The sequence below is a fragment of the Coptis chinensis genome, chromosome 3, assembly GCF_015680905.1.
Source record: "Coptis chinensis isolate HL-2020 chromosome 3, ASM1568090v1, whole genome shotgun sequence".
Lineage (NCBI taxonomy): Eukaryota > Viridiplantae > Streptophyta > Magnoliopsida > Ranunculales > Ranunculaceae > Coptis > Coptis chinensis.
In genome coordinates, this window is record NC_141458.1 from 107,660,220 (window position 1) to 107,804,398 (window position 144,179).

Here is a 144,179-nt window from a genome sequence, read left to right on the forward strand (position 1 = left end):
TAAAAAGCAAAGGTCCATTGATATATGTCCACCTTGACGGCTTAATCCTTCCCTCCGCAGCCTTCCATTCCGAGTTTGATATATATGTATATATGCCATGATTTATGTGTTGGAATCTTCATGTGTATTTCAAATACTTGTGTGTTGTTTAGTCCCACATTGATGAGCCACCACTAGCAAGTGAGGTATTTGAGGTGAACCTCTAACATAAGGGCGTGCCCTTAGGGTACAAAGGCTTTTGTGTTAGGAGGGAGGACTCACCCAAAGCCACACACGCGCGCGCCCGCCCCGAGCCGAGCCGAGTCGTGCTTGCTGCCACTATAGAACCAGCGAAACAGAAGTTGTTGAAGTCGTGCTACACCCTTCTCTTACCTACACAAAACAGATAAGTCTTTATTGCTTCAATCTTCTTCTCTTCTCTTCTTCCTGTCAGCCGCCAGAGAGAGTTATATTGCTGTTCTAGAGGGTAGTCTATTCTAGTGCAAAGTTAGACTGCTGTTAACCATTGAATCTGTGAGGAAGGAAGACGCCACCACTTTGTTGCCTTTCTCGCGCACCATTGGAAGGGCGAAATCTTTCCTTAAGGACTGACCTAATCCGCCTTTGGTTATTATTGTTATACGTCCTTGTCTTCTATTGTTTTCTTTTATCGCATACAACAATCTTAAGGAAAGATCAAGATGTCTACACTGTTGACACCCGATCAAAGAAACTAATGCGAGTCATGGAAGTAACTTCGTCTATGAGAGATCTTTGCGCCTATGAATGCTCGCAATTTACCCAATGTGTCCAAGATTGAATCCTTCAACGGTTCACACTTCAAGAGATGGAGAAAAAGGTGTGTGTTCACTCTAGATGTACTCAACTACGAAAGTATCTCATCGATCTGACACCCATGGAGGGTTCTAATGATTTGAAAAGAAATCAAAAGTCGCTTGGCTCAATGGGAATAAGGTATGTCGTCATGCTATTTTGAGTACCTTGTCCAATGAGATTTTTGATATTTATTGTTCAAATAAGAATGCACATGATATATGGGAGAGTTTGAACAAGAAATACATAATAGAAAGGATCTTTGGTACTTAAATATGCTATTGGGAATTTTCTTAAGTTCCATATGAGAGGATAGAGATGTAACGCCTCAAATCCATGATTTTCATGTCCGATTAATGATTTGAAAACCGAGGGTATTAATTTACCCGAATCCTTTGTTCTTTGGATGTTTGATTGAGAAACTCCCGAGTCTTGGAAACACTATAAAAATAGTATGAAGCATAAGCGTAAGCGATGACTCTTGAGGATGTGATCATTCACATTCACATAGAGGAAAAGAACAAGACTTCGGGATGAGGTGTTGTCTAAGGAATTTCATTCTAAAGCCAATATCGTTGAAGGTAATCCCAAACAAATCTAACAAAACCTCTAAGAAGCGAAGTCCAACAAAAATAAGAATTTCAAGGTCAAAGGCACTTCTTTTAAACGGAGTGGTGCGGCAATGGAAATTGTTATGTTTTGGTAAACCTGGACATAGGGCTTTTCGGTCGCATACACAAGAAAGACACGATGATCCTCCCAATGCTAATCTAGTTGAGGGAGATGATATTGTTCTTGCCGCCGTGGTCGTGTCACAAGTGTTCATAGCCACCGGGAAGAGGAACCGGGTACTAGATTTCGGTGCCACCCGCCACGCCCGTGGTGATGTTGAAGCCTTCTCGGATTACATACTAGTGAAAGATGAAAAGGTCTATATGGGTGACTCTAGGTCTGTTCTGTTGAGGGAACAGGCAAAGGTTCTTCGAAGTTAACTTCGGGGAAAACCCTTTCACTTAGTAATGTTCTTCATGTTCCCGAGATTAAATTCGAATCTGATTCTGTGTCCCTACTTTGGGAAAAGTCAAGCGTCAAGGTAACTTTTGAGAGTGACAAGTTTGTTCGACAAAGAATGAGGGTTTTGTTGGTAAAGGTTATTGTAATAACATGGTCTTTTTCATGTTGAATGTACTTGACAACATTATTATTAATAAGAATGAATGCATACGCTTATTTGCTTGACTCTTTTAATATATGGCATGGTAGACTAGGACATGTGAATGTTCAAGATATGAAAAGGATGAAAGCATGTGGTTTATTGTCTAATATTTCTGATTTTTCTAATGATAAATGTGAGATATGTCTTTGAGACTAAAGCCACGAAGAAACCCCGTAGAAGCGTGTCTAGAGATAAAACTGGATTACTAACTCTTATTCATACTGATTTGGGTGAATCGGAAGTACCATGTCTAGAGGGGGTTTTTTTATTATATTACATTCATAGATGACTTCTCTAGGTACACCATGGTATATTTACTTAGACACAAGCATGAGGCAAGGTGAGATGTTTCTCAAGTACAAAGTGAAGTTGAAAACCGGCTTAAGCTGTAAGATTAAGAGACTTGTCCGATAGAGGGGTGGAGAATATGAGTCTAACCCCTTCCGGGACTTTTGTGACAAGAGTGGCATTATTCATGAGACTACTCCACCATACTCTCCTAAGTCTAATGGAGTAGCCGAACGGAAAAACAGAACACTAAAAGAGATGATGAATGCTATGCTTGTAAGTTCTGGAGCTTCCCTGAACTTGTGGGGGGAAGCAATCCTATCTGCTTGCCATATACAGAATAGGATACCCAACAAGAAAACAGGGAATAAGACACCATATGAGTTATGGAAAGGTCATGTACCTACCCTGACATACTTAAAAATGTGGGGGTGTCTTGCTAAGGTTCTTGTGAACGAACCTAAAAAGAGAAAATTGGGACCTAGAACTGTTGATTGTATGTTCATTGGTTATGCTCATAATAGTGCTGCATATAGATTTTTAGTAGTAAAATCTGATAATAACCTTGTCGATGCTAACACTATTATAGAGAGTAAAAATGCTGATTTCTTTGAGAATTTGTTTCCTTTGAAAATTGGCATTGAGAGGTTGGTAGCTCCTAGTGAACAACAATCAATAGATCCTGAAATTTCTGAACAAGAAATTCGGAAGAGTAAAAGAGAAAGGAAATCCACCAATTTTGGTGATGACTTTTACACATTTCTTCTTGATGATGATCCTGTGACGTATAATGAGGCAATCAGTTCTCGAGATGCACCTTTTGGAAGGATGCTATACACTCAGAGCTAGATTCGATTATAGCTAATCACACATGGGAGATAGTTGATCTACCTCCTGGGGCGAAACCTATACGTTACAAGTGGATCTTCAAAAAGAAATTGAAACTAGATGGTTCCATTGAGAAATACAAGGCTAGACTTGTAGTCAAGGGGTTCTCCCAGAAGAAAGGCATTGACTATTTTGATACTTATGCTCCTGTAACTAGGATTTCTTCTATAAGAGTTCTAATGGCTCTAGCTGCTATTCATAATTTATTTATTCATCAAATGGATGTAAAAACTGCATTTTTGAATGGTGATCTTGATGAAGAAATATATATGATGCGACTGAGGAAGTCGATAGTACGGGGAATGAGCATAAGGTATGCAAGTTAGTTAAGTCTTTATATGGGTTGAAACAAAGCGCCAAAACAATGGCATGAAAAGTTTGATGATGTCATGATGTCTAATGGATATCACATAAATGATCTTTGATAAATGTATTTACTTTAAATCTTTTGATGTGAATACATATGTGATTATCCTGTCTATATGTGGATGACATGTTAATCATGAGTCCTAGCCTTGATGTTGTGAGAAACACCAAGATGTTTTTATCCTCCCAATTTGAAATGAAGGATTTTGGAGAAGCTGATGTGATTCTTGGAATCAAAATCATCAGGAACAGTGATGGTTATACGCTTTCACAAGAGCATTATGTTGAGAAGTTTTTGAAGAAGTTTAACTTTTATGATAGTAAGCCCGTATGCGACACCTTATGAGGCAAATAGTGAACTTGAGGAAAAATGCTCAACATGGTGTACTTCGATCTAGATATGCCCAAATTATTGGTAGTCTCATGTACTTGATGAATTGCACTAGACCGACATTGCTTATGCAGTTAGCGAGGCTAAGCGGATACACTCATTGTCCTAGTCGGGAACATTGGAGTCGCGTTAGAGAGGTTAGCCAAGTACTTGAGAGGAACAATGAATTACGGCATAAGGTTTAGACAAACTCCACCGCGTGATAGAGGTTATTGTGATGCAAACCGGATATCGATTCTCATGATATCAAGTCCACTAGTGGTTATATTTTCACCCTAGGTGGAGGCGTCGCTTGGAAATCTTCTAAGCAGACCTTGATAGCTCGCTCAACCATGGAGTCCGAGCTTATTGCTTTAGATAAAAGGCCGAGGTCGGAGTGGCTTAGAAACCTCTTGGCGATCTTCCTATTGGTACAAAACCGCCTCAAATTTGTACCTATGCATTGTATTTGTCGGGTATGAATAGCAAAGGCAAAGAGCAAATTGTATAATGGGAAAAGCGGGCATATTAAATGCGAGACTCTGATCTATAAAGCATTTCTTTGGAATCTGGAGTTGTGGCTCTAGATTATGTGAGGTCGAGTTAAATTTGGCCGATCCTCGACAAAGCCACTTAACGGGGAGACAAGTGGTTGATCGTCGAGGGGATGGGACTTTGCCTTAGATAGAGGGCGACATCGCGGCAACCCCACCTATGTGATTGGAGATCCCATGAAGTAGGTTCAAAGGGAAAAACAAGTCACCTAGTTGCTCGGTATGCTATTGTCTTTATTTGAGGCGCCCCACCCTATGACTAGATAGCATTTTTGTATACTTTGTATAACTTGAATAGCAATGAGAAAAAGGATGAGTTATTTTACTCTTAATGGAATCCATAGTCCATTATTTTTATGAGATAGTGTATTTTAAGCGCTATGTACACTTGATGGATATCCACCTACGTGAATGTAGAACTGGTCGGTTCTTATGGGTATTCGTGCAAATACTCTAGAGCATTCACTTAACAGGTGTATATGAGGCCAAAAAGCAACAATGAAACGGGCATATAATGAAAGAGCAATGTGGGTGCATGTCCTCTATTTTACTACAAGGGAATGTTGGTTCAAAGATTTTTAATCCACCACTTTCACGTATTATAAGACATGTTACCCTATGACCGGTTCAAGCCCGAAAAGCACCAGTATCTTATGCATTGTTTTTTCGATTCTCTCTGGCATTTCGTTAACCCATTTCTTTTGTAATATCCTATTCCAAAATAGTGGGGGACTATAAGTATTTTGAAATAGTGGGGGATTGTTGGAATCTTCATGTGTATTTCAAATACTTGTGTGTTGTTTAGTCCCACATTGATGAGCCACCACTAGCAAGTGAGGTATTTGAGGTGAACCTCTAACATAAGGGCGTGCCCTTAGGGTACAAAGGCTTTTGTGTTAGGAGGGAGGACTCACCCAAAAAAGCCCACACTCGCTAGCGCCCCCGCCCAACCGAACCGAACCGAAAGGTGAAGTGGCGTGGCGATGAGCTTGAACATTTGACTAGTGGGTAGTGGATTATCAATTGCCTAAACTTGTTTTTGCTTTTGCAGCAAGTTTCGGCTAAGCTAAAGTTCTACTTTGATTAGGTTTTGTGAAACCGAATTAAAGAGGTGTCCTTCTCCATCTATGATTTAGTCATGCCTCTATATAAACACAGCTATGTTCATTAGGGGATTAATCCGCGAACGAGAGAGAGGACGAGAGAGATAGAACTTGTGTCTTCACGCCTCGATATCGACCGAGACGAAGTCGTCGGCTTTCGCCACTATAGAACCGGTAAAGCGAAGTTGTTGAAGTCGTGCTACACCCTTCTCTTACCTACACAAAACAGATAAGTCTTTATTGCTTCAATCTTCTTCTTCTTCTCTTCTTCTTCTGTCGGCCCGCAGGAGAGAGTTATATTGCCGTTTCAGAGGGTAGTCTATTCTAGTGCAAAGTTAGACTGGCCGTTAACCATTGAATCCTCGTGAGGAAGACGCCAATCGTTGCCTTTTCTCGCACCATTGGAGGCGGGCGAAATCTTTCCTTAAGGACACTTAATCCGCGCCTTGGTTATTAATTGTTATTCTGTCCTTGTCTTCTATTGTTTTCTTTTATCTGCATACAACATTATGTTTTTGTACCATATATATTTTTTAGTTTCACTTTTTTCTTTTCGATCCTTGAGAATAACAATATAAAAAAAAGGTGTTCTAATCACACGTTATCGAACGTCGAAAGAGAATGAATTGGCCATTGGCCATACATGACAAAGCTATCAAAATCTCATACATGCTTATTGAATTCTCCATGCATGCTTATTGAATGTAACCATCATACTTATCAGCCATCAATGCATGCAACTACCCATATTCTCCTAATCTCCTAATCTCCTATCATGTTCACTTGTTCTGTTTTATACAGGTTCTCAACTAAATAAATTTCGTGATTTGTGAATTGAAGAATACCTAACATAAAATCAGTACAAGGAGTCCAAAATGTAGTTAAGCTGTATTAATGACTTATCTATCCATCCAGCTTTTTCAATTTCCACTCTTATATGTATAGCCTTCTCTTCTTCATATCCCTCTTATCTTTTTTCAACTACTGTACTGTCTCCTCTAGAAATGAGCTCTAATGGAGCTTTTCCCAGCAAAGAAAATGACAAGGAAAAGGAAATGCAGAAGAAAAGCCAAAGCGTGCCTTTTCTAAAGCTTTTCAGCTTTGCAGACTCGTTGGATTGCATACTAATGGCTATAGGATCAGTTGGTGCATGCATTCATGGTGCTTCAGTGCCAATATTCTTTATTTTCTTTGGAAAATTAATAAATGTCATTGGTGTTGCTTATCTTTTCCCTGCATCAGTTTCTCATCAGGTGGCCAAGGTATCATCATTAATTAGCACTTAGTATTATGAGATACAGTTAATTTTCCGTGTGAATACTGTTTGTTCATCGTATATATTGTTTTTTTTCCTCTGAGTTTTTCTTTTTGCAGTATTCCTTGGATTTTGTTTACCTGAGTGTTGCCATACTATTTTCGTCGTGGACTGGTAAACATATTGACACTTTATCTTCTATGTGAAAACAAATTATGTTATGCTCTTGACGCTAAACAGTGTACGACGTGTTGAATTAATGTGGATGCATACAGAGGTGGCTTGCTGGATGTACACCGGAGAACGTCAAGCAGGCAAAATGAGGTTGGCATACTTGAGATCAATGTTGAACCAAGATATAAGTCTCTTCGATACTGAATCCTCCACAGGAGATGTCATTGCTGCAATTACTAGTGATATTATTGTTGTCCAAGATGCCATTTCAGAAAAGGTATGGGATATATTCTGCCACCCTTTATAATAAATTCAACAACTGACTGCAAATGCATAAACCAATATTCACCATAAAACGTTTTAGTGAAAATAATTAAAATCGATTGCTATAAAACTTTTTTGGCGACCTAGTTGTAAATTTGGTCCTCGACGGGTGAACCAGGTGCAAAACGTGTAATATCGGCCAGCTTGCCTTCGGCCCTTGTGGGTTTGTTCGGTGAAAATCTGTGTATGTCAATTACCTCTATTGGAAAAGCAAGCATGGTTCCACATCTACCATTCCATCTGTTTTTCTATCCAATTCTTTTTCAATGTAAGGTCAGTGTACTACTGTAGTCCATGCCCAATTAAGTTTAGAAGAATAATCTAAATTCCCTAGGTAGTTTGCAACTTTGCATACATATATATAATCTAAAGACAGAAACAATCGTGCAAAAATTACATGCGTCAGACAGACGTCTCTACTGGAAATAACAATCCAATACCAGATGTTTGGTGAAACTTGAAAGCTGAAATAAAGCACAATTCAATGGCAAAACTAGTCAATCACGACTCATATTCTGCATACGGAATCATTGTTGTTTAAAATTCCGAAATTTCGATAATATCAGAAATCCGGCATGGTATCTTTTATTCCGACACATGCATACCTGATACCATTCCAAAATGTTCCGAGAAATACTAAAATTCAGGTTTTCACTTGCGAAATGTCGGAAATATTTTGGCTTATCAAAATATCGGAAAATGACCATGACACCACATCTACTAGTCCTCTCCACGTTATTTTGGGAAGCGTGACAGCAAACTTTTTAGCAATTTTCTATTTAGGTGCACTGATAATAATAAATGACTAAAATGAGTACCTCCAAGTTGGTTACATTATAGTAATTTTTCCGTGGAATTGCAGGTTGGGAATTTTTTGCACTATCTAAGCCGATTCATTGCAGGCTTTGCAATTGGATTTTTCCAAGTATGGCAAATCAGTCTAGTGACATTATCTATAGTACCCTTGATTGCTATAGCAGGTGGTATGTATGCATACATAGCTACTGGTCTTATTACACGAGTCCGTAAATCCTATGTTAAAGCTGGTGAAATTGCAGAGGAGGTAACTTTTTATTGCTTTTACTTTCTCTTAAGAATAGTAATTTACTTTTGAAATTACTATTTGCTCTTCGGTAAATAAAAAAAAGTAAACACTTTAATTAATTTGGTTAGTGACTGTTACGTCATTTGTCTATCATTTTTTCAGGTGATTGGTAATGTGAGAACAGTCCAGGCATTTGCGGGTGAAGAAAAAGCTGTAGAATCATACAAGACTGCACTAATGAAGACATACAAGTATGGGAAGAAAGGAGGATTAGCAAAGGGTCTAGGACTTGGTTCCATGCATTTTGTGTTGTTCTGTTCATGGGCTTTACTCATATGGTTTACTAGCATTGTTGTCCACAAACGTATAGCCAATGGTGGAGAGTCATTCACTACCATGCTTAATGTTGTTATATCTGGCCTGTAAGTCTTACCCCTATCACTAAGCACAACTACATGTACTATAAAATTATGTTTAAAGTAGTTACAAAATTTACATCTGATAATCAATAATTTACCCTTGGACAAAATGTAGTGCCATAGCTGACTACTTCTACTGGTAGATAGAAGTCATAGAACCTAATACTGGTTCCTGACATTCCTATAGATTGATCAGCTCCATAATTAGACATACAATGATTTTGTTATCAGGTCACTTGGGTTAGGAGCGCCAAACATTTCAACATTCATCAGAGCTAAAGCAGCAGCATATCCAATATTCAGCATGATAGAAAGGAACACAATTAGCAAATCCAGTACCAAAACTGGGCGAACCTTAGCGAATGTAGAAGGGCACATAGAATTCAAGAATATACGTTTCAGCTATCCATCTCGCTCTGATGTAATGATATTTGACAATCTTTGTCTCAACATACCTTCTGGAAAAATTGTTGCCTTAGTAGGAGGAAGTGGGTCAGGCAAGAGCACGGTCATATCGCTAATGGAACGTTTTTACGAGCCTTTATCTGGAAGTATATTACTAGATGGGAACGAGATTAGTGAGCTTGACTTAAAGTGGCTTAGAGGACAAATTGGTTTGGTTAATCAAGAACCTGCACTTTTTGCTACAAGTATACGTGAGAACATTCTCTATGGTAAGGATGATGCCACTGTTGAAGAGCTTACTCGTGCAGCGAAGTTATCAGAGGCGATTTCTTTTATCAGTAATCTTCCGGACAGATTCGAAACTCAGGTAATGGTTTGTGCTTTCGCTGTACTCTTTCCACTATGTATTTCGTGCTATACTAATGCGGTTATTTTATTTTCACCAAAATAAAGTAGCTCATTCAATCTATTGATGTATGTGTTTATATGTGTTTTGAAGGTGGGTGAGAGAGGGATACAATTATCAGGTGGACAAAAGCAACGGATAGCCATATCGAGAGCAATACTTAAGAACCCTTCCATCTTACTATTAGATGAAGCAACAAGTGCACTTGATGCTGAGTCTGAGAAAAGTGTGCAACAAGCACTTGATCGCGTGATGGTAGGAAGGACCACAGTTGTGGTGGCCCATCGTTTATCAACCGTACGAAATGCTGACATGATTGCAGTGGTTCAAGGTGGAAAAGTTGTTGAGACTGGGAACCATGATGAACTTATGGCAAATCCCAATGGTTTTTATGCATCTCTAGTTCAGGTCCAGGCAGAGGATCCTTCTGACTCTCACCCATCATTACCTTCCAACATTGGAAGGCCATCGAGGTAAAGACATTAGCATTGTTGTCTCTGCAAGTGAGTCATTGGTTGATCATGGATCATATAGTTCATACAAAATTTTGAACTATTCAAACTGGTGGAAATCAATAAACACTTTTATTTTGAACTATTCCAAGCTCACTGGTAGATAAAATCAATAAAAACATTTCTGTAAGCTCTGGTCAGATTTTTTAGCCTTACCAGAACTCGGCTTGGAATTTGTATGGGCATTGACAAAACCTGAACTCAATTAGTATGACAAAGAAATCTCTAGTTCCTCTATTCATTAAACCGCTTGCACACTGAAAAGCTGTCAAACTGTTAACTTAACCAATTATTTTTGCAGTCTAAAATATTCAAGGGAACTGTCCTCCACAACCACTAGCTTTGGCCAAAGTTTTCGCACAGATAAGGATTCTGTCAGTCCATATAACATCGACGAAACTAATAAAGGGAAGCCAAAGCGCATATCAATGAGAAGATTGTATGCAATGGCATCTCCTGATTGGTTATATGGACTTTTTGGTACTATTGGAGCCATTGTATTTGGTGCTCAAATGCCACTATTTTCACTTGGAGTTTCAGAAGCGCTAGTTTCCTACTACATGGATTGGGAAACAACAGAGAGAGAAATTAAAAAGATAGCTCTACTCTTCTGTGGGGGTGCTATCCTTACAATCATATTTCATACCATAGAGCACTTTAGCTTTGGGATTATGGGAGAAAGACTCACTCTTCGGACTCGCGAGATGATGTTTGCAGGTAAAACATGATATTCATGAGACAAATGCATGTACATCATTCACATATGGCCGCCCGGATTTGATGTTTATAATCTTTTGATTGATAGGAAAGTAACACTTAAAAACCTCTGAAAATTCATCTTTCAAGCAGTCACTGTTCACCATGTTTTGATTTTTAGTTTTCCCCCCTTTATTGTGTAAAATAGACGTTGTGACATACACAGATGTTTCTATTTAAGTTTCTCATATTACAAAGTTCCTTATGTCTTTTTGGTTGAATATTTAAGCAGGTTGATAGAGCTTCTAATTATCCTTACTGCGAACTTATATACATTGCGAAGAACTTTTCTTTCGCTTTCTTGATATGAATATGCATGTGCCTCTTTATTCTTTGCAGCTATCTTGAGGAATGAAATTGGATGGTTTGATGACACAAATAACAGCAGCTCTATACTGTCGTCGCGGTTAGAAGCTGATGCAACTCTGCTAAGAACTGTAGTTGTTGATCGTTCTACAATACTATTGCAAAATATCTCTCTCACTATAATCTCATTCGTTATCGGTTTCATTTTGAACTGGAGAATTACACTTGTAATTTTAGCCATTTATCCTTTGATCATCTGTGGACACATTAGTGAGGTAATTTTCTCCGGTTGAAGTCCACTTTTTCATCATTATTTGTTACCTATTTACCTTTTTGTGAGTTATCACCAAACCAAAGTTGGATTGGCGAACTCATAATCTGATGAAGATCACAATGTACATTAGTACATACATCTTTATTTTCCCGTGTGACCTTAAAAGCCGGTCCAGGACTTATTAAACTGCCTGGGAGATGATTAAACAGGATAGTCTAAGTCGAGTAGTGACTATCCCTTGTAGATGGACCATATGCATATAAATTATTACCTTCAATTCAACTAAAAACTGAGGGTTCTTCCATCTGACCATCCTCTTGTTCGGTTTGGCGCGGAGTAGACATAAACCTATATCAATTCCAATTTTCCAAAGACAAAGGCTGAATAAACTTATAGTTTTCTCCTCTTATACATGTTGTGACAGAAACTTTTTATGAAAGGCTATGGAGGAAACTTGAGCAAGACCTATCTGAAAGCTAACATGCTTGCTGGTGAGGCTGTAAGTAACATCCGCACTGTTGCTGCATTTTGCTCTGAAGACAAGGTGATTGATTTGTATGCCCGGGAGCTAGCTGAGCCTTCAAAGCGCTCCTTCAGCCGTGGTCAGATTGCTGGCATCTTCTACGGTGTTTCCCAGTTTTTCATCTTCTCATCCTATGGTCTTGCTTTATGGTATGTATTATCATACCAGAGATTCAATTCTTCTTTAAGATATGACTCAAAATTTGGCACTCTGGACTAAAACAAAATACATATTGCATGAAAAAAAGAATTTGGTATGCAGTTCCAATCTAAGATCTATTTAGTGGAGCATATTCCGGCCAAAAATGTAATTATAGCATATGTTTGTAAACAGGTATGGATCTGTATTAATGGGAAGGGAGCAAGCCAGCTTTAGATCAATCATGAAATCCTTCATGGTGCTGATAGTAACTGCATTATCAATGGGAGAAACATTGGCACTGGCTCCGGATCTCATCAAAGGACACCAAATGGCTGCTTCAGTGTTCGAATTGTTGGACAGAAAAACGGAGGTGGCTGGGGAGGTAGGAGAGGAATTGACTAAAGTAGATGGCACTGTGGAGATGAAAAAAAGTTCATTTCAGCTACCCTTCTAGGCCTGATGTTGTTATCTTCAACGATTTTAATCTTTACATATCAGCTGGAAAGAGCATGGCATTGGTTGGGTCAAGCGGATCGGGTAAAAGCTCGGTGATTTCACTCGTACTACGGTTTTATGATCCAAATGCTGGAAGGGTGATGATTGATGGTAAGTACTGAGTTCTACCTTCTTATTTGATTATGATGATTGTTTATAGTACTTTTTTCTATACTATACCTATTGCCCTAATGGGTTAATGGTATCTGTTGGTATCTGATAGATTGGTTAGTCACTTTAAATACTTGCCAAAATATCTTATCTTTCACAGGAAAGGATATCAAGAAACTCAAGTTGAAGTCACTAAGAAAGTACATTGGCCTTGTACAACAAGAACCAGCACTATTTGCTACCTCAATCTATGAGAACATCGTGTATGGTAAAGATAATGCATCTGAATCAGAAGTGATTGAGGCTGCTAAAGTCGCTAATGCGCACATCTTCATTAGTAGCCTTCCTGAAGGTTACTCAACAAAAGTTGGTGAGAGAGGGGTACAATTGTCCGGTGGACAGAAGCAAAGGGTTGCTATTGCTAGAGCTGTACTCAAGAACCCAAAAATCTTGTTATTAGATGAGGCCACTAGTGCACTTGATGTGGAATCCGAGCGCATTGTCCAACAAGCTCTTGATAGGATAATGAAGGATAGAACTACAGTCATGGTGGCACATAGATTGTCTACTATACAAAATGCAGATCGAATATCAGTCTTACAAGATGGGAACATCGTTGAACAAGGAAGCCATGCTAATCTCTTAAGCAAAAAGGGTGCTTACTATAGTTTGGTTAACATACAGCAACAGCATTAAATCTGATGATAAATATTATTGGAAAAGAAAGTTAGTCTTTACCAAGGAAAAAACGGAAGGTAGAAATGACATTATTTGTATGTTTTTGTTTTGAGAATTAAGTCATAGGTATACATAGCTATTCCCATCCTTCTATATCCTTTGTTGGAGAGCAAGGCGAAGATTGAAACGTAGAAGGAAGAGAAATATCCATAGAGTTGTATACTATACTATAGAGTAAAAATACAGTTTGATTTTCACTAAGCCCACACATATTTTATTTGGTGTTGATGATGGCAGTAAGCCAGTAACAAGTTGTGGTTTGGTCGTGGTGGCGCTAGTTGTCAAGGATCGTGTTATCTTAATGGAATCTGAAGACTGCTGCTTAACCAAATAAAATAATCGTTCACCCCTATGCTAGGAAATCGTTGGCACCTATGGATTCTAGACTCCAACATTGATTAGCTTGATTACAAGGAATTTTCTTTGCTAATGTGGAATCAAACTGAAATAGAAAAAGCAAATATAAATGACAAATTTATCGATACAATAAAGTACAAGTGTCATTCGCAGACCACTAAATACAATAAATTTATCTGGCATCAATGAAAAGACCAGACATTCTCTTTTATGCATATTCTAAACAATATATCAACTCAATAATCTTGACAGTTACGAACGACAGATAGCATATAAGAAAAACTTTTGTAAGTCCAAATTCAGTAATTCAGTAGAAGGCCCAAAGGGTACTAAGGGAGGATCAAACAAAACCCAAAATTTTAAAAGTGATATTTGATTGTAATTAACTCCCATGGGGACCTTAAGTGAGAGAAAAGGGGTTACTTAAGTTTAAACTAACCCTGCGATCTGGTGCGCCTATATTCCTAAAATATAACTTTTTAGTTAGGTTTTGCGATCCTATCTTCTTTTCATAAAGTTTATTTCCTTTTTTGGGCAGTTTCAGACCAACTGAGAAGAGGGTTTTTGATCGCTTTCTGTCAACTTTTTCGATATGGCTTCATTTTCCGCTTCCCACCCCTCTCTCTCCCCTCCTCCACCATTCCTTTGGAGTTCGCTGTTCCAGAACTTGAACTCAGCTGCTACAGAACCACGAATTTAAATAGCTATTCGCCCATCATAGAGGATGGGGCTGCAGTTGTCCCACAATAACTTATTGATGAAGGTATTGATGAATGGAAAGATACATTGGTAGGGTATTTCTTAGATAAGAGAATGGGATTCCCTTTTGTAAAGAATACTCTTGAAAGGACTTGGAAGATCAAAGGATCTATGGAGATAACAATGGACAGAGACTTGTTTTTCATTAGGTTTTCTATGATTGAAGACAAACAGATGGTGTTGGAAGGTGGTCCTATCTTCATTGCAGGGAAGATATTTGTAGTTAGGTCTTGGTCACCAGAGATTGAAGGGCAAAGGAACAATACTAACACCGTACCAATATGGGCAAAAATCTTCAAAGTCCCAAAAGAACTCTGGACTAAGAATGGGCTCTCATATTTGGCCAGCTTGATTGGTGAGCCACTCTGTATGGACGGCGCAACACCGGAGAAAAAAAGACTCGACTTTGCTAAGGTCTGTGTAACCATTCCCCTGTCTTTTGATTTTCCCAAATCGGTAAAACTCAAACTCGGGGGTAAATATGTGTACCTGGATGTGGAGTACCCTTGGAAGCCACCCTCTTGCACCATTTGTTGTCGGGTTGGGCATACAACAACCAAATGCTCTGCTTCCCCACCTCAGGTCTGGGTCCCTAGGCCAAGAAATGTAAGAGTTCAAGAAAGGACTGCACCGGCTATAGTTAGGAAGCCGACAACACTCTCCGGCCGCTCCCCTTTCTGACTCAATTCGAAATATCTCCCGAGGTTTCGGGCCGCTTCTGATTCGCGAATTCTCTTGAAGATGTACCGCCGCTATGGTTGCGATCATCGACATGTCTCGATGTTGTTCCAAGCTCGGCCGACAATATTGTACCGCAAGACCTAGCCCCTCTTTACAAGTGGTATCCTCTCGAGTTCACTACGGAACTATATGGAGTCACAACCGGTCGAAAGCGAGTCATTGATGTGAGTGGAGCCTTCTTTAGCCACTCCGACCTCCTTGTTAGGAGCTCGAGGGAGACTTGGTAGCGAGAGCATAGTATACCTACTGTATTGGACCTACCAATACAAAGGCACCAGCAAAGAGTTATTCCTCTTAACCAACTCCCAAATAGTAGAGAAATAAACATGTATGAAGGGTTAATTGTTGGAAATGAGGATGTAGAAGACGATCTCTTAGAGAGTGAATCTGAGTTGTTTGGGGATACGTATATAAGGGCTCCAACGCTTACATTGCCTAAGAGCACATCAAAGTATGCAGCGTCTTCTGAGAATCAATGGACTACTGTGAAGCCAAAAAGAAACAAAAGAATCCAAGAGCGTTCTTCAGGAGAAATAGAGCCTACACTTGCAATGATGAAGAAGCTAGGTTAAGTCGTTAACCAAAAACAAAAAGATGAGACATCTTGAGGACTACACAAAAGAGTTTTGGGATGACACTTCGGGACTTACTTATGTGTGTTGTGCTTGCGAATGTTTTTTTTGTAACTATGAGAAAGCGCAGACTCATCTTAGGAAAGATCATCCTAAGATTGTAAAGGAAATTATGACTAGGAAGTAGGATTCCTAGCTCTACTTTCTTAGGGTTCGATTGTAGCATGTCTAGTGATCTCAGGTATGTTAGGCTTATAGTATGTCGATTTGCGTCTTTGTGTGCCTCCTTTTAATGATCTAACTCTTAGGGAGGCTTGTAAGGTTTACCCTTTTGCAATATAAACTGGTGGGGGTCTGCCTTAACCCCATAACTTTTTCAAAAAAAAAAAAAAAAGTAATTCAGTAGAAGTCCAAAATGTTTTTTGTTATTATGTGGGTGGCGTGTGCAAGGCGTTGGTTCACATTGTTTCTTTGTGGAAATTTTACACATTGACAGAATTGTGGAAGATAATCATTGGCTAAGACTTTTAGTAGCAACTGAGGACCTCGACTTCCTTTGAGACTGCCAAAAATTCTCCTATACCATTTAAATTCCACAGGAATGATATCGACACTCGCGAGTAGATATCGACTTTTAGGAGCAACTGGAGAACCAATGAGTTTTACACTTGTACGAAAATAGGCCACTAGAACTTGAGCAATTGACTAGACAATTAAGTCTTCGTCTTCGGCCCCTACTCTGGCCATAGTATGTTGTTATGTGGAAGTTGGAACACTTGTTCAGTGGAGTTGCACCAAAAGTCTAGTCCAAGTCCATGTCCTCGTATATCTGATTTTTAAGTCAGTCTTCTTGTGTACTGGTCCAACAATTGGTCCACACTCAAACTTTAAAACAACCAAGAGTTCATAATTTCATATGAGGAGAGGAATACTACCTACGATTCTCTATCTTGTCTTGTTTTTCTACAATCTCATCGTTCAGAATGAGCTCCAATGGAGTGGTTCCCGTAAAACACAAGGACAAAGAAAAAGAAGAAGAACAGAAGAAGAGCCAAAAAGTGCCATTTCTTAAGCTTTTCAGCTTTGCAGACTCGTTGGATTGCATATTAATGGCTGCAGGATCAGTTGGTGCATGTGCCCATGGTGTTTCAGTGCCCGTATTCTTTATTTTCTTTGGAAAATTGATAAATGTCATTGGTATTGCTTATCTCGATCCCTCATCAGCTTCCCATAAAGTGTCCAAGGTATCATCATCAATTTCCTCCAAAAAATGAGTCTCGCAATAATCAAAAATCGTATATCCAAAATGAGTCTCATAACTTGGTTATTCTTTATTTTTTCTGTTGTTTTTTGCAGTATGCTTTGGATTTTGTTTACTTGAGTATAGCCATGCTATTTTCATCATGGACCGGTATGACTGTTCATCATATTTTTCCAAGCGAGTTAGAGCATTCCTAATGCAAGTTATTATGGTGGGTTTGTGACTTTACTCACTTCCAAATGGTTCAAAACCTTTGTCCAATGTAAAAGTGAATACTAAGGTGACTATTTTTCCAAGTCAAAACGAAGGTAAAACTTTCAACTGAGATAGTGGTAGAGTTGTAAATTTTGGACCGGATGTTGGATTTCGTCTCGTGTGTTTTTTTAAAAAAAAATTGGGGTTTTTTTTTTTCGACAGAATGTGCGTATCGCATAATTTTTGGACTTTTTGGTTTTTTTTTTATTTCAGACGGGATGTTTCATTCTGTCCGGAGTGTTTACGTCCAAACAGAATCTAACATTCGGTCCGAGATTAATATTCACTTTTACATTGAACAAATTCACCTTGCTTTTCACCATTCATCTTGCTTTTCACCAAAACGGTGGAAAAAAGGTGAAATACTGCCTACGTGGAGGTGAAAAGAAGGGGAAAATAATAACTTGCACTGGGAATGCTCTTATGACTAATGTTAAAGCTAAAGCGTGTTTATATGGATGCGTATGCATATAGAGGTGGCTTGTTGGATGTATACCGGAGAACGTCAAGCAAGCAAGATGAGGATGGCGTACTTGAGATCAATGTTGAACCAAGATATTAGTCTCTTTGACACTGAATCCTCCAAAGGAGAAGTAACTGCTGCAATTACAAGTGATATTATTGTTATCCAAGATGCCATTTCAGAAAAGGTATTGCATTCTGCGCTTTGCATCTCTTTCCCTGCTGTTCGAAGTTAGCCCAAATAAACTTGACAGGACTAAGGCCCCACATGCACTACCAAGCCCAGCAATGGTTGATTGGTTGGCCCCAATCCCGAGTCATATATGGGCCGGGCCTTTTTTATAGGTGTTAGTTAGTTTTATTACTGGCTTATTATGGTTTACATTTGGGCTTTTGGCTTTGGGCTGGGCTAAAGTGCTATTTTCTATTTTCGGGCTTATACTCACCACATAAAGTTCAATCATAACTCATGTAGTCACGTCTCAGGTGTAAGATAAGAATTTTAATTTTAAAACGTACTGATTGTGATTCTGATGTAACCAAAATGGAATTGCATGTAGGCTGGGAATTTCTTGCACTATATGAGCCGCTTTGTTGCAGGCTTTGCAATTGGATTCGCCCAGGTGTGGCAGATCAGTCTAGTAACACTATCTATAGTACCTTTTATTGCATTAGCTGGTGGTGTCTATGCATATATAGGAACTCGCCTTGTTGAAAGAGTCAGGAAGTCCTATGTTAAAGCTGGTGAAATTGCAGAGGAGGTATACCTACTACACTTGGAATGTGATTAAACCATATTGGAGTTCAAAAGATCACTGTCATACCCTTAATGTTTGACTGAACATTCTCAGGTGTTTGGGAATGTGAGAACAGTCCAAGCATTTGTAGGTGAAGAAAAAGCTGTAGAATCCTATAAGACCGCACTTATGAAGGCTTACAAGTATGGGAAGATGGGAGGATTAGCAAAAGGTCTAGGACTTGGATCCATGCATTTTGTGCTATTCTGTTCGTGGGCATTACTCGTATGGTTTAATAGTATTGTTGTACACAAAGGTATAGCCAGTGGTGGAGAAGCCTTCACTACCATGATTAATGTTCTGATATCCGGCCTGTAAGTCTCGCTTCCATCACCATATATAACTTAAGTGTCCTATATAGATTGGTCTTTTTTTTGTCCATTTTGTAAGGCAATGATAATCATTTTGCTTTTATTATGAATATTATCAGGTCACTTGGTTTAGGAGCGCCAAACCTCTCCACATTCCTAAGAGCTAGAGCAGCAGCATATCCACTATTCAAAATGATAGAAAGGAACAAAACTAGCCAAACCAGCACTAAAACAGGGCGAACCTTAGACAAAGTAAAAGGTCACATACAATTCAAGGATATTTGTTTCAGCTATCCATCTCGCCCCGATGTAGTGATATTTGATAAGCTTTGTCTTAGCATACCTTCTGGGAAAGTTGTTGCCTTAGTTGGAGGAAGTGGATCAGGCAAGAGCACAGTAATATCGCTTCTTGAACGCTTTTATGAGCCTTTATCTGGAAGTATATTATTAGATGGTAATGTGATTAGTGAGCTTGACTTAAAGTGGCTTAGGAAACAAATTGGATTGGTTAATCAAGAACCTGCTCTTTTTGCTACAAGTATTCGTGAGAATATACTTTATGGGAAAGATGATGCTACTATTGAAGAACTTACAAGTGCTGCAGAGTTATCTCTAGCTTTTTCTTTCATCAAGGACCTTCCTGATGGATTCGATACTCAGGTAACTGTTTTACACTTTATACCTACTAGATTTCTAGCCTATGATACTACGATTTGAAATATGAAAATTGAAATATCAACATAACTAACTCTACCAAAGTCCTCACTGATAAACAGGTTGGTGAGAGGGGAGTACAATTATCTGGTGGACAGAAGCAAAGACTAGCGATATCAAGAGCAATACTTAAGAACCCTTCGATCTTATTGCTAGATGAAGCAACAAGTGCACTTGATGCTGAATCTGAGAAAAGTGTACAACAAGCCCTTGATCGTGTGATGGTAGGACGGACCACAGTTGTGGTGGCCCATCGTTTATCAACTGTACGTAATGTAGACATGATTGCAGTGGTCCAAGGTGGGAAAATTGTTGAGACTGGTAATCACGATGAACTCATGTCGGATCCAAGTAGTGTTTATGCATCTCTCGGTCAGGTTCAAGAAGAAAATCCTTCCGATTCTAGTCCTTCATTGGCTTCCAACATTGGAAGTTCACAAAGGTAACCTTGTAGATACTTGGACTGGACTGGTTTTAGACACTGACAGACTAAAGGGACTAGCGGCACAACTTGTAGTGCGCTTTTTCCTCCACCAAAATGATTTATTTATATATCAATGTTTTTAATTATTTTACTAGAAATGATGTCTAAAATAAATTTTCCACTCTACTTGCATAACAAAATAATGTCTACAATCCAAACCTACTATGAATACCTTTTTGCAGACGAAGATATTCAGGAGAAGTGTCCAACAAAACCACCGGCATTGACCCAAGTCTCTGCTCACATAAATATTCTGCTAGTCAATCTGATGACGAGGGGTCTAAAAGGATAAATCCTAAAAGAAAAATGATAACAAGATTGTATGGAATGGCTGCTCCTGATTGGATATATGGACTTCTTGGCACATTTGGAGCAATTGTAATTGGTGCTGAAATGCCACTATTTTCCTTAGGTATTTCAGAAGCTTTAGTGTCCTACTACAGTCCATGGGAGTCCACCCAAAGGGATGTTAGAAAGATTGCTCTACTCTTCTGTGGGGGTGCCGTCCTTGCATTTATATTTCAAACTATAGAGCACTTCAACTTTGGAATTGTGGGAGAAAGACTAACTCTTCGAACTCGCGAAATGATTTTTGCAGGTAAAACATGAAAGTCATGAGATATGTAGGCACAAACATTCATATATATATATATATATACAGTCACACGTATTCTATTATTTTCTTAATCATATAGGCTTGTTTATTTTCTGTTTGATTAACAGGAAATAGTACTAGAAGGAAAAATAGCAATTCGTGGCACCGTCTCCTTTGTGGATTTTTTTTCCTGAAAAATAAATTTCCCAGTAATAGATCACAGCCTCATTTCAAAGTCAAAATATATTTCTCAGTCTTCCAATTTTCAATACAACATTTCATCTGAGATAATAATTTTGCTTTTAAATATCTTAGATTTCCCAATGTAGTATTATAACTGGTAGAGGTTATGATGTAATGATTAACAGAAAGGTGATGAAGTCCATATGATATATATATTTAACGAAACACAAGTTTTTAAATAATAGTGAATTGTCTATCACATTAGGTTACATCAATAAAACTTGATATATCATAAAACTTAGTTTCGAGTTATTTATACAGTTGACAGGACTGTTTTATATGCATGCGATTTTTAATCAAATGTTGGTTAATCTTTACAGCTACCTTGAAGAACGAAATTGGATGGTTTGACGACACAAATAACAGCAGCTCGATATTGTCATCACGGTTAGAAGCTGATTCAGCTCTGCTAAGAACTATAGTTGTTGATCGTTCTACAGTCCTCATAGAGAGTGTCTCCCTCACTATCATTTCATTCGCCATTGGTTTCATATTGAACTGGAGAATCACACTTGTGCTTTTAGCAATTTATCCTTTGATCCTATGCGGACAAGTTAGTGAGGTAATTTTCTTTATTTTATCTTGTGTCTCCAATCACAAAAACTGAAAAAGTCATGCCGTTCTTTTTAAAGCAGAGTCTTTTTATGCAAGGATATGGAGGAAACTTGAGCAAGACCTATCTAAAAGCTAACATGCTTGCTGGTGAAGCTGTGAGTAACATCCGCACTGTTGCTGCATTTTGCTCGGAAGACAAGGTCCTTGACTTGTATTCCCGCGAGCTGGCTGAGCCTTCCAGGCGCTCCTTTAGCCGTGGACAGATTGCTGGCATCTTCTATGGTGTTTCCCAGTTCTTCATCTTCTCATCTTATGGCCTTGCTTTGTGGTATGCATTTTCATCATTTATGATTTTGATTTAATAGATCAAGTGTGGACATGAAAACCAACCTTCCTTACTGTTTTAAAATTGTTTAAAAATAGATCTATATTTTTTGGACACTGGAGTTCCACGAAAAGCATCTATCACAAAGAAATCATGATAACTTAGACAAATATCACAATTACGTCATGGATATTCAAGTCCAATATATGATTGTTTAAGATGTATATAAACAGGTATGGATCTGTTTTGTTGGGAAGGGAACAAGCGAGCTTTAAATCAATCATGAAATCCTTCATGGTGTTAATAGTAACTGCAGTATCAATGGGTGAGACACTGGCATTGGCTCCAGATCTCATCAAGGGGCACCAAATGGCTGCTTCAGTGTTTGAATTGTTAGATAGAAAAACAGCAGTAGCAGGGGACGTAGGAGATGAGTTGACTAAGGTAGATGGCACCATTGAGATGAGGAGCGTTCATTTCAGTTACCCTTCACGGCCTGGCGTTCTTATCTTCAAGGATTTTGATCTTGAAGTATCAGCTGGTAAGAGCATGGCATTGGTTGGGTCAAGTGGGTCGGGTAAAAGCTCGGTGATTTCTCTTATATTAAGGTTCTATGATCCGACCTCTGGAAGGGTGATGATTGACGGTAAGTATCAGTTCATACTAAGTTCAGTGTTCGAAAGAGTTCCACCTTATTTATGCTATACCTTATTTCTGATTTCTTACAGGGCTGGATATCAAGAAACTGAATCTGAAGTCCCTTAGAAAGTTCATTGGCCTTGTACAACAAGAACCATCACTATTTGCTACATCAATCTATGAAAACATAGTTTATGGTAAAGACAATGCATCTGAATCCGAAGTAATTGAAGCTGCTAAGGTCGCCAATGCACACAGCTTCATTAGTAGCCTCCCTGAAGGTTACTCAACAAAGGTTGGTGACAGAGGGGTCCAATTGTCTGGTGGACAGAAGCAAAGGGTTGCGATTGCTAGAGCTGTTCTAAAGAATCCAAAAATCTTGTTATTAGATGAAGCCACTAGTGCACTTGATGTTGAATCCGAGCGTGTCGTCCAACTAGCTCTTGATAGGATAATGAAGAATAGAACTACAGTCATGGTGGCACATAGGTTGTCTACTGTACAAAATGCTGATCAAATATCAGTCTTGCAAGACGGAAGGATCGTAGAACAAGGAAGCCATGCTGATCTTATAGGCAAAAATGGTGCTTATTGGAGTTTAGTTAGCTTACAACAACATTATTAACGTTAATGATATCAGCATATATAATTAAAACATACCATAGCAATGATAATTTTTGTTACAGTAATTAAACTCGGTTCTTATATTTGTTTTTGAAATAAAAGCACAATATAGATCACAGTACAAATGTCCTGCAAGGTTGGGTTTTGTTGTGCTTCTCATCACTTTCATATCCCTCACATAAAGGGGTGAAAACTCTGTAAATGAAGACCAGTGATCATATCGTTTAAAATTCATTTTTTAAACGAAAAAAAAGAAGACCAGTGATCATCTATAATTGTCGTGGCGTCATAATGGCAGCATATAAGTATCATAGTGCGAAGTTGGAGTTACAGCCTGGTCAGGCAAATCTGCAGGTGCGAATCAAAACCGATTTTTGTGCTTAACATTACGTCATTGCCCAGTTATACTATTGGCCCCTTCTCGCTGTCTTCAAATGATCGCTAGGAAATGCTTTCAAAAGCTTGTCTCGTCTATTGAGGCATTCACATACGGTTTTTTGTTGGAACTCATTTTTACCTCAAGTATGCAAGATTGTATAATCATATGGGTTCCATTTCACTATTTTCTATATGTTTGAATTGATTTTCCTAGTGGTCTGCCAAAGTTTGTTTACAAAAATCTAACACATTAACAACACTAGCCAATTGTCCCGCCAATGGCGGACTTGCTACATAGATAGCTAAAGACCGAGCCAAACTTCTCTAAGTGCTCGGACAAATTACACAATAGAATAGCATCCAACAGAAGAAAATAAAATCCAAACACATTGGCTTCAATCCAGATTGTGAAGAACTAATTCTATTTAGTGTTACACAATCATCCAATCAACTCAATTAATCTAATTTAACGTTACCAAGTTAATCAATGCACTTTCTCAATATTGAGATCCAAATATAATCGATTCATTAGCACAAAACATATACTCCAATTATCCAATATACCCAATTTAAATAAAAAACAACACCCAAAATGCATTACAACAAAAACTTCAATACCCAATAAATAAAAATACGCATATGAATCTAATAATTAAAAGGGTGTACTTGGTTAATGACCACCATGTTCTAGCTTGGGCATGTGTTGGATGACGATGACGACATTCTTTAGGAAGAGCAACCAAAAGAAAATTATCCCACCGAAACAAACACGTAAAATAGACTCCTAAAAAAAATGTTTCATTGGTTTCTTCACCACACCTTTGATAATAGCTTCGCAAACAACAGACTTGCCTCGACCTTCAATCTAGTTGACAATCAATTCCCGTGCAGAATGTACACTTAAAATCTGCTTAATAGTGGCATGAGTTTGATTATGCGAAGACTTAGGCCTTGTTGTTACATCAATTGGTGGCGACCAAGTATCAAGGATAATTTAAGCTCTTCAGGTACTTTTGGAGTTGCTTCTTTAAGATGGAGGGCTTTGAGATGTTCTGATGGTATAGGTGCCGCTTCAGCTCCATCTGTTTTATTCTACAACAACATCAATTGATGGTAACCGAGTATAAAGTTCTTCCAGTATTTCCTAAGTTGCTTTTTTTAAGCTGAACCGCTTTCAACTCTTGAGATATATAGTATAGCCGTACAGGTGTCGTTTCAGCTCCATCTGTTTAATTGTGGAGATGAAAGTGTCTCATGACAATTGGAGCAATGCAAAGTTGCAAACCGTAAAGAAAAAATAGTTCCAAGTTGAACTTACTAACATTTATCTTGGCTCAACTTATTCAATTACTGACACAAAAATTAGATGTGAGGTACTGAGGTTTAAGATGTCACAAGAGCACATAACAAAAATCTTAACATAATCACTCGGACAAAAAGCAGGAAAAACAACAACAAACTCTTTCAAGAAAAGAACATATGACAATATTATATCCACAACACAGATATACCATAAAAAATGTCGACTATGTCAATTAAGAACTAAAAGTAATGGCCAAATATCAGTCAAATATCCCACATCTTTACTGACAACTTAAACATGACCATAATACTAACCAACTCAAAATAGTACTTCCTTTGCAAACCATGTAAACAGGTCAATATGATTCAATTACCGAGCCAAGAACCTAAAGATTAGACGACTCAAGCGCCTCCAAAGATCAACTTTGTCGATCACTTAACCAACTCAAGGCATCTTTGTATGTATGCCTTAGTCTCAAAGAATCATAACATCTTCCATCTCTCGATCCAACTCCTTTGCATTTGCATTCCCAACCAAATCCCATCCATTCTTCAAGAAAACCTCTCCCAACTCCCTGTGGCGGCTTAATCAAATGACCTGCGGTGTTGATGCATTCAAATACTGGTACCCGGATCCATTCCCATTATCTTCGCTTCGCTTCCACCATCGAATTATCACCCTTCTTTTGCAAAGCCACACCATTAGCACTTTTTTGTCTCTTCCTCTTCTTCCCATCTTCCACAACCTGAATCACCCGCACCATTATTCCCCATGATCAACAACACCACCACTCTTCTCTCACCCCAAATCTGCTTTGACAGTTCAAACAACTTCACCTCATGAGGTTTCGTAAACCCCCCACTACTACTCTGATACTTCTGTTTCAACCTCTGAAGCTTACTCTTCAACTGATCTCTATTTGTATCATCATCTAATCCCTCCTTAATAAAATCAAGAAACCCGGTTAAATCACTACCCATATTCTTCCCTTTCTTCTTAAACTCAATCAACCCCTTCAATATCACAGTCTCATCATTCTCACTCCAAAGTTTCGCAGACGCATTCTTCTTATTCTTATCCTTATCTTTATCGACATCCCCTTTTTTCTTCACTTCCTCAAGTTCAGACACTTTCTTCTTCCTCCTCTCCTTTCTAGCAAGTTCCCTGTCATGATAACTCATGTTTGATCTTGTTGTTAGGAGCTCAGGCTGTAACTTCCTCTTACTGCTAATGATCTCATCATACTTATGGCTCAGCCCCAGAAGGCAGCCAGTTCTAGTCTAGACATCCTTTCCCATGCATAGATGGAGAGCTATGTAGGTGCTCTTGCTCCTCATCCTTTCTGCTAGTTTGTTCCCAAGTTTTACAATTGGTGTGGTAAATTGCAGGACCTCAAACGCCACCTACCAAACAATGTAATGCTATATATATTACTCTGAACATTTCATATATATCAAAGCAAAACTTGAAACTGAGGAAGGGCCAACTCAGTTTCCATCCAAAAATAAAAAACCAAAGTGTTTGATCTTTGGATCAAAACACTCTCTTTCTAGATTCTACTGAATCTATTAGAGAACTATAAAATACGGATGTCTCTCATACATGTATTTGAAATCAAATTAGATGTTAAACATGTTAAACAAAGGCTCTTAATTAGTACTAAATAAAAAAAATTGATGGTTATATATACTTATGGAAGTGAATATATAAGACTGGAACTTACCTTACATCGAAGCTTTTGAAGGTGAGTGTCAACTTCAACGGCAACACTGTGTAAGAAAAGAAAAGAAAGAAAAAAAAAATGAAACAGAGAAAGCAAAACAATATCAGTACGGCACATGGAGTAGAAAGATATATAAAATGGGTCGAAAAGAAAGGTTGTCATATTTAAGTCTACTTTCCTTTGTCTCCCAACCAAATAACTTCACAATATCAGTGGTCATCGGTTTAAATTGTTGATTCCCAAGGAAACTTGTACCATTGCTTTCTCCTTCTCTGACATTAGATGCCCTGGCCGTGGCGAACCTTATTCAGATGAAGCAATTGCTTTTATGAGAAGGAAGATACTGTAGAGGGACGTTGAGGTACGACTTACCCTCTACTTATGTAGATTTCAAATTTGCTCTCCATGTTGTGTAACTTTTTACCCTTTCTTGAACAGGTTGAAGTAGAAACTGTTGATAGAACTGGAACCTACTTGGGATCCATGTGGGATCCAAAGACTAATGTGGTTGTAACTCTTCTTGAAGCTGGATTAGCAAAGCTTCAAACAGCCTTTGGTGCCGACAGAATAGCTGATGCTCACCTTCTTGCTCAAAGCAATCTGCAAAACGAAAAAAAATTAAAGGTACTTAAACTGTTTACATTAGATTCTGGCCTTGAATCCTCCTTGCAGTAGTCTGCTCTATCCATGTGCTTTTAGCTTATTATAGACTCTATCCTCCAATATACATTTGAAAGTTGTTCCTCCCCCAAAGGACGCATAATAGGAGCTACTTTCTCATCAATGCATGCTTGTAAAATGACTTTGTGAACCGAATCTTTGAGGGAATCCTCTTTGTTCCATTGATCTAACTCTAACAAATAATGTGGTCGAATAAAGAGTAATTGGTTAGATAAAATCGGTTGACTCATTAACCTCATCAAAATGACATTTTAATACTTGATCTCATATTTGCTTAAATTGTGCACAGAATTGTCAGGAAGAACTGGATGTCCAGAAAGATTGTCACTGTTACATCTTTTAATAATTCCGCAGAACATGTTGAGTTCCAACTTCAGCTCCAAACAGATGATAAAGTGAACCTAAAATTTCTTTCAATAACAGTGAATCAACTGCAGGAATAAATTATTCAAACACCTCCGAAGAAGACTCCGCAGAGTCGCAGACTCATCTGCCCAAGTTTCAACAGTTACAAATGTTCCTGGAAGGTTAAACTTAGTACGTTGCACTTTATTTTTTTTACCGAGAAAAATGTCTCAAGTGGTCAACACTGAAGGGAGAATTACATCTGTAAAATATTCTTCTTTTCCTATACCTAAGAGGAGCACCTACCAAACCATAATTGTTCACCACAAACAGGGATAAGAAAACTAATGCCAGAAGAGATTGGACGTACCAGGACTTTTGCACTTCCAAAATCACAAAGCTTGACTTGGTGAGTAAGAGGATCCACCTGTTACATGCCCAAAATTGGTTAGGATAAACGTCATAGTCTCTCTAGTGAATATAAATTTTTGAAGAGAAATGCATACCAAAAGATTCCCGAGGCTTCACATCCATATGAGAAACTCCATGAAGCAGTATGAATATAAGCCAACCCTAAAAATATATGCATAACGGGGTTTAAAATTAGTAATAGACAAAGTCGAGAGATAGTTCCATGGAAATAAGGTCATGCATATACGATACCTATAAAGCTTCACGATATGAGGGGCATCCTGATTTACATTGCTATAGTGTCTCAGAACCCGTGTACTCCAACTAAATTGAGGAAAATCTCATTTTAGTCATGTTGTGGAAAAGAAACAAGAGACCACACTTGGGTGATCTATTGAATGCATCAGCTGCAGCTCACGGTTCTTATAACGCATGTCCTGTAAAACCTTCTTTATAGCCACAGTCTCTCCAGCTTCCAAACATTTTGCCTAGCACAGGTAAAGAAACTCACTTTAGACCAAAATGAGGCATGTACAATGGAGCCATAGTGAACATAAGTAATACTTGCTTACCTGGAAGACAATACCAAAAGAACCAGTCCCCACAACACGCTCTGCCATGTAGCTGATAGTATGTAGAAGAAACATCAATTGTTAAATCTTAAACAGAGAGTATAAAAACATTTTAATCAAGTAATTGCCCACCTGCTTGGGTTCACCATTTTTTCCTCCAATAGTAGTAGATATAATATGGCCCGTAACTTGATCATTCCCATCAACAAAAGCTGAATTTATTTCCTACAATTGTAGCATAAATCAAGAATCATCCATAAACTTGAAAACAAAGCAAAGTAAAAAAAAAATAAAGATCACTACTTTATTATTATTTTCTTCGCCCATTTGAGTTGAATCGATATTCTTCACACTATGCTGTTGTTGTTGTTGTTGATGATGGTTTGGAAAAGAAGAAAAATGAGAATATGGGGCCACTGAAAAAAAAAGACCATGTGATTCCAACAAGCCTCTTATTTCTTTGTTATTCCAGGACTGCATTTCAGTCCTGCTTGTATGCAATAAACTGACCACTAAACAACTACAAAAACAATAAAACATAGACGCTTTGTAGTTGTTTCTTCAACTGAATGAAGATTTTTATAGTATGATATGCACAATCTACGCTTTTGTTACAAAATTACAAAAATGATAAACAGCTCAGAGATAGAAAATCATGCATTTCTTCTTCTTTCTAAAAGTAACTCTCTTTTATCACGACTAGGAAAACTCTCGTCAACAACTCCATGCCGAAGTTAAATGAAATTGGACTCTTTTCTGTCTCCATCGGGTTTACGCTTTTCGCTACAAAAGTGAATCTTCCCATTCTTTTCTTTGCTATATACTCTCAGATTGGTGCTTCTTTTCGGTTGAGAGAAGAACATAACTAAAGGCTTGGAGTATCTTTTAAATCTAACTACTTGAAGAATAGAAGAATAAGAGAGAGGGTCTAAAGAGATGGATTTTTTTTTTTGGAGAGTTGGGAGTGTTTTGTAGAATTGAAAAAAAAAACATGGAAAGAGGTTTTTATCTATTTTGGGTTACGAACAATTGAAATTGCCAAAAAAAGGCGTAGAATTCCTTTTTTTATGAAAAATCTGATGTGTCAGTCTCAGATAAAAAAGGGGGGCTGACGTGGGTCACTGGGAGCATTTTCCACTACTCAGTATTAATGGTCTTTGATGTCAAGTAGGTTGTGATTAGCTGGTGGAGAGAGAAGAGAGAAGAGAAAGAGAGTTTGACTCGTTATTTTATTTCCACCAACCAATTAGAGACGACTTTTTTTTGTGCTGGGATGGGGATGTATGTTAGTTCTATCCTAACAACATACATCCCTTTCCCTTATCTCAAAAAGTAGTCTAGTCAAGTGAGTGGAGAACGTTTTAGGCCGAGGAGGGTATGTGGACAAAATGTCACTTTGGTTGGTTTTTTGTCTGTCCTCATTCCTTATCTCTTCTCTTTGTCCCTCTTCCTCTCCCTCTTTCTCTCCACACCCTCTCAATCTCTCCTCTCCACTCCCCTAGTACCTTGGAGAATCAATTATGGAGAAAATAACTAGTATTGAAATATCGATAAAATAAAATTGAGAATTCCCGGAATATCGGAATATATGTGATGACATTACATTTGGTGCACTTTTACCAATTTTAGATCCAATTAAAGGTCAACTGTCCATATAAGCCAAATAGGAACCCTAATAATGAAGAATCCAGAGGACAAAATCTTTCCCGCTAAAACCCTAAAACTTTTCTGTTAACTTGTTACTCTTTTAGGAAACTTATGTAAAAACAAAAAAACAAAAAATGGAGAACACTCAACAAACTACAACCTTCACTTCAACTAACACCACAGCCTCAACAACTATATTCACACCCACACCAGCAACAAAGCCAGAACCAATTCAAGCCATGCCCATATCTTTTGGTTCATCAGCTATCACTTCATTTTCTTTAACTGACCAAACAAACCCGATTAATAATAATGGATCTTGTACTACTACTTCTTCTATTATTAAACCTGATTGTGGACTTAATATGGTGAGTAGTGAACCTGTTAAGAGGAAAAGAGGCAGGCCTAGAAAGTATCATGGACCTGATGGTGGTGTTGTTTTAGCATTGTCTCCTCTTTCTTCTGAGGCGCCAAATTCGAAAAATGGACCTAATGTCTCTTCTTATAAGCCGAGGAATCGTAAGCGGCCCACAAAGAAACAGCAGTTGGATCCCTTTGGTCAGTACCATTTTATTTTACCATTTTAGCTGCAGGAGGAGGATATAGAAATTAGCCTGTGAACACATTCTTAGCTGATTATCATTGTTTGATTATATGTTACAGGTTCTGCTGGACGAGGTTTTATGGCAAATGTTATTGTTGTTAAAGCTGGTGAGGTAGGTCAGCAGTTTCACTTTTTACTACTTGTTCAGTGGTCTCTTTTTATCCTTAAATTGTTCGTTCCATTAAATAAAATGGTAGTAGGTGGGGAGATATGCTGAAGTCTACTCCATTAGTATCATAAATTTCATCTGTTTTGCGATTTTTTGTGCATGAGATTGATGATGTTGATCGCTAGATTAAAGACTTCATTGTGCTATAGCATTGAATCATCATTTACCTTTAACGGCATCATTTAAGACGCTATGTTTTGAGGAGGAATATCAGTATTAAATTGTAATTAAACAAGTATAGCCCTCACTGCCTTTGTTGCTTCTCCAAGAGCTGCTGTAGAATTCACAATCCCTTAAGCAACATTCTAAATATCAAGAAATTCCATCACTTGATCATATAATTTAATTTCCAACCACATTTCCTCTACTTGATTTAAAGGAAGAATAATCACTATGAGAATGTATATCTCACTATTGACAAAATTGATCCAAAGATAAATTGGAGAACTCTTGAACTTAAATCAAGTAGAGAACTGTGCTCGAGAAATGTATAATTAGCATTGAAAGGTGCATTTCTTGAGTTTTTAGAACGCTGTCTTACTGAGTTTTGAATGCCGGCAGCTTTTTGCAGAAACCTCATTTGGCAAGGAAATCCTTCTATGATAGATTGCAATTCAATACTGTCATGCTGATGCCATGAACAAGTTGAAGGATTAGTTTACGATGCTAATTTATGGTTTAGTTCTTATGATGAATTTGTCTCAACAGTATATGTTTTCATAACATAATTGTCTTTTCCAGTATCATTAATAAATGGTTTTAGAGAAATTATGGATGCAACAAGGGAACACATTCAAGGACACGTCTGACCTTTTGCTGTTACATATTTATTATCCAGGATATTGCATCTAAGATTATGGCTTTCTCCCAGCAAGGCCCACATACAGTTTGTGTTCTCTCAGCAAATGGCGCAGTCTGCAATGTCACTCTTCGCCAGCCTGCAATGTATGGTGGCACTGTGTCGTATGAGGTGATGTGGTTTTTTATCAATTATTTTGTACTTGATGGACTAATGTCAGATATGCATACCCAAACGTCTTTAGCTTTGAGTACTCATACATCATTGTATTTGATAGACATCTATGTTGGGTTCACGCATGAGTTTGAGCATGGGCTCCTTTCCCGGAATACTGCAAGAATTCAATAATCTAGTGTTTGATGGAGCATAATTTGGATATTGATACTGTTTTCTTCCACCTCTCTTGCATCTCTACACTATGATAGCCGGATCTTTAGGAGGAAAATTTCTCAACCGAACTGTGTATTTGTAATCTCTCTATTTTATGATTTTAGAACCACCTCCCTTAATTATTCTAATTAGCTCCCTCCTTTTTAAACAATTTACCAAAAACTCTCTCACTTTATTGAAATTAGAATTAGCTTCATATTATTTAAAATAATTTAGAAAACCTCATTCACGTCACTCAAATTATATTCAACCCCTCCTAATGTTTTTATATTATTTTTTAGATTATAACTAGAATTCAAAAAATCATACTATCAGAGAGATGTTAGAGCGACAGATTTAAAGATTTGAAAAAACACCGATGCGTAGCACGGTTCGCATACTCGTTTATCTTAGAAAGGGAGACCTACCTTTCATATCCTAGTTATATATGAGGCGTACAATACATTCTTCTATTTTATTTGTTATTGGATAATAGGTGACCCTACTATTAAATCCATCTTGAAAAAAAAGTTCCAGGTTTTTTATCAAGTGAGGCTGAACTGAAGAGGGAAAGAGTACTCAGTTTGTTTCATGAAGTAGGCTAGTAAATCAATTTGCTGAAGTCCACTGTCTTAGAACCCTTAAAAATAAACTACATTACAGGCGTCTACTTGTAGAGTAGCAAATACAATAACTACTAAATATTCTGAACTGTGCTGATAATCGGAAGTCATATTTATTTCATAACCAAATAAAACGTCCGTCACTAAATGAGAACACGTTTGAAGTGCACAGATTAGCGGTAGCTGGCGATATAACTTGTAGACTTTAGAGTATGTACTTACTCCAGTCTCTGATCCAAATAATAATGAAAAGTGGTGGTCATTCAATCTTTCAGTCACAAATGAGCCTTTGTTCATGTTCCTTGCCAGAGTTCATTTGTTTATTGTTGAGGGCTAGAGGCAAAATAATAAAAATTTTACCTAATATTGATCAGAATCACCCATACCATGAGTCAAACACAAAACCATTTACAATTAAAGGGGGAAGGAACTTTAAATACCTGGAATCTCTCAGAAAAATACAGGTCAATAAAGAACATGCTTAGTTACTTGTTTTAAGTCCTATGGGTTATTGAGAGGAGCTGGACCATTGGTCAGTGGTTCAACAAGTTTGTATAAGTGATGCGGAGCAGCGAAGAGGTTTTTGCTACAGGAGCCCTCTTACTCGGTTGAAATGTTTAAGAGTGATTTAACTGATTTTAAGTTAGCTAGTGCTCAGTACTTGACAGAGTTGAGTTGTCCATTGCCTTAGTAGGTTTAGTTTATTACACTGAGATGCTACTTCTTGACTCCTGTTAGTCCAGACAAGTCCACTCTTTGACCAACGGGAAAATGTGTTTCTGGCAGGTTTTGAGCCCCAGATCTGGGATAGCAATTCCCCTGCTCTTGCTTGTTGAATTTCATTAGTGTCTTGCTCATTCTTCCCACTACAATGCCAAAAGTTGTATTGGGGTGCTTTCTAACCTCTTTCAATTCGAATGAAAATTAACTTTTATCATTCAAAACAATAGTTTCAATAATAAACTTGACAGGGAATGTGCTAAACTGCTAGATAGCATTTTTTTTTTCCCTTTTGCCAGTTCATATCACAACAAAAAAGCATAGCTTTTCAATCTCCATTATCAGAACCCTTCTTATTCTCCTTTCAGCTATCTTTACGAGCATCTGTGTCATAATATATCTCACGGTGGATCATCTTTGTTCAGGGTCGTTTTGAAATCATCTCTTTATCCGGCTCATTTCTGCTCATGGAAAGTGGTGGGACTCGCAGCAGGAGCGGTGGTATGAGTGTGTCACTGGCAGGATCTGATGGCCGAATTTTGGGAGGTGGTGTAGCTGGAATGCTAATAGCAGCAACCCCAGTACAGGTGCCTATATGTGGTTATCCATCTTGTATGTTTCTCATTTATATTTCTGAATTATTAAAGTTTTGCTTTCAACAATACTTTCAGGTTGTTATAGGCAGCTTTGGTGCAGAAGAGAATCCCATGTCAGAACTATCACTACGGGAGCCTTTGCCAGCGCCGGCGCCATATATGATGTCCTTTGGTATGCCAGTTGCAGCTGTCCCTCCCCCATTTCCAAGTACCTATAGTGGTTCGTCGGATGAGACTGGTAGCCCCATTAACTTTAGTTCTAGAGCATGCAATGACACTGAACAATCTAATCAAGCCACCTACACATACTCATCTATTGGCCATGCGAGCACTCATTCCTCAAACCCCCAGAGGCAGGAATTTTTCCCCAAGTTCCTGCCAAATTAACCAATCCTTCAATTTTTTGCTTACAGTTAGTTTACTTTTCTTGTGTTGTGAGTAGATGTTGATTTAGACTCTAACAGGTAGAGTCCGTTGACACTTCTGAGATGTTTGTGTACACGTGGAATTGCTGAAGGACCTTGTATTTTCTTCTGTTCTCCAAATTGTCAAAAACAATGTCATCTTATGGAGCTGCAATATGTTGAATTGATGCTATGAGGTCCACATGAGTTACTTAAACAATGCAGTTTTGTTTTGGTCGTCTTTTGAGGTGATTTGCCTCTTATTTGTTTGTATTTCCACTTCGGGTACGTTGATACCCTTACTAAAAAGTGCATTTCCATAATGAGTCAATGGCTGATTTTTTGTGGATGTATCTCCCTACCATGCCTACAAAAAAATCAGCTCATTTTGATATCTTTAGCATTGTCCAGTGTATTGTAGTATTATTTTACTAAACTGAAAAAAAAAATATATATATATTTTTGAGAAAGATATAAATGTATATCGAACTGAGCTGGAGATCACATATATCAGCCATCGATTCATGATTCATTGTTTAAGGGCACATTTTGGTTGGGGTGTCAAAGTCCTAGATCATCAACTAATTCACACGTTCGCTAAAACCCAAAATGCACTTGTTCACTTGATAAGTTGATATGACCAAATAAATAACGCTCTGAGTAAATTACTATATATTACTAAACGAATACCATTTTTCTAGTTAACAAAAATCGGTTGGTGGTCAGACAAATTAGCCAGATATTGCGAGGAAACCAAAAATAATTATAATCGAAACTATAGAAGTGGTTCCTAGAATCAGATCTATATCTTAATATTAAAGCTCCCACAAAAATATTTTTCGGTGGTGATTTTGGACATACCCAACAAAACACTCATACGGCCATACCCTATATAACTAACATAAATATTTGCCATATCCCAATAACTGCCCAAATCCAATAATATCTCTCTTATATTTTTGAGGCATTTCCCATAAAGGCAAAAAAATTTAAAAAAAAAAAGAAAAACAAAATTACGCCACATGTTTTATATTGTAACCCTCCACCAGCAACATGTTTTATAATATAAGGTAAACAAGGATTCACAGCTGTTACCTCCGTTTTATTTTTTTGGGCAAATAGCTGCAGCCTCCTCTCCTACTTCCAAAGGAGGGCAAACTCCAGAAGATAACAAAATGAAAGATAGAGAAAACAATTGAGAAATCAGTCATCTTGAATTAAAAAGCCTCTAGTTTGACGAGTATTATAGGAATTGCAACTCAGGCATTTCTGAGCCACCACATGAAACTGAACTTCTGAGGTTGCTCCACAGTCATTGCACAAAATCCAAACCTTTTTATTGTGATATGATTCAGGCATTGGTGTTGTGGCAATTTCCATCTCAAGCTTCTCCTACACCTTGGACATATATCACAGACATATTTGGAGCAAATGGGGTAGGCATACTGCAAGTGTTGCCGCATCTCCTTCAAGCAGTTCGTGTGAATGGTATGTCCACATGGCATGACAGTTATATCATTTCTCGACTCGAATAGATAGTCAAAGCAAACTAGGCAATCAGGATGCATTGCCCCTTCCACACAAGGATGGCTATTCTTTAGATGCACCGAGTAACAACAACCACACTTGTAACAATGGAAAAAAATCTCATGCCCTCCAATTCTGCAAATCCCACAGCCGTTACAGTGGTATTGACTTCTTGATGTATCGTCATCATAGAATATGCAAGTTTTGCAGAAGTATTTACCCATATAAACACCACAGTTGACGCAAACTTGCCCGACTTGCTCTTGTTCAGTGCCACAAAGTGAACAAATGACCTGTTGAACTTCATGGCGTGGAAGGTCATGTCTAAGCTTCCCTTCAATGATTATATTGTTCTTTGCCTCGTTATGACAATGACAACAGTAAAAAATCTCATTGCAGCACGATGCTCTAATTTGGCACCTTCGTCGGTAATGTGAACATCCATACTGCATGAATCCTTGATTTAGCCTTTCTGTCGTGTTGACATTATCATCCCTAGTTTCTGCTAATAAGCTACTTATATTGGACTGCTGGGAACATGATGATGCGATTGCACTTTCTTTGTGATTCCCGTTTATCTCTTCAGGTTCATCAGCTCCAAGAGATATGAAATTATTGACCAAACTTTCCCCCATCAAAAACATGATGAACTTCGGTGCCTACCAGAATGCTGGCACAAAACTTAAACACCTTGAAAAGTTGCATGTTAGCACAACTAGTCTAAAACTCATAAGAACACACTCAGTTGCCTATCAAAGCAAGCAAACACTGCATCACATTGTTGCTTTCTTCTACAGTGGTGAAGACGAATTGAAATCAGCAAGAACATAATCCTAGAGATGTTGAACAACTCCAATCAGTATAACTCCAATAGAAGATTCATCAGAACAAGCACAACTACAAGAACTCCATTATAAAAATATAATGCAGCAATTGAAGACTCTGATTCTCCATCTGGGAATAGTAAGTAATAGTTGTGCATGATCACTTGAATCCTTAAAGAAGTCGCGTAACTGGATGGTACTAAAGTGTACTTCATTCATATACTTCACTTAATATTTTACTAAAAATAAGAGAGTATGCCTAGAAACGCAAGTCGATGTGGCATACTCATTATTCAAAATTCATATGCTCCGTTAAATCTTAACGTTAAACTAGCTTCAAAGGTTTCACTATTTTCAGGTGTGGCGTGGCAAATATTTGGCTCATTGGCAGGAGTGTATAAAAAACCTTTGACCCATCACCTGGTCTTCACCCGCAATCCAATTCAAATAGTCTTCTGTGTTCTCCCATTCGTCAAAATTTGATTTTGAATTTTTTTCTTCATCCTCATTCGGTTTGTATTCATCTTCATTATTTTGGTATGATTGATTCAAATCAAAAGTTGGTGTTTGCATGTTTATTGATGAAATTTTTTTTAAAAAAAAAAAAAAAAAAAAAAAAAAAAGTTATTGGAGAAGAAGAAAAAAAAATGCGGTCTTTTTCTTCTACAACTGAATCACGTAGAGTAAATGATTTGTTTTAGTCAATAAATATTTTGGGTACGCCTAATAAAAAAGAATAATAATTTATGAAGCTAAATGTGTCTAAAATCATTTTATTTATTTATTTTAAAGTTGGGGTACGGGAGTGTTTTGTTGGGTATATCAAAGATCACTCTTTTCGAGCTCTATTAAAATTTCACATCATCATCTTCTAGTAAAATAGGAATTCCTTTTCTATTTATTAGACATTTCTAATTAAAATGGGAATCTATTTCCTATTAAAACATAAATTCCTCCTCTATTAGAAAAAAGAAATTCTAACACTTCTAATTAAAATGGAAATCTTTTTCATATTAAAATGGGAATTCATTCCCTTTGAAAAGGAAAAATATAGCATATATAATTAAAACGAAAATCATTCTTCTATTAAAATGGAAATCATATTTCTAAATTAAGTCAACTATTAAAACGAGGTTAAAAAATGGGTTTATAAAACTTAATTAAAACAATTTGTTAGAAAATTAAAATAGGTTCTTAAAACTTAATTAAAACGATTTGTTATTAAATTACAATAGGTTAGCGACTAAAACGGGAATCACGATTTGTTATAAATTTTTTATATGTATATAGTTATGATTGTTGAACATATTTTCAAAAGAGTCAGTCCCACAAGGGTATTTTTCGAGCTCTATTAAAATTTCACGTCATCTCCTATTAAAACATAAATTTCTCTCATATTTGAAAAACGTAAATATGTTTTTACAACGGGAATTCCTCTTCTATTATAACGAAAATTATTCTCCTATTAAAACAAATTTTAACACTTCTAATTAAAGCGGGAATCATTCTTCTATTAAAACATAATCTCTCTCTCAATTGAAAAAATGGGTTTTTAAAACTTAATTAAAAACAATTTGTTATAAAATTAAAATTGGTTAGCAACTAGAACAGTAGTCCCATTTTTCTAAAAAAATCTAAATATTTTCAAAAGTGTCGGTGTGTATGCTCGGGCTACAAGCTAGTATCTAATATATTTTTTTCGACCGACATGAATGGAAAAACCATAGGACATCATCTTTATCTAGATGAATTACCTAGAGTCTTTTCTTTTTTTGTTGGTAACCGTATTCAACATGGAGATGGATAGTGGAAAAAAGCTAATAGTGTCTCATAGTACTAACCAATATCCTCCTTTTATCCCAAAAATAAAAACCTCTGTCTCTATCGGCAGAGAACGGGCCTGTAGGACAAAATTGTGTTTTAATTTCGCTTTTAGTTTGGTTCCGCAAATAATTAAGGCTCCAGGACAAACTGGTTGCAAATACGGTATTGCCCTTTTTTGCTTTTGGATCTAAATCTTTTAAACGGTATTGCCTTTCTCTTTTGAACCATTTCTGTTTTAAACCCAACTATTTTGAACCAATTGCAAACTCTTTTGTTTCTTCTTCAGCGAATGAAAGCTCATAAGCCACTATTGTTAGTATTGTAGATTTTTATTACAATCTCATCTCACCATCCACCTTTGTTAATTTAAGAAATTTGAAAGCCCCAATTTCCAACAATTTGAGAATGAGAAGTTCGTATCAACATAGTGATGAAGATTAACATAGTGTGACGATACAAGAATTAAGTTGGAAGCTGAAGATCAATGATAGCCAAGAATCAAGAGAAAGACAAGCAAAAAAAGCGGAACAAGAAAGTCATGAATGAAGCATTGGACAGAGATTGAATTGGTCAAGATAGAGCCTTGAGTGTCTGTTGTTAGTAATAGTAAATGCAGTGCCGGCTCATCCTTAAGGTGAAATAGGCGACCGCCTAAGGCCACACTCTCGAAAAGGCCTCGTAAAGTTTGGTATGTGTATAATTACGTACTATCAAAAAAGAAATTTCCTAGAAAATAGGAGTTTGATTCACACAAAAGCCTTAAATTCCTGAAAACATGGACTTTAATTTCAATCATTCGACTAAACTCTCCTGATAAATAGGCCTCTCTAATTCAGTCGAATCACTCTTAAACATCTTCTGGTGTATAATCTACATAGAATCCTATAAATTAGGCATTCATAGTAAGTAATTCTATAAGAATCTTCTTATAGAAGAAGTCTCATTTAGATTGTTCAAGGCTTTTTTATTTTTTTTAAGGCCTCACTTGGGTCCCTGCCTTAGGCCTCGAGTTGGGTTGAGCCGGCCCTGAGTAAATGTTTGAGGCAATCTCTCAGACAATGTTTGAACCAATGTTTCAACTTATTGAATGCTATTTCTTTTCTAAGGGCAAATATATACTTTTTTGCGAATTGGTTGTATATGCATGCATGTCTATTTTTGCAAATTGATTTTACATGCATATAGGTCTATGTATGTGTTTATAAATCTACGAAGGTAGAAAGAAAAGTACATACTTACTGGTAGTATGCATGTGTATTGCGAATTGATTTTACATGCATACAGGTATATGCATGTGTTTACAGGTCTACACAAGCACAAAGTAGAAAAAAAAGTATATGCAAATTAAACTAGTAATATAATTTGCATGTGTATTGTGAATTGATTTTATATGCATACAGGTCTATGCATGTGTTTACAGGTCTACGCAACTACGCAAGCACAAGGTAGAAAGAAAAGTACATGCAAACTGGTAATATGCATGTGTATTATACACATACATATTACTAGTAAGCATGTGAAGGTTTAGTACGTAAATTTGGTAGCAACGATGAGCGAGGGATATTGAACCAAAAAGACTTGCAAATTAAATAGTAAAGACGTAAAAAAAAAAAACTATTAACAAGAGAATGTATTACAAATTGTTTGTATTTTAAAGCTTCATTTGTTAGCCATTTATCTCGTAAAGTTTTGGCCATCATTTCTACGGTTGTTCTATCAGTCCAATGTTGTCATGTCTGTCACACCAACTGGATATTCTAAAGTTTAATATATAAATTTGGTCTTTATTGTGTATATATGTGTGCAGCACAACGCTTAGAAGCCAATAAAATTTTGGAGTCTTAAAATATGTAGAAATTAAAAAACAAATAATTACATACTAGGAATAAGTAGAGTGGGAGAACTAATAATATTATGCGTATGCATGGTAGAAAGAAAAACACATGCAAACTGGTGTATGCAGGTGCACTATACACATGCATATTGGTAGTATGCATGTGTAGCTTTGGTACATGAATTTTGTATTAACCACATACCTGTAAAAACAAACTTCCAGCCATGAAAATAAAGACGTACTGCATATATATTGGTACGAGAGTGGTAATGAATTAAACAACTCCAGTATAATATTTAGTACTATTTGTTATATATATGTCTTAACTACTAATATTATCCATCCATAAAAAAAATAATTTCAAAAGAATAATATCTCTAACAAAAAACAAGAAGTTCAATCAATTACAATAGCTTCTAATGAATACATCTCCGACTTGCTTATGTGTTTTCAATCCTCTTTCTCTTCGGCTTTCCGGGACCTCTCCTAATATCAGGTGACATTATATCACAATCTTTAGGAATTTCTATAGGCATCTCAATATTTGCAATATGATGAATTGAGTGGGAATACGACTGAAAGAAAGAAGAGACAGCGAAAGGCGGATCAATGAATGAATATATTGAACCACCAGAACTAATAATAGACGTCATTGCATGTACACAGGGGAAACCGTCGATCTGCCAGTAACGACAACTACAAGACCTGTGTTCTACGTTGACATAATGAACTATGACATCCTTAACCTCAAACTCAATCTCATTTGATCTAACAACCCTGAAAGATCTTGCAATATATAAGTATTTATATCCCATCTCAATCGAGTACATGGTTAGCTTTACACGGAAATCACATGGTCTTTTAAATTCCTGTCCAACATGCGTAAACACCTTAGCCCAAGTCTTCGTCTTGTTTTCACGAGTAAACTCAATACCATGATCAAGAAAAATAGAATCACCTGAGTTAGTACTCCCTTCACTCTCACAATTCCCAACAATAATTGAAGAAGACAAACCCAACACTATATTAAAATCAATCATGCTTATATGCTTCGCTAAACTATAACAAGCAATGGCTTGGAGCTTGGCATCAGTTTCAATAATAGATCACTTACAATCACGAGAAATCCATACATCAAAATCTTTTGTACATAATTCATTCAACTTATTTCGGATATCTTCCTTAATTTTAGAAACTGTTGAATCTATTCCGATACAAAAAGTAAAACTATCACAGTCATAGCAAAACACCGTTAGTAATGAAAAATCCATATCACTACAAGAAAAAAAAAACTTGTATTCATTAAAAGTAAACTCACTAGATTTTCATACAAATACATGTTTTGCATGCCATAAGCAATAAAAAACAAATGGCACAACACCATAAAAAATCAAAACAAATAATGAATCAACTATGAATAACACTAAACCTAAATAAAAATGTATTACAAATTGAATAACACAATCTGTATCACATTGTCTCAAATTGAAGAATACATTAATACTTACATATGGAAAATATACAATTCAAACACAATAAAAGAAAAAGAAAAAGAAGATGAGATGAAAAAGAAAAATGAGGAAAACAAAAACAAACCTAGATAAGCAATGATTGATGGAGAGAATTGGAATTGATTGAGAGAAGTGGAATGACAGAAATTGTGTATGAAAGTTGGATTTACTTTGGAAATTTTCTAATTCTATTATGTATAAGAGGAAAAATTTATTATTGGAATTAAATATAACAAAAATAGAAAAAATTGTCCTAGAACCGTAATTGCTTACATCGACCCAATTGATTTGTCCTAAAACCGTAAATATATCTTACCCTGGAGCCATAAATAATTTCCAATTTGAGTGATTGGGCCTAAATTTGTGCTCTATCAGCAATGATTTCATGGGCCGCAAAATAAAAACCCACGTATAGACTTTTTTATTCCAAAAAGATCCGACCCATTCCCCGTATCAAAATGTAAAACAGTGCAAGTGGGAAAAAAGAAAGGAAAACCGCGTCGGTTGGAAGTACTGTAGACTGTCGAAGTAGAAGGCAGTGAAGACGTTGACTGTAAAATTTTTGATCTCAAAAAAAGAAAGTATGGCAAGAAAACAATTATTAGAAATGTCTAAAAATAAATAAAAACGGCCGCCCCCAATAAATAACAAACCATCAAGTAAAAAATAATACAACGGTCGACGAAGAACGACCAATTAGAATAGATCTCAGCCTCCTTTATCTTAAAAGAAGAACAATGTCGAATTTCAGTCATCAGCTTCGGTTCACTTCTTCGTCAGTAGTGAAAAGAATAAAACACCAAATAATGAGTACGTTTGAGAGAAAATCTTTTACTACTACTGAAGGATCTCGTCCAACTATAGTTCATAAACGAAATATAGACATTCTACATGACCCTTGGTTTAATAAAGTAAGTTTAAATTGTTATTAGTTTTAAGTGTTCAGTGTTCTAAATCTTTACTTGATTGTATCTTGGTGTCATTGTTTGTTTGGAAAATCAGGGGACAGCGTTTTCAATGACGGAACGAGACCGACTTGATCTTCGTGGTCTTCTTCCTCCCGGTGTCATGTCTTCTCAACAACAAATTGAGCGCTTCAGTATGTTCTCGTTTTTTACTACTACTAATAATAATGGAATGATCCTAGTTTCTAGATTATACTATTTAAGTTTGGGAAGATACTTTGGTTTTCCACAATTGCACCACCCATGAGTTTGAATTTCATGTAGTGCTAAAATATTTACTAGTTTAAGCTCAAAATCCTTGTAGAATTACTGTGAAGGAGAGAGAGAGAGTGAAAACCTCCAAATAAGAATTACCTCATTTTGTTACCTTTGCTTTTCCACGTAGATTCTTTTCAATAGGCATGTGTTACAAACTTACACTACTCTGAAATTTGAAGCGTATACGATCTGTTACACACAATCATTTTCCAAAAGAACGAGGACAACGCTTAAATCCACTAGAGGCAAACAATGGTTTCAATGCCCAAGCTTTTATCACAACACTTTCCCATTCTCACCTCCATCTCTCTTAGTACCTAGCTAGTCCTAAGCTGTGTAAAGAGAATTTAGGGGTGGAACTCGGGCGGGTAGGTATAACCCGAGTTTCAAATGTTTTAATCGGCCCAAGATCATGTCCTAGCCCGTCTTTAAATTTTCAGCTCAAACCATAACTCGAGTTCTCGGGACAAAATTGAAATCTTTTAATAAAATCAAAGAGATTTGATTGTTTAAAAGGGGAACTAACTTTGTTGATTATATTATTCTCTAAAATAGAGATTTTCAATTTTATTTTTTATAAGGATAGAATGATTGAAATATATATGTACATATATGCACACGGATTTGGGTTTTTCGGTTTTTTTTTTTATATTCTAACCCGAGTCCAACCCAAAATCGAGTTGGGTTTTCAAGTGAGCGGAGGGCGACGATCTGGACAGAAAAGGGAGTTATGCAGACACAAACTAAGTTGGTTGGTTTCTGTCTGTCTTCACATATTTCTCTCCCTCTCAACCAAATCCTAACTCTCTCTCTCCTCATCCACAAATCCATCTCTCTCTTCTCCAGCCTCGCTCAGCCCCAGTGCTTAGCAGTTATCTAATTATTTTACAAAACCAAATCCAGACTACGGACTTGACATGTTACCCCAAAACCAACAAATGTCAAATTTTAGTCAATCGGGTTTGGCTAACTGGACCCAAGTTCCACACTAGTACTCTAGGAGAGATTAGTGATTTCATGGGCTGCAAATACGGAGCCATGTAAAAAATACAAAATGGGTCAGAATTTTATCCACAAAAAGATCGAGTGTAAAATCCGAAAAGGAACCATAAAGGGAAGGGAAAAGTGTAGTAGAAGAAGAAGGCAGTGAACTGTAAAATTAAAAAAGGAAGTTGGCCAGCGATGATAATAAAACAATTACTAGAAATATCTAAAAACAAGACCCACTATAAATAAGACCAACTAGAGATCTCTCCTCCTCCTATTCACAATGTCGAATTTCAGTCATCAGCTTCGGTTGACTTGTTCATCATTAGTGAAAAGACTAAGAAACCAAATGAGTATGTTTGAGAGAAGATCTTTTACTAGTACAGAAGGATCTAGACCAAGTATAGTTCATAAACGAAGTATAGACATTCTCCATGACCCCTGGTTTAATAAAGGGACAGCATTTTCAATGACGGAACGGGATCGACTTGATCTTCGTGGCCTTCTTCCTCCTAATGTCATGTCTTCTCAACAACAAATCGAGCGTTTCAGTATGTTCTAGTTTTTTTTACTAGTACTAATAATAATAATAATGTTTATTTAATAAAAGTTTTTATTCATGGACAGTGGTTGATTTGAAAAGGCTGGAAGTGCATGCAAGAGATGGGCCAGCAGATCCAAATGCTTTGGCTAAGTGGCGGATACTTAATCGGTTACATGACAGAAATGAGACAATGTATTATAAAGTAAGCAAGCGTTGTGATTCCTCGAATTATTCATTTAAACATTTGCTCTTATTGTCTCTTTATTTTGGCAGGTTTTAATTGAAAAGATTGAGGAATATGCACCTATAGTATATACACCCACTGTTGGACTTGTTTGCCAGAACTACAGTGGCTTGTTTAGAAGGCCAAGGGGGATGTATTTCAGTGCAGAAGATCGTGGAGAGATGATGTCGATGGTTTATAATTGGCCAGCTGATCAGGTTATTGCACTTGCAACTTTTAATTATGAGTATACATAAATGGGCATACTTGGCTAATTGCTTGAAATGCTTTCTCATTAAATGTTATGCAAATTATTAATAATATGTTCTATTGCTAATTTTTGTTGATCTCGTCCTTCCTGCATTTTTTGTATCCAGTCACTGTTTCTGCTTGAATAACACTTGTGTATTATGTGTACCGCACCAAGTGCGTAGACTGCTCTGTCCCAGGAAGACATTCTGTGGCTTGCTTTTGCCATACCAGACTGAAATTTATCTTAAAAAATTTATTCATTACTAATATGTTTTATCATTTGCACTGGAACAAGAAAAATCTTTCCCGTTGTAGCGTGCCAAAAGCTCTCAGCATATTTTTTTTGAAATGTTAGTTAAAAGTGACCATTTTTTACTAATTTAGACTATATTATGAGTTAGTAGTTTAGTGCAATGAAACAGGAAACGGAAAATTGACAAAGATGTGTAGACTCAATAGTTAATTGGTTTGTATACTTACTTCTGAATAAAGTAATCTAGTGTGTTATACCTGTAAACGTTAAACTAAAGAACAATAGGAGAAGGTTCCAAAAGCCAGTTTAGTTTATGTTGTAGGTGTAGCTGTAGCTGTTATACCATTTTGTACTGTTGCTGAGAAAGCTTAAGTTTGTTTAATCAAAAGATTTTCCACAATAGTTTTTTTGCTTGAATTAGCACAATAGTTTGTTTGTTTAAGTTTGAAATTTTTTCTTACTTGCATGTTGTCATTCTTGTTACACTTCTTTATGCCATCATTTTTCTAGATTGTTATGTCTGGAAATGCAAGATAGATATTTTTTTTTCCAAATGCGATAATGGAAAATGAAACATCATTATATAATACTAGCATTGTTGCATGGGTATTGCATTTTCTAAAGGGGAAATTTCATTTTCATAATCAAGTGAATAAGTGAATAGTTAGCATTCCTTGAATATGGTAGCATTGTTTCCAGCATGGTCATGCATGTGGAAGATAGCTTCAGATCCTCAAAAGTGGTGTCTGACTGACAAGTTTATTCTATTTTGACGTTTTTTTTAGGTCGATATGATTGTGGTGACAGATGGAAGCAGAATATTAGGTCTTGGTGACCTTGGGGTTCAGGGTATTGGAATTGCAATTGGGAAGCTGGATTTATATGTTGCTGCTGCTGGGTTAAATCCTCAAAGGGTAAGTTATTTTATTTTTTCACCCTGTTCTTAGAGACCTAGACAAACTTACTAATTTTTCACCATAATTATGGATCAGGAAGAGAAAAGTTCCTAAAAAGTTTATAGGTAAATTTTTAATTTCAATTTTTCATGCTGCAATAGGTACTCCCTGTGATGATTGATGTTGGAACCAACAATGAAAAGCTTCTCAAAGACCCCTTATGTGAGAGTTACTAAAATATTTTATTTTAGTATTTTACCACCTTCAGTTTTTTGTTGGTGATGATCCTATATGAATTCACAATACTTTGTAGCTAGGACACTGTTTTCTATAAATTTGTTGTGTGGACCATTTTGTACCCCACGAAATATAGATGCATGCATTAATGAACCCTTTTTTATTTTTTTCGGTCATGGGTTGGCCCAAAGAATCAGATTTTTGGGAGTCAGCTTGTTTGACACGTTGGACTTCTGTAGGAGAATGATCCATTCTTTGTAGTCCAAAATGATCCCTGTTGGAATGAATCTGAGACTTATGCCAAGAATCCTTTTTTTTTTGTTTTTAGATTTTCCCTTGTGGGAATAGGCGCATAGCCAAAATTGAGGGATGCTTGGTCCAGATGCAACAAAAATAAACACCTGTCCTAGATCATCACTAGGTTCTATTTAGTGTAGAATGTGAAGGGCAGTTTGCACCCACAAAATAAAATGTGTTGTATCTTTGTTCTTTCTTGTCCGTGAGCTCTTGCATCAGGTGGGTGGGTGGGTTTTGAAAGGTGGGGGGCGGGCGGGGGGTGGGGTGTTTAAAAGTTAAGAATTCTTAAGTGTCTTTCTCCCCCTTGTCGCCTTTTATCTTTTTCTCCTTCACAGTATCAAAAAGCAGGACACCATTCATCTGTTCTCTGTGCTCCCTCCACGGATTGCTCCTTTTTCCCAGTTTTTGTCTGCTTTAAGATTTCTAATTTCATTGTTTATGCTTGTACACTGATCTTATTTTCTTGTAGACTTGGGGTTACAGGAACACCGCCTTGAAGGTGAAGAGTATATTTCAGTTATTGATGAGTTTATGGAGGCTGTTTTTCACTCGCTGGCCACATGTGATTGTGCAGGTACTGTGGGATTATTATGCATGGGTGTCGTCAGCTGATAATAGTAATACTAAAACAAAACTATTTATAATTTAATGAAAAATCTCGTGGCTTTGTATTTCGGCAGTTTGAAGATTTCCAAAGCAAATGGGCCTTCAATCTGCTGCAGCGCTATAGAAATAAATATCGAATGTTCAATGATGACGTTCAGGTAAAGAGTACTTGCATATTTATTATGTACATATTAAAATGGAAATGCAAAAATCCTGTATTCAAATTTCGATTTTGATGCTCATTTAAAAGACCATGAAATGGAAAGTGTGCGAGCTGAAAAACAGGTTTACCTAAAAAGGGCTATCATTTTAGCAGCCCCAGGATCACATATGTAATCATGCAATTTAAGTGCCCAATGTGAGACTATACATCTCAACAGTTACATTCTCCCTCCCAAGTATGTGGACATAAAAAGCAATACCAAATGCCAAACAGAGCGAACCCATTCTTCATCTTCTGTCCACATTCCATTGGCATATTATTTTTCCCAAGTGGTTTACTTTTGAAAGTGTTCACAATAATATAATTGGTTTCATGAGCTGCAATATTTTCCACTCTGAAATATGTCCACTTATTGACTAAGTGGACTTCATATCGAATTCGAAATGGAAGTTTGGGATCAAGTATCTGAACTCATGAAGTTTGTTTAATACTCACCAAAAATTATATATCTGTTCTATATTAAAAGTAGTCTCGTAAGTGTGCTTACCGCTGCTTACACGATTTAGTGATAAAAACTCAGGGAACAGCGGGAGTTGCAATAGCTGGTCTTTTGGGAGCTGTTAGAGCACAGGGAAAACCCATGATAGACTTTCCAAAGCAAAAAATTGTCCTTGCTGGGGCTGGAAGGTGTGTTATACTCTTAGCATTTTGACTCATAAAGAGCATCCCTTATTCCTCTGTTGGTGTGCTTTGATTTTATGATTGGGTATTACCATGTTGTGAGATGCCAATGTGCGGATACTGATACCCAAATCTTACTAGTTGTTATTGCTTTGCAAACTGGTTCAACAATACAGATAAATGTAGCCTGTACTCTCTATGTGATTTCTTATTTTATTTTATTTTTTATTTTATTTTATTTTCTTGTTGCTAGTATAATTGACATTAATGCATGAGAATTTCTTTACCTCTTAGCACATGATTTTGAAATTCTCATAATTATTCTGTTACAGTGCGGGAATAGGAGTTGCCAATGCGGCAAGGAAAACCATGGCAAGGATGTTAGGCAATAATGAATCTGCTTTTGAAAGTGCAAGGAGTCAATTTTGGGTGGTTGATGCCAATGTGAGTGTCTCTTTTTGATACCCATGAATTCTTTATTTTTTGTGCTTCTTTGTAATAAGTTAGACTCAGGGTATTGATGTCTGAAATGGAAGGAAAAAATATTTTATTTTAGTAACTATATAAATTATGAAGTGTATACACATGGAAATACACTACAGTTCTTGGGACATGGAGTAAAATGGATGAGAATAGTTAAATCAGGTGTCACTTCCATCTTATCATAATTTTTAATGAAAAACCAAAAAAAAAAAAAAAAAATGTAGATTATATATCATACTATGGAACTTTGATTTTTGGAAAACATTTGCACCTCTGTCTAACTTTGGTAAAAAGAACATTTGCACCTCTAAAGGAAGGTAGGAGTAGTTCCCTTGCTCTCCTAAAGAATAAACTTTAAATCTTAATCAAGATTCCCCAGGTATTGCTCTTGGATAAGTGGGTTGGGCGTTTGATAAATTGTTGGTTAGTTTCCATGTCACACCTTGGGAAATAGTGAAATAGAGATATTTCTTTCTATTTTCATTCCATTTGAGTACCTCTTGATTTGCAGTTTTATTTGAACTTAATGTTGCTGTTCATGTAATCCTGCTTTTATTCAATAAGTGTCATTTGTTATGGACACACAGGGCTTGATTACAGAAGGTCGTAAGAATATTGATCCACAGGCATTGCCATTTGCAAGAACAATGAAAGAAGTTGGGCATCAAGGGCTAAGGGAAGGAGCTAGCCTGGAAGAAGTGGTAAGTTCTCTGTGGATTTTCTAGCAACTAGATGCCAACTATTGAATGTAGAACAATTCGGTCTCATCTGTATTTTATGTACATATAATTTTGGTAGAAAATCTTTGTCCTCACTCTTAAGTAGTTTATGTCACAAGTCCTGTTAGAAACTTAGGAACATTTAACTCATGTAAAAATATGTATTACGGTATAATGTGAATAAAAAACTGCAGCTAACAAGCTACGACCAGAAATGGTTACAATTAGCGAGGTGGGAATCAATGGAAAAAGATGAGATCCCACATACAAATCTTAAGGCGAAAAGATGGTGAAGCATGTCTGTGACCTAATCATAGGATCTGTTGATTCTGTTCAAATCTGGAACAAAGGCAGCTTAAATATTGGGAGGTGGATAAACTAAATCTAGTAGGGAGAAATTGCTGGATTCGACAAGAAAGGTGGAGCTGAGTATTGTCTACCTATTGTTTCTATTAAAGAAAAGGAATATGCTCTGCTTCCAAGAGCCCAATTTGCTAATGAGTATCTCAACGCATATAGAGCTGCTATTGTTGGAGTGGGAATACTAGACCTTAAATTGTTGGTTGTACTAGTGGTGAAAGAGCAAAATGTGGTGACGAGGATTAAGTAGAAACAAGAAAGACCAAATAAGCATCCACGATAGCGATGACTCGTGGTTATGACACTCTTGATACAACGGTATTCCCTATGTTGTCAGGCGGGAAGGGATTGGTTTCCTAAGTTGCAGTTTGGGTCGCCTTGGCGCCATCTGGACACAGCCTTTGACAAAATTTAACAATAACCTGCTATTCCAAAAGAACCCTAAGATGAAGGTCGGATTCAGTGCCAAGGCCTTGGGCACAAACCCCCAAGGCTTGACCAATAGACCCTGGACACCAGGGTAATATTGCTAATTTGCTATTATCTTCGTTAACGATCAGAAATAAACAAACAATAACAATTGTGGCTAGACTTCTGAGCGAAATATATATTATAGGTGAGCACTGATCGATATAACAGCTAATTTGAATTGGTTACAGGTTCGACAAGTAAAGCCTGATGTTCTTCTTGGGTTATCTGCAGTTGGTGGCTTGTTTTCGAATGAGGTAACATCATATGTATGAATAATATTGGATTAATGAATTAGTATTTCCATATCTTTACCATTTCTGTTGTTGGGCCCTCATTGTTTATATATGTAGTGCCAACTTGTGGTTTATTAAGAAAATACTTAATCTTGCGCAAAGATCCCAAGCTGTCAAATGGACATCTCTGGTTTTACGTAGGATGGTCAGGTCCAGAAAGCTTGCAACTTAGACTTTTACACCACCGTACTATACCATTCATTTTCTGCTCTTCCTACCACTTAACTCGGAGCTATAACGTTATCACTACAGAGGGATACTCAATATTTTTAATTTCAGATATCGAATTAATATCTAAGTTTTCATCTTCAAGCATCCTGTATTATTGTCTTTCTTGGCTAATAGACTGAGTCAAGGTCTGTTTCACTTTGGTCCAATATCTGTCTGAAAAGGTTCAATTCCAGTTTTATATGATAAGTACAAGAGTTCTAATATCATTTTCTCCTATTTGGCTCTCTCTTTGTTCATGAGTAGTTTACTGGTACATGTGGAAGTCTCAGTGGTATTTAATTATTTGATTCAAAATTTTTTCTTGTAATAAATCATACAAACCTGACTGCTATTAGAACTTAGGTTAGCATTGTCAAATGTTGGAAAATAATTCTCTGAATATTATACAGTCAATTGATACTGCTTGTGTTATATATTTAGGTGTTAGAGGCCCTTAAAGGCTCAACATCAACCAGACCAGCTATTTTTGCGATGTCAAACCCGACAAAAAATGGTATGCATACTACATTGTAGACTTGTAGTACTGGCATACTACTACTTAATACCTCTCTTTGCTAATTTTTTTTCTTTACAGCTGAATGCACCCCAGAAGAAGCATTTTCCGTTTTGGGTGACCAGCTCATATTTGCAAGTGGAAGCCCATTTAATAATGTGGATCTTGGTATGTACTCTTACTGATATATGAATTTGTGAAACAATGAGATGGACATAAATGAGTTTTAATTGTCCATTTGTAATCTCTCTCCTAAAGAAAAATAAAAGCTTAAGTCTAGAGCTAACACTTACCTTCATATCGTATCATATCTTGTATAGGTTTCATATGTAGTTTATCTTATTTATTAAGATACATTAAAAGTATCTTCTAGTATAGTATAGAATGATACTGTACTTACACCTTATGATATTGAGCATTCAAAAATATATTGTAAAAGGTTCAAAATTGTGATATTCATTTACTTTATTGATGGTTGAGTAGTCAAAGGGTAGGTAGTTAAAAGTTAAAAGTTAAAACTCATTTCATCTGCCATTGAGAGTAATATTGTTACATGTATAATTATAAGTATGGTGTTTATGCTTTTACATTTGTTCTCCTTGTGACCATATTTTTATAGAGGCATGAAACCCACCGGATATTCTAGCTTTGTAGTTATTCTTTTTATTTTAACTTTCCATACCACTTTAAGCTTGCATTTAAGCTTTTGTCTATTTACATGAGATGGATGTAACCTGGAATAGTCAAGTTGTTAACTTCATAACTTTGCTTATTTCAGAGTTTCAGGATTTTATAATGCTTTACATCTTTATATCATAATAGAATTTGTTAAATTGTAGGAAATGGTCTGACTGGTCACTGCAACCAGGGAAACAACATGTATCTGTTTCCAGGGTAAGTTCTCGTGTATTTAGTTATTGGACAACTCTTTTCATTCATATTTTTATTCAAATCTATCTATGCATGTTATCATTCAGGATAGGGCTTGGTAAAACTCATTTCATCTGCCATTCTTGTCTGGGGTGTTTATCGGATTATAACCTCCGATGGCATGCTGGCAAGAAACAACTGCTGCTGAATGGCAAGTCCCATGTTATCATTCAGGATAGGGCTTGGTACTCTCTTCTTAGGATTTAGCTAATGCTTTGAATGGCAAGTCCCAGATTTAGCTAATTTCTGTCCTAGTTGTCATTGAAACCAATGTTTTGTGGACTCATTTGAGGTTTCTTATGAAACTTGCAGTTTGGCAGCATATATGAAAGAAGAGGAGGTTCTGAAAGGGGTCATATACCCTTCAATTTCCAGGTATTAAAACTGGACCTCGATAACAATGCACCTACTGTGTAGTTGTTTCATTTAAATTTTTTTTTTTGGTATATCAATATTTGCAGCATCCGAAATATAACGAAGGAGGTAGCATCTGCTGTGGTGAAGGAAGCTATAGAAGAGGACCTAGCTGAGGGATACCGTGACATGGATGCTCGAGAGCTCCGGAAACTAAGCAAGGTAATATAAATTTTTCATGTAATACCGTTACTAGTGTAATGAATTTTTCTCCTTGGCATATTGATTTGTATGGTACTAGTGGTATTGTTAATTTGTTACTATAAATATTACAGTTCATGAGCATCATAGGAGAAAATAGGCCATATCCACTATTCCTTGAGCCTGAGATATCCATGTCTAAGATTCAACCTAATTGGATGACAGTAATTATCTGATTCATTGGTTTGTGAATACATGGTTGTTACTTAGATGGTTGCAATATGAATAGTTACTGAAAATATATTGTAAGCCATTTTACTGCGTATTTTCGGTCACGAAGTTTTGAACACAAAAACACCAAGGACGAATATGAAGGTGCTAACCAAAACTGCAGCACTGATTCTTGTCAAGTTGGCCTCCTCATGTTTGATGGTTTTTCCTACCAAATCACCTTCTACAAAAAACTTGTCTGATTGTCTCAGAAGGTTTTCCTCAGATGTGCACTTGAAAGCTGTACCAAGGACTTTACCTCCCAATGAAAACCAGTACTTAACAAAAGAAAAAGACAAGTCCTAGATAGTCAATTGAGCAGTCAAAAGTTGTTTTCAAGCATATACCTATGGACACTGGTTTGGTTGGTGTTTGTTTGTTTCTATAACCTTTAGTGTCTCTGGATTGCAGGAGGAAATTGAAACCTACGTGAAGAACAACATGTGGGAGCCTGCCTATCCAACCCTGGTGTACAGAAAGGAATAAACTCCTGAGCAAATCCATCATCTGATTTAGACAGAAGCGGGGAAACCCTTCGTTGTAAGCGGTATTGTCCAACTCCGGTCAGCTGATATATCATCGCTGGGCATGTAATGTATGAAAGTCTATGAAAAACCATCATGAGGCCTGGCTGTTTCTCTTTGTTAATACAAATTCAGCTGAGATGTAAAGACGATTACAACTAATTTAGTGACAGTGACATGATTGGTTTAAAATGTTGCAAGTATCTTGTGGGGGGACTGCAAAATTCTCTCTGGATCTCAGGGCTCAGGCTAGTGGACACAGGTTTACATGAACTTGAAACTGATCACGCCCCAAGATATTTATTCTCCAATCTAGTATTGTTCACACAAATTCACATTCCCGACGATGTTGGATACTTGCATATAGAATCCAGACTAGGTGTTACCGCTTTCAAGAAGGTCCTGAGTTTAAGACCTCTGCTACATAAATACACTGTATCACACAAATTGAGATCAATGCACGGTTGATTTATGGCTAGGAACGTAACCTCGAGATGGACGTTCTCACTAAACATATTATGATATGTAGTCAGAAATGGAATCGTATGTTAATGCCGTTAGCTTTAGCATGTGTTGTCTATTTTTCCCTGGGGTAGAACTTAGGCCGTTAGCTTCAGAAGCTGCCTTTGACCATCAAAGAAATGTGAATAACCCGTCTCCTCTCTTACTATAGTTAATCAATCCCATTATGGCGTAAGCTTGCACCCCATTGGCGCTTGACAAAGCCTTAAGTTATAATCTGAAGTCGGAACATGCATACCAGGAGAAAAACTGAAAAGACATGAGGTTTGATCGCAAATGCTTTGCATATCGCAAGGACTAACAAGCTAAAGCCTCACTGGGCACATACAGACACACAGATTTTATTCAGGGGGGGGCTCAAAATTTTTAGAGAATTGATACATGAAAAAATTATGCACATCAAAGTGTGAAGAATGACAAGAATCGAACTCATTACGGTCCAACAACACCTCTAAAATGGGTGCAAACAGACCAAAAACGAAAGGTCCTTGAGCACAACAATATTTCGTATCTATCTAAAGCCATTTTAAACATTTCTAGAAGCAACTGTTTCTGATGCTTCACTCTCCAGAGCTTCCAATTCTGTCCACAATTTTGGATCATCATAATCCTTGATGAGGAAGGTAGCTCCAGCTTCCATAAGCAAGTGTTCAGGGTTTCTGGTAGTAATTCCCAGAACTGGCATTCCAGCTGCCACTCCAGCTTTTATCCCTGACACCGAATCCTAGAAAACGAAAAATAACAGGAAAGTTGAGAACAAGGGAACCTGAAAACACTTGCAAACATGAGTAATTAGTGTAGTAAAATAAAACCTCAAACACAAGCGTGTGGTCGGGCGATGCTTTGAGGGCTTTCAGACCCTTCAAGTAAGGATCAGGGAATGGTTTTGCTCGGTCACATTCATTCGCAATAACAACAGTCTCAAAATAGTCAGAGAGTCCTAGGCTCGAAAGCAAGAGCTCGGCATTTGGCCTTGGAGCATTAGTCACTGCACCTCGCTTCAAGCCACGATCTTCAATCCATTTGCACAATCTCTTTAAACCATTAATAGACTTCAATTGATCTGCTGCCAATCTGTATGACCATTAGATATGTATCCATACGAATTAAAACTGTTCGAACTTTGGCATTAAAACATAGGCGTAATGAACTTGCCTTCTAAACATCGCTTCCTTGTCATCCATAAACTTTAAACCCTTTGAGAGATCCCAATCAGGGAAGAGCAATCTACTTAGTTCCACATTATGCTTGCCCGCAATTTTCTCTATAAAGAACTCCTCAGTGATGGGGTTTCCATCATTAAAATCAATCTGTGAAATGCACCTATATCAATTAACTTCCTATGAAATATGATATGTTTACATTCTAGAACTAGTATACCTCTTGAAGCATTTCCCTGAAAGCATAATAATGGAGAGGATCTGAATCACATAGCGTTCCATCAATATCAAATAAAATCGCTTCGAGGGGAGCTAAACTAGCAAGATAATATCTGTTTCTTCCAAGAGATGAATGAATAGTTAATATTACCCAAACAAATTAAAAACAACAACACATTCCATCATATAGTTCAGCTTGCCTCGAAAAAACATCCTAAGCAAGAATGTATTAGATATGTGTGATGTGTCATCTATAAATTTACACCAAACTCTCAAACTTAAAACATCAGAGAATTTAAATTAATTAAAAAGATTCATTAAGGAGCAAAATATACCTCTCTGCAGAATGGGAATTAGAAGAAATGGAAACTTTGGGACTGGTAGGTATGAATCTAAATAAGTTATCTCTGCAAGTAGTTCTTCTTTGGAAGTAATTCTTCGTCTGGGCATATGGGAAAAGGTGAGTAGGACCATGACCAAGATGAAGAGAAGAGAAAGTGATCATAGTAGTTTGTTCTTAGGTAAGAAAGAAAGAGTTAGTTAATAGAAGAGAGAATTTTTGTTGTTGTTGTTGTGTATGTATATTGCTTGAATTTGAATGGCTTTCTAATGATTGGGCCACTTGCTTCTCCTCTATAAGTTATGAACCAACCAATTTTTTTGCATTTTGATTTGCATGTTGACTTCTAGCAGCTCCTGGCTACACCTGGATATACCCTGCACAAAAGATATTCCAAGTAGAATGTGGCATCAGCCCCGTTTCTGCATTCCTCGCTGAAAGGGGTGTTTTGGATTTTCTGTTGGGACCGAGTTCGCTTCTGAGCGAACTGCCTACGTATCCTCTTGTTGGTTTTCCTTTTCTTTTTTTCTGGGAGAGAGGAATCAGGCCCTACGTAGTTCAATCAGGTGGTATTTATAGGCTTAGGGAAATGTTAATCTAGAAGGCACGTGTGTCTATGGTACGATGTAAAGGTGGAGATCGCTGAATAAGTGTTGAATTTGGTTATATTATAAGTTGGTGTCCGATTGGGTGTTGGCGAGGTTACCCCTATTTCCCGGTGGTGGGAAATACAATCAAGATTTTGGTAATGATTACCCTTGGTGGTGATCATTACCCGAGGCGTTCTGCCTTTAGCCATGTAAATGCATCAGAGATATCTTCGTTCGCATTACCACCTACCGAAAAGGAGCTATTAAGTAGGTCATTCTTGGAGGTCGATGCATTGAAGTCGCGTATGCAATGTTTCTTAGAGAGTCGCTTCATAGACCGGTCCCGGAGGTCGTTGTATTGAGATAAACTTTACGTTTCGTATGCAATGTTCCTTAATGGGGATATTGCTCCCCTACCTGACCCCTCTCGATGATTGGTTGTGTTCGTGCAAGCGATCTGCTGAGAGAAGAATCAACACTTGGGTGAAGTATGAACGAACTATGGTGATCGTTCTGACTGAGATGGCGCCGAGTTCGAATCTTGTAGCATGATGGTTTTGGCGGGAAAGAAAGATTAGGGCGTGGGTGGCACGTGATAGAATCCTAGCGGTTGGAAAGGAGGCGGTCGCCGCGTTATTCGGAACCGAGGGAAAAAGCGAGGTCCTTAGACACGTGTGTGGGCTATATGATAGGTCGTAATCATAACTTCTTGGGAACTGAACAGGCGGTTGTACAAAATCAAATTTGGGATAACCAAAAGGCATTTCCAGGCTTCTTCTTCCCAAAAAGCGTAAGCTAGGGCTCAGAAGGTGAGAGTGCTTCATTCTTTGTTTGCTTTTCATTTTCACTTTCTTTGTCTTTCGTTCGGTAGGGTTTGTTTAAGGTGGGTAGGTCGTGTTAGGTTGTAGGGTTTAAGGTTGGGTAATTTGAGAAAAAGGAAATACTACAATGTCGGATTCGGCGACACTTTCACTCGCCGAAAAGAGGTTCGGGGAGATTTCACCGAAAGCGGAGAGTATGAAGAGGAGAATGAAGACTTCGTTGAGTGGTGGTGGTGGTGGTGGGGGTGAGGTGGATGAAGAAGTTAGGGTAGAGGAGGTTAATAGTCGATCCGGGTTAGACGATGACGTGGCTAGTACGTCGGGTCGAGGGGAGATGACGCCAGCAGGTGAGTTACCCCTAAGGGCGGTAGAGCATCGTGCTGCTAGCTCGTTTCCTGAGCTGCGAGCAACTTATGGGATCAATGTGCCCGACACGGAAATATCTGAACCCAGGTGAGTGAAGATGTTAAGTAGTGAGAGGTACAATCCTCCGAATGGTGGAATAATCATCTGTGAAGGTCAGCTGAGAGCGTACATGCAGATACCGTTCTCGAAATTGGTTTGTGACTTCTTGAGTCACTGTGGGAAATCGCCATGCCAATTCGTTGGTAACACCTGGCGACTATTTAAGGTGTTCGACCTGTTGAATGCCAGTGGTGAATACTACATAGGGGTGTCTGACATAATAGAGCACTACGTAATGAGGCGGTCATCTGGTAATCTGAATTTTAGCTTGCAAACCATGACGACGCGTTCTGCTGTGCTCGATGGTGTAAGCAATGAGGCCTGGACGAAGAGGCCGTTGCTGCTAGTTGGCAACTACTGTGCTAGTGGATGTAGGTTGCGAACTAGGATGTGTAGCCTAGCCGGTGGGTAGGCTTGTCTTGCTTTTGACACTTTAATGGGTGAGTGACTGTTGTTCTAACTGGTTCATCTCTTTGTTTTGTTTGCAGAATTTCCGGGCGGACACGAACCGATCGGGGAGATAGAAAGGTTTCGCGGTTGAGTCGAGAAGAAAAGCGTCGCGTAAGCTTCCGAATTTGCTCATTTCTTTGAGGAAAAAGGAGGTGCTTTGCGATCCGGGAGAAAAAAAGGCTCAAAAAGAGCGAGCTCTAGGTCGAAGCAACGGCGGGTGGTGATGGAGAAGCGCATAAGTGATCGATAACATGGGAGGACCCGAGATCGGGCGTGGCGTCCTCCTGGCGATGAATGCAGGGGCCGGTAGTTCGAGCTTTCGTTACGGGAAGGGTTAACAATTGACGCTCTGTGGAGTGAGATCAGAAGCCTTCACCGCTTTCCGTGGGCAGGTCGGAGAAGAGAAGAGCTGGAAGGCCGAGCGAGGGGCTCGAATGGCTAAGGTTGTGCGACACGCATACGGGAGAGCTCTAGTGGGGTGGTGGTGTTAGCGGTGGCCGGAGTCGGGCGAGGGCTGGCGGTGTCATGGACTTGGCGACCGGTGTGGGATCTAGTCCGTCTCTTGACGAGGGCGGGAACCCGATCCGCTTAGCTTAAAGCGAAAGCTCCCCAAGGCGAGTGGGAAGGCATTGTTGTAGGAGTGCCGATGACTGGAGGCCCGATTCGTGTATTTAGATGAACACGGAGGGCAATGAACGATAAAAGCGTCATCGACCGCGGTTTCAGTCGAGTAAGGTATCGGCACCGCTTCTTGCTGGAACAGATCGCGTTAGATGGCAATCGCAAGGAACTGGATGAGAAGCGGATCGGGCGGATAACATACGTCGGATGGAAATCGCGCAATGTCTGGTACGTGGGTTTGTTGTCCTTTGAGATAGCGTGTTTTGTTATGTTCGTTGCTTTGATTTGTTTATATACGTGGACTATGGCAGCTTGTCAGTGGTTTCCAAAAGTTGAAAGAGATTGCGCAGATCATTTGAAAACGGATAGAGAGTCCGTGTTGAAGTTGTCGAGGAGTGAAAGAATGCGTGACGCTGCGAAGATGGAGCGTGAGGAGCTTGAGGACCTGCGGAAGGCTCATGAAAATCTGAATCTGGCGAAGATCTTTGAAAGATACCGGGCTAAAGATCCGAGGCAAAAGCTAGAAGAATTTGAAGGAGCGGAACGTGCCGCAAATGTGGAAATTGGAAGGTCGAACGATTATGCCCCTTCATCGCAAGAAGGTTGCTTTCGGGACGCTACTAAGGCCTATGATGATCCGGATGCGGACCGGAGATCTGGAAGCGGATTACAAGGCTTTGAAGGAGGAACACGCACGCTGCGCGTCTCGTACCTCAGTGGAACAGGTATGAGGAGACGGTGGTGGGGCGATTGCCTCCTCCTTGATCATGCCAGAGGCCGTAGTGTCCGAAGCCGCTGCAGACCACACGATCTTGTTGATGAGTTTGGAATTGGATGGCGTATCGATCGTAGTGGACGGGAGGGAGGCTGAGGTCGATGAAGCTTTTGAGGCTGCAGAACTACCTGTGGTGCCCGGGGAGGGCAAGTTGTAAATTTGTTGAATGTCTCTTATCGCCTTATATCTTTGCGATACAATAGAACCGGTTTCAGGGGTAACCAGGCGATTCGCCTTTCTTGCATTTCGTATTATGTTTTTTGAATGAGTTGGTATCCCGTACTAGTTCGGGGTAACCATATGAAGTTAACTTTTGCGAGCCGGGTTGGATTTTCTGAGTAGTCTCAGCAACCCGGCTAAAGAACGAACTGTATGAAAGTGCTGTTTAAAGAAGGTCGTTATTTGCTTTCCTGCGATGTTGCGCACTTGTTTCTCTTTGTGCGTTTTCTGTATCGATGATAGCAGATCGCTTTGATGGGAATGCCACGTGTAAGACAGCGAGCGGCTCGAGGGGCGCAATGATGGCGGACAGCTTGGCTGACGTTTGGCGTCTCAAGGTAATTATGACGTGGTTTGGAAAAGACGTTTACTTGATAAGAGAAACTGTTCGCGGAATACCAAAGGTGTTTGAACGTTTGTTCCAGCTTCTCTTCTTCTTCGCACTGTGCATTTCCACTACCGCTGCGTTGAAAGGTAACGTTGTTCTCCTCTTTTGAATATGTGTTGCTAAGCATAATCCTGCCCCAGTCTTTAACTCCGACTGTGTGTTCTTTGTTCGTAGGTGTAATTATGGCAGAATGCAGCAAACGGAGTAAGGGAAAAGGGCGTTTGAGAGAAACTTCTCCACTGGTCATGGAGGAGATAGAGTTCTCCCCTCACGTGCATGGAGACCGTGGAAAGCGGAAGGCTGCTTTGGTGGGGGCCAGAAGCAACAAACGACCTAGGAGGGCTGGTCGTCCGGCTGGTGGCGTTGTGATCAGGTCGCCACAACGTGCTGGTGAGAACTCGTTCCCGCGACCTGGGGATGTGGGGAGCGAGTTCTACTATATGGGGAAAACGGGGAAGAAACGCGACGATTGAAACGCGTTGATTGTAGTTTCCACTCCCCCCATAGCGAAGTAACTTCTTTGAAAGGGGGCCGTGCTGGATGGTGATAAGGCGGAGGTGAAGGATGAAAGCATGGAAACGCTTCTAGGGACGATGGATATGGCGGCTTGTCTGGTAAACTCGTGATGCAGTAGGTGTTTATGTTAGTTTCGAATGTCTTTTCAGTCTGTTGACTTTGGTTGTGCAGTTTCTTGCAGGGTATGATAGACTGAAGAATGTTGTTCAAGGCATTGAGGGCGATGATAACTCTCATATGGACGTCATGGCCGCATGGAGCTCGAGAAAAGGAAAATTTGGAAGTAATGACGACGAGATATCAGAACGCTGTTGCAGAGAACGCTGCGCTGATTACGGACCTGACTGAGCTAGATAAGGAGGTGGCTGAAGTGACTGCTTATGCCAAGAAATGCCAAGGGGTCGCTCGCGAGGCAAAGAAAGCATACACCCTGGCTTGTGCCGAATATGCCACGCTGGACGAGAAATATCATGTCCTGAAGAGAGCGGGTGATGGTGAAGCGCAAGAACAAGGTATGCGGGTGATGCTGAGGTCTGCGCGACACGGTGCTGGCAGTAGTGCGACCCCCAAAGATAAGCATGTTTTAACCGATGTTTGATGATGTACTGTATTTCTCTTTGTGGGAATTTGTGATGATGTGTTGATTTTGCCTCTCTTATATGGGAGTAAACAATAGAGCTGTACTTTCAGGCTTGCCTGAGCAGTTCGCTACACTGGTACCGAGAACTGGTTTCCACGGAAGTGGCAGTTCGTTGTTTTGTTTAATACGTACCGATCTGGATTTTCTGGGTAGCCCCAGCAGATCGGTAAAACGAGCTGTAATGGCTATGGCCAAGCACTAGTATGGATTGGATTTAGAACGCATGGCTAATGTTGATTGTTTGCATCGATTCTCCTGCTTACTATGCGCGTGGTTTGTAGTTCAATGCTCAGCGCGCAGAAATGTTTTTCATGTAACTGTTACTATACTTCGTTTGTCACCTTGTTTGTAAGAGAGAAGTGCTAGGAGCCTGCTTAGAGGATATGACTCGAGGTTGAAGAGTTCTTCGTTAGGTGTATTCTCTCTGAATTTATAAGTAATGTTGCCGGGAATGTCTTGCTTAGGAATGTCTATATAGAAGCGTAATGCCCATTGGTATTGTACTCATGTATAGAAGCCGTAATGCCCATTGGTATTGTACTCATGTAAGCTCCAGACCCTAGCATAGGTGTTCGACGAAAGTGATAAGTGAAGAAAGATAGGTCCCTGGAACAAGACTTGGAAAGCTCAGAGCTGTAAGCTATGGAGTTGTATGCGGAGAGCGTTCTCGTGTGGTCGATCCTAGAAATATAGGTCCTCGACGTAACAAGACTTGGAAAGGCTGTAGAGCCTGTAAGCTCCAGAGAGTTGTATGCTCGCGGAGAGCGTTCTCGTGTGGTCGATCCTAGAAATATAGGTCCTCGACGTAACAAGACTTGGAAAGGTGTAGAGCCTGTGAAGCTCGAGAGTATGCTATGCTCGCGAGAGCCGCGTTCTCGTGGTTGATCCTAGAAATATAGGTCCTCGACGTAACAAGACTTGGAAAGGTGTAGAGCTTGTAAGCTCGTAGAGTATGATTTGTGGAGAGAGCATTCTCGCGTGGTCGATCCTAAAATATAGGTCCTCGACGTAACAAGACTTGGAAAGGCTGTAGAGCCTGTAAGCTCCAGAGAGCTGTATGCTCGCGGAGAGCGTTCTCGTGTGGTCGATCCTAAAAATATAGGTCCTCGACGTAACAAGACTTGGAAAAGCATGTAAGCTCCAGAGCTTGTAAGATCCTAGAAATATAGATCGAACAAGACTTGGAAAGGCAGTAGAGCTTGTAAGCCCGAGAGGCGGAGAGCGTCTTCGCTGGTGAGGATAAGCCGGCCGGGCCGAGGATGGTAGACCCAAAGAACGCGATTATTATCTATGTGTAAACTGTTTGACTTGTCAATACAAGTAAATAAATTATATTGTATTAGTTAACACAAGAAACTTAGTTTTCATTAATGTGAACAAAAGGATATACAACATGAATGACGCTACTGGTAAATTTTTTTCAGTAGATAGGTATTCTAAGGTCGAGGCAACATCTTCCCCTCTTGGGTTCTTAGCCAGTATGCTCCATTGCCGACGACGCGTTCCACGATGTAGGGACCTTCCCATGTGGGTGCTAACTTGGAATCGTCTTGCGTCTTTTTCAGCACTAGGTCGCCAGGTTGAAAAGACCTAGGATGAACTCGCTTATTGTAGGAGTTCTTCAGAGTTTGCTGATAAGATGCGACTCTGATGACAGCTAAGTTCCGCTTTTCTTCCAACAGGTCGACTTCTCGTGCTAACACGGAGTCGTTGTGTCCTGACTCGACAAGTTCTGATCGAGTCGTAGTGACTGTCAGCTCGGTGGGAATTACGGCTTCTGTGCCATAACATAAGGAAAATGGTGATTCGCCGGTACTGGATCGAGCTGTGGTGCGGTGAGCCCATAGAATATTCTCCAATTGATTTGGCCATTGGCTCTTATTCTTTTCAATCTTTTTCTTCAAGTTTTCCAAGATTGCTTTTGTTCGGGCTTCGCGACCGACCATTACTCTAAGCGTATTGTGGAGTAGAAAATGCGTGAACGATCTTCCACTTGGCTAGAAACTCTTTAACCGTTCTGCCTTTGAACTGAGGCCCATTATCCATTACTAATGTATGTGGCAAACCAAATCTGGTGATGATGTGTCCAGATGAAGTTTCTGACATGTGACTCTTTGACGTGTGCTAAAGGAATAGCCTCGACCCACTTGGTGAAGTAGTCGGTTGCAGCTAAGACAAAGCGGAAGCCCGTACTTTTCTGTGGGATGAACGGTCCCATGATGTCCATGCCCCACATGTGGAATGGCCATGGGCTTGCTATACTGATCAGTTCGCGAGCAGGTTGGATGATATTATGGCCAAATGTTTGACACTTGACACATTTGAGGATGTATGCTTTAGCATCGATCTGCATACGGGGCAAAAAATATCCTTGTGAAATGGCCTTATGGGCTAAAGAGTGACCACCGGCATGATTTCCACATTCTCCTTCATGGATCTCTCGCGAAAACTAACCGACCCTCGCCTGAGTGATGCAACGTGTGGGCCACCCACCGATTTCGGAACAATTTGTTATGGAACAAACAATAACGTCGTGCTTGATAAGGGATCTGCTTAGCCTTGGTACGCTCCTCAGGGAGCGCGCGGTGCTGGATATAGTCGATGATAGGTTGCATCCATGTTTGACTCAACCGACCGGCCGAGAGGGAATAGGTCGCTTATTGTCGGGGTGTGCTTTCGACTTGGAACGCGCAGGTCGATCGACTACTTCTATTAGTAGTTGTCTTGGAGTGCATTTCGAGTCCGGGTTGCTAGGTAAGCTAAATTGTCTGGCGTGACGGTTTTAGATCCACGCAAGAAATGATGTATGTGTACCGCTTAAAAGAAGGGAATAATTTATGAACGACCGAAGATATTTTGAAAGATTACCTTCATGGGTAGTGTACTCTTTTGCAAACCTGGCGAACAAACCGGTGCGAAGTCACTAAAGACTTGGAGCTCTTTGACACCGCTGCGCCATCACGAAGTCCCCGATCGGTCGCCTCATTACTCCATACTCGTTGTTGGAAGTTCGCGAAGTCGATGCTTAACCGACTTCTCCATCACCGTTCCATCGGTGAAACTAATACAACCCCTATGCATTTGCCGCCGTGGTTGCTAGAACCATCTACAAAGAGAGACCAGGTGGACTTGATGTGCTCTTTCGAATCTGGGAGGTCGGTTTCTTGTTCCCAATTGGGATCATCAACAGGGAAATCCGCTAGAAAATCGGCGACGACCTGTCCTTTCTGAGAAATCCGTGGTACGAACTCTAGGTGGTGTTCGCCTAGTTCTTCGGCCCAAACTACCATTCGAGTAGTCTTGTTTTCTTTGTGGAAGATTTTCTTCAATGGGAGGTCGGTAAGAACTTTGATTTGATCTTTGAAAGTAAGGCTGAACTTCCGTGCGAATACAACAAAGCAAGTCACGGCTTTTTTCAAGAAGGAGTAATTCTTTTTCATTTGTCGTGGCGTCTTGCTTGTGAAGTAGATCGTTTTTCTGAATTGTTTTCCTCTTTGAAGAGAACTGAGCTGATGGCTAATCGGATCTTGCCGGATAGAACCCTGAGTCTCTCCATCTACGGGCTTGGCTAAGGGGGGCGTGGTGAAAATCTTGTTTGAGAGTGGCGAATGCTTGATGGCACCGATCATTCCATGAGAAGCTGCCGCCTTTTAAGGAGTTGCAGGAATGGTCTACACCTATCGGATGCCCTTGATATGAATCGGTTGAGTCACGCGACCATGCCCACGACAATTTCTGTATTTGTTTCTTCGATGCGTGGATCGGGCATGTCTAAGAACGCCGGATCTGGTGCGGATTCGCCCGATCCCTCATTTGAGACACGATACCCTAAAATTTCTTGGGAGGGCTCTCAAGGAGGCATTTCTCGGATTCACTTCATGCCGATGCGGCGTAATCTAGAGAACGCTTGTTCAAGGTGGTCGAGGTGATCACCGGCCTTTTTGCTTTTGACGACCATATCATCGATGTAGACCTCCATGGTGTCGCCTAACATGTCTTGGAACATGTCAGTGACCAGGCGTTGATACGTTGCTCCGGCTTTTTTCAGGCCGAACGGGAGAACGTTGTAGCAATAGATCCCTTGCTCTGTAATGAAAGAGGTCTTCTCTTGATCCTCCTCTGCGAGTGGGATTTGGTTGTACCCACTGTACGCGTCCATGAAGGAGAGAAGCTCATGACCACAGGTCTGGTCGACAAGTCGGTCAATGCGAGGTAGGGAAAACGTCTTTTTTGGTGTGGCGATTTACATTAAGTAAAATCGACGATAGCTTAACCGTTCCGTTCTTTTGGAATACGCGCCACGATGTTAGCGATCCACTCCGGATAGTCTACTTTTCTGATAAAACCGACTTGCTTGAGTTTGTCGACCTCGTCGTTGATGGCTTTTTGAAAACGCAGGGATAGTCGGCGGGGTCGTTGTCGGACTGGTCTAGCATTGGGATTAACATTTAATTTATGGCATGCGACTGCGGGATCTATTCCGGGCACATCGATATACGACCAAGCAAAAACATCTTTATTCATAGATAAGAAATTTACAAGGTGGGTCCTGATTGTGGGGTCGAGGTTAGCCCCTACATATACAAACTTGGGGTCGTCTTCGGTGCCTAGGTTCACTTTTTCTCTTTGTGTCATTTGGAGGTTTTCATGATCGATGGCGAAATTTGCTTGCTTGGCGATTCGCTATCGGGGGAGGTCTGAACACTTTGTGGGACGACATGACTGGTCGCTGAGGGTGGAGCGACCTGTGCGGCAACGCTGACAGGGGTACCCACGACCTGGGAAGTGGGACCTAGCTGCATGCACATTGATGGTGTGGCTGCTGCTGTCATCTGTAGCGGCCTAACACGGTGAGACGACCTCTGATACTTTAGCCCGGCCGACGGTTATCGCCGGTGGATCAATGCTTTGGAAATCTTTCTCGGGCGGTAAGGACTCGGGAGCGAGTCGCGGGTTTCGTGATTGAGAGAAAATCTGCTTGCTAGAGCCCCTAGCGTTCTTCTTGGCAGTTCGGGGCTGGACTTCGGCAACTAAGTCATGTGCCATTGGTAACCGTGGGTTCATGTGTGGCGGGGTCGGTTCACAGGCGATCTCACTTGTTAACATGATCCGGGTTACAATGGTACGCTTCAAGTTGATTGCTTCTAAATTCCATCATTCCTCGAGGTCCCGGGAACGGAGAACTTGATGCAAAGTTAATGCATCACCGCTGCATCTGATGGATCCAACGTCGTCCGAGTATGGCATTGTATGGCGACTTGCTGTCTAGAATGCAGAACCGTGTATTGCAGGTGATCTTGTCCTCTCTAGATCCCACCGACACTGGAAGTATAATATCACCAATGGGATCGGCCCTGGAACCATTGAACCCATAAAGGGGGGCGATCGGGTCTACGAGGACGGACTTGGGAAGATTCATCTCTTGCATGGTGTGGTAGAACAAGATGTCACAGGAACTGCCGGGGTCGATCAGGACGCGCTTGACTGTCCAGTCGCTAATTTTGACATGGACTACCAATGCATCATTATGAGGAAGGTAGACTTTGCTTAAGTCGGCCTCCGTGAAAGTGATATCGCAAGGCCGCGACTGAATGAACGCGGGCGAGTGAGAAGCCTGCGTGAAGTGAAATGATAGACTTCCCGAAAGCGCCGACCACGGCGTCTTTTCTCTCCGGATGAGGTTACGGAATCGTCGGGGAAAGTAATCACGCGTGAATAGTTCGATCATTGTCACGATCGGATGAGTCTTTGCTGCCTTCGCCGTGGCGCTTAACGATCGATTCGGCGCCCTCCTCATTCGCGAGGACGAGCTTGAACCTCTTGGTAGCTCACGGGGAGGTGGAGATCGACTTCACGGACTCGGCGAGCCATCGGTTTGTGACGCAAGTCGCCGTCGAGGAATGCTAGTGTATTTGTTTTATATGGCCGACTTCCACTAGATCCCGGAGATAATGTTTAAGCCCCCAAAGATGCATCGGTTTCATGGCATTTTCGTTGTGAAATCGCCAAAATGGCTTGTTAGGTCGATCATGGTTACCTCACATCGGTCGGAAGAATGGGGCTCGCTTAATCTTACCCGTAATGTAACCGGGGAGCGTGTCGGGATAGCTTAACTCTTCTTTGTTGTCCGATCGAATGCGGCTTTTGGTACAAGCGACTATATGGCTTCTTGGCCCGTGGAGTAGATGACCGAAACCGCTGCCACTCCCCCGGTTCTTGTCTAAGCCGTGGAGTTTCAAAGATTCCTGCAACTTGATGTACTTGTCCACGCGAGCGTAGAGTTCGGACAGTGTCTCTGGGCGTTCCTTCATCAACGACCTGGAGAGGTCGGTGTTACGCACTCGGCAAGCATTGGAAAAGGCCAGTGTGGCGAAAGATTCTTTCAAGCCGCTTTCCATGCATAACAGTTCGGCCTTGAACCGTCCTAGGAACTCACGAATAGTTTCGTCTTCCTTGAATGATAATTGAAACAAAGAATCAAGATCTGCCTTCTTCCGCCTGTTGTGGACGTACTGGCTGGCGAACAAATCAGTAAGTTGTTCGAAGGTTTTGATAGAATCGGATTCCAGTGAAAAGAACCAATCAAGAGCGCCATCCTTGAGACTGGCGGGAAATAATCTGCAGTGGAGATGATCAAACTCGGGTGAGCTGTAAAGTGCCAAACTCTGAATGTAGCGAGCCACATCTTTGACGTGGCACGCGTCCGCCATCGCATACATGGGAAAGCGTGGCTGGATAAAGTCTTGTGGAGAGGGTTTATTGAGGACCCTCATACATTTGAACGGAGACGCTGATATGTCTTAAGCATCTTGTGCAACAACGGTGTCGAATCCTTACGGCGCTCGACCAATCCTTTGTGATAATTCGTTAATCTGTTGATTAACGTTGTTGATGTCGTTCTACGCTCCATTACCCGACTTGTTGTTGCCGGTAACTATCCACTTGAGCTCGTAAAGTAGCATTTTCCTCCCCGAGCAAGGAAATGCTCGTTTGTGATTCCCAACTGGTGGGCAAGGTCTTTGGACTTGAGCTTCGAGGTGACCATGCTTCGTGGGCTTGAGAATTGGTGATGTATGAATCGATTTAAGGTGGTTCTCAAGTAATCGAAACCACGCATGGCCAATGTAAAGGGGTGTTTTGGATTTTCTGTTGGGACCGAAGTTCGCTCCTCGGCGTTTAACCGCCACGATCCTCTTGTTGGTTTTCCTTTTTTTTTCGAGAGAGGAATCGGGCCCTACGTAGTTCAATCAGGTGGTATTTATAGGCTTAGGGAAATGTCAATCTAGAAGGCACGTGTGTCTATGGTACGATGTAAGGTGGAGATCGCGAATGAGTGTTGATTTGGTTATATTATAAGTCGCGGTGTTTGATTGGGTGTTGGCGAGATTACCCCTATTTCCCGGTGGTGGGAAATACAATCAAGATTTTGGTAATGATTACCCTTGGTGGTGATCATTACCCGAGGCGTCTGCCTTTAGCCATGTGCTCGTCATCGAGATATCTTCGTTCGTACCACCTACCGAAAAAGGAGCTATTAAGTAGGTCGTTCTTGGAGGTCGATGCATTGAAGTCGCGTATGCAATGTTTCTTAGAGAGCTGCTTCATAGACCGGTCCTGGAGGTCGTTGTATTGAGATCGCTTACGTTTCGTATGCAATGTTCCTTAATGGGGATATTGCTCCCCTACACTCGCAAATTGCATTCTATGTATGAATCCTCGTACTTTGGACTCCCACTCTTGTAGCATCATGTATCAACAGTCATCAGCAGACGATGTAATAACAATAGGATTTGGAACATGCGCAAATGGAATATAGATCAACAGGGACAAAATAAGTTACTTTGCTTACTAGAAATGTACTCTACAAAGACCTTTCTAGTGATAAACGCCCATGCCTCACGAGGCTCACAACGATGACATAATATACTTATAAAAATTCCATGTTCATTGATGTTACATCTTGATATGGACAAAACATCAGAGTCTAGCTCTAAATATATGACCGAAAAAGATCAATGAGGCGAAAAAATCTCTAATTCCGATGAAATGCGCGCTCTGATCTTCACAAAATTATCTGCAAGTTCTTCTCCTTTGAAAAATAGGTGTTTGTCGCATCATTTGGAAGAAACTGGTGGCCTTGACCAAGATGAAGAGAAGAAAAAATGAGCGCACAGTAGGTTTAGCTAAGCACTGGCCTATGGAATCTTGGATAGGTGTAAATGTTTCAATATTAAAAATTGGTAAAAATTTAAGAGGACACTAGCTTTACTCAAAATTTAATGTCACCTCTCAAGAAACTCAATAATGAGTTTTCAAGTTTTCCCTAAATTTTGCAGATCAAACCTTAATTAAAATTATGATAGGTTAGCATATAATCACATAAGATCTGATTTTACTCAGTTAAAACTTAAAAAAACGAAAGAATCTGGGTTATCAAAAGACCACAAAGAAATTAAAGAAAAAGATATTCCACGAAACTAAAACGTGACAACCTCGTTTTCACATTTCTGAACAAAGACACCAGAGTAGACAATATCTCAAAAGTCAAAACATAGACAGCACTCAAAAGACGTACACCAAGAGTCAAAACAAGAAGCATTTGAATACAATGAAGCTTAGGAAATTAAAGGTCTATTATTCAGAACAACACTTCCCTAGTTCCCTTCTTGTCTCCTATTAATCTATCAAAATGAACAGAAAATTTTAAAATGATTTGGATTTCTTTTCTTTTAATCCTAAGATATATATTCAACAACTCCGATAGTTCAAGTATTCAACAAAGTCAAAACCAGAAAAAGACCTGACAAGATTCAACATATAGGAATATAAGTATGGAACAAATGATAAACAAGTGTCTTCTCTATTTGGTCTAACCAAACGCGTTAGGCAGTTTTTAGAGAACAAGAACAAGTTAATAAACAAGAAGAAGATAAGATTAACAAGAAATATCATGTTAGGTAAATGGTGATCTCTTTCTCTTTCACTTCCTAACAGTTTATTATGTTATATCTTTTAAGGGGTTAGCTTCATTTTTCTTTATTTGCTTCCCAAGTTTATCTTTCTTTTTTTCAACCAACTTACCTGCTTTGCTTCTCTTCTTTTGCTTGTTTTCTCATTTGGGGTTGTCTTGCTTTCCCTGTTTTATTTCTCCATTTGGTTCTACTGCTTCTGTAGTTCTCTTGACTTGGGTGTTCAATTCTATTTGGTGCAATCGGTTCAAATCATCAACAAAACAACTTCAAACTCCATATACTACAGTTGTCTGTTTGTGTGTATATTGGACTTGAATGCAAACCAAACCAGGTTGCAGGGTATTGAGTTTATGTGGCCTTTCAATAATCTAAAATAAGTTTTACAACATTATAGACCATTTTTCAGCCATTTTAAGCACTTTCGAACCACAGATCTCCTGCATTTGGGAACTGTAATAGAAATTTAAGGATGAAGTGCTTCTATCCCATTAAATTTTCATACAAGTGCAGGAAACTACGATCAGCACCGAATTTGAATAACAAGAGCAACTTAAGCAACTTTCATAACTCAAACATGAGCGGAACAGTCAAATCTTCTGCTTCAGGAGCCTCGCCACGTAGTATTCGTGAGCTGTATGAAGAGAAGGCACAACACTTACGCGTGTTTTCATTCGCAGAACTGAGGAATGCCACAAATTGTTTCAATAAGTTGCTCAAGATTGGAGAAGGTGGATTTGGAAGTGTTTATAAAGGTTCAGTTATGACTCTAGGTGGTCAGGGGGATCGAATTGTGATTGCTGTGAAAAAACTTAACAACAATGGTTGGCAGGTATTTATTTCCTTGTTTGTTCATTGGTACTGATATATTTTTCACCTCATAGTCGTATTATGCATTGTCTACCTTGAGGGTCTTCTTAGTTAAGGATTGCTTTTCAGAAAGCAGAAGTGTGGGAATGCATAGATACAACTGTGGTGTACAAGTAGCTAGCATACCGGTGTAGGTGAAACCTTGAAAGAACATATAGGTCTCTATGATGTAATCTTTCTTGAGAATGTTGTGAAGGACACAAATATACCATAAGCGTATGATACAAATAGATAGGATAAACAAGTGAACAAAAGAAAAAAAAAAAAAGAAAGATAATAGGGAGAGCCACTTCAGCTTTCTCAATTACTTGTTCATTCTAATTCCTCAATTTCTTATAGGGTCATAAACAATGGTTGGCAGAGGTCCAATTTCTTGGAATTGTTGAGCACCCAAATCTAGTAAAACTTATTGGATATTGTGGCGTAGATGGTGAAAGAGGAATACAACGCCTACTGGTTTACGAGTATATGCCAAATAGAAGCTTGGAAGATCATCTTTTCAACAGGGTGTTGCCTCCTCTTCCCTGGAACACCAGATTAAGGATAATCCTTGGTGCAGCTCAAGGATTGGCATATCTGCATGAAGAATTAGAAGTCCAGGTTAGTGACTCATTCACTTGGAAGTTTCTGATTGCATGTCACTTCTGGGGTACTTGTACAGCCAGCCATGGCTCCTCAGTGGCTCAATCACATTACCCCTCCTAGAAGACTATTTTCTCTCTACGCTCTGATCGAATATAGTCAAATTTCCTAGTCATTTTACAAATATAGGCTATTCTTTTCAATACTGGTGCTCAGTTTTGGTGTGTCTTGCTTGTATTAAACTTTTGAGCTAGCCTACTACCATCTCGAAACAGTGTTGTTAGAGCATTTTCAAATTCTTTAGATATAGATAATCATCCTGGAGTAGACTGCACTTTAGTAACTGACTAGATATATGCCTGGGTATTCCTCACATTGGATGTTCCATTTTACCTCTTAGACTGGAAATGCTTTTATTTGTTGCTGACCTGCCTTCACTTTTAACATTTGGCAGGTTATATATCGTGATTTTAAATCTTCAAACGTGCTATTGGACGAAGACTTCAAACCGAAGCTATCAGATTTTGGGCTTGCCAGGAGGGTCCAACGGAAGGACAGACTCATGTTTCAACAGCGGTATGTGCAGTGTAGATGTTGTATGTGCGCTAGTATTTATTAGTTTCATGACTTGGTCTAGGAAACTTCAACACATAATGCTATGTGAAAAATATAGAATCAGCATTTGGTAGAAGTGGCTCAACCAAAATAGCCAGTAGTGTCTGTTTATTGTTCAGATGTTCACAGTTCACTTAATCACATCCTAGAATCCAAGCATACTTTCTGAATCACGTACAACATATTCTCTTATTCTTGGTGGTCAGGTAGTGGGGACTAAAGGGTATGCTGCTCCAGAATATCTAGAGACTGGTCATCTCACGGCTGAGAGTGACGTATGGAGCTTCGGCATAGTGTTGTATGAAATTCTTACAGGCAGGCGGTCCTTGGAAATAAACCGACCAAGAACAGAGCAAAAGCTTTTGGATTGGGTCAAACGGTTCCCAGTTGAAAACAAGAGATTCAGCATGATAATGGACCCACGTCTTGGGAATCGTTACTCTTTTACTGCAGCCCAAAATATGGCAAAATTAGCAGACAAATGCCTGAGTAAGAATCGTAGAGAGCGTCCAAAGATGAGTGAGGTAGTAGAGAGTTTGAAGCAAGCAATCCAAGTATCTGAAGAGGGAAGTCCTTCAAAATCACCTGCACGCGAGCAAATTGACACCATCTCCAATGAGGAGCCAGATCAAGTACATGTATCTAAATCTGCAGAAAGGAGGATGACTCACTTGGCCAAACTGAGGGAAAATGCAAGTGCCATTGGTAAAAGAAGATTTTTTATGATGCAGAGAGCACAAGAGACCAATAGTTAATTGTTCGCTAATAGATGCAGAGTGTTGTAAATATTCGTGTTTGGTTGAGTTTATATTGGTAGGAATTTTAACTGATTCTCTTGGTTGTGTGAATAGCATATATCACTAATAACACGTTTACGAAATACAGCTTATATATTCAGTCTGATGTGCATTGATTGATTGGAAATTTAGATAGACTCGTTAACTATGCAAGAATATGGCGGAAAGATTTTGAAACTTGGAGTCCAAGTTTTTTAGGAGTCATACGTGCGGTACTCAACTCGCAATCTTTCGTTATCACTTATCAGATCTGTCAAATCTCCAAAATAAAAGGAAAAAAACAATAAAAAAAAATTAGGGAAAAAAAAACTATGAAGACTCAAAGGTATAGTAATCACGTTGGCTGGAGTGAGCTTCCTGTTGATCTTTTAGACTTAATCATGAAACGTCTTGCTCTTCCTGATTTGGCGCGGTTCGGTTTTGTTTGCACATCATGGAGAGATGTTTCTACCATGGCGCTTCACCACAAAGGTCGTCTACCATGGTTACTAGTTACATATCTTGTCGATGTCACACTAAAAAACAACTACTATCGTAATGGCGTTGTTGGTTTTTACAGTATTTTGGATGGAGCACTTTATAAATTGGAGATACCAGAATTGGATGGCTCATTGCTGTCGAATCTATGGTACTTCTTTTGGATGGTTAATTACAGTTCACGCGAATTCTTCAGAGATGCAACTATTGCGTCCTTTCACTAGAAAATTAGTGAACCTACCTCCACTCACTAAGTTTCCCTCTGTACTAGAAGTCTAGAACTAGAAAAAGATACCTTGTTTTATACTAGGGTTAGTTAGTGTTAAGCCCCCCACTAGATTAGCTAATTAGGATTACCCCCACCCCACTACACTAGACAGGACATTAGGGTCTCTCCCCAAATACACACACAAAACACCCCACTAGACGGGACATTAGGGTCTCTCCTTGTTGTGAATAACTGCGGAAACAACGTTACCTATAACAAATAGATCAATCCAACACAATGATCGATCATTCTCAATAGACAAGACTTCAACTCCCTCCAAGCAATATCCCAACACTTCTCAATATCAAATAACAAGCATATAAAGTAAACCAATTAATATAAAAGAAGAACAAACCACAAGAAGAGATATATCGTGGTTCGGCAATTTGTCTACGTCCACACTGCGAATTCCAAACTTTACCAGATGTCCGGAGTAACAGATTACAAGTCTCTCAATTGACTCACAAAGAATTGCTCTCTTATAATCTCTTTCTTTCTTGGTTTTGGAAAAATTAGGTTTCTACAGAAAAAACCTATATTTATACTATTTCATAAAACTTCCGAAATAAGTCAAATTGTCTTTGAAATCTGATTGCCAGCGACCGTGCTCTTGGCAAGGCAAAGTCGAGCACAGGGTGCGCTGAAGAGCCTAGAGTTCGACCAAGACATGAGCGCGACCCGCGCCCTTGTCCAGGCAAAAAAGAGCGCAGGGTGAGCTCAAGCCTAAATAAAGAAAACTTCGTCTTTTTCTCTACACTCCCTAAATACACACACAAAAAAACATGTTCAACCCAAATTGACTTTTTTTTTTTGTGTGTAATTGGGGGAGACCCTAATTTCCCCATCCAGTAGGAGGGGGGAAATCCTAATTGGCTCATCTAAGTGGGGGGTAATACCAGTTAACCCTTTATACTATCTTAGATAGACGTGGCCTGAACCCTTCTATCAAAAAATTTGACTCCAGCTACGTGTGCAGTTGTCCTTAGATATATATTATAGCTATACCCTCTTGGCTCTATTTTTCAAGACTTTACAGAGTCTCAAACTTTTTCTAGACTCTAATACTAATTACGAAAAAAAAAAATCCAAATCTTTAGATATATATTATAGTTATACCCTCACCAATCTATTTTTTGAAGCACTCTAGAGACTCCAATTTTTTCTAAACTCTATTACTAATTATAAAAAAAAGTATGATATAAATAAATAAACAATCTCATCTAGAGTTTCATAGAATATCCAACTTTTTCTAAAACATATAACTAATTACGGAAAAAAAAAATAAATTGCAAAAAATAATATTTTCAACCAAAAACAATTTTCCTAAAATTCTTACACTACAAAGAATAATTTCCACACTAATCTCAGACGAAGTTTAACATAACAAAGTTTCTTTCTAGAAAATGATAATGAAACAATGAAAGAACAAAGAAAAAAAATGAATTGAGTTGCTTGAACATTTACTTTATGCATTTGTTAACCACACATATAACTGGAAAGAAGGGGAAAAAAAATAAACTAATCATAAAATAAGTAATAGTGTACACCAAAAACAAATAAAATTGTATTGTATGCAATATATATATGGGCATAACAAATAAAGTTGAATCAATTTGAGGTGTAAAATTTAGTCATAGTTAAGGATTTCAAAAACCACATGCCACAATAATTACGATATATTCTAATTAAATTTATGAATTTTATAATTTCCAATTTTAGCGAGAATAACTTGAGATTGATTAAAACGGACGTTGGCTTAAATAAATTATATAACTATTGATTTAGTTAAAATAGGCGTTGGGCTTAAATAAATTATATACCAAAACCAAACCAAACCAAAACAAATTACATGTGGAAAATTAAATTATATAAAAATAACATCACAAAATATATAATAGCAATTGGAAAAAAAAACCCCCCCAATAATAACAAATATTTTCAAATATATATAATCTTGCATGAAACTAGCGTCAAAAGAACAATTAATGAGAAACAGAAAACTAGATGCAAATGCATTGAACTAACCTCAAATAATATTTAACAGAAATCGAAAATTGGATGCACATGCAAACATTAAACTAATAAACTAATCTTAAAAATTAATTAATGGACAATCAGAATATTGATACAACTGCATTAAACTAACCTCAAAAAATAATTAACGGAAAATCAAAACTTGGATGCAAATACATCAAACTAACACCAACAAATAATTGTCAGGAAATCGGAAACTGGATGCAAATGCATTGAACTAACCCTCAGAGATTAAATTACCGGGAAATCAGAAATTGGATGCAACTGTATTGAACTAACCTAAAAAAAATAACTAAATTGCAAAAAATAATATTTTCAACCAAAAACAATTTTCCTAAAATCCTTATGCCACAAAGAATAGTTTTCACACTAATCTCAGGTGAAGTTTAACATAACAAAGTTTCTTTCTAGAAAATGATAATGAAACTACGAAATAACAAATGAAAAAAATGAATTGAGTTGCTTGAACATTTACTTTATGCATTTGTTAACCACACATGTGATTGGGAAAAAAGAAAAAAAAAAGTAAACTAATCATAAAATAAGTAATAATGTACACCAAAAACAAATAAAATTATATTGTATGCACTATATATATGGGTCTAACAAATAAAGTTGAATCAATTTGAGGTGTAAAATTTAGTCATAGTTAAGGATTTCAGAAACCACAGGTCACAATAATTACGACATATTCTAATTAAATTTATGAATTTTATAATTTCCAATTTTAGCGAATAACGAGATTGATTAAAAGCGGACGTTGACTTAAATAATTTATATAACTATTGATTTAGTTAAAGTAGACGTTGGGCTTAAATAAATTATATACCAAACCAAAACAAAACAAATTACATATGGAAAATTAAATTATACAAAAATAACATCACAAAATATATAATAGCAACTGGAAAAAAAAAACCCCCAATAATAACAAATATTTTCAAATATATATAATACTGCATGAAACTAACGTCAAAGAACAATTAATGAGAAACAGAAAACTAGATGCAAATACATCGAACTAACCTCAAATAATATTTAACGGGAAATCAAAAATTGGATGCACATGCAAGCATTAAACTAATCTTAAAAATTAATTAATGAACAATTAGAATATTGATACAACTGCATTAAACTAACCTCAAAGAATAAATATCGGGAAATCAAAACTTGAATGCACATACATCAAACTAACACCAACAAATAATTATCGGGAAATCGGAAACTGGATGCAAATGCATTGAACTAATCCTCAGAGATTAAATTACCGGAAAATCGGAAACTGGATGCAACTGTATTAAACTAACCTAAAAAAAATAACTATAAATTGAAAACAGGATGCAAATGCGTGAAACTAATCTTTACAAATAATTAACGGAAAATCGAAAACTGGATGCAACTACACTAAACTAATTTTAAAAAATAAATTTGATGCAAATGCATTGAACTAACCTCAAGAAATAATTAACGGAAAATCAGAAATTGGATGCAAATTCATTGAACTAACCTCAAACAATAGTGAGGAAAATCAGAAACTAGATGCAAATACAACCTCATTGAATAATAAGCGAGAAATCGAAACTGGCGGATGCAAATGTATTAAACTAATCTAAAAAATGATTAACGGAAAATCGAAACTAGATGCAAATGCATTTAATTGAGCTCGAAGAATAATTAGCAGTAAATTGGAAATTGGATGCAAATGCATTAAATTACAGCAAAGAATAATTAACAAGAAATCGAAAACTGGATGCAACAACATTGAACTAACATCAAAAAATAAATAATAGAAAATCAGAAATTGGATGCAAATACATTGAACTAACCTCAAAATATAGTTGTGTTATATGTTGTGGGAATGTCTCGATAAGTATAGTTTTGCATTTAAAACGGTGTTTATCTAATCTTTTTTCGTATAATTGGGAACACCTTGCTATTCAAGTAGCTTCAATATGAACTTTATCTTATTAGACAATTTCATAAAACTTCAATCAAACTTCTATTATTAAACAACAAATGAAGTTGAAGGGTTTTATCAATGGCGAGTTATTTTTTTTTAATAGAGAGTACGTGAGGTTTTCATATTATAAGAAATTTGGATGAGTGATCTGAGCAATATAATATATGTATATAATAGTTATGCATATATAGTTGAATATATTTTTCAGAATAATTAATATGACAGGACCCGTTCGTAGATAATCTTTGAAGATCCCACATAGTGAGTCAAGTATATAATTTAAAGAATAATTAACGGAAAATCAGAAACTGGATAATGTTTGATGATCCAATATAGTAAATCAAGCATAATTTATTTTTATGTCATGTTTGTAAGGACACTACATATGGATAAGTAGAAAGTTGGTATTACACACCACATTGGATAATTAAAAGGAAATCGAAAACTGGATTCAAATACATTGGTGAGCTCAAAAGTAATTAACGGAAATTAAAACTTTATGCAAATGCAATAAACTAAACTCAAAAAGTAATTAATTAGAAATCGGAAACTGGATGCAACTGTATTAAACTAATGTCAGAGAATAACTAATGGGAAATTAGAAATTGGATGCAAATACTTGAAAAATATTTAACAGTAAATCAGAAACGGTATGCAAAAATGCATCAAACAAACCTCAAATAATAATTAACGATGAATCATAAACTGGATGTAAATGCATTGAACTAACCTCAAAATATAATTAACAGGAAATCAAAAACCAAATGCAACTGCATTGAACTAACCTCATAGAATAATTGACGGGAAATCAGAAACTACATGCAAATACATTAAAATAACCTCAAAGAATAGTTAACGGGAAATCAGAAATTGAATGAAATTGCATCGAACTAATTAAAATCTCAAAACATAAATAATCATAAATCATAAACTAGATGCAGATGTATTGAATTAACCTTAAAGAGTTACAAATGAAAAATCGAAAGTTGTATGCAAATATAATGAACTAATCTAAAGACTAATTAACGAATATAGAAACATAAAAAAATGGATGCAAATGCATTTGAACTAACCTCAATGAATAATTGTGGAAATCATAAATTTGATGCAACTGCATTGAACAAACCTCAAAAAATAATTAACGGAAATCGAAAACTTTCCGCAAATGCATTAAACTAACCTTGAAAAATAATTAATGGAAAATCAGAAATTGGATGCAAGCTGCATTGAACTAACCTCAAAGAATAATTAGCTTGAAAATAGAAAGCTGGATGTAAGCGCATTAAACTAAAATCATATATTAACTAGCAGTCGGAAATCAGAAATTGGATGCAATATCCTTGATGAATATTTAACGGAAAATCAAAGCTGAATGCAAATGCATTAAAATAACCTTAAAGAATATTTAACTAGAAATCGAAAACCGGATGTAACTACATGAACTACCCTCAAAGCATAAATAACAGGAAATTGATTGGAAACTAGATGTGAACTAACCCGAAAAGTAATTAGCGGAAATCGAAAGCGGATGCGGATGTATTAAACTAACCTCAAAGAGTAATTAACAGAAAATTGTAACCTTAATGCAAATGCAATTAACTAATCTCAAAGAGTCATTAACGAAACATTGAAAACTAGATGGAACTACATTGAATTAATTTTAATGAATAACTAACGGAAAATCGTAAACTTGGTGCAACTGCACTAAACTAACCTCAAATAATAGTTAACGGGAAATCAAAAACTTGATACAACTACATTGAATTAACCTCAAAGAATAATTAATGAAAAATCGGAAACTAGATCCAACTACATACATTGAACTAGCCTCAAAGAATAATTAACGTAAAATTAGAAACTTGATGCAAATGCATTGAACTAACCTCAAAATATAGTTGTATTATATATAGGGAGAATATAATATCTCGACAAGTATAGTTTTGCATTTTAAATAGTACTTATTATAATTATTTTATTATGATTGAGAATGTCTCTAACCTCAAAATATAGTTGTATTATATATAGGGAGAATATAATATCTCGACAAGTATAGTTTTGCATTTTAAATAGTACTTATTATAATTATTTTATTATGATTGAGAATGTCTTGTTATTTAAATAGCTTCAATATCATCTTCGCCACATTGAGCATTCTCACAAAATTTCAATCAAACTTCTATTATTAAACATAACAACCAAAATAAATCGATGGGTTTTACCAAGATTTGGTGCTTTTGTTTGATAGAGAGTGGTGCAAAAAATTTAAACAAGTGATTAATATAATTTTCATATCTCATAGCTATGAATAGTTGCTAATATTTTTTAGAATAATTTAATATAACGACACCCGTTCGTAGGACGGGTTCGAAAGCTAGTTACATACATAAAGCTATTTTGTCCATAGCTATGCTAATAATTCCGAATCTGTAGTAGTCATAGCTATTCTAATGGATAGCACATTGTGTTTCTGTTGGCCTGGAGAGGCGAGGCTTGGAATGAAATACAAGGAGACCGTGAAATTTGCTTTCGACACGGTACTTAGATATTACATTTTACAGAGGTGAATTATATGCTCTCATTTCGGCTCCTTAGGACATGTTGATGTAGTGAAGGGCCTCCATGGTCCTTCTCCCCACCTCCTCGTTCATATCAAACAACATTAGTGGTTCCAAAGACCGTTATCTGGTAGCATCTTCAAATGAGCTTTTCTGACTTGAAAGGCGGTATGCTCTTTATAAAAGACTACTCATCGCATCACCGTTGCGGTTTGACTAAATTTAAGATTTTCAAACTTAATTTCATTGAACGCATAAGTGGCTAAAGATCTAGGCGATCATGCATTGTTATTGGACTTTATCAACTCTTTCTCCATTCTTTGCATATCGATTTTCTGGATCAGAGGGAAATCAGATATCTACTATCTACTACTCCAATTACAATCGTAACTGCATTTTCAACCTTGGCACTGGTACTATGGAGGAGCTTTGTACTTTCTTGTAAGTACAATAGCTTGTGGGAATTGTGCCTTTGGGCTATGTACTCGTGTTGCATCTTTGTTTTGTACCTCCTTCTAATAAATATACTCTTCGGGAGGAATGTAAGCTTCAAGCTTTGGCTTTAATATACAGGTGGGGTCTGTCTTAAACAAAAAAAGTCTTTTAGGTTTTGGTCTTCCTAAATAATTAGTATTTGGGATTTGGTCTGCACTAATCGGTTTATTAGGTTTTGGTTCTCTTTGTATGTACTAGTGTACTCGTACCCCTACGAACGACCATCATTGGGTACTACTATAAGAGGTTTCGGTAATGTGGTACTTGCTTGCTTGCTACCTTTTGTGGCATTCCGGCTTGCCTACTAGTGTTGCATTAAAGTGCCCACTAGTGGAGCAATGACACTACCCACTAATGTAGCACCCAAGTTATATATCGCAGGTCCGAAGATATGTCAATGGATTTTTTCCATATAAGATTTTTGAAAAGATTTTTGTACAAAGAGGGAAATATCTCATCAAATAAGGAAATGATATCTTAGGCAATAAGAAGCTTAATACATTCATTTTCCTATAAATACCTAACAATCATTTCAACAAAGAACTACATTCAAGAAGAGACTTGATTTCAGAAAGTGATTTGGATACGTAGGCAGCCATTGATGGTACAGTCTCAACAATTCTACATACAACAATCTCCCTAACAAGATCGTTAGTGTGTTTGGGTGAGTTCTTACCCAAACACTCCTGACTAACAGTCAACCAATAAGTTGATTGTTTGTTGGATGTTGGTATTTTGTAAATACCCATCATACCCATACATGTGTGAAGCATGTGTCAACTTGGTTGACTGTTAATCAGGAGAACCAAAGCCTAATAAGCCGATTAGTGCAGACCAAACCCCAAATACCAATTATTTAAGAGGACCAAAACCTAAAAGACTCTTAAATTTGGGACAGTTCTCTTCATGCGGAATCATTTATTAAAAGGACTCATAGGTGATGTTGCAGGTATTTTGTGAAGGCTGGTTATGCAATTATCTTTCTACATCAACGGTAAATATTATTTCTTACAAGTTTTTTAGTGTGGGTTAAGAAATTTTTGTGTTATTGTTTTCTTGAATCTAATCGTATTTCATGATTTTTTTACACAGTGGAACCTGGCTGTCATACTGTGTAGATTAACTTGATATAAATCATTGTTATATAGACACGTTATCTTTCTACATCGACGGTGAATATTATTTCTTACAAGTTTTTGAGTGTGGGTTAAGAAATTTCTGTGTTATTGTTTTCATGAATCTAATCGTATTTCATGATTTTTTTACACAGTGGAACGACTGTCATACTGTGTAGATTAACTTGATATAAATCATTGCTATACAAACACGTGTATTATCATAATCTTAAAAATACGATAGGAAAAAAACGGTAAACTAAACTAAACTCTTCCACTTTCTTTCGGGTTTTTTTAGGTTTTGGTCCCCCTAAATAATCAATATTTTGGGTTTGGTCCTCATCACTAATCAATCTTGACACGTGTTTATTTATTTTTTTGGGTCTTTTAGGTTTTGGTCTTCCTAAATAATTGGTATTTGGGGTTTGGTTTGCACTAATCGGCTTATTAGTGCACTAATCAATAATTAATTGATGGGTTAATGAGACTAAAACAAATAGCCGAAGGCCCAAAGCCCAACCGGTCAGTTTGTATAATTCTAATCACCCATAACAAATTCGTAAGCTCTCTCTCAATTCTTAAACAAGCGTAGACCTCAACCCAACAAAAAACAAAAAAACAAATTCAAAAAGAACTTGCGGCGCAGCTTGTTGCACGTTTGTCCCAATTATTTATAAAATTCGTTATCATTACAATAAAATTTCCACTTAAAAAAATAAATAAATAAATAAATTAAAAAAAAAAAAAAAAAAACAACAACAACAACAACAACAAAACAAAACAAAACAAAACAAAACAAAACAAGACAAGGTAATTTTTTGCTTTCAATGTTAATCTTTTATATATAATTAGAGTTATATAGGGATGTCCAAACAGGTACCCGACCCGGTCCGAACCCGACTTTTTGGGTTTTGAATGGGTATCGGGTTACCTAAACTCGGACCGATTTTTAGCAGGTCGGGTTCAGAATCGAGTATTTTGTTGAGAAGTGTGATCAAACCCTACCCTAACCCTATATTTTGGGTACCCATCGGGCTCGGGTTTGGGTTTCGGACTTTCGGGTAGGATAAAGCCCGGTATAAATGAAGAAAGAAGACAATAAGAAACTTTATTTGAAATATATATCTACGTTTTATTCTTTCTTCGGCTATCCACCAATCTTTCAAACAAAATAAAACTTCTAATAAATTTGGAAGTAATTATCACCTATACTCGAAGATAATTATTTGATATGATTTAAAAATAGATGAACTTGGAATGAACTATAGACACATGAGCACGTGTAATTACTGAAAAAATTAGAAATCCCGACATAAATTTTTTCATAATCTAATATATTAAATAACTCGTCATTGTAAACATGAATGAGATAATAATCCAAATATCTATCTAACTCATTCTTTTATATGAGATTAGTAGTATGCAATTGAAACCGGATTTGGGTTCAATTTCGGTCTGGGTTCGATTTCGGGTTTTTTAGCTCTTTTAACGGGTTTAGGGCTAAATTATTGGGTCAGGCTCAGGTCGGTCCAGGTTTAGAGAGTGTGACCAAATCCTACCCTATGTATTTCAGTTTGGGTTCGGGTTTGGGTTTTATCGGGTTCAGACAGGGTTCGGTGTGGGTATTTTGTTCAGGTTTTGGAGGGGTTTCGGGTTTCGAGCAAGATGGACATCCCTAAAGTTATATAGACTTATAGCATTATAAGAAGTAAACAATTTGTCTCCCCATCTTGGATTAAATGTATTCAGCTTAACATTGCTTCCTGTGTCTAACTTGTGTAACAATCTATCTGCTATCGTTGATGATAATGATAGGTTACCCAAGAAGAGTTGGGCAGCCTTTAAAAAGTCTGTAATAGGCTTTGGGAAATGGATCAGCATCGTCCACGGGACATTGAATGAACCACCCTAGTCTGCATCACATTTTCAGACTAATAAATCCAGTGTTTTTTCAGGAGCGGAAAAATAGTTAGTTTACTTAGAGATATCTTAACGAGTTACTCACAAGGTCAATGTATAAACTAGTATTACAACCTACAATCTCACAAGTCTCTCTCGTCCTTCTCTTCTCTCTTTCTCTGCTAGATCCTGTTTTTTCTTTTTCTTTCTCCTTTCTTTTCTCTCTCTTCTTTCTTTTTATCCCCCTCCTCGTCCATGGTCTCTCCTCCTTCCACGTATCGCGGCAGTTACCTTGCAGTTATGGTTCCGCTCTCCCTCTCTCCACGTCTCGCAGCAGTTCCAGAACGGTTGGGATACCGCGGATCTGATCCTGTGCAACCTGTCTCCCCCAGCTATACCGCATCTGGTCCCATTGTTACCACTAACCTCCTATGTCATGTATACGTCCTATACAGATGCCCTCTCTCGGTCTTATTGATGGTTCGCAAATGACAATGGGGCCGAGAACTACCCTTTCTCATTTCATACACATTTCTTGGAATACTTCTCTTTCCTGACCCTCCCACTCTGTCCTCCTATCTTCTTTCTCCCAACATGTGCTCCACGTGCTTCCTCTGTACTGCCACCTGGAAATACGGCGCACGCGCCTCGTACTTTGCCCCTTCGAAAATCGAGACTATACGTGTCCCCATTTCCTTGGTTCTTTGTTGGTTAGTACCCTTTTGTCCCTGCCCCTTCAAATCCCGCTCAAACCTCTCTCTTCTCTCAAAACCCTCAAAACAGTAAACCCTCACCATCTTTTCAACTTCCCCTTCTTCAAACTCTTCCCTCATCTTCCCCTCGTCATTTTCTTCGATAGCTCTCCAACACGGTTTGGTTCTCACCCTCCATTGCTTTGGCCCTCTCGTTCTGGGTTTGTCTTCCCCTTAAACTGTTTTCCTTTCCTCTCATTATTTGTGTATTCACTATTTTTTGGGAGGGTTGCTTCCTCACTTTCTTCTTTTCTAAGATTATGATCTATCTTTTTGTAAACTTCCCTCTTAGCTTTGTTTCTATTATGTCTTCATCGGAATGTGAGGCTATCTCCTCCACCCAATCCTCGCCACCAAATCCGGTAAATCTGAATCCTCTACCCCTAGATCTAGCAGAAAGACTCAGCGGACCGATCTGAATCGACCGACTCTACCGATCCCACATTTGTTCATCTCTTACGGTAGGAAACCTTCTCTGCCTCCACCGACGTCTTACTACCGCAGACCCAATCTAGATGCCGTTAAAGCCGCTTATGGCATACCTAGTGACATTATTCTTGAACACGTGTCTGGCGTCACCCACTTTCCTCACTTGGTACCACCGCGCCCCGGTTATCTCGTCGCTACTGTAGGACAGATAGCGGCTGGTTTGCGTTTCCCCTTGACTCTTCTTGATGTCGAGGTCTATAACCATTTCAATATTCCTCCGTGCCAAGGCATAGGTAACTTCTGGCGTGTTATGTATGCCGCCAATCACTACAATGAGACTCACTCCCCCAAAATCCAACTCCGCGATATCCTTGCCCACTTCTATATAAAAAAAAGCACTAAACCGGGGGTGTGGGATATCAATCCTTCTGCGATTCGGCCCACAAAAGAAGTCTTTCCTTCTTCACATCACCACGCCGACAAGGTGTGGCACCAGTACCGTTGTATGTGTCCGCTAGTTTTTATCCAGCGACCCCCTCCCGGAAGTTTCTCGAGGCATCTCCATTTCTAACAAGTGGTAAGTAAGCCGTTTTGAGTCGGCGGTATTTATGTCTCACTTGTCGTTAACTTGTCTTTATTCTTGGTGATGTAGGTTGGAGACCGATTAGCGATCCCGGATATACAGCGGTGTTTACTCAGAAATTTTCCAATCCCTCCGCGAACTAGGGAGTGCGGTCAAAGGCGAAGTCCCGGCATTGATCGGGAAAAGCCCTCCTCTCTTACTTGACCCTTCTCTAAAAGACATTGGCAAATACCAAGGCCCCTCTATCGTGCGCCCCCAAAGAAAGAAAGCCCAAACCATCCCCACCTCAAAAAGAAAGCCGCCTACAAGTCTTTCAACTATACCACCAAAATCTTCATTCACGGCGGTTGCCCAACGTCTTCTTCTTTGCTAAAACTAAGACTACTACCGCGGAGACCCTTCATCCTTCATACTCGTGTGGTGAGTGGGAAGACGATTTTGTCCATCCTTCCGCCCCATACGCTACCAAAATGGATATGAACAAGTACAAGCTTTGGGGACGGCTGACTCGATGGAGATCTTTGTCGACGTGTCAAACAAGAGCCCTCCCACCAAAAGGGCTAAAATTTCTTCCGCTGCTCCTCCACCTACCACTGGCCGCAATGAACCTCCGCGATGCGCTATATCTTCGCCACCCCGTGACAGATTCCTCTTCACCGGTCCTTTAAACATCCGCCGAGTGTGGCATCCCAAGTTCAAGGCTAGGGACCGCGATGTCACTACGCGAGACTCAGCTTTGGAAAATCCAGCTGTTGCCGCCTCCTTATTTTTCAGCTCTCATCTCCCTCGGGATCAAGCTTATGGAGATTCTGGTACCGTTGCTTCCCATAGGGCCTCCATTTACACTGGATGGGAAAAGGTATGTGTTATTGACTCTATTGCTCATTATCCTTTGTGCTACCCTTTATACCCAATATGTCTCTACAGCTGAGTCTAGATATCGGCTATGTGCTAGCTGCGTGGCCTTACCAGCACCGTGGAGAATTTGGAGGCGGCGAAGCAGGAGATACATGGCCCTGATGGCTGGAAAGCAAAGTATGCCAAGCTGGAGAAGGAAAGGGACGAGTTGCGGATCAAGGCGATCAAGGTCCACAAGGAGCTCGGTGGTCGAGGACAAGCACCAGCGACTCACGTAGCGAGGGTCAATTCTAAAATGGAAAGCCTCAAAGAGACGCAGAGACTTGCCACTCAAGCTGTTGTAGATAAGGCTGTCAAAGAGGCCGCGGATCGATTCCGGAGTCTCGCTGCGAAGAAGATTGCAGGTGAATTACAACAACAACTTGATCAGCTCAGCGCTGCAGGCCGACTTCTTCCATCGCCTCCTCTTGTTGCAGATACACCGCCCTTGGTATCACCAACCGTGCATCCTGAAGCTGCCGAGACGCCTACCCCTGATGTGACGACTCCCATTACCAGCGCTGACCCTTCTCCAGTGGAAACGAATGAAGACGCCATCATGGCTGTCGGTGAAAATAAAAATACTTCTCTTGAAGAACCGACTACTGATCCTCAGCAGTGACCCATGTCGGATTTCTTTCTTTGCAGATGTCTTTGGATTTGTAATTTACTTTGAACAATTATCATTGTGTTTGTGAGGAACAATGTCTTTTGTTATGTGTTTGGACAAATGCTTCATCGAGACACTACTTTTGCGTAGTATGTGTCAATCGACTTGCATTGTACTCTTTTTGCATTGTAATTTACTATCTGTCGTACTTCTATTTCGGCGTATTTCTACTTCGTTATGCATTGGAGCCATTGATCTATATGGTACTTTGACTTAATCTCTTTTTCATTTGCATTTGCAAACTCAGTTAGCGTGACACTAGCTAGGGTTGCCCCCATGTTATTCGGACGTACAGTTGGCGACGGGCTTTTCCCCCCCTGCTCTTTTTAACAGCTGTGAAGCTAGTCAGGGTTGCCCCCAGTTTAATTCGGACATGAAGTCCGAAGGTTCTTCCCCCGCTCTCTCCATTTGTATAGGCTGTGGAAGCTAGGGTCGCCCCATGTTATTCGGACGACAACACCGGTTGGCGACGGGCTTTTCCCCCGCTCTTTTAACGGCTGTGAAGCTAGTCGTGGTTGCCCCGGTTTGATTCGGACATGAAGTCCGCGAAGGGTTCTCCCCGCTCTCTCCATTTGTATAGCTGTGAAGCTAGTTAGGGTTGCCCCCAGTTTGATTCGGACATGAAGTCCGCGAAGGGCTCTTCCCCCCCGCTCTCTCTTGTTTGATAGCTGTGAAGCTTGACCGACATGATTATATTCATCCCTTATTTTATTTCTATTATCTATTGCTAACTCGTTGGAAGAAGTGCTTGTTTATTTCATAGTCATAAAATAAACAATACGAGATAATGCGCTTATCAAATACGAAAAGATTAAACAAAGGTCCTAGACATGGAACTCTTTTCAAAGATTCGATATTCCACGGTCTTCCTATCTTTTCTCCCCGGCCAGAGTCGTAATCCATAAGTTCGGATGTACCCTTCTTCCGATGACATATGGACCTTCCCGGTTTGGCCCCAACTTTTCCGTTTTTTTCTTCTTGGTGGTCGGAGTAACCGTCGTCGCGCACATAGTCACCCACATTGAAACTCCGCGGGCTTCACTCGTTTATCATCTTTGTCTCTGCAAAGTCCGATGGTATTCCTCCAACCGAATACGGGCTATCTCTCTTTTTTCTTCCACAAGATTCAAATCCGCAGCTAATATTTTCTCATTCACCCCGCTTTCCACCGCTTGCGTTCTCGTCATGGACTCTATCATCTCTACTGGAATGAAGACCTCTACTCCGTACGCCATTGCGAATGGTGATTCATTAGTGGATGTTCTTGGTGTAGTTCGGTATGCCCACAGCACATGAGGTAAGTGTTCAGCCCATGCTCCCTTCCGCTCCTCCAGTTTTTTCTTAAGGTTATCCATAATGACTTTGTTTGAAGCCTCGGCCTGTCCATTCCCCTCCGGATTGTAAGGGGCTGAGAACCCTTGCTTCACTTTGAATGCTTGAAGGAAATTTCGGACTTTCTTCCCAGTAAACTGTGTCCCATTATCCGCGATGATTGTATGTGGCAATCCAAACCTGCAAATGATATTCTCCCATAGGAATTTGTTCACATTCTCTTCCTTGACTTGTTGCAACACCACGCCCTCAACCCACTTGGTAAAATAATCTGTTGCCGCTAACATAAACCTCCTTTTACCGCTTGCCATGGGCAGCGGTCCAACTATATACATTGCCCACATGGCAAACGGCCACGGGATGAGCACACTGTGTAACGGCTCAGCCGGCGCATGAATCAGTGGTGCAAACCTCTGGCATTTTGCGCATCTTTTGGCATATTCTGTGGCATCTCTCTTCATGTGTGGCCAAAAGTATCCCTGGAGTAAACGGTGTGTGGTTGTTCGCCCTGCTGAATGGCTTCCACAATCCCGTGCACGCCGGCAAAGACTTCTCGAACATCGCGGCGCCCTATGCATTTTAACATTGGTCCTCCGAAACTTCTTCTATATAGGTTCACATCTAGTAAAGTGTATCTTTGGCTCAGCTGTTCCATTCTACGCCTCTCCTGTGTGTTTTCAATCTCTACCCCCATCAGGAAAGTCTTGATGGGAGCTATCCAATCAGGATCAATCTCGGTGGTAAGACAAACATACTCTCCTTCCGCAGGACTGGGCTTGTCCAACACCCTTATTTCAATAGATCGCCCCTCCGAACCTGGTAATACTGCCGCAACATAAGCTAATGCATCGGCATGTCTATTTTCTCCGCGATTTAAATGGGTAAACTTGATCTTATTGAATTTGCTCGCTTTCCTTTGTAGGACCTCCAAGTATCTTGCCATCCTCGGGCATCGAGCCACAAATCACCCATTCACTTGGCACACCACCAGGTTAGAATCAGAGTAAACAAATAATTCGCTCACGCCCAGATCTTGTGCCAAATCTAAACCCGCTATTATAGCTTCATACTCTGATTCATTATTTGAAGCCGCGAATCCCAGTTTCATTGATAACTCCAGCCTAGTATTCTCCGGAGTTACGGGACTCGCCTTATTTCGTTCCTCAGTATCCCGAAAGCAGAGCCATCCGAAAACTCTCCACCCATTTTGGGCATCCCATGGGTCCAATGGGTCGTGGTTAGTCTCCTTCTTCGTGGTCCATTACCATCTCCTCACCCCACGCCGGGTCCTCGGCTGGGAACTCGCCAATACCTCCGCCATTGCTTGTGCTTTTTTCTGCGGTTCGATTTGCTCTTGAATTTCATAGCAACTCAATTACCGCCCATTTTAGCATTCTTCCCGACTTTTCTGCCCTTAATGCCGCTTTGAGAGGCAGATTTGTTATTACTACCACCGAAAGCGCCGAAATAAGGTTTCAACTTTAGGGCAGAAAATACCAAAGCCAAAGCGTATTTCTCAATTCGGTCAGACGTCGGTCTCGCTTCTAACATGGTCTTGCTTTGAAAGTACACGGCTTTTCTACTTTGTCAACGACGCCAGACCAAGACCGAACTCATCAGCTGCGACTCCGAAACTCCCAAATACAAATATAGTGTTTCCCCCTGTTTCGGTCGCGACAATAAAGGCGCCTTCCCTAGATAATTCTTCAACTCTTGGAAGGCTTCTTCACATTCCGCGGTCCACTTGAAGTCTTGTGTTTTCCTTAATAATCGATATAGTGGTCGACATTTATCCGATGACTTTGAAATGAATCGGTTAAGTGCCGCTACTCTCCCTGCTAAGCTTTGCACCTCTTTCACATTTTGAGGGGATGACATTTCTATCGGCCGATCCGATCGTCAGATTTGCCTCTATACCGCGGTGTGTAACTATGTAACCTAAGAACTTTCCAGAAGTTACCCCAAAAGTACACTTCTCGGGGTTGAGTTTCAGTTTATGTGCCTGCAGTATATGAAAAGTTTCCTGAAGACCTTCCAAGTGTTCCTCCTCCGACATGCTCTTTTCCACCATATCATCAATATATATCTCCATTCCTTCCGAATCTTCCCTTGAAACATTTTTTCTCCTAATCTTTGGAATGTCGGCATTTTTCAAACCAAAGGGCATCCCGGTGTAGCGGTATGTGCCACCCTCCACCACTTAACGTGGTCTTTTCCCCGATCCGGGCCGCATAGCGACGGCGATTATACCCCATGGACGCGGCCCATGAAAGAGAACACTTTGAACCCTACAGTTCGTCCACTAACTCGCCCACCAGCGGCATCGGGTAACAATCCTTTGGGCACTCCTTTGTTTACGCCCCGTGAAGTCAACACACATTCCGGGACCTTACCGTTCTTTTTCATGACCCATTACGTTAGACAACCATTCTGTGTATATATTCTACCTCCCTTATTATCCCCGCCCCTTTCAATCGTGCCACCTCCTCGCGAATAGCCTCAGCATATTTGGGACGTAAACTTCTCATTTTTTGTCTAACCGGCTTGGCACTTTCATTCATGTGCAAATGGTGACATGCAAACTCGGGTCTAAACCCGCTGATATCCTCAATCGCCACGCCAACACACTTGAATTTTTTCGTCAAGAACCGCGACTAGCTTCTTTTTCCATTCTTCGGGCAAATTAGTCCCTATGGATGTAAATTTCTCTTCAACTTCCGCTCCCAAGTTAACTACTTCAATCGCATCCAATGTCTTCAGTCCCAACGGCGCGCTCGCGACCCTTTTGTCACCGCGCCTTTCTCAGTAGTTGCTCGCCGAATCCTTGTTCCTGTGATGGCCCTTTCCCCTTTGTTCCTCGGACCGAAACTCTTCACCGCGGATCTGGCTGGATGTTTCATACGCCACTTGATCCCCCCTGATTTCATATGTTCCCCCATTCGTGGGGAAGCGGATCACTTGGTAATATGTCGATGGAATGGCTTTCATTTCCTGAATCCATTTTCTTCCTAAAATTGCGTTATACTACGACGCAGTGTCCACCACCATGAATCTAGTGAATACCGTCGACGGGCCTGCAGTCACCGGCAGCGTAACTTCCCCTATGGGCTCTGTCATACTGTCGTTGAACCCATACAAATTGGTTTGAGGAACCTTCAACTGGCTTCTGTCGATGTTCATCTCCTCCATGGCCCCTTTAAACAACAAATCAACTGAACTGCCGCAGTCTATCAATACCCTCCGAACTAGATAATTCCCCATTGCTATGGTAATCACCAAGGCGTCCTCATGCGGCGAAATTATCGGCTTCAAATCTTTTGGGGTGAACATAATGATCCCCGGCCGCCGTGGCCGCTTAACTAACCGCGGTACACTTCACCACCTCATTCACTGCCGGAGGCTTGCGGTCTTCCTTACTTTGTCCCTGTGTGCATTCCTCCCCAGAGTCTCTCCACTAAAGATGACATTGATCGTACCTAAAATCCTAGCCGGAGCTGGCACTCTATCGGCTTGACGCACCTCAGCGACAAACTCTCTGAGCATTCCTTTTTCAATCATCCTCTCTACTAACCACTTCAAGGCATAACATTCGTTCGTGGCATGGTTTCGGATTTGATGATACTCGCAAAATGGTTTCCCTTCTATCTCCCTTGGGATACTTCGCGGCCCCTCATAACATTGGTGCTCCTTAATTAGAAACAAGATTTCCTCTAATGGTCGGTTAAGAGGAGTCTGTTCCATTTCGCGGTATGGCCTTCTCTCTCGCACCTCTCTTCTGCCCCGATCTAGTGTTCTCTCTGGCCCTCGTTTCTCCCCTCTGTAAGATCCTCTTTCTCTGTCCTCTATTCTACCTTTACCCTTTCGATCATCTTTCTCAACCTCCTGCACTGCCTTTCCCGACCTCTTCTGTTCCTTTGTCGTTCTCTGCATTATATCCTCATATCGTATGTATTTATCTACCTTCGGGTATAAAGCATGCAACGTAGTAATTTCAATCTTAGATACAGACTCATGAACTCTGGTTCCCGATCTTAAACCATGCTGGAAGGCTATGACCGCCGTATGTTCATCCAGACTTTCCACTCTCAGCGTCTCCTCCTTGAATCTGCATAAAAACTCCCTCAATGATTCCGTGGCCCTTTGCTTAATGTTGAACAGAGCTGCGATGTCAACCACCCTTCTCTTCTGGTGAATGAAGTGATCAACAAATGCGCGTTCCAGCTCTTCAAACCCTTTTATGCTCCGCGAAGCCAACCGATAATACCAGTCCGAGGCTCCCCCCTTAAGGCTGGCCGGGAACATCATACAGCGAAGCCCATCATACTTATTCTCTTGCCATAACGACATCTACTGCCGAAAATGATGCAAATTATCAGTGGGCCGTCTCCTTTCCCATCATACCGTTCAAACCTGGGCTGGGAGAACCTCTTAGGTACTTCGGAATTCCATATTGAATCTGCCAGCGGATTTTTGTTGAGGCTCGCCACCTCCTTCTGTGCTGCGCTCTGGTTCACTCTTTCTACTACGCGATTCACTTCCCGATCTCTCTCGATCATAGCCTGAACCACCCCTAAAGTAATGCCCACCGTTGGTTCGATGTCCCAGCGGCACTCTATATATTCTCCCCTTCCGCTTCACCGCCCCGGGATCCCCATGCTCGTTCCACCCCGTGTAATCTCCTCTCCTTTCTCAACTCATCATTCTCCTCTCTTAACCTAACTATCTCCTCCCGTGGTCTCAGGGTGGCTGCGCCACATCCGGGCGCCTTCCATCTCAAAGACTCTCTACTTCCTCAATAGTTTCTCTGACTGCTCCTTTCTTAGGTCTTCATACTCCTCTCTTCATTACCGTAGCCATTTTCTCTCAGTTCCCCACAGACGGCGCCAAAATGTATAAACTAGTATTACAACCTACAATAATCTCACAAGTCTCTCTCATCCTTCTCTTCTCTCTTTCTCTGCTGGATCCTGTTTTTTCTTTTTCTTTCTCCTTTCTTTTCTCTCTCTTCTTTCTTTTTATCCCCCTCCTCGTCCATGGTCTCTCCTCCTTCCACGTATCGCGGCAGTTACCTTGCAGTTATGGTTCCGCTCTCCCTCTCTCCACGTCTCAGCTCACAGCAGTTCTAGAACGGTTGGGATACCGCAGATCGATCCCCAGGTAACTGTCTCCCCAGCTTTATACCAAGATCCGGTCCCATTGTTACCACTAACCTCCTATGTCATGTATACGTCCTATACAGTCAAGTTGTTGCCGAGCTCACAAAAGAACAATTTGTGCAGGGGCGGCTCAAGCTGTTTGGGGCAGTAAGCAAAGTTGGAAAAGTGGCTTTCTACCATTCATTTCACTCACTTTTCTCTTGTTTATACCTCTAATATTTTTTGTATACATCTATTGTGTGGACATCCTAATACAGGTACATAATTGCTACAAATAGTACCACAATAAATAAAGAAATGTTTCGTTTTTCAGTTTATTGGTAAAGAACTATTTATTATTTAAGTATTCTTATTATTTAGAAAAATTAAAAGTTTTTTGTTGGAGAAGTGAGGAGAACGAATTGAGGGATTTGTTTATTGAAAATGTAATTGTACTTTCTTGTGTTAAATGCATCAAAGTTTTTTCAAATGTTATTATAAGTTCTTAATTATTATAAAATAATTAAAAAATATTAAAAATAAAAAATGAAATCCAAATAAATGATCAGTGGGCTGAATTGGGGGCCATTTGGACTGTTGGGGACCTAAGCAGGTGCATATTCTGCTATAGGGTAGAGTAGGCCCTGAATTTGTGGAAGAGCTCCTCAAGACAAGGCAGATGAAGTATCTGTGTAGCTATCTACAACATAAGGGAGACACAAGTGGCAACCGAGATGAGTTCAAGGACCTTGTAACGCAACTATGGTTCAGTCCAAGTGTGTAGGGAAGTTGCGCAGGGGACGAAGTGCACACCCAGCATAAACTAACTGGTTTACACAATTGGATCCAGGTATGTAATAAAAAAGTTTAAGCTAACCATGTTCTCACTTAGAAGGAAATACAAGGAGAACGTGAAATTTGCTCGCGCCGGTACTTAGATATTACATTTTACAGAGGTGAATTATATGCTCTCAGCTGCTTAGGACATGTTGATGTAGTGAAGGATCGGACCTCCCTCCCACTACCTCATTGTTCATATCAAACTGCGTTATTGGTGGACACCGACACCGTTATCTGGTAGGATCTTCAACTGACCTTTTACAGGTCGAAAGACGGTATGGTACTTCTAGGACTTCCAAACTTTATTTTATTGAACGTAAGCGGGTGGAGGTTAAAGAACTAGGGGATCGTGCATTGTTCTTGGACGTTAACAACTCTTTCTCCATTACTGCATCTGATTTTCCTGGATGCAGAGGGAACTGTATCTGTATTTTCAACCTTGCAACTGGTACTATGGAGGAGCTTTGTCCACTTGATTCTAAGTTTACGCTTCCCATATGGTTTTCAGCTAGTCCATAGCCCCATAGGGTTACAGGTTCCCTGAAAGAGTTTGCCAACAGATGTCATGTTATCCTACTATCCAAGTATGTATTTACTGTTCTTTTATAGCTTTTCGTGAAGTTATGATACCAAATGTAAATCATGTAATGAATGATCACATATTGACTCTGGCAATAGTTGAACATCAAATTTTGTACGTCGTGTTGTTTATTCGAACATTTGGTTTTTGTAACGTGGCAATGTTTACACAACAGAAGTCGGGAGGAGAAATTGATCCGTGAGAGAAAACCATTCTTGTTCTAACTTCTAACACGATGCTCTTTACTATTTCACTCACGTGAAGTCGTAAACTATTGTTGTACACTTGTACTTGAAGGTCACTTGCCCTGTACTCTGAGATCATCTCGCTTTGTAGTCAACATTCTAGTCCCCTAAGTCGTAGGTGCTCGTTGTACTTTTATCACTTATATATTGTAATCCGAATCCAAAGATCAAGCTGAAAGCGTGAAAAGTCAAGTTCGAATTTCTTCAGAGTTTCAGGCTGTATTTTGCAAAGGGACAAATTAGTTTTTGCAAGATTTCTGTTACAAGATCATTAAGTTGACCTCGAATAATAAAAAGATAACAAAGAACAGAGTAAAAGAGTATAACTAAAAGGCTTCCTCACCATTTCTTCTTAATAATGTGCAACTTCATAATACAATTTTATCGAATTTGGCAATCAAAACACATCAAATTAATTATGTACTTTGTTTGAACTTTGAACAACTTATGGAATAAAAGCCTTAAATAGATAAGCCTGCATCAAATTCACACACACTTCATCCTTCAGCAATTGGAAACACCGACCCAATTCTGTCATTTCCAAGACGGTAACATTTGATATTGACAGAGTACGGACCTAGTTGGATGTAATTATCTTCTCCACCAACAAAAAAGCATAAGGTATATAATGCTAGTTCGAACTCTGGGCTCACTCCTATTAATGTACTTGACAATGATTTGAGAATCCCATTCCATTCAAACTGAATTGTAAGCAATTGCGTTTCAGAATCTGGCTGCAATACCAAAGAAACAAAAAAAATGTAGCTTAGGGTTTCATTTCTAAAAGCAAGCATTGATAACAGCAGCACATGAATGATACAGCCATGAGCAGATCAAGGTTACGACATCAACCACTTACTGCTCATATCTGTCTTCATGTTCGAATCTAGAGTTAAAATAAATGAATAACCTAATTTTTATGTTAGAACATAGATATAATAAAATTATGAGAAGCTGATGGCTACATTCATAAGCTGTGTATCACTCATATCTTTCTTAGTGTGCTTATACGGGTGACTGTTTTCTAACCCTTCATAACAAAACTAGCGCAGGAAATATGCACAAAAATACAAGTGTTAAAGCTAGATGCTTTACTTACTGCATACATTTTATTTGCAAACTTAATTAAGAAGGTCAAATTTGTGGTTGTGACAAGTGCCATACTAGGCCTCCTAAATTATCTTAGTCATATAAAGCTTCTATGTCGTTTTAAAGTATCCTACCAAACATATCTAATATTTGAAATATTCTGCAACAACCCTTTACAAGATACGTTCCCAGGTACATTCTAGACTTAGGTTTTCTCGGTTATCGAAAAAAGAAAAAAGAAAAAGACTTGGGTCTTTCTCAATGCCTCCATATATTTCCACTTCTAAGCAATATTTGACCATTCAATAATGGGTTCCACATACCTCATAAAGTTTTTGAGACCATTCTAAAGCCTGATAACCTTCAAACTCATGCACGGTAGAGATGAAATTGTCAATGACATACCGCTCTAAGAGTACCATCTAAAAAGGACGTTTTCAACAATATTACTGGAAATTACCATTTGCTATCTTCTCTAAGTTTGAAAGTTTTACTTTAAACAAGATATATCTTAAGCAGAAACGACACCACTGACAAGAAAACAAAGCAATGAGTTGTCCTGTGTCTTAACAAACAACATCAATGGCACAGGGTAACATGAGGTACAACTCTCGGCATAAACATATAGCAGTAATTATGACCGAAGGACTCCACAGTAGATGAGGCAGAGACATAGTAACTAAGTGTCTAAGTAAAATATGAAATATTTGATTTGGATGTTTCAGAGAAAGATTTTGATGTGACTCCAGTTTGGCACTGCATTGTGCTATTTGACAGGACTCGGGGAAACAAGGGGGTCATTTTTCATTATTCTTTCCTCATTATAGACCAAAAGGTGTCTAGTAGCCTGCTGGTCAAGCCTTCACGGGTTGGGTACTCGGGCCAATGTTTTGGGATCAATTTCAACCTGCGCCTGGAAAAGAGGGGGATTGAAGGTTCAGGGGTTAGAATTAGGTAAGTTCTACATGGCCGATTATCAAGTTTTCTCATTACATAAAAAGCATGGGAAGTTCCATCATCTTATCCCAAACAGAAACATGAACCTATGTAATACGAGCTCCACTTTGCTTGCATACAGTGACTACAACGAAATAAATACGGTTGAGTGGAGACCTAAAGCTTAACATATATAAGATAGTTTAAATCATTGTGCAATGTAGATAAGTATCCAATTACTTCATAAACAAATGCAACCTTACAATTTGTCCACGCCTCCGAGGGAATATATAACCTTGATAGTCAACGCTTCCTTTTGCCTCTTCTAGGTAAAACTGCAAAAGGTACGATAAAAAAAGAATATATCTACAATATTATAATTTGATTTTACGATGTTATATATTTACCTAGAAAGAAGATATTATGGTTAAGAGTGACAAAGTATGCTGGAATACACAAACAAATATCATTTGTAACTAACATACATGGATGCTTCAAAATTAACTATTGTATCTTATCCATACAGCAGTACCAAGGGAAATTCAATCTGACACTTCAAAATATTTATTATATCTGCATCCACTTCATGGGCACTTCTAGTTCCCCATATCCTGCCTGACTCAATGACTCTCAAGCATTTTTCATAACTTGGCAATTTGTTTAATGCTTTTATCACAAGGAAAGGAATACATGAATAATATTGTAAAAGAGTTAAGCCAATGTACCTGGCCTATTAAATGCTCAGTTAGATACACACTGTAGAAATATAGAATATGAATGCTGTCCCTGCCTGTGTTTGGGGTCTTAGAAAATGGATTTGTAAAAGAAACTCATAAATCAGTATCCACTTCAGGGCATCCTAGGTTCAAGCATCATTGAACGTGCTCATACGAAGTTGACGTCCATGATTTATGACTCATCTAGCAAATAACTTAAATTTCAGCAATGTGCACTAATCGATAATTATAATGAGAAAATAGGCATCCCTAAATAAGTGCTTAGTTACTTGCGTACATGTTGGAAGGTTTTGACTATAATTGTTATTATAAAATAAAATCACAGACAACCTGATTTTAGTTTATAATATGCTACCCCACCAAGTATAATAACAAAGAGCTTCAGAACAGAACCTGGAGCCAGTTATGGAAGCCAGACACTGCATCTTCCCCTTGTTGCTTGATTTCCCCAACAAAAACATGTTCAAAAGCAGATGAGCAACTAGATGTACCCCCTCGGCCATAAAGACCAAACCAGAGATCTATCATGAGTTTCTTAAACTTTTGATAATTATCAGAAACAATTCCCTTGGATGTAAGATACTTGTAAAGATATTTGATAGGAGCAGTTCTACTAACTTCCTCAATAAATGCTTCTTGCTCTTGTCGCTCTTCAGATGTGACTACTTCTTTAGACCCTTCATTTGGGTTGTAATTATCTAAAAGAGAACAAAAACGAGAATAGGTAGGTTTTCTAAATACGTCTTCATTTAACCAGTTGAACAGGCTTCCTTGTGCCATATCTTCCTTTTGGTAGGTTTTCTTCCCTTCCCCGCAGTCAATTTGATAGTCCTTGCCTGGTACCAAACGATTTGAATCAAGTTCCCATAGTTTGTTACAAGCTTGTGAGATGACAGAAAGCTCCTCTTCTGTGGGTTCGATATTGTTGCTATACTCAGCATCATCAGAGTACTGTTGCTCACTGATTGGACGTTTAAACCCATTCCAATTATCCTTAGCAACCTATCATCAGAAATGACCAAAAAAACAATCTATGTTATTAGTCAAGGATGCTTCAAGTTTAAAAGCAACAAGATAATATCCAGACAGTAGGATTGATGGATGGGAACCAAATCCAACTGGATGCCAAAATTGCTTAGACAGCTGATAAAATATTTCTTCTTTAACAATCAATAGCATACTAGCATGATTAATGCAATATAAATTTGAACTCGCTTAAAGCCAGTTCATTAGCATATCCGATCAAGTTACTTATGGTAGAAAGTTACAAACTGTCTTAATCACAACTTGACTAGTGGAGTGTTGGAAAAATGGAGGTCTCTCTCTCTCTCATATGGTTCAGACTTGACCATCAGTAATTGGGGTCTCTTTAAGTATGAAATAACTTTATGGACCTGGGGATATGTTACACTCTGGGGGAAGAAATTTAATTTGCGATGTACCAGAACAGAAGCTATTCGAGTGTTTATTAGTAAGCCAGACCAGATATTTGAACTGACGGAGTCTTAAAATCATAACAGATCCGTATGTTTTTGTCAGACTCAACCTTTGGCCAATGATCCTCAAGGCGCGAGAATGGAATTGACATACAAATCTGATGTTTTATTCATGCAAGTTGTTACCTCGAAAGACATTTAACAGTGAAACTTAGAAATAGGACTTCATTCAAAATTACACTCTTTTTTATTTTTAAACTTAACGTGGTAACGCCATTAAGGTCATGAGAACTCAGCCTAATTAGTATGTGTTTAGCACCAACATTAAAATTGAAGTTATGGCTCTGCCTAATGAATCATAGATGGACACACCTATAAAACGCAAACCAAAAACTGAAAGGATTACAAGAGAAAGAACCTTGTGAGGCTGCTTCTGAGGCCTTCTTCCAACAGTTTCCCACTCATTGTTTTCCTTTTCCTCTTCCTGCACAAATCCAAGCAGTAATAATTGATTAAAAAGAGCTTATTCATAATTAAAATTTCAAGTTAAAAACAAAGACATATATAAATAATAACCTTTTGGGGTCGACTAGAATGCCTCTGTCCAACATTCTCCCACTCATTTCGTCTCTCTTCCTCCTGCAAAAACCAATTTGAATGTTATGATTAATTTCTACAAGCAACATCAACAAGTGAAAAAAATGTTATTTACCTTATGATTCCCTTGGTTATAATTATTATTATGTGATGAAGTTGTCCCTGCACGACCACCACTATTATTATTATTATTATTATTATAAGCTTGCTCCTCATCCCCTGATACTACCTGTGCCCAGGTAGCTCTAGCCCGTTCATCAGCATCGTCATTGTTGTTGTTGTTGTGGTTGTTACCGAGTGCCACGTCAAGTAAGCCTTTGATGAGACCTTCCACATTCCCCTTGAACAGACCTTCCATATTTTTTTTTTCTGTATTTGTGTTTGTGTTGAGTGAAATGGAGTGTTTAGACTTTAGATAGAGAGAGAGCAGATAAGCAGAAGATCTCTTTTGGATATTGTTGATACAAATATGATTGGAGCTAATAATGGAAAGACAGTTGGAAAGTCCAACGTTGAAACGGTTAGTGGCACTATTGTCATTTTTGTTGTTGACTTTACTGCCGACATTTTTTGGAAAGATCTGCTGCACCCGCACGATAAATTGATTCACCAAGGGTGTGTTGTGCTTGATTCAATCTTAAAGATTTGAAGAGAGAGAGAGTTGATAGTGATGCAAGGACCTAATTTTTAGACCTATTACTAGATTTTGGACCCGGCATACGCCCGGGATCTATTAAAAATTTTGTGTGCTGAAAAGGTTTTTACAAAATGTTTTACACAAATTTTTGAATCAGAATATATTTTTATTGAAAAGAAACCGAAAGAAGTTAATGAAGAAATGATTACAAGATAAATCTTTGAAACTAGGGATCAAATTGAGATAGCCTCTTCGGGTTTGTGGTTTATGATATTAATCAATAATTTTAAAATATAATTATCTTAAACTTCGATCCAACCAGATAATAGTTTTTTAGATTTATGATGATTTAACTCAGAATTTTCAAATCGGAATATATTTTTATTGAAAATAAACCGAAATACATTAATGAAGAACGATAATGGTACATAAGTGCTTTGGAAACTAAGGGATTAAATTAAAATAGCCACTTCACTTTGTGGTTTAGGATATTAATCCGTAATTTTCAAATAGAATTATCTTAAACTCGATCTAGCTTGTATAATAGTTTTATTATATTTATGGTGATTTAGCTGCAAATTTTGAATCACAATATATTTTTATTAAAAATAAACCAAATACGTTAATGAGCAGTGATTATGGTGCATAAGTATTTGGAAACTAAGGGATCAAATTGAGATAACATCTTCACTTTGTGGTTTAGGATATTAATTTGTAATTTTTTAAATGGAATTATCTTAAACTCGATCTAGCTTGTATAATAGTTTTATTAGATTTATGGTGATTTAGCGAAGAAATCATCACCATTTCGGCCTTTTACGTACTAATGTGTACAAATCACTAAAATAGATTGATTGTTTCCATATCCCTCAAAGAATACACTACTCCCACTTGAAAAGATTTGTCACATGAGCGTTATCATACTTAAGCGGGTGCCGTTATATTCAATTATTCTAAAAATATTAGCAACTATGCATAGTTATGAGATATGAAAATTATATTAATTACTCATTTAAATTTCTTGCACCACTATGCATAGCTCTATAAAAAGGAAGCATCAAACCTCGATAAAACTCATCGACTTCTTTTATTGTTAAGTTTAACAATAGAAGTTTGATTGAAGTTTTGTGAGAATGTCTAATAATGGCCGAAGATAATATTGAAGCTACTTGAATAGCAAGACACATTCCTAATCACAATAAAAGAATTATGATAAACACTACTTAAAATGTAAAACTATATTTGTCGAGATATTTATTCCTCCTACATATAATATAAATATGTTTTAGGGTTATTAGTTCAATGCATTTGCATCAAGTTTCTGATTTTTCATTAATTATTCTTTGAGGTTAGTTTAATGTAGTACGTTGCATCTAGTTTCCAAATTCTCATTAATTATTCTTTGAGATTAGTTCAATGCAGTTGCATCAAGTTTCCGATTTTCCGTTAATTATTATTTAAGGTTAGTTCAGTGCAATTGCATCCACTTTATGATTTCCCGTTAGTTATTCATTAAGGTTAATTCAGTATAGTTGTATCCAGTTTTCGATGTTTCGTTAATTAGTATTTGAGATTAGCTCATTGCATTTGCATCCAGGTTCCAATCTCCCATTAATTACTCTTTGAGGTTAGTTCAATGCATCTGCATCCAGTTTCTGATTTCCTGTTAATTGTTTTTCTATGTTAGTTCGGTAGTTTACAATTTCTATACAGTTTACATGCATGTAAGACTCTATTTTTATAAACTCACTTTCGTTTTGGGTTTCTAATTACTCATGTGAGAAGGCTAAAAAAGTAGACATTTATGCTTTGAGGTAAGCACGATGCAGTTACATCTGACTCCTGATATCCAGTTAACTATTTTTTAGGCTATTTCAATGCATTTGTATCCAATTTCGATTTTCCATTAATTAATCTCGATTTTAGTTTAATGCTGAGTTGCATCCAGGTTTTTAGTTTTCCGTTAATTATTCTTTGAGGTTAGTTCAATGCAGTTGCATCCAATTTTCGATTTTATGTTAATTGTTCTTTGAGGTTAGTTCAATGCATTTGCATCAAGTTTCCGATTTCATGTTAATTATTTTTTAAGGTTAGTTCAATGTAGTTACATCAAATTTATAATTTCCTATTAATTATTCATTTAGATTAGTTCAGTGCAGTTTCATCCATTTTTCAATGTTTCATTAATTAGTCTTTGAGATTAGTTCATTGCATTTGGATTCAGTTTTCGATTTCCCATTAATAACTCTTTAAGGTTAGATCAATGCATCTGCATTTAGTTTCTGATTATTTATGCTTTGAGGTTAGTTCGATGCAATTATATATGGTTTCTGATTTTCCGTTAATTATTATTTGAGATTATTTTAATGTATTTGCATTTAGTTTCCGATTTCCCACCAATTATTCTATGAGGTTAGTTCAATGCGATTTGCATCGGGGTTTTGATTTTCGTTAATTATTTTTGAGTTTAATTCAATGCATTTGAATTGCATCCATTTCGGTTTCCCATTAATTATTATATGAGGTTTGTTTGATGTATTTGCATACCGTTCCGATTTCCGTTAATTATTTTTCAGGATTTGCATCCAATTTCTAATTTTCCGTTAGCTATTATCCGTCGGTTTAATGCAATTGTAAGGTTTTTCGATTTCTAGTTAATTACTTTTTGAGTTTAGTTTATTGCATTTGCATAAAGTTTCTGATTTCCCGTTAATCACTTTTTGAGCTCTATTATGTATTTGAATCCAGTTTCTGATTTCATTTTAATTATTCAATGTGGTGTGTAATACCAACTTCTACTGATTCATCTGTAGTGTCTTTGCAAACATGACATAAAAAGTAAATTATGCTTGATTTACTATGTGGGATCATCGAAGATTATCCAGTTTCCGATTTTCCATTAATTATTATTTAAATTATGCATGACTCACTATGTGAAATATTCAAAGATTATCTATGAACGGGTGTTCTCATTATGTGGAATATTCAAAGATTATCTATGAATGAGTGTTGTTATATTAATTATTCTGAAAAATATTTGCAAATATGCATAACTATTATATATTAATATTATATTAATCACTCAATCAAATTTTTTTATAACATGAAAACCTCACTCTCCATTAAAAAAAAATAACTCACATTTGATAAGACCCTTTAACTTCATTTTGTTGTTTAATAATAGAAGTTTGATTGAAGTTTTGTGAGATTGCCTAATAAGGTGAAGTTCATATATATTGAAGCTACTTGAATAACAAGGAGTTTCCAATCATACGGAAAGAGATAAGATAAACATCATTTTAAATGCAAAACTATACTTATCGAGATATTACTACAATATAACCCAACTATGTTTTGAGGTTAGTTCAATGCATTTGCATATAGTTTCTGATTTTTTGTTATTTATATTTTGAGGTTAATTCAATGCAGTTGCATTCAATTTTCAATTCCCGTTATTTATTTTTTGAGATCAGTTCAATGTAGTTGCATCCAGTTTCTGATTTCTCGTTAATTATTCTTTTCGATTAGTTCAATATATTTGCATCCAATTTCCAATTTCCTGTTAATTGTTCTTTGAGGTCAGTTCAATGCATTTGCATCCAGTTTCTGATTTCCCATTAATTATTTCGTGAGATTAGTTTAATGCATTTTCATCCAGTTTCTGATTTCTCGCTTATTATTTGATAAAATTGCATTTGCATCTAGTTTCCGATTTCCCGTTAATTATTGTTTGAGGTTAGTTCAATGAATTTGCATCCAGTTTTCGATTTCCCATTAATTATTTCTTGAGGTTAGTTCAATGCATTTGCATCCAGTTTATTTTTTTGAGATTAGTTCAGTGCAGTTGCATCCGGTTTTCGATTTCCCGTTAATTAATTTTTAAGATTAGTTTCACGTATTTGCATCATGTTTCTAATTTATAATTAATTTTTCTTCGAGATTAGTTCAATGCATTTGCATCCAGTTTCCGATTTCCCGTTAATTTAATCTTTGAGGGTTAGCTCAATACATTTCCATCCAGTTTCCGATTTTCCGACAATTTTTTTTTTATGTTAGTTTGATATATTTGTATCAAAGTTTTGATTTTCCATTAATTATTCTTTGAGGTTAGTTTAATGCAGTTGTATCCATATTCCAATTTTCTATATATTACTTTTTAAGATTAGTTTAATACTTGCATTTGCATCTAGTTTCCGATTTTATGTTAAATATTATTTGAGGTTATAGTTTGATGCATTTGCATTTAGTTTTCGGTTCCCCATTAATTATTTTTTTACGTTAGTTTCATTCAGTATATATATATTTTTTTAAATATTTGTCATTATTGCTTTGCCGTTATTTTTTTTTAATTTTCTATTATATATTTTGTGATGTTATTTTTTGTATAATTGTTTTTAAATATGTTTTGAGGCCGTGTTAAGGATATATTCGAAATAAGTCGGTGCTTTATTAAAATTGTATGATTTGTAATAGGGAATTAATTTCTACAAATCACATATTTTTAGCAATTTTTTTTATATGATCAAATATATAAGAATTGGAACACTAAAAATGTTTGATTCATAACCTTTTATAAATCACTTATTTTTTAGCAATTTTGTTTATCTTATCAAATATATAAGAAGTGAAAATACACTCCAACTCTCTAAATATAAGAATTAGAAATACACTAAAACTCTCCAAAGAGGTTCTATGTAGGCTATTAGAAAAAATTATCTTTCATATTAGAGTTTCACATAAGAGAGAAAAAAAAATTAACTCTCATATTAAAGTGCCACATAGGAGAGAGAAAATTCTCTATTAGAGGTCTCTGCTTTAGTATATAGATAGTAGATTTCCACTCACTATTTGAATAAAGTTGGTTTGTATTAGAAATACACATGAACAGGTATCTCTATGTAAATTAATTATTAAAACTTTTGACACGTAGGTCCAAAGAGTAAGTCGAATAAGTGGATCCGTTCTAGCATTAGTGGTTGTTAAGTGGTGGACACGTGGATTGCATAGCCGGACTTGTTTTGCTGTTTAAATCAAACAAACACATAAGATCTGTGTAAGCATAACATACTCAAACTTCATACTCTATTATAACAACTACTTGATCTCTCTTGTCCTAATTTATATATCTTTAACGTTCTTTCAACTATAACAAATATCTCGTTGCTTTCTATGAGGGCTTAACTACACCACATGGGCTCAGTACAAAAAAACATCCAAGAAGTTGTGATTGGTGGTGGAGAGAGATAAGAGAAGAGAAGAGAGAGGAAAGAGAATTTGACTCATATTCTCATATTCTGAATTTGACTCATATTCTCATATTCTTACGTGTATTGATCTACTGTCCATTGATTAGTTAGTGTGGTTGAACATTTAGCTAGTTTGGTTATGGGATCAAGTTCGGTAAAACACTAAAAAAACTATAAATATCTCATTCTTCCAACCAAAAAAAATAACGATCACTCAACATGGCATCCAAAGTTATTAAGCATCACTTCCTTTTACAAAACCAAATAGTAAGAAGATTGCTGTCATGTATGAAGTATGCATCTATATAATGGTTGATAAAAAATTAAGTCCATGTTCTAATAATTATAGTTATTGATGTTGTTAACTTGTTACAATATAACAATTAACACAACCTACCAAAGAAGTTGGAGAATTGCGTCAAGCTAAAAGTCATGATGCATATATCCAGTTTTATGCATGCCAACTATTGTAACTAGGGGTAAAAAAAGCCCTCAAACTTAAGACTAGTCTACTCCCACCATTTATTCCATCATTTTCTTGATATCCAATAACAATGAACCTCCGATCCTTTCATATATAAACACATACGCATTAATCGTATCTTGATCATATCTTTGTTTCTAGCTGTGGTGGCTCAGTAAAGGGAAGGAGACCCAGTTAGCGGAATAAAGAGGGGATGCAAGGTAATAAGATAACCCGAGAATCAAAAAAAAATAACCGCAAAACCCTAGATAGCGGATGGGGTATGTGTACGACGGAGATGGGAAGCCACACGATGAGAGGACAGATGGACGACCCAGATACAGAGTACGTGGTGACCCCATAAAGGGACGGAGACCAAGTCAGCGGGACAGAGAGTGGAATGCAGCATAAGAAGATAACTCGGGGAGCAGGAAAACATAACCGTGGAACCCTAGACTGCGGACGTGGCATAAGTACGGTCGAAAGGAGAGCCACTGGATGAGAGGACAGGTGGGCGATCCAGATCCGAAGGGGAGGGGGTATAAAAAGAAGAGGATGGAGATAGAAAAAGGGAGGCCGCATTAGAGAAAGGGGGAGAAAGCCACTGAGAGAGAGAGAAAGAAAAGAAAAGAGAGCACTATTGAGTGATTGAGATTTTAGGTTCATACATTTGGCGCCGTCTGTGGGAACAAATAAAAGCAAATTAGAAATGACACCTAAGAAATAGGTAGGTAGACCGAAGAGGATGGCGGTGCAGGAACCGATGCCAGAGGCGGTGATTGATGAAGAAGGAGACAGAAGAGACGTGACTTATGAGAGAAGAGATCGGGAGGTTAAGAGAGGAGAATGAAGGGTTGAGAAGAGAGAAGGAAAGGAAAGAGGAAGAAGCAGGCGGAGAGGCAAGTGAGGACTCTGAAGAGGAAAAGGATGGGCTGAATCTTGTTGAAAATCCAGTGACCGGCTTGACAATCGAACAGGTGCAAGAGATGATAGATAATGATAAGGAAGCGAACCGGTAGTAGACGAAGGGTCGTGGGGGAGCCGCTAGTCAGGTGATGGCCAGGCTAAACCGCAACCCCTTAGCGGACGACATTTGGGCTTCGGAGGTACCAAAGCGTTTCAACCAGCCTAGGTTCGAGAGGTATGACGGTAAAAAAGACCCAGCTGATCATATCCATCATTTCTGGCAGCAGATGTCACTGTGGCAAGAGTCTCGATATGATGGGCTGCGGCGTATGATGTTTCCGGCTAGTCTAAAAGGAGGGGCTTCGGACTGGTATTACCGGTTACCAGTGGGAAGCATAAGGAATTTCCAAGAATTGGAGCATGCATTTATAGATCACTTCATACACCAGAAAAAGCTAGTGGTGGATATCGCGACACTATTCAATATTCGACAAAGGTTAGCGGAGTTAGTGAGGGAATATCTATGTCGATTCAAGGCGGAGACATTGAAGGTTGAGAATCTGGATGAGAGAACCACAGTGATCGTGATTTGAGAGGGTCGGGACGAGGAGCAGAGTACACCCGGTCGGTGGCTAAGAACGAAATTGCAACTTTGCATGAACTATATCCACGAGTGGAAAAGTATATTAGGTATGAGGACAGTATATAGAAGGAGCCTAAGAGGTCAGGGAAAGCAGTGTTGTCGTTAGAGAAAGACAGGGAACACTGAAAGTCGGGAGTGACCGAAAAGGAAAGCGGTGGGTACTGCGGATACCCACCAAGGGTAGCTGGGAGGGGATTCGAATGGAAAACAGAGAAAGTAAGCCATACCGCGAGATAGAAGTGACGCCGCTGAACAGACCCCTGAGCAAAATATTGTCATTGATTAAGAACCAGTAGAGATATGAAGGGCTGCGGAACACACCAATAGAACTGGCGGATAAACCTTTCTGCGCCTATCATCAGATACGAAATCATGAGACCGACGACTACTATGCACTAAAGTGGTTGGTTCAGCAATTGGTGGAAAAAGAGAGGATGAGGGAGTTTGTGAGAGATGCATAGAATAAGGAACGCTTGCTACGACAGGACCGAATATTGGGAACTATCAATATTGTTTTAGTGGGGAGGTACTAAGTCATAATGCACATAGAGACAGGGTGAGGAGAACCGCAAATATCTAGCAGATTAATGATGGGTCAGACAAACCGCGACCAAGGGTATGGTCAGTGGAAAACAGAGATAGGATTATTTTTAGCATTGCGGATCTACAGGTAGTGGATTTCCCTCATGAAGACGCGTATCACATTAGCAATAGACAATTATATAGATTTGTGATTTGAGTCTAAATTGAATTTTGGACGGTTGAGAGTACCCTTATTTTATTTTTTAATTGAAACTACTGTTTTCTTTTTAAATGCACTTGGTGTGATACTAAATAACAACGCTCGTTATGTGACTAACTAAAGTATATTAATGGGAGTGTTCCAATGAAATGCAAATGAAGTAGTAGATTCAAACAAAATTAACAAATCAATCTTTTTAGAAAAAATCAGTTACTGAAGATGATCATACGGAAATTACTGTCAAACCAGTGAGATATTGTAGGAAACCAAAAGAAGAAATTAAGACTTTCAATTGAATGAGCCAAGAATTTTGGAAACGGGAGTGGGATTATCGGAGCTCATGGTCAAAGTAGACAGTAGTGCTATAATTTTGGGTGCCGCTTATTCATTGAATTGTATATTCTAAAGATTTGCCTAATAGATGGTTTGAAATACAATGTAAAATGCAAATTATGGAAAATGAAAATTCTGGAATAAGTACTTGAAAGCTTGGACGATTTAGCAACGGAATGTCTTTATCTCACAACTAAATGCAAAGTACAGTGGTTGAAAGGCAGAGCCTACAGATATTTTCATGCTCCGATAGCTTCTTCAACCATGTCTGCTTATGCAAAACCATTGATCAAGCAACTTCATTTGGTTTGACCCCTACATTTTTTAGTTCTTTGTAAACATCGACTGAATAGCAGCAGATTTTGTTGAACACCGAGTTTTAAATTGTGAGTCATGCAATTCAGCCTAAAAATCCGTTGTGTGGTCCATGAGTGATGAGACCATCATTTGAAAGCATTTGAATTAGAGAGTAATGTGTGCACTTATCTGGCCAAGTTCCGCTACTTCTCATGCTCTTGAAGACAGAAATAGCTCTATCATAAAGCTCAGAATCCCAGATGCTTTGATCTGGCATCATATTCTATGACTTCCTTGTGTTACTGAATATCTTCGGGAAAAAAAAACTCCCCCAGCCTCTTGCATAAATATCTATATACTGTGGCAGCATATGTCTAGATGAAACCTCACGTTTTATTAGGATGTACAGAAGCTTTAATATCCCATACGCTTGTATCAAGGCATCATATTCTATGACTTCCTTGTGTTACTGAACCCATCTTCAGAAAAAACTGCCCCAGCAGGCCAGCCTCCGCATAAACATCTATAGTGCCAGCATAATTCTAGATGAAACTCGACCATTTAAAGAAAATTTTCGAAGAGAGCGTTGATCAAGCAACCCTAGATAGCTGTGCATCCCAATAAAACCAGGAGCGAATGCTCATCAATCTGAACACCAGATGTCTGAATTACCTCAAGCACAGACACTAATTCACGAACTATGTTTCCCTCGCACAATATTCAAAGAATAGCTGAGTTAATGCATCTGTAAAGAGACCCACTTCTCTGTTCTTGTAACATATAAAAGCTGCAGCTAACTTGACAATATCATAAAGTAGAATTTCTCAAGTTAGGCGGCTCCAGCTTCACGAATGGGTGGTAGCAACATGCGAATTTCGCAACTGATTAAAAGTTTCTTCCATTTTGGTTATATCATATTATCCAAATCTCAGTGGGGTTCCAAAGGGTAGAAAGCCAACTAATATAAGTACATCAGAAAAGTTAATCTGAATTCATCCATGGGCTAGAGCCTACGCATTTGTGGATCATCAATCAATCATAAAGTAAATCCCAGAGAGTATAGAGCACATTTACTTGGTAACCATAAATCAATCAGCCATCACATTGCTGCAAGCCAGATGACACCCGTGCATATAAAACTTAAAACAAGTAAATAACTAAGAAAAATAAATACATAAATCTTCACGAAATGTCATCAACATAGTAGAGATACAGGTTAGTAGCAACGTTTAGCCAGGTTGGCGAAAAGAAGTAAATAGCCTTTAGCACATTTAAGCTTTGCAGGGTGGATTTTGATAACAAAGTACGTCTGCTATTAAAAAAAAATCCCCATACTAAATTAATCAAGAGTCAGCTATCTCAAAATCTTTTTTGTTGGCAAAATCCAGCTTTCTAAACGCATCATTCATCCTGCAATAAGAAAACAACGTATAGAAATTGTAAGTCATAATACATGAAGTGATGCCATTCTGCATATAAAAACACGCAACGCCGAGAATTCGAGAACTGGCGGGTGTGACTTGTAAACCACTAAAATTATTGTGCACAACAAACCGCACTGAAAAATCACAAACACAACTAAAGAGAAACTCTTCTCACAAAAAACATAATTTTATTATTCAATCACCCAAGTTTTTCCAAGGGACTTCAACTTGATATTTAGATAGACTCATCGGTCACCACCCAAGCAACTAATGACTTTGAAAACTAGGAAACTAAATATACCTAAAAATAACATTAAAAGAAGAGTCCGGCTACTCTATAACCGGGTACAGAGATGGAATCTCTGTAACTGTTGCAACGTATGTGCCATCTTGATAACCTCCGTTACTTCTGAAAAGAACAACCAAACATAATTCTGAGAACCCCTAATAAAGCATTTGAAACCAACTAGGGTTCAAATCAAGGGTTTGGAATCCTTGAATGAATCATCATGAGGCTTAAACAATATCATGCACTCCCAGTCCCAAACCCCTTTTTCCAATACGCCTGAAGATCGAACCTCCCTTAGAAACATTCTCTCATACAGTTTTGAGTTTTCAGCTACCATCTTTTGATTTTCCAAAGATCTGAAACATGGAACGATAGTTGGAGGATTTTCCAGAGATTTCAAACATGGAACCATAGTTGGGTTGCAGCTGTCTATTCTTCGTTTTTAGCTTACAACCCCTCCAGAAGAAGAAGAAGATTCTGAAAGAGATGTAGATGAAGAACTAGTTGTCAACGAACTACTTTGATTGTTTTTCAACACAACAGGAGCAGGGGGTTCGTAAATCACAGTCATGTTTTCCGACCGGGCTGGTCTAATGTCGTATATCGGCGTATTTTTGGCACATAAATATGGTACCTGCTGCCATGATTTCTTCCCTTTAGTTTTTCTTTCTCATGGCAAACGGGCAAGATATATAGAGAGGATTCACAACTCTTTATATATGCCCGTTAGAATTGTTGATCAATTCGAATCTGTCTCGGTTTTAGGCTGCGTTTGATTACACACTTGAGGATGGAAAGGAAATTAAAAGTCTGTGGTCCACTTTTTCCATAAATTTAGTGTGTTTGTTTGCTATGGAAAAGAAAATTGTTTTCCCTTGCGGAAATTAAACTATGAAAAGGAAAGGGTTTTCGAGTACGTGACTCAACCCTCGGATTTGAGAGGAAAAGAAAAAGAAATTTTGAGAGGAAAGGAAAGGAGAAAAACTAGTTTTCCTTTATACTTTCCTTAGCTTTCGCTCCTGTTCTTTAAAGTGCAGCAACAAAACACAAAACACGCCATCCCCAGGATACAACAGCCAAGAAAAAGAGATTTCGATGTTTGGACTGCACTCAAACAAAGAAACTAACTGCACACTGTGATTGATCATTATGCCCATGAAGAAAACTAGTTAAACTTTATTTATTTGGTGTAAATCAGACCACCAATTTATAGAGAAGAATTTTCACGTTAAAGAGACGTGGGGGAGAATGAAAACGCACGAGCAGTTTTTGATCTTTCATTTAATTGGGTTTACTGGACTAGTAACCCGTTATAGAATAAAGATCTTAACTGATGAAAACGTAAAAGGAAGGATATGGCTAAAACATAAACAAAACTCATGGAAATATTTATTAAAATATTCCAACAATTCCCCACTTATTTTAATAAAATACTCAAGCAATCCCCTACTTATTTTAATAAAAAATATACAGGCACTCAGAATCAGTCCAATAATATAATGCATAAGTAGAGGTGTCCAAAGACTTGAACCTTTACACAGTGAGAAGTGTTCAAAGTATAAGAACTATAAGTAACCAAGTCTTGAACTTATGCTCCTGTATATACAATGAACTCTTAGCACACATTACACTAAAATGTGTAGTTACTACAAGCTTGCACGTTACGGCCATGTGCTTTAGCATCCTGGTATCATGAGCGCTCTAGAGAACTTGCCCATATTCTCATAGGAAACGGCCACACTTCCACACTCACTAGGTGAGTCTATCAAACACTTCCACACTCACTAGGTGAGTCTATCAAGAGTGCTCATGTAGCTATGCACTCTGCCCATATCATAAGGACCATAATACTCATTAAGAGTTTTAAGAAAACTCAACCTAATAAATCATTGCAGGATATCATGCATATAATAACCATGTATGGGAATGGATAACAAATTATGCATGACTCACAAATAATACAGTGGCTTGTTTTTCCCTTTGAACCTAGTTCTTGGGATCTCCAGTCTTTAGGTAGGATGACTATCACACGTGTTTCTCAACGGGCGTAAGTCCTATACCTTTGGAAGTATTTCAAACTTTCTCTCTTGCCAAAGCTTTGATCAAAGGATCTATAAGATTATCACCGGACCTCACAAAATCAATATTAACTGATCCGTTAGATATAAGCTCTCTCATAGTATCTTGCTTACTTTACTATTTTAATTTATCGCGGATTTACCGTTATAATAACAATTTTGAACTCTTCCAATGGCAGCCGTGCTATCACAATAAACAAGTGTAGCTAGAACAGGTCTATACCAAACAGGTATCTCAGATAGTAGGTTTCTCAACCAGCTAGCTTCTTCACTAGCAACAACTAATGCAATGAGCTCGGACTCCATAGTGGACTGTGTTATGATGGTCTGTTTCTTGGATTTCCATGAAACAGCACCACCTCCAATATTAAATATACAACCACTAGTAGCTTTTGAGTCTTCCGAAAGGCTGTTCCAATCGGCATCACTATATCCTTCAAGTCTGGTGAGGAAAAACCTTCCGATAATATATGCCTAAATCAATGGTTCTTTTAAGGTATCTCATTAGTCTACCTATTGCATGCCAATGCTCGTCTTTGGGTCTACTAGTATACCTACACAAAATGCCTTTGCATAGACTATATCAGGTCTAGTACAACTGGTGGCATACCGAAGCTACCAATGATGCTAACATATTCTTTTTGATTTAATAAGTTCACCTTCATTTGCAAATAACTTAACACTTGGATCAAAAGGTGTGCACACAGGGCTTACAATCAAAATAATTATATTTTTTTCAAAACTGTTTCAACATAGTTTGGTGATCCAAATATATACTATCAGAAGACCTAGTGATTCGAATGTCTAAAATCACGTTGGCTTCACCTAGATCTTTCATATCAAAATTATTTGACAAAAAGGTCTTGGTCTCTTTAACCACTTCTAAATTAGAACCAAAAATCAATAAATCATCAACATAAGCATATCATAACACAGATTCCATGCATATATTTATAATATATACATTTGTCACTTTGATTGATTTTGAAACTATTAGATATAATAACATTATCAAACTTATCATGCTTGTTTGTTTAGGCTTGCTTTAGACCATACAAGTGACTTGACTAGTTTGCATAATTTGTTGCTATTTCCTAATTCAACATAACCTTCGAGCTGGTTCATATATGTTTCTTCTTCTAAATCACCATTTAGAAAAGCGGTTTTTACGTCCATATGATGTATTATTAAGTTATGAATAGCAACTACCGCTAATAAAACTCTAGTAGAGCTAATTCTAGTGACAGGAGAAAATGTATCGAAAAAATCAATGTTTTCCTTTTGTTTAAAACCTTGGCCAGAAGTCCGGCCTTGAATTTATCTATGGACCCATTAGGTTTCAATTTTCTCTTTAAAACCCATTTGCAATCAATGGTCTTACATCCAAGGGGTAAGTCAACAAGTTCCCATGTTCTGTTAGACAAGAGGGAGTCCATCTCATCTTGAACAGCTTCCCTCCAAAAATCAGAATCTGGAGAGGAGAGAGCTTCCTTCAAAGATGAAGGATCCACTGCTTCTAAGGAGAAAGTGTAAAAATCTGGTCCATAATCTTTTGATACCCTAGCTCTCTTGCTCTTTCTAAGTTCAGAATTAGAATTAATGTCTCTATCATGAATTCTAGTAGATACAACAGTACTAGGCATATTATGATTAGTAATATCAATGCCAGAACCCTCACTATTCTTTAATAAGAAAGGAAATCTATCCTCAAAGTAATCAACATCAATAGATTCAATAACCACATTATTTTTAACATCTAAAAATTTGCATGCTTTACTATTAAGTGCATACCCCAAAAACACACATTCCAAAGTTCTACTCCTAAGTTTATGCCTCTTAGGATCAGGCAACCTAACATATGCCAAACAACCCCATACACGGAAATAAGTCAGATTTGGCTTTCTATTTTTCCAAAGCTCAAAAGGGATAACTTTGGTTTTAGAATGAGGAACTCGGTTCAAAACATAACATACAGTCAACAATGCTTCTCCCCACAAATTGGAAGGAGCTCCAGAACTTATTAAAAGTGCCACTACAAGTTCAGTAAAAGTCCGATTCTTACGTTCCGCAACCCCATTCATTTGAGGTGAATAAAGTGCATTGGTCTCATGTAGTCATGTATAATGCCAAGTGACTAAAAAAATTCTAAATTCCTCATCTCCATATTCAGTTCCTCTATCTGTTCTAAGTCTCTTAATTTTTCTGTTATGTTGATTTTGAACTTCATTTAGAAATATTTTGAAGGCACTACAGGCGTCATTTTTATTTTTCAAAAGATAAACATATGTATATTTAGAAAAATCATCTATGAAGGAAATAAAGTAACGTTTTCCGCCACGTGTTAAAATTCCCTCATACTCACATAAATCACTATGGATTAAATCAAGAAGTTCAGTATTTCTAACTACACTAGCTTTCGAACCCGTCCTACGAACGGGTGTCGTTATATTAAATTATTCTAAAAAATATTAGCAACTATTCATAGCTATGAGATATGAAAATTATATTAATCACTTGTTTAAATTTTTTGCACCACTCTCTATCAAACGAAAGCACCAAATCTTGGTAAAACCCATAAATTTATTTTGGTTGTTATGTTTAATAATAGAAGTTTGATTGAAGTTTTGTGAGAATGCTCAATGTGGCGAAGATGATATTAAAGCTACTTAAATAGCAAGACATTCTCAATCATAATAAAATAATTATAATAAGTACTACTTAAAATGCAAAACTATACTTGTCGAGATATTATATTCTCCCTATATATAATCCAACTATATTTCGAGGTTAGTTCAATGCATTTGCATCAAGTTTCTAATTTTATGTTAATTATTCTTTGAGGCTAGTTCAATGTATGTAGTTGGATCTAGCTTCCGATTTTTCATTAATTATTCTTTGAGGTTAATTCAATGTAGTTGTATTAAGTTTTTGATTTCCGGCCCGTTAACTATTATTTGAGGTTAGTTTAGTGCAGTTGCACCAAGTTTACGATTTTCCGTTAGTTATTCATTAAAATTAATTCAGTGCAGTTCCATCTAGTTTTCAATGTTTCGTTAATGACTCTTTGAGATTAGTTAATTGTATTTGCATTAAGATTCTAATTTTCCGTTAATTACTCTTTGGGATTAGTTTAATACATCTGCATCCAGTTTCTGATTTCCCGTTAATTACTTTTCGAAGTTAGTTCACATCTAGTTTCCAATCAATTTCCGGTTATTTATGCTTTGAGGGTAGTTTGATGTAGTTACATCCGGTTTTCGATTTCTAGTTAAATATTCTTTAATTAAGGTTATTTTAATGCTTTTGCATTCAGTTTCTGATTTTCCGTTAAATATTCATCAAGGATATTGCATCCAATTTCTGATTTCCCGGCCTGTTAGTTAATATATGATTTTAGTTTAATGCAGTTACATCCAGTTTGCTATTTTCTGTTAATTATTATTTGAGGTTAGTTTAATGCAGTTGCATCCAATTTATGATTTTCCATTAATTATTTTTCGAGGTTAGTTTAATGCATTTGCAGCAAGTTTTCGATTTCCCGTTAATTATTTTTTGAGGTTTGTTCAATGTAGTTGCATCAAATTTATGATTTCCCGTTAATTATTCATTGAGGTTAGTTCAGTGCATTTGCATCCATTTTTTTATGTTTCTGTATTCATTAATTAGTCTTTAGATTAGTTCATTATATTTGCATACAACTTTTGATTTTTCATTTATAACTCTTTAAGGTTAATTCAATACATCTGCATCTAGTTTATGATTTATGATTATTTATGTTTTGAGATTTTAATTAGTTCGATGCAATTTCATCCAATTTCTGATTTCCCATTAATTATTCTTTGATGTTATTTTAATGTATTTGCATGTAGTTTCTGATTTCCCGTCAATTATTCTATGAGGTTAGTTCAATGCAGTTGCATTTGGTTTTTGATTTCCTGTTAATTATATTTTGAGGTTAGTTCAACGCATTTACATCCAGTTTCTGATTCATCGTTAATTATTATTTGAGGTTTGTTTGATGCATTTTTGCATACCGTTTCCGATTTATTGTTAAATATTTTTCAAGTATTTGCATCCAATTTCTAATTTCCCATTAGTTATTCTCTGACGTTAGTTTAATACAGTTGCATCCAGTTTCCGATTTGTAATTAATTACTTTTTGAGTTTAGTTTATTGCATTTGCATAAAGTTTTTAATTTCCGTTAATTACTCTTTTGAGCTCGATTCAATGTATTTGAATCCAGTTTTCGATTTCCTTTTAATTATCCAATGTGGTGTGTAATACCAACTTTCTACTTATCCATATGTAGTGTCCTTGCAAACATGACATAAAAATAAATTATGCTTGATTTACTATATTGGATCATCAAACATTATCCAGTTTCCGATTTTCCGTTAATTATTCTTTAAATTATATACCTGACTCACTATGTGGGATCTTCAAAGATTATCTACGAACGGGTCCTGTCATATTAATTATTCTGAAAAATATATTCAACTATATATGCATAACTATTATATACAGATATTATATTGCTCACTCATCCAAATTTCTTATAATATGAAAACCTCACGTACTCTCTATTAAAAAAAAATAACTCGCCATTGATAAAACCCTTCAACTTCATTTGTTGTTTAATAATAGAAGTTTGATTGAAGTTTTATGAAATTGTCTAATAAGATAAAGTTCATATTGAAGCTACTTGAATAGCAAGGTGTTCCCAATTATACGAAAAAAGATTAGATAAACACTGTTTTAAATGCAAAACTATATTTATCGAGACATTCCCACAACATATAACACAACTATATTTTGAGGTTAGTTCAATGCATTTGCATCCAATTTCTGATTTTCTATTATTTATTTTTTGAGGTTAGTTCAATGCAGTTGCATCCAGTTTTCGATTTCTTGTTAATTATTTTTTGCTGTAATTTAATGCATTTGCATCCAATTTTCAATTTACTACTAATTATTCTTCGAGCTCAATTAAATGCATTTGTATCTAGTTTCCGATTTTCCGTTAATCATTTTTTTAGATTAGTTTAATACATTTGCATCCGGCCAGTTTTTGATTTCTCGTTTATTATTCAATGAGGTTGTATTTGCATCTAGTTACTGATTTTCCGTTAATTATTGTTTGAGGTTAGTTCAATGAATTTGCATCCAATTTCTGATTTTCGTTAATTATTTCTTGAGGTTAGTTCAATGCATTTGCATCAAATTTATTTTTGAAATTAGTTTAGTGTAGTTGCATCCGGTTTCGATTTTCCGTTAATTATTTGTAAAGATTAGTTTCACGATTTGCATCCCTGTTTCCAATTTATAGTTATTTTTTTTAGGTTAGTTCAATACTGATTGCATCCGGTTTCGATTTCCGATAATTTAATCTCTCGAGGGTTAGTTCAATGCATTTGCATCCAGTTTCCGATTTCCCGATAATTATTTGTTGGTGTTAGTTTGATGTATGTGCATTCAAGTTTTGATTTCCCGATATTTATTCTTTGAGGTTAGTTTAATGCAGTTGTATCAATATTCTAATTGTTAATTAATTAATTTTTAAGATTAGTTTAATGCTTGCATGTGCATCCAATTTTCGATTTTCCGTTAAATGTTATTTGAGGTTAGTTCGATGTATTTGTATCTAGTTTTCTGCTTCTCATTAATTGTTCTTTGACGTTAGTTTCATGCAGTATTATATATATTTGAAAATATTTGTTATTATTGGGGTTTTTTTTTTTCCAGTTGCTATTATATATTTTGTTATGTTATTTTTTGTATAATTTAATTTTCCATATGTAATTTGTTTTGGTTTGGTTTGGTATATAATTTATTTAAGCCCAACGTCTACTTTAACTAAATCAATAGTTATATAAATTATTTAAGTCAACGTCCGTTTTAACTGAATCTCGTTATTCGGCTAAAATTGGAAATTATAAAATTTATAAATTTAATTAAAATATGTCGTAATTATTGTGGCCTGTGGTTTCTGAAATCCTTAACTATGACTAAATTTTACACCTCAAATTAATTCAACTTTATTTGTTAGACCCATATATATAGTGCATACAATACAATTTTATTTGTTTTTGGTGTACACTATTACTTATTTTATGATTAGTTTACCTTTTTTTTTTTTTTTTTTTCCCAGTCACATGTGTGGTTAACAAATGCATAAAGTAAATGTTCAAGCAACTCAATTCATTTTTTTCATTTGTTATTTCGTAGTTTCATTATCATTTTCTAGAAAGAAACTTTGTTATGTTAAACTTCACCTTAGATTAGTGTGGAAACTATTCTTTGTGGCGTAAGGGTTTTAGGAAAATCGTTTTTGGTTGAAAATATTATTTTTTGCAATTTAGTTATTTTTTTTAGGTTAGTTCAATACAGTTGCATCCAATTTCCGATTTCCCGGTAATTTAATCTCTGAGGGTTAGTTCAATGCATTTGCATCCAGTTTCCGATTTTCTGACAATTATTTGTTGGTGTTAGTTTGATGTATTTGCATCCAAGTTTTGATTTTCCGTTAATTATTTTTTGAGGTTAGTTTAATGCAGTTGTATCAATATTCTGATTGTCCATTAATTAATTTTTAAGATTAGTTTATTAGTTTAATGTTTGCATGTGCATCCAATTTCTGATTTCCTGTTAAATATTATTTGAGGTTAGTTCAATGCATTTGCATCTAGTTTTATGTTTCTCGGTAATTGTTTTTTGGCGTTTGTTTCATGCAGTATTATATATATTTGAAAATATTTGTTATTATTGGGGGGGTTTTTTTTTTTCCAATTGCTATTATATATTTTGTGATGTTATTTTTTATATAATTTAATTTTCCACATGTAATTTATTTTGGTTTGGTATATAATTTATTTAAGCCCAACGTCTATTTTAACTAAATCAATAGTTATATAATTTATTTAAGCCAACGTCCGTTTTAACTGAATCTCGTTATTCTGCTAAAATTGGAAATTATAAAATTCATAAATTTAATTAGAATATATCGTAATTATTGTGGCATGTGGTTTTTGAAATCCTTAACTATGACTAAATTTTACACCTCAAATTGATTCAACTTTATTTGTTATGCCCATATATATATTGCATACAATACAATTTTATTTGTTTTTGGTGTACACTATTACTTATTTTATGATTAGTTTTTTTTTCCCCCTTTTTTCCAGTTACATGTGTGGTTAACAAATGCATAAAGTAAATGTTCAAGCAACTCAATTCATTTTTTCCTTTGTTCTTTTCATTGTTTCATTATCATTTTAGAAAGAAACTTTGTTATGTTAAACTTCGTCTGAGATTAGTGTGGAAACAATTCTTTGTAGTGTAAGGATTTTAGGAAAATCGTTTTTGGTTGAAAATATTATTTTTTGCAATTTAGTTTTTTTTTCCTATGTTTTAGAAAAAGTTGGACATTCTGTGAAACTCTAAATGAGATTGTTTATTTATTTATATCATACCTTTTTTATAATTAGTAATAGAGTTTAGAAAAAATTGAAGTCTCTAGAGTGCTCCAAAAAATAGATTGGTAAGGGTATAACAATAATATATATCTAAAGATTTGGATTTTTTTTTCCGTAATTAGTATTAGAGTTTAAAAAAAGTTGGAGACTCTGTAAAGCCTTGAAAAATAGAGCCAAGAGGGTATAGCTATAATATATATCTAAGGACTTTTATGAGGAGTTTTAGTAATTTTAGCCTGGATACATGAAACACAATGCTCAATTTCATCATTACCAAGATTAGGAATTAAGCCTAACTTGCTCATGCTATTGACATATTTCTTATTTATATGACAAAGCCTAGCATGCCACATATTAACAGAAGTAGAAATCATATACGTAGAAGTAGAAGTTTTATTATTATCAGAAATATTCATCTTAAACATTCCATCACAAGCATAGCCTTTACCGACAAACATTCCAGATTTAGAGATTATATATTGATCTCCTCCTATAGTTTGTTGGAAGCCGGCTTTGTTAAGCAAAAATCCATAAACCAAATTTTTTCTAATTTCAGGAGTAAACATGACATCCTTAAGCGTAAGTTTCTTTCTTGAAGTGTGTATAGTTCTTGAGCCATTTCTTGTCGTTACAGACGTGCCTAGAAGCACCTGTATCAATCCACCGCCCTTCAGAAACCACTACATAATTAACTTCGGTAATTATAGCCACAAGTGGCTCTTCGGTCACGTTTGCCTGTGCATCAGGCTTACGTTTCCAACAAGTGCATAATGCCCAGCCTTATTACATATATAGCAGATCACCTCTTCAGGGTCCAGAAACTGATTTGAAGGGTGTCTTTTATTGTTTCCATTTCTAGAGTTCTGGTATTGGTTCTGTGGACCTTTGTGATATTGGTTCGGTTACTTTTTCCCTTTGGTAATCTTCTTGTTAGGCTTCAGATTTGTAATGCTTTTAGTCATTTGTTGATTGACAACATTCACTTTAGCAGAAGAATCGATAATTTCTTCTTTTTGATCCTGAATTCTGGATTCCTCCTCAATCCGAAGCCTAACAGTAAGACTTTCCATGGAAAACTCTTTGGATTTATGCCTAAGAGTGTTCCTAAAATCCTTCCATAAGGGTGGCAGCTTATCAATTACTACTGCTACCTGAAATTACTCATCTATTTTCATACCCTCACTAAGAATTTCATGAACAATCCAGTGGATGTCATGGCATTGAGATATAACAGATTTATCATTAACCATTTGAAATTTTAAATAACAGTGTCGTATTTTTTCTGAAGAGCTTTCCACACGTCCGCTGCTGTTAGAAGTTTAGAGTAAAGATCATAAAGCTCATCAGTAAGCCCATTCAAGATGCAATTCTTGCAGTTGAAATCGGCAATGTTCTATCTTTCCACAGCGTAAGATTTTCGCGGTTCCAATTGCTCTGAATTCTCTGTATTTTTAGCACCGCCTTCCTCCAAATGAAAACAATAAAGCAAACTAGTGATTATCTTTGCCAATAAAACAATCAGAGACTCAACACTTTCAGTTTTATTAACAACTACAACAAGATTTAACAGCAGAGAAATTTGTATGAAGACTTACATGAGAATGAATCCTGAGAGGATCAAATGAACTGAAATTCCTGTTCAACGTTTCTTTCCTTTTAAGATGAGAGAAACTGAAGAAGAAAAATGTAACATTGTATTCTTTGAAGAAAATGAAGAGAATAGAATTACAGTTGGTATTCAGGTTTTACTGGTGTTTAGATTTTCAATCAAGTTTGAGTGTTGCTCTGTGTTTTTTAATGAGAGAGTGTTCCAGTGAAATGGGAAAGAACTCGTGGATGCACAAATTTAATAATTCATGTTTCAGGATAATCAGTTGGTAAAGATGATCAATTAGGATATTATAAGCTATACCTTTTGTTGTTTGTACTTGTTATTATGTCAACATTTATTATCAAAACCAGTGAGATATTGTGGAAAAAAAAGTCTTACAATTTATAGTGATGATTTTAATTGGAAAGAAAAGGTTTCTAGATTTGTTCACCAGAGTATATTTGTTGGTAAAACCCACTCGCTCTCCTTGTGCCCCACGTGTGTGAATTGATTTCGTGAATTTTTCCTTGGATGTAATTTTCCACCATGGTAGTGTGCTTGCTCTAACTCTCACAACCTTGCTCCTGCTTTGGCAAGGCAGTTTAGTTCATCTGCTGTAACCTGCATCAACCAATCAAAACTTATCCACTCTTAATTATAATTATGAGCAACATGTTTTTCATTTACGTTGTTAATATTTATTGAGTTATTCTTCTTATTATGACTTGTAAGTACTACCAATTTAAGTTATTATTCATTAGAATTTGGATTTGGATCTGCATACCATTGATCAAACAATGTGGACCAGGCCTCTCTGGGATAAGTGAATAACACATTTACACATCTGATATAGATGCCATTTGCGATTCATCTTGCATATTACCAATAGTACTAGTGGCCTTCTCGATCAGGCCCACCATTTGATTTATCTCCTTCATTTGTTGGCTCAAATCTGATTCACCAGTACTTAACAGAGTCCATGTTTTCTTTACGGTAAAATATGTTGTCCTTGTCAATAAAACGACCTGTTGAGAATTCATTGTCATGTCATTAGTTCTAAGGGTGTTCTACAAGCGAGAATCTCGTTTGAGTTGGAGCACATTACCCCACTTTTCTCTTAATTGTATGAATCTAATTAACTACATCCAAATTGGAAAAGCACCCCTTTGGGTTTTATATCTTTTTGGTTGCAGGCACAAAAGCGATCATTTGGAGAGGCTTATTTTTCTTCAGACAAACGAAGGGACTAAACAAACCTATACTATATCAGGTCTGGGAGCTACAACTGTTTGTAACTTTACAAATTCATTTACACAACGTTGCTAATTTAGGAATAAGAAACTATATTCTTTATTAAATTATTAGGTGTTGATGGGTATCTGAATAAACCGGAACCAAACCGATCCCAAAACGTTTTGGTGTCCTTAAATGCTAGACCCAGTAAATGAGAAAAATTTCCTAAATGGTTTGGGAACAGCTTTTTTTCACTCCAGGTGCTTTGGTCGTATGTCTTGTTCACAAATGAATCTATAATGAATCTGTTGGTGAACACAAATTAAATCTCCAAGTCTTCACAAACTGTAATCTAGTTGGGAAATTTATTCATTGCGATCTCACTCTTTTGTTATGTACACAACCTTTGTCTTTAATGTTATATTAATTATGCTGTTTATATTTGATGAATTAGACTCGTAACTTACATTTTATCGCCATGATCATGTAGAATGTCTAAGGGGCTATTTGTTTTTTTGGGTTAAGTTATAAGAGGGTCTTATAAGACCATGTGTTATAAGATGGTCTTATAAGATGGTCTTATAAAGTGGTTTGTTTTTCATTTTAAGTTCCTCTTATAATCACTTGTAAAAATAGAAAAAACAAATACATAACATCTTATAGATGGTTATTTGACAAATATAACCCTACTTTACATCACATTTAACATGAATAGATTAATTTGAAACAAATATATAGTTTGATTTTCGATTTCAAATCAATTTTGATAATTAGAATATCGATTTTAGAAAACTATTTTAATTGGCAGTGGTGGTGGTGGTCTTAATAGCACGGTGGTGGTAGTGGTAGTAGTACTAGTAGAAGTGGTGGATATCTTAATAGCACAGTGGTGGTGGTGGTGGTGATAGTCTTAATAGTACGGTGGTAGTGGTGGTAGTGGTAATAGAGGTGATGATATTGGTTTTAATAGCACGGTGGTAGTGATGGTGGTGGTGGTGGTTTTAATAACACGGTGGTGGTGGTGGTGATAGTCTTAATAGTACGGTGATAGTGGTGGTGGAGGTGATGATGATGGTGGTAGTGGTGGTGGTGATGATGGTGGTGGTAGTGGCGGCAGTGGTGGTGGTGGTTTTAATAGTTTGGTGGTGGTGGTGATAATGGTGGTAGTAGTGGCGGCAGTGGTGGTGGTGGTAGCCGGTGGTGGCTAGTGGAAGTGATGATATTGGTCTTAATAACACGGTAGTGGTAGTGGTAGTAGTAGTAGTAGAAGTGGTGGATATCTTAATAGCACGGTGGTGGTGGTGGTGGTGATAGTCTTAATAGTACAGTGGTAGTGGTGGTGATGGTAGTGGTAATAGAGGTGATGATATTGGTTTTAATAGCACGGTGATAGTGATGGTGGTGGTGGTGGTTTTAATAACACGGTGGTGGTGGTGGTGATAGTCTTAATAGCAAGCCCCAAAATTTCGATATCGGTTAATATATCGGTGTCCCAAAAACCGAGATATATCGGATATATCGGATATCTCGGTTTTTTTGGTGACCAGTCCAAAGTTTCTAAAATATCGGATATCTCACCGATATATCTCGGATATCTCGCCGATATATCTCGGATATCTCGCCGATATATCTCGGATATATAGGATATTTCGGAAATTTCAATATTAAGTTATTAACAATTGGTGAAAAGTCAACTGATATATATCGATTATCTCGGAAATATCGATTATATCGGCGATATAAACTTTCATATCGGAAATTCCGATATATCTCGGAAAAAAATGGGTTCAATATTCGGTGGATATATATCGAAAATATCGATATCGGTGTACCAATTTACCGAGATATATCGGCGAGATATCGGATATCTCGGCGATATTTTGGGCCATGCTTAATAGTACGGTGATAGTGGTGGTGGAGGTGATGATGATGGTGGTAGTGGTGGTGGTGATGATGGTAGTGGTAGTGGCGGCAGTGGTGGTGGTGGTTTTAATAGTTTGGTGGTGGTGGTGATGATGGTGGTAGTAGTGGCGGCAGTGGTGGTGGTGGTTTTAATAGTTTGGTGGTGATGGTGGTGGTAGCCGGTTGTGGCTAGGGCAATGGAGTTATTTGGAGAAGAAGATAATGAAAAGGAAAGAAGAGATAAATGGGGTTAGGGGTATATGGACGGGGGTGTTTTAGTCATTTTTCAAGTTATAAGACTTATAGAATTGAAGTAGATCTAATTTTGGTACTTATAGAATTGGAGCCTCTTATAAGACATTTCTAGTAGAATGCTTCTTATAAGAGGCAAAAAACAAACCAAAAAAATATCAAAAATCACTGGGCCACATCTTATAAGAGGTTATAAGACCTCAAGGTCTTATAAGAGGCAAAAACAAATGGCCCCTAAATCTTACTTTTTTCCAATGATCATGTGGAATGTCTAAACGAAAAGATGACACGTGGATTGCATAGCCAGACTTGTTTTGCTGTTTAAATCAAGCAAACACATAAGATCTGTAAACATAACATACTCATACTTCATACTCACATTCTAACAGCTACTGATCTATTGTCCTAATTTATATATCTTTAACGTTCTTTCAACTATAACAAATATCTCGTTGCTCTATGAGGGCACCATATGGCTCAGTACAAAAAAAACATCCGAAGTTGTGATTGGCTGGTGGAGAGAGAGAAAAGAAGAGAGAAGAGAGAGGAGAGAGAATTTGACTCATATTCTTACAGCTACTGATCTACTGTCCATTGATTGGTTAGTGTGGTTGACCATTTAGCTAGTTTGGTTATGGGATCAAGTCGTGGTAAAACAAAAAAAAAAAAAAAAAACTATAAATATCTCATTCCTCCAAGCCAAAAATATGCATCACTCAATATGGCATCCAAAGTTATCAAGTTAAGCATCACTTCCTTTTACAAAACCAAATAGTAAGAAGATTGCTGTCATGTATGAAGTATGCATCTATATAATGGATGATAAAAAATTAAGTCCATATTCTAATAATTATAGTTATAATACTAGGGTATGCCCGTCGTCACGAATCGATATAGAATTAAACTGCGGCACTAACTCAGAGTAAAGCGACTGAACTTGAACCCCACCCCCCTTTTTTTATTGTATTATATTGGCACTACAACAAAAGGGTTCTGTTGCAGCGCCCTCTTTTGCAGCGCTCACAATTCATTGGTAAAAGATATCAATTGTGACGCTGTAGGCGTCCCTAATAGTTTGTCGATCTATCCGGCTTAGCCTAACTTAAAATTACTTATTGCCACGCCTTTTGCGTGACCAATAGGGCGTAATTAATAATTTTGTTAAAATAATAAATAACTTTTTTGTTAAAGCTATCTACTGCGATGCCATTAGCGCAGCTACTATCCAACTTAACAAATGTGACGCCTCGACTGTTGCAAATTGTTTTCGTTTATAGCCGAAGTTTTTTTCACTTTACCTTGCTGGGACAACAATGGCGTCGCTGATGTACTTTTTATGGGGGCGGGATATTCTAATTTAACAAATTTTTCTCGCAGGCCTTTTTTTATTCTTGGCTTCTAATTAACCCTAAAAATTAAATTGGAAAACCCCTCCCACCCTTTTCTTTTCTTTACAGCCATCAAATCTTCTTCCTACTGAAAAAAACAGAAAAAGAAAAAGAAAAATGTTCTTCCTCGTTTTCCTCCAGTGTGGTCAAAGCTTAGGTATTGTTCTCTCTTTTCTTTCTTTTAATTAAATTTGAAAGCTTTAATTTTGGTTAATCCTCCACACCATCAAAGCATCGACTTTTGGTTGGTTTAATTTGTGTTTAAGGTTAATTCCACATTTACCTAACGAAATTTTCAGATTAGAGTTTTGGGTATCTTCCACCATTGTCAAATCTAAGGTAAACTTCGACTTTTGTATAATCCACCACCACCACTGTTAAACTTGCTGCTTTGATCTTCTCAGTTGAAAGCTACTTGATTTTCTCTCTCTATTAAATGATTAATTGATTTTTTTGTGTTCACATTGATCGACGACTTCGACAGGTAGTGGAACCATTAATGCTGAAATAGAAGGTCTTTGTTTTTTCTTATCATACTGGTACTTTTGATTGTAGTGAAATAGAAATAGATTATGTTTAGAAAAGCAAATTCTATTGAAAATGGTGGATTTTTATGTCAATGAGTCTGCTAGTGGGATTTGAACTGCAGTTTTAGACTCTTTGAACTTATTTGTGAATTCAAAGGACCGGTAAATTCATGTTTATATTGTGAATTTTGTGAAATTAATTGTTTGAAACAATTTGTTTTTGATGTACATTATAGTGTATCAAATTTTCAGTGGTGAATAGAAGTTGTTGGCGATTTTATGGTGGTAATGCGGATGTTCTTTAATAGTTGGTATTGTGTATAATCATGGTTTTCCTTGGTGGTTCAATCTATTCCTGGATTTGTTTTTATTTATGAACAAGTGGTTAGGGTGAATTTGCTTGTTTCTTTCAATTTCATTTATTGGTTTTGATTCAATTTGGGAAAGTTAGTTACTGATTTTTTTTAATCATATATAATAGAATATGGTATGGTGTTAGGATTATTTTGCAAGGAAATTTGGTTGGAGGAGTTACTGTTTCCCGAGACTATACCATCTTTGTCTCTCACTGCAGTTGTGGGATTACATGGATATATGATAGACATCTTTGTTAAGATTTGGGCATTTAGAAATCTATGACTGACGGAGATATTGATGTGCATAGCCACCGATTTGATAGTCTTTGTGTGGCGTGCAATGGGGAGGTTTGCTACTCCAAGTAAGCATATTTTCATTTCACCTTGAAATACATAAGTGTTTGCCAGTTTTATTCTTTCTAATATTAAATTGTGAAAATTAGAGTTCGTAATGAAGAAAAAAGCTCCCAATGAACAATTGGGGTGGTTATAAACTATCCAACAAGCTAGGATGGAAGCTTGGATGTTGCTGCTCAATTTCATTTTTGAATTGTACGTAGTTTGCCAGAGCGGTAGCAAACTATATGTAGCTCCTCTTTGGTAAGTCCTAAATCTGATTTCTAAGCCTTCCTTCCTTCCTTTATGAAATTGCTTAGGAGGCACCAAACAGTGAGATGGGCTAAGGGTCCAGGAGCATATAACTTCTAAGTACAGTTACTGACAATGTGCCACTATAGTTTGTTGTTAACCTACTCATTGATGCCGTTGATGTGCATGCATAAGTTTGACTTGGTTTACATGTATCGCTTATTTGAGTGCATTTTTTTTAAAGTTTACTTATGCATTGCTTATTTGTTGTACCAGATTGGTCGTTCGGTTGTGGTAGATGAATGAAGAAATCTTCGATAGATGTTCAAATCGGCAGACATATTGGTACGTAGTTTGAGAACTTTAAGCAAGTAAGAAATATTGGTATCTTATCTTCTGTTAATGATGTATTGGTTATTTTTTTCTTTTTTCACACAATTAGGGATATATGATTGACAATTAGTTGTACACATCGAGGCATTGATAATTCCTTGAAAGCTTGGTGTGTCTGAACCTTTAAGACATCAGATAACCAGTGCCATAGTTCCTTAGATATTGTATGACATTATTTTTTTTAATGAAATTGTGTAACTATATATCTTCAGCATTCAATGGTATATCATGTTTCTGTAGCTTCTCGTATCATGTACTATACTTCAATTTTCAACAATCTAGAACTACCAAAAAACTCAAACCCCTATCACGGACACAAAAAACAGTGTTACAGATGGATGGGTCGATCATTTTGTCTCCCTACACTATCCCTAGCTGCCTTCACAAGTCCTATATTTACAGTCACATACATTCATCAATTTGGGAAAAGCTTGTAACTTTGCCTTTGAGCTTTTATCACGCATGAACCATCAGGTTAGGTGTATTTCTGTTTTTTAGTGTCATCATTGCCGCCCGGCCAAAAGCATCTTTGCCTCTGCATCGAAATTACGCCCCTCTGCTTCCTTTTTACCTCTTGAAACCGACCATAATCCCACTCTCCACGACCACGGCGGTAATAATTTACTTAGAATAAGGATAAAAACATTACAAGTTCAAGGGGATAAGAACAGAATCTATGACCCATACATTTATCGGCCTAAACCATACTAGAAAAAGAAAAAGCAATCTTGTTATAAGTCCTAAAAACTTCTCTTTCACAGTCTATAGTAATTATTACTGCATGACCAGAACATAGATTTGATACAGAGATTGTTTTCTTGGGTTTGAGTTGCTAAGAGAAAAAAAAAATGTCAAGTGGACTTGTTCGTGGTGGTGGTGGTAATAGCAGTTGTAGTAGTATAGTATGGTTTAGAAGAGATCTTAGAATTGAAGATAACCCTGCACTTGCTGCCGGGTGTAAGAGCAGAGTCTTTGTGGTTGCTGTTTTTATTTGGGCATCTGAAGAGGAAGGTTATTATTATCCAGGGAGAGTTTCTAGGTGGTGGTTGGTGATAATCATCCAATTAGGTAACTAGTGTTGTGGATCTGCTAGATTTTTCGATTTCAAAGGCACCCATAGTTGATCAATAAGATGTAGACTTCGCTATTGATCACAAGCTAAAAAGCTTTGCAAAGATGTTTTGCGGTTCTAGTCCACCAATAGTGCATCTAGGGCTATTCGATTGGTGATCATAACTATTAAGGTCTGCTATCTTTGCATTTTCAAAGATACACACTTTCAATTTTAAAATTTGTTTGAACAGATAGCTCCTTTTCATGTTATCGATCCAATTATTAAGGCTGAAATGGAGGAGAGCGCTTGCTCGAAGTGTGGGTGTTGGATAGAAACGCTTCGCTCGTCTGTTCTTGACCCTCCTTCTAGCTCTATTTCCGTTTCGTCGGTCAACCGTCTCTGCTGGTTTAAGATCAATCGTGATCGAGTGTCCGTGCTTCATAGCTTCTTACTTTTGGTTCATGCAGTAGTCACATGCACAAATAAATATCAACACTCATTGCCTAACTAAAATTCATGGGCTGGAGGTCCCGATTGTTTCTGTTTAGTTCTATCCAAAGCCATGCCTTCGGATGATGATCCTATTGTTCGGCAGACATATCGACACTATTCAAGTCCCTTCTAGTTTTATCCTCTCTCCTTTGCAATCCTCAACCTTGATCCGACATTTTGTGACCAACTTTCACAGAGTATCGAGATACATCTACAACTCATTGAGTTGCTAAGAACGCAAGCACTCAATGAGTGTGGTGTTGCATTAGAGGAAGGACACTTGATGTTATGGAGGACATGACTGTGTAATGTCTACCAATTTTTCTTCTGAAAGTACACTAGGACATCACTTGGTAAAGAGTGAGATGCTTACTTTTGGTCTTTACTTTTAGCTTTGATAGGATTGCCAGAAATCATCTAATTTTCTGTTTGAGAGTAGAAGTTATTTTGCAAACTAAAATAACTTTTGAGTAACTGTACTCTGTTGGACATTTTGGGCAGATGGAAGTATACATATGTTGTAAATTTTGATATAAATGGTCTACAGGATAAAGAACTAAGATGGAAATCAACTATGAAATAGAAAGTGCAAATGTAAGAATGGGTCCATGCGGGGGAACTAACTTTTAATGATCTGGCGATCTTTAAGCAACTTCAGGGGCGGTTTCGAACGATGAGCAAAGCAAAGAAGAAGCTCTCCCTCATGGCATCAACTTTTGCCGCCTCTTCTACTTCAGCCATAGCAATTTCTGCATCACGAATCGCGCGACGAGCAAAAGCAGCTAAGAAACCTCTGTCGCGGTCATGTTTTCAACTTTGCACTTTCTAATGGTTTCCCAAAGCACATGGGGCCTTTGTCTAGTTCTCATTGGAAAGGAATCAACTGAATATTCTTCGTCTCCCGCTCGACCGCAGTTTGACCTGCGGTCATACCGATTGGCTCCAAATCTATAGTTGTAGAAAGAATATCAAGAGAACTAGCACGCGGGAAAAGCAAGTGTATGATCGGATCAATCAAGAGATAGTGGTTTGGCCAAGCAACTTTTTCCCTTCCGAAAGAAAGATAGGGTCAATTTCCAACACTAATTCCTACACTTGATCGGTCTCATATGTTACCTTAAAAGAGTTGGTTCAACACATACGGCTTAAACGCTATTCTAGAGCCCAGCCCTTCCTTCGAGCATTTTTGTTGATGGTTGAGCTTCCCCGATCCTAGCCTATCCATCTCGCCCTTGTTCCTTTTGCGGTAGTGCGTGTTTTTTGTGCTTAGGTTCTTTCCCTGAGCCTCCCTATTAAATAGTAGCAAAGGATATAAGGAATAGTCAAAGGATAAAGGTTAGGACAAAGGATATTCCGCTCCTGTTAAACAGTAGCAAGGGATAGAAGGAATAGCCGAAGGCAGGACTTCTTGACTCCTAAATCATAGGCAGGGGGTTAAAAATCTCATTATAGGTTGGTCGATACCTTTACATCTGACTATGCCATCTGTTGGAACTGCTTTTTGTAGTTGAGCTTGTTTGCTTGATTTACTTGATGTTTAGCCTTACTTATTTTATTGTTTCATTGGTGATAACTTTATGACACGAGGTTTTTTAATGGTTTGGCATTTACATGTACAATTTAGTTCAAAATCTATTAGTTTTTTGCTATTTTTGTCTTCTTATTTGATCTGTACCTTCATGAATGTGATCGAGTTATAACTTTGATAAGTTCTTTCTAAGCTTTTGGCCATGGGCACCAATTTACGCATATAGGAGGTGCATAGTTTCACATGCATTGTCAACTTGAGTGTATATTAGGTTTGTTAATGTTTCTAATAAATTTAATTACTTACGTGATTTTTTTTTTAATTTGTTATGCCAGATTGGTCGATTGGTCGCCAGAAGTAGTAGAGTCAAGAAGAAGCTCCGAGTGGATGCTGTTCAAATTAGCATGTTATAGACATTATTTGTGGAATTTTAGTTTTGAATAATTCGTCTAAATTTAGTTGAACGTTGTTAAGATTATGTGAGACGATGTTTTTTCGCAAAAAACAGTTATGTGAATTCTTTAAGTTCTTTTGTATTGAATGGTTTAGTAATGAAATTCATTTTGTTATGATTTGTGGTGAATTGTTATAGGGTTACTGTGTTTTATAAAAATTGTTTTGGGCAAGATTTTGTAAATGGAAATGTACATGTATATGTATGAATTGTACCATTTGCAATGCTAAATGTGTCATAAAATAAAGCACAGGAGTTCATATCGTTCGCAATAATTTTGGTGTAGCTAAAAGCTTTGATTCTAGAGTAACGTAGACATCTTTTGCCACGCTTGGTGTGTGGCTATATTTTTGGACGTCTTTTGCCACGCCAAATGTTCAGCTAAATATTTAAACTTCCCGCACTATGTAGCCAAATATTTAAACTTTCCGCAACGGAAATAGTGTTACAAAAGGTTGCCTTTTGCGATGCCTAGTTGTGTAGCTAAAGGTATCACTTTTGCAACGCCATCCTAGTTGTTATAAGCTATCTTTTGCGACGCCATGCGCTGCAAATAGTTTGAAAAAAATTTGCAATTAATTTAATTTTAATAAATGAAGTAGCAATGGAATTAGTGTATTAGCAGCACCCTCAGGTGTCGCAACAAACTAGGAACATTTGCCACGCCACCTTTGGCGTTGCATTTGAGTATTTGAGACGCACTTTTTAGCAACGCCTTTGCAACGCCATCTGGTGCGTTGCGATAGATCTTTTGCCATGCTCAAAAGCACCTTTAGCGATGGGGTATGGCGCTGCTAAAACCATGCTCTGTTGTAGTGTATTTGAACCACCTGAGGGGTAATTTGGACATAACCTCCCCATTATTTGACGACTTTCCAATGTTTTTGATCCTGTTAAAAGGCTGCAAAAACAGTTCTCATTCAATAAATCCGGTAGTGATTTGCACAAACCCTCTAGACTCATTCATCTAAATGGACTTAAACATAGAAGAACACCAATTAAAGCAAATGAAATAAGAATAATATGAGAAACAGATACACAATCAGACTTCCACCAGTGGTTTAAATGAGAACTTGCCACACCTTCGGCGCACGCTACCTAGTACCTCTACATGCCCATGAACATTCTATAAAATGCCTTTAAAGCTGGAATTTTCTAAAGAAATAACTTCAACATTGGTAGAGGGACAACTTCAACAATCAACCTCATTTCCTTGTACATATTTACACCAAAACATCTGGTAACTTGATTATCGGAAAAAAAAAAAAAAAAAGAAGAATAAGCAGAGGTGACTTGAGTGATCAGTTCCAAACAGATAAGATGCAATTGCATTTGTACCATTGATGCAAATAATTAATGTGCCTGCAAATTGGTGAATTTCAACCTTAATAGAACTTTCAATACAATACAAACAGTGGAATTGCAAGTACCGCGGGACCTTGAAAATAGGAATAACGTTATCCTATTTTACTCCATAAACAGCACCGGCCAGCTATAAACTGCCAAAACTCTCTAGAACCCCAAGTAAGACCTGTTGTAACTTTTGATGCTATACACGTTTACAAATGACAAAACTGACTACGAAAGAAAATGATGGTGATCAGCAAACAACTCAATCATCTAAGTTACTCTAGGAAGTACAAACAGTACAAGACCAAACAGAGAATAAATGCTCATACTTCACAATGTATAACCAAAAGCAAAGGGTTTAGAAAGACAAAGACAATGTACTCCATCCTATAAACATGTCTTAGGAAGCCAAGCTTGATGTTGCATGGAGGATTTTGTTTCGGTCTGCATAAACAATGAATCATCACATCTTTAAGCTATTACTTCAAAACATTCTGGAGAGACCTTAGATGTTCTTGAGAAATCAAACATCTTCTTAAGTAAGCAAGACTAACATAAGCTCGGATGCTGGAGACAACAATATCCATTCCTGCCGCAGTCCCACTGTCGAGAACAAACAATTATATAAATAGGGGGAAGGCTATTAGCATACACGACCAAAAACAGAGAAATACATCAGCTTTCCACACCTGAACATCCGATTGACTGTTTGTAGTTTGTACAATAACAACATTAGTTCATGGAGTACTCAAGAAGTGTCACCCAGTACCTACAATGGTAACAACGTGTATTCGATTGCTAAATTCGAAAAGCTAAAGAAAAATAACAAGAAGGTTGAGCAAACCTACAAAAACAAAAAGTTTTCCAACATCCCTAACTTAACCCCATGAAAATACTCCATCAAATTGGTTGCATATAAAATTGGTCCCTAACTTAAGTATCTTCACAGAGGTGAAAGGAATTTCATCAAAATAGCTTCTAGCAAACCTAACCAGCCTAACCTTAAATATATTGGTAGGCTTTTAGATAAACTATTTGTAATCTTTTTCGTAATGTAATAGCCTTCTATACTATTGTAAGATTGTTACTCAAATCCAAATTGACTATATAATGAACCAAGTAAAAAGTTAGTTCAATTCAATTCCAAAATAAATAACCACGAAACATTCATCCTAATTACATAATGAATGAAACAGGGAAACAATCATAGTTGTTATATATAAAATATCAACTTTGAGATGCATCGTTTAAAGATTGATTGATAACATTAAAACGTATGACCATATTCAAAATCTGAAAGCAATATAACCAATTAGTTGCATATGAGACTTGATAGGCCATACCAAGAAGAATTGGTAGACTTAAACTAATTAATAGTAGAAATGTGAGGGGACGAAAGAGCAGGGAAGGTCTTGGATAATAGCAAATGTGGCAGTTAATATTAAAATTAGAAAACATGGAATGCAAAAATATGAAAAAAGTAGTCGTAGGGAGCAAATGACTTACCAACAGAAGCTAAATTCAACACCATTGTTGTTTTTTTTGTGTCTTTTGAATATGTATTTGTCAATGTATTTAACACAACGTATCCCAGCACAGTCAATCATTTTAAAAATGTAAGGATTATTAGAACCACATCCTTATTATCAACTTCATGCTCTCTATAACACTATATGAATATGTAGTACCGCAATCTATTTTGTTCAATGGCAGCCAATGCATCAACAATGAATTCCTGAAACAAAAGAAGAAATAAATACTCCTTGGATTGGCAATGCAATAGCAATTATAAGCAATAGTAGTTATAAACAAGAAATACCGGGAAGGCAAGAGGCCGGTTGAAGATTGAGCCTATTTTGGGGGAAAGAAAAGTACGTATGTTCTGCTTTGAAGGTTCGACAGAAAGGTGTAGATGGCATTTCCCTTTGTTGAGAATTGGCCGCATTGCAATCTATATAAACCAAATATTTTGAAAGAGGGTTCAAAAGCTAAAGAAGTTCAATTTAAAGAGTGTTAGGAGAACGTATATGTATATCTATAAAGAAGTATATGTCCAAATCCAACACAATAAATGTATATATATAAAACATAATTGGTAAGTCAAAATAGATAGTATGAAAATATGAAATAAAAAACAAAGTGAAGACAAAAAAACAAAAGCGAAAAGCTGAAATGGGTAAATTATTAATGAATAGATTGATGTATATCTATTAAGCATAACTTGAACTTGATGGATACTGTGAACATATATAACATAAGAGCAAGATTTTATGACAACGTAATTTGTATATAAGCACGCAGTACATGTAGGTGTTTGAAGGTATATTGGTGATAGTAATACCGGGGAGCGAAAGGGTCGTTGAGGAGTAGGTGGCTGAAGGTAGAGTCCATCTTGATTTGGAACATAAATACTATTTTCCTTGTTCGAAGGATCCTTATAAGGGTCCATTGAACGTTTACCCTTATATATGGGATCCTGTAGAAACAAATAGAAATAGATACTCAATAAATTATGTAGAAACAAACATAAAAAGATAGGTGGGGATAACGAAATGTTGCTTTCCTACATGTACCATTGAAAGTCAAAGTCGAATTTGCAACGAAAAAGGGCACCTAAAAAAAAGACAAAGTAGCAGTGATTATTTCGCATGTAAAAATAGTAGTAATTAGGCGTAAACACAGATGAAAATTAGGTGGCAGTAAATAAAACAAAGGGGATTCAAAAAATTAGATGGTAGAAGACGGTAATAAACCACACCGAAGTAAGAAAAACGAATGGGAAATAAAAATCAGACAATAGCAAGCGGAAGTAAATCAGACGGTAGCCATAAATAAAACAAAAGGGATTAAAAAATTAGAAGAAAGCGCACTTCACAACAAGAAAACGCGTCTAAAAAAATTACCAACTAACAATAATTAGTGGAAAACATATTGAAGACCGACTGACATATTGTCCTTTTCGTGATAAAAAAATAAAGATAGTGGAGTAGTAGATGACTCTCTTCAGTCGCGGGTTCTCGACAGTAAATCCAAAAAGAATTTTTTTAACATATTTACATCCTTCAATTGAGTATTTCAGAAATGCATGTTTTATCCTTCAATTGACTGCCAACCCATGTGTTTTCCCATTCCAATGATTCTACTAATTATTTTTTATCAAATTCAGTTGTTAGTGTACTTGGTCCTCCATAGCTGATGGATGAGTAGGCTTTTCCTTTCAACTAAGAGCAATTGAAGGTAGCGGTCACGGGTAACTTAATTCCTTATTCTTTGTCAAATTTTAATTTTGAGTTTGCAACTTGAATTTCACGTTGAGCGCAAGATGGGAATTACCACAATATCAAAGTTTGGTAATACAGCTGATTTGAAATCACAATATTCTTACGCCTAATACATTTTTTTCTTTTTCTTTTTCTTTTTCTTTTTTTGGATGCTCTTTACTGTTAGAGAAACAAAAGGAAAAAAGCATGCATGAACAAATAAAAGAGAGGCCAATATGAAATATGCAGTTCCACTTTCTCTAGCTATAAGATGAGAAAGAAGGAAGAAAAACAAAAAAACAAAAAAAAACATAAGGAAAATGAGAGCACATGAATGTAAGAATAGTTCTGCTAGTGCATCCAAAGTTATTCTTTGACATGATTACAGGCAACTAAAAGTTTTTCTGATGTAATACTCCTGCTTTCTTTGCAGAGAAACTGGTCCTCTTATCATCTTTTTCTACAAATCATTAACACTATAAAGACAAAGAAAACTACCAGGATGCATATCAAGATAGTAGGTTCACTTGAAAAAAACAAGACAGGGCCTCTCTGGCTGACATTGTCAATCCGGTAAGAAGCTACAGTATGTCTGTTGTACTACTATATCTTCTCATAGATAAACAAAAATTATCTTTTTTAGAGTACGTTACTAATAAAAATGAGTGGATTTCAAACGCCTCAAATTCAAGGGTATAAATTTTAAGAAATCAGCAATCATTCAATCTAGGGGTTCGATCAATCCACATAATTTGAGGCGTGTTTTTTCTGACATCAGTAAGAGAGTTCGATCAATCCACATAATTTGTCGGTTGAAGGGTTGGAGAAATCAACAACAATTGGGAAAATAATTAGGGGTGCAAAAAAAATCAAATAAAAAAGAAAGGTCTTCGTTACTCACCTGGGGTTGTGGTTGTTGTGGAAAGAAATGCACACTGAGGTGTGGATACCGCTGGGGTTCGCGAAGTTCTCGAAATTGGAGTGATACATGAAGTTTCGAAACTGAGGCGTATACCGCGGGTTCTCGACAAGATGAGAAAATGGGTGGGAGTGATGGCGGCGGTTAGGGCAGATGTTGGAAGGAAATGATTATTTCTTTTTTTTACCCTAAATTGGAGAAGAAGAGATATCGTGGAACCGCTATTAGCTTAGAAATGCAGCACACCACCTAGATGAATTTGAAAGTGCCATGTCACAACTTAGAAAAGACAATGACAACCATTGGATGGAGGCCCTGCGGGCCCCACACCATTGCTTTTTATTAGATAGATAACAATTAACACAACCTACCAAAGAAGTTGGAGAATTGCGTCAAGCTAAAAGTCATGATGCATATATCCAGTTTTATGCATGCCAACTATTGTAACTGTTAGGGGTAAAAAAATCCCTCAAACTTAAGAGTAGTCTACTCCCACCATTTATTCCATCATTTTCTTGATATTCAATAACAATGAACCTCCAATCCTTTCATATATAAACACATACGCATTAATCGTATCTTGATCATATCTTTGTTCCTAGTTGTGGTGGCTCAGTAAAGTGAAGGAGACCCCAAATGGAATAAAAGAGGGATGTAAGGTAATAAGATAACTCGAGAATCAGAAAAATATAACCGCGAAACCCTAGATAGCGGATGGGGCATGTGTACGACGGAGATGGGAAGCCACACGATGAGAGGACAGATGGGCGACCCAATCTGATACGAGTACGGTGACCCATAAAGGGGCCGGAGACCAAGTCAGCGGGACAGAGAGTGGAATGCAGCATAAGAAGATAACTTGGGGAGCAGGAAAACATAACCGCGGAACCCTAGACCGTGGACGTGGCATAGGTACGGTCGAAAGGGGAGGCACTAGATGAGAGGACAGGTGAGCGATCTAGATCCGAAAGGGAGGGGGTATAAAAAGAAGAGGATGGAGATAGAAAAAGGGAGGCCGCATTAGAGAAAGGGGGAGAAAGCCACTGAGAGAGAGAGAAGGAAAAGAAAAGAGAGCACTATTGAGTGATTGAGATTTTAGGTTCATACATTTGGCGCCGTCTGTGGGAACAAATAAAAGCAAATTAGAAATGGCACCTAAGAAACAGGTAGGTAGACCGAAGAACCAATGCCAGAGGCGGTGATTGATGAAGAAGGAGACAGAAGAGAGGAGCAGGAAACAGAAGAAACGCGGCTTATGAGAGAAGAGATCGGGAGGTTAAGAGAGGAGAATGAAGGGTTGAGAAGAGAGAAGGAAAGGAAAGAGGAAGAAGCAGGCGGAGAGGCAAGTGAGGACTCTGAAGAGGAAGAGGATGGGCCGAATCTCATTGAAAATCCGGTGACCGGCTTGACAATCGAACAGGTGCAAGAGATGATAGATAATGATAGGGAAGCGAACCGGCAATAGACGAAGGGTCGTGGGGGAGCCGCTAGTCAGGTGATGGGTAGGCTAAACCGCAACCCCTTAGCGGACGACATCTGGGCTTCGGAGGTACCAAAGCATTTCAACCAACCTAGGTTCGAGAGGTATGACGGTAAAGGAGACCCAGCTGATCACATCCATCATTTCCGGCAGCAGATGCCACTGTAGTAAGAGTCTCGATATGACGGGCTGCGGTGTATGATGTTCCCGGCTAGTCTAAAAAGGAGGAGAACGACCGGGTATTACATTACCCGGTGGGGAAGGATAAGGAATTTCCAAGAATTGGAGCAGGCGTTTATAGATCACTTCATATACCAGAAAAAACTGGTGGTGGATATCGCGGCACTATTCAATGTTCGACAAAGGTCAGTGGAGTCAGTGGAGTCAGTGAGGGAATATCTATGTCGATTCAAGGCGGAGACATTGAAGGTTGAGAATCTGGGTGAGAGAACCGCAGTGATCGCATTTGAGAGAGGGCTGCGGCCAGGAACATGAGTACACCAGTCGGTGGCTAAGAACGAGATTGCAACCTTGCATGAACTATATCCACGAGTGGAAAAGTATATCAGGTATGAGCTGAGGACAATATACAGAAAGAGCCTAAGAGGTCAGGGAAAGCAGTGTTGTCGTTAGAGAAAGACAGGGAACACCGAAAGTCGGGAGCAACCGAAAAGGAAAGCGGTGGGTACTGCAAATACCCACCAAGGGTAGCCGGGAGGGGATTCGAAGGGAAAACAGAGAAAGGAAGTCATACCGCGATATAGAAGTGACACCGCTGAACAGACCCCTGAGCGAAATATTGTCGTTGATTAAGAACCTGCAGGGATATGAATGGTCGCGGAACACACCAATAGAACTAGCGGATAAACCTTTCTGCGCCTATCATCAGATACAAAATCATGAGACCGACGATTGCTATGCACTAAAGTGGTTGGTTCAGCGATTGGTGGAAAAAGGGAGGATGAGAGAGTTTGTGAGAGATGCACAGAATGAGGAACGCTTGCTGCGACAGGACCGAATATTGGGAACTATCAATGCTATTTTTAGTGGGGAGGTACTGAGTCATAATGCACAGAGAGAGGGTGAGGAGAAGAACGCGAAAGTATCAGCAGATTAATGATGGGTCGAAGACGGACCCGCGACCAAGGGTATGTCAGCGGAAGACAGAGATATGATTATTTTTAGCATTGCGGATCTACGGGTAGTGGATTTCATTCATGAAGACGCGTTGGTCATCACAGTAGCAATAGGAAATTATATGGTGAAGAGGGTGTTGATCGATTGTGGTAGTGCAGTGGATTTGCTGTTTAAAGGAGCTTCGGAAGAGATGGGGATTGATCCTAAGCAATTGAGGCCTCCGCGTACCAATTTATATAGGTTCAATGGGAGTATGACGGAGCCCATGGGAGAACTCTTATTACCGGTAACCCGGGTCCGATGGCGGTGGATTCACGAGATGAAGGTATACCGTCGGCGTACTACCAAGTGATACGGTTTCCACCCCAACAGGCATGTGTGAAGTTCGCAGAGATCAAGTTACGGCCAAGAACAGTCATCGGGGTACAGTGAAACGGTTAATCCGTGGACCAGAAGAGGAAAACCCAAACCCAAGGAAGAGACAAGCATAGCAATTACAGTGCGCCGCGGGAGAAGAGGAAGAGGAGTCAGTGGTGGGGCCGAAGACGCTTGATGAGATCAAAGTAGTAAATATCGGGGAGGGGAAAGAAGAGAAGTTCACATCGGTAGGATCCAGTTTGCCAGAATAGTGGAAAAGTAAGTTAATACAATTATTGTCAGAAAACAAAGATGTGTTTGCGTGGGTAATAGAGGATGTTACAGGATTAGATCCAGAGTTTGCGTGTCATCGGTTACACATGAAGGAAGAGGCCAAGCCAGTAAGGCAGCGAATGCGGAACATGAGACCAAAATATGCGGAGGGCATTCGCGAGGAGGTGGCACGGTTGAAAGGAGCTGGAATAATACGAGAAGTGGAATTTACAGATTGGCTATCAATGTGGTTCGCGGTACCAAAGAAGAATGGCAAAGGTCCGGATGTGCGTCGACTTCTGGATGTGAATGTGGAGTGCGAAGGATAGCTATCCCATGCCGCGGGTGGATGAATTGGTGGATAGGACCGCATGATTCCAGATATTTTTGTTCATGGATGCCTCTATGTGATACAATCAGGTCGCAATGTACGGGCCAGATCAGGAGAAGATAGCATTTGTCGTAGAAGGCGGCATATATTGCTATACAAGGATGCTATTTGAAGAATGCAGGAGCCACTTTTCAGTGGTTGGGGGAGAAAATGTTCGAAAGCAAGATTCGGAAAAGGATAAAAATATACATAGATGACATGGTGGAAAAAAAGCATGTCTGAGGTGGAACACTTAGAGGATTAAAGGAAAGCGTTCGGATCTGCGGAAGTACAATTTGAAGCTGAATCCAGAGAAATGCACGTTCGGAGTGACCACGGGAAGTTCTTAGGCTACATTGTTACTCATCGGGGAATAGAGGCTAATTAATCCAGAACAGATAAGAGTATTGGTGGAGATGTCGTCACCCGATCGTCCTGAGAGGTGCGCGGCTTCTTTGGAAGGGTAGCGGCATTGAATAGATTCATTTCCAAGTCATCTGACAAATGTAGACTATTGTATCGGTTATTAAGAAGCACCCCTGATTTCTTGTGGACCTTAAAATGTGAGGAGGCGTTTCAAGAGTTGAAGAGGTATTTGGGCAAGGCTCCCTTTCTGTCACGACCGGAGTAGGGGGAGAAGTTATACATGTATTTAGGGGCTACCGAGTATGTGGTTAGTTCAGTTCTTGTACAGCTAGTCGATCGAGTGGAGAAGCCGGTATATTTTCAAAGCAAAACATTGTTGGATGTAGAGACACCGTACAACAGAATGGAGAAGTATGCCCTTGCTTTAATCTTCTCAGCCCTGAAACTGAAACCTTACTTTGAGTCACACTCAGTGGTGGTGGTGACGAACCTGCCTCTCAGACAAGCATTAAGGACAGAGAATTGAAGTCGGGCAGAATGTTGAAATGGGTAGTGATGCTTAGGTCGTACGAGATACAATATCAGGTAAGAACAGTGGAGAAGGCGCAGGCAGTAGCAGAGTTTCTGGTAGAGTTCCTTGCCGAGGATCCCACGTGGGGAGAGGAGATGGTCATGGAATCAGAGAAGGATGTAGAGCCCGATCTACTAGATCCTTGGGATAAGAGGAACGGGTGGAGAGTATTTGTAGATGGATTTGCCACAAACGCATGCAGCGGCATAGGGGTTGTGTTAGTTACACCTGACAATAACATAATAGAACTGACCATGAAATTGGGGTTTGCGACATCTAGTAACGAAGCAGAATACGAGGCAGTTATAGCGGGATTGAGGATGGCTGGGGACTTGGGAGTGAAAGAATTGACCGTGTATTCCGACTCGAACCTAGTGGTATGTCAGGCAAATGGTGGGTTCGCTGCTCGTTGTTCGCGAATGGCGAAGTACTTAAAGGTAGTGCACCAAAGAGCCAACAAGTTTGCGAAGCTTCGGTTTGTACACTTGGGGCGCGGGAAGAATAGGCACGCAGACGCTCTGGCATACGTGGCTGCAGCCATGCCTGGGTTAGAGGAGAGAACAATACAGAAAGATTGGAGAGACCAAGCACGGAGGAATTGATAGAGGTATGTCAGATTATTGAAGAAGGAGGAGGATGGATGGATCCCATTAAGTATTTCTTGGAAGGAAAGGAGGTGTCGGACAAGAAGGAAAGAAGAAGGTTGGAACATGCCTCTCAGAGATATGTTTTGTTGGAAGGTGAGTTGTATTGAAAGAACTTTAACGGACCATTGTTAAAATGTCTAGGGCCACAATTAGCCTTGGAGATGTTGGCAGAATTGCATGAGGGGGACTGTGGGAGCCACTCCACCGGAAGGACTACGGCACACCGACTGATGACACAGGGCTACTTCTGGCCCCACATGAAAAAGAATGCAGTGGAATTCGCTAAGAAGTGTGACAAGTGTCAAAGATTTTCACAGCTAATATTTGCCCCCGTAGAACCCCTGCATAATGTCTCGAGTCCGTGGCCTTTTGCTATGTGGGAGATGGATATCGTAGGACCATTGCCCATGGCTAGCGGCAAAAGGAGATATATGTTGGTAGCCACAGACTACTTCACTAAATGGATAGAGGTCGTACCTTTGCAACAAGTGAAGGAGCCACATGTGATTAAGTTTCTATGGGAGAACATCATCTACCGATTTGGGCTGCCGTATGCCATCATTGCTGACAATGGGACACAGTTCACAAGAGCAAAGGTGATTAAGTTTCTGCAGGAGTACAAGGTGAAACAGGGGTTCTCGGGCCCCTACAACCCTGAGGGTAATAGATAGGCCGAATATTCCAACAAAATGATAATTAACAACCTTAAGAAAAAGTTGAAAGACAAGAAAGGTGCATGGTCAGACGAGCTGAACCATGTTCTTTGGGCTTATCGAACTACACCTCGGACCACCACCAAGGCGACACCA

At 38.0% G+C, this 144,179-nt stretch overlaps 11 protein-coding genes, 1 long non-coding RNA gene and 2 pseudogenes across 15 annotated transcripts; 7 read left to right on the top strand and 7 right to left on the bottom strand.

The window, feature by feature from the left end:
* Positions 1–6,597: 6,597 nt before the first annotated feature.
* Positions 6,598–13,683, top strand: LOC147512729 (ABC transporter B family member 2-like). The gene is given in 13 exon segments (XM_086595744.1): positions 6,598–6,860; positions 6,973–7,027; positions 7,129–7,304; positions 8,214–8,414; positions 8,559–8,818; positions 9,047–9,587; positions 9,720–10,099; positions 10,440–10,855; positions 11,234–11,475; positions 11,899–12,146; positions 12,331–12,562; positions 12,564–12,744; positions 12,905–13,683. Coding segments are annotated over 13 exon segments (3,726 nt in total). The 5' UTR covers positions 6,598–6,602; the 3' UTR covers positions 13,441–13,683.
* Positions 13,684–14,652: 969 nt separating this feature from the next.
* LOC147512730 (uncharacterized) lies at positions 14,653–15,279 on the top strand. Its single transcript, XM_086598781.1, has one exon. The coding sequence runs from the start codon at positions 14,653–14,655 to the stop codon at positions 15,277–15,279; it is 627 nt and encodes a 208-aa protein (XP_086454907.1).
* Positions 15,280–16,790: 1,511 nt separating this feature from the next.
* LOC147512731 (ABC transporter B family member 2-like) lies at positions 16,791–23,301 on the top strand. The gene is made up of 12 exons (XM_086595745.1): positions 16,791–17,155; positions 17,268–17,322; positions 17,902–18,077; positions 18,450–18,650; positions 18,741–19,000; positions 19,117–19,657; positions 19,774–20,153; positions 20,378–20,793; positions 21,354–21,595; positions 21,669–21,916; positions 22,147–22,559; positions 22,642–23,301. Exons 1-12 carry the CDS (start codon positions 16,895–16,897, stop codon positions 23,175–23,177), a joined length of 3,729 nt encoding a protein of 1,242 aa, XP_086451871.1. The 5' UTR covers positions 16,791–16,894; the 3' UTR covers positions 23,178–23,301.
* A 1,697-nt stretch (positions 23,302–24,998) lies between these two features.
* Positions 24,999–26,719, bottom strand: LOC147512732 (putative transcription factor At2g01370). The gene is made up of 2 exons (XM_086595747.1): positions 26,581–26,719; positions 24,999–26,260 (listed from the first exon to the last, which is right to left on the bottom strand). Exon 2 carries the CDS (start codon positions 26,036–26,038, stop codon positions 25,559–25,561), a length of 480 nt encoding a protein of 159 aa, XP_086451873.1. The 5' UTR covers positions 26,039–26,260; positions 26,581–26,719; the 3' UTR covers positions 24,999–25,558.
* A 1,669-nt stretch (positions 26,720–28,388) lies between these two features.
* On the bottom strand, positions 28,389–28,972 carry LOC147512733 (uncharacterized). The gene is made up of 4 exons (XR_015215092.1): positions 28,893–28,972; positions 28,722–28,814; positions 28,590–28,641; positions 28,389–28,505 (listed from the first exon to the last, which is right to left on the bottom strand). It is a non-coding gene; the product is annotated as an uncharacterized LOC147512733 (long non-coding RNA).
* Positions 28,973–29,999: 1,027 nt separating this feature from the next.
* Positions 30,000–34,761, top strand: LOC147512734 (AT-hook motif nuclear-localized protein 10-like). Its single transcript, XM_086595746.1, has 5 exons — positions 30,000–30,794; positions 30,900–30,952; positions 31,848–31,979; positions 33,946–34,107; positions 34,192–34,761. The coding sequence occupies exons 1-5, from the start codon at positions 30,371–30,373 to the stop codon at positions 34,501–34,503; spliced, it is 1,083 nt and encodes a 360-aa protein (XP_086451872.1). The 5' UTR covers positions 30,000–30,370; the 3' UTR covers positions 34,504–34,761.
* Positions 34,762–35,750: 989 nt separating this feature from the next.
* On the bottom strand, positions 35,751–36,850 carry LOC147512735 (putative E3 ubiquitin-protein ligase RZFP34 pseudogene; annotated as a pseudogene).
* A 4,119-nt stretch (positions 36,851–40,969) lies between these two features.
* LOC147512736 (uncharacterized) lies at positions 40,970–41,569 on the bottom strand. Its single transcript, XM_086598783.1, has one exon. The coding sequence runs from the start codon at positions 41,567–41,569 to the stop codon at positions 40,970–40,972; it is 600 nt and encodes a 199-aa protein (XP_086454909.1).
* Positions 41,570–42,636: 1,067 nt separating this feature from the next.
* Positions 42,637–53,923, top strand: LOC147512737 (NAD-dependent malic enzyme, mitochondrial-like). Its single transcript, XM_086598784.1, is given in 21 exon segments — positions 42,637–42,951; positions 43,043–43,186; positions 44,510–44,801; positions 44,878–44,996; positions 45,068–45,235; positions 46,308–46,436; positions 46,580–46,640; positions 47,422–47,495; positions 47,497–47,526; positions 47,633–47,716; positions 48,302–48,408; positions 48,735–48,846; positions 49,473–49,586; positions 50,624–50,689; positions 51,380–51,452; positions 51,534–51,620; positions 52,292–52,346; positions 52,430–52,567; positions 52,695–52,757; positions 52,844–52,958; positions 53,619–53,923. Coding segments are annotated over 21 exon segments (2,280 nt in total). The 5' UTR covers positions 42,637–42,777; the 3' UTR covers positions 53,694–53,923.
* Positions 53,924–54,578: 655 nt separating this feature from the next.
* On the bottom strand, positions 54,579–56,277 carry LOC147512738 (haloacid dehalogenase-like hydrolase domain-containing protein Sgpp). Of its 3 annotated transcripts, none has more exons than XM_086595748.1 (5): positions 55,968–56,277; positions 55,634–55,751; positions 55,409–55,563; positions 55,066–55,327; positions 54,579–54,977 (listed from the first exon to the last, which is right to left on the bottom strand). In XM_086595748.1, exons 1-5 carry the CDS (start codon positions 56,135–56,137, stop codon positions 54,780–54,782), a joined length of 903 nt encoding a protein of 300 aa, XP_086451874.1. In that variant the 5' UTR covers positions 56,138–56,277; the 3' UTR covers positions 54,579–54,779. The 3 variants fall into 3 exon arrangements, with proteins under 3 accessions (XP_086451874.1, XP_086451875.1, XP_086451876.1); XM_086595749.1 differs by having other exon boundaries at positions 55,634–55,745; positions 55,968–56,275; XM_086595750.1 differs by having other exon boundaries at positions 55,634–55,674; positions 55,968–56,252.
* Positions 56,278–70,478: 14,201 nt separating this feature from the next.
* LOC147512739 (putative serine/threonine-protein kinase PBL19) lies at positions 70,479–73,384 on the top strand (annotated as a pseudogene). The gene is made up of 4 exons (XR_015217258.1): positions 70,479–71,258; positions 71,636–71,896; positions 72,333–72,454; positions 72,700–73,384. The product of XR_015217258.1 is annotated as a putative serine/threonine-protein kinase PBL19 (transcript).
* Positions 73,385–92,143: 18,759 nt separating this feature from the next.
* LOC147512740 (uncharacterized) lies at positions 92,144–93,953 on the bottom strand. The gene is made up of 2 exons (XM_086598785.1): positions 93,897–93,953; positions 92,144–92,941 (listed from the first exon to the last, which is right to left on the bottom strand). Exons 1-2 carry the CDS (start codon positions 93,951–93,953, stop codon positions 92,144–92,146), a joined length of 855 nt encoding a protein of 284 aa, XP_086454911.1.
* Positions 93,954–95,879: 1,926 nt separating this feature from the next.
* On the bottom strand, positions 95,880–100,814 carry LOC147512741 (uncharacterized). The gene is made up of 6 exons (XM_086595751.1): positions 100,467–100,814; positions 100,331–100,393; positions 100,173–100,238; positions 98,712–99,320; positions 97,845–97,916; positions 95,880–96,290 (listed from the first exon to the last, which is right to left on the bottom strand). The coding sequence occupies exons 1-6, from the start codon at positions 100,707–100,709 to the stop codon at positions 96,054–96,056; spliced, it is 1,290 nt and encodes a 429-aa protein (XP_086451877.1). The 5' UTR covers positions 100,710–100,814; the 3' UTR covers positions 95,880–96,053.
* A 41,618-nt stretch (positions 100,815–142,432) lies between these two features.
* Positions 142,433–143,325, top strand: LOC147512742 (uncharacterized). Its single transcript, XM_086598786.1, has 2 exons — positions 142,433–142,563; positions 142,626–143,325. Exons 1-2 carry the CDS (start codon positions 142,433–142,435, stop codon positions 143,323–143,325), a joined length of 831 nt encoding a protein of 276 aa, XP_086454912.1.
* Positions 143,326–144,179: the final 854 nt, after the last annotated feature.

Excerpts from the sequence above, each read along its gene's own strand:
- LOC147512741 (XM_086595751.1), bottom strand. The coding sequence starts at position 100,709 with ATGGAAGGTCTGTTCAAGGGGAATGTGGAAGGTCTCATCAAAGGCTTA. Across the intron at positions 97,917-98,711 it reads GCTTCCATAACTGGCTCCAG|TTTTACCTAGAAGAGGCAAA; the intron begins GTTCTGTTCTGA and ends TACCTTTTGCAG. Across the intron at positions 96,291-97,844 it reads CTCGGAGGCGTGGACAAATT|CCAGATTCTGAAACGCAATT; the intron begins GTAAGGTTGCAT and ends TTGGTATTGCAG.
- LOC147512734 (XM_086595746.1), top strand. The coding sequence starts at position 30,371 with ATGGAGAACACTCAACAAACTACAACCTTCACTTCAACTAACACCACA. Across the intron at positions 30,795-30,899 it reads ACAGCAGTTGGATCCCTTTG|GTTCTGCTGGACGAGGTTTT; the intron begins GTCAGTACCATT and ends TATATGTTACAG. Across the intron at positions 34,108-34,191 it reads TAGCAGCAACCCCAGTACAG|GTTGTTATAGGCAGCTTTGG; the intron begins GTGCCTATATGT and ends CAATACTTTCAG.
- LOC147512740 (XM_086598785.1), bottom strand. The coding sequence starts at position 93,953 with ATGGGACCGGATCTTGGTATAAAGCTGGGGAGACAGTTACCTGGGGAT. Across the intron at positions 92,942-93,896 it reads TACCTGGGGATCGATCTGCG|AAGAGAAGGGTGGTTGACAT; the intron begins GTATCCCAACCG and ends TTCATTCACCAG.
- LOC147512736 (XM_086598783.1), bottom strand. The coding sequence starts at position 41,569 with ATGATTGATTTTAATATAGTGTTGGGTTTGTCTTCTTCAATTATTGTT.
- LOC147512732 (XM_086595747.1), bottom strand. The coding sequence starts at position 26,038 with ATGAGTTATCATGACAGGGAACTTGCTAGAAAGGAGAGGAGGAAGAAG.
- LOC147512738 (XM_086595748.1), bottom strand. The coding sequence starts at position 56,137 with ATGATCACTTTCTCTTCTCTTCATCTTGGTCATGGTCCTACTCACCTT. Across the intron at positions 55,752-55,967 it reads AATTCCCATTCTGCAGAGAG|AAACAGATATTATCTTGCTA; the intron begins GTATATTTTGCT and ends ATCTCTTGGAAG. Across the intron at positions 55,564-55,633 it reads TCAGGGAAATGCTTCAAGAG|ATTGATTTTAATGATGGAAA; the intron begins GTATACTAGTTC and ends TGCATTTCACAG.
- LOC147512742 (XM_086598786.1), top strand. The coding sequence starts at position 142,433 with ATGTATTTAGGGGCTACCGAGTATGTGGTTAGTTCAGTTCTTGTACAG. Across the intron at positions 142,564-142,625 it reads CCGTACAACAGAATGGAGAA|TGGTGGTGGTGACGAACCTG; the intron begins GTATGCCCTTGC and ends AGTCACACTCAG.
- LOC147512730 (XM_086598781.1), top strand. The coding sequence starts at position 14,653 with ATGGGATTCCCTTTTGTAAAGAATACTCTTGAAAGGACTTGGAAGATC.
- LOC147512731 (XM_086595745.1), top strand. The coding sequence starts at position 16,895 with ATGAGCTCCAATGGAGTGGTTCCCGTAAAACACAAGGACAAAGAAAAA. Across the intron at positions 18,651-18,740 it reads CTGGTGAAATTGCAGAGGAG|GTGTTTGGGAATGTGAGAAC; the intron begins GTATACCTACTA and ends GAACATTCTCAG. Across the intron at positions 19,001-19,116 it reads AATGTTCTGATATCCGGCCT|GTCACTTGGTTTAGGAGCGC; the intron begins GTAAGTCTCGCT and ends GAATATTATCAG.